The sequence below is a fragment of the Columba livia genome, chromosome 2, assembly GCF_036013475.1.
Source record: "Columba livia isolate bColLiv1 breed racing homer chromosome 2, bColLiv1.pat.W.v2, whole genome shotgun sequence".
NCBI classification, from domain to species: Eukaryota; Metazoa; Chordata; class Aves; order Columbiformes; family Columbidae; genus Columba; species Columba livia.
Genome location: NC_088603.1, coordinates 32,366,565 through 32,510,743, shown reverse-complemented (window position 1 = coordinate 32,510,743; position 144,179 = coordinate 32,366,565). Strand labels below are relative to the sequence as shown.

Genomic DNA, 144,179 nt, shown 5'->3' with positions numbered 1-144,179 from the left:
AGAAGTTACTGCTGGGAGCTTCTGTCAGTAAACGTGATGCAGGCAGCTTGGGCCTCATGATGATTCATTGACGATCAAGTGCAATAAACAGCTTCATGTGAGTATCTGAGCGAGTCATTTCCTGGGTGAGGGGGACAAAACAATTTGGTGACATTATTTTCATTCCTTCCTGTGATTTCTTCTTTTTCTGCAGTGTCAATATGCAGTAGGTTTTCTTGCCTGAGATCCTATACCTTGCTATGAGGGCAGTGTAAACCATGATGTCCACGGAACAAGCACTTATCCTGCACAGTTCTCAGCCATGAGGAGAGGTTATCGTTGCCTTGGCTTTGCCAGCTGGGGTAGATGAGCTGTGCTGTAGAGGTTTCTGTTGTCTTGGTTGACTTAAAGGTAGATTCAATTTTCATGGCCAGTCCAGTGTTAAACACATAATTACACAGACATAGGATAGTTTTGTAATAACATTTGATATTAACATGTATGTATTTCTCATTATTGATTTACTTCCATGACTATGGAAGGCTATTGGTGAAGTAAAAACTGATATACAATTCCTAAGCAGGTGGCAATGGAAGATAGTGACTTAGTCCCCCTTGTCTTTTATGAACTTTTGTAAATGCCATACGCATTCCCAGCTCACAAGTATTACTGTCAGGCTGCATAGCTCCTCTTTTGATTTAGAGTAATGCTGCAGACACCCTGATATTATCAGTCTCTTCTTGGCAGTAACCTTGTCGGCTCCCTTGTGGTGTTCATATATTATCAACCAAATAACACTAGTTTCTGAAAATGACCAGTTCCATTTACATTTCATAATCTGTTGAAAGGAAAACTGTTTGTGACTGAGTAAGACAAGGAAGGATCTGTCAACTCTGTTTTGTGATTACTGCCCACAAACGTTCTCACATTTTGCTTTTAAAAAAGTGTACTGACAAAAATATTAGCACTAATAGTACAGCACACATATGTTCTCAGAGTATAAATAGTGCAACTTCATCTCATGAGGTAGCTTGGGGCTCTATCCAATGACTTTAATGAGGTTTGAGGTTGCTCAGCACCCCGCAGCAGGCACTCAGCACGCAGGCGAAGGCAACACGCTAAACTTGTCCTCACATGAGGTACAACGCACCCACCATCAGTACTTGTCCAAGCCAATGGGAGTCACAGAGCCTCAGTGCTGCATCAAGCCTTTCCTTCTCCAACAAATGTCAAAGTGTTTCTTTCTCTGTCATACTGTATCGGCATCTTCCAACAGACGCATCCTACAAATGGCAATCTGTGTTGCATTCTGCTTTCACGCAAGAAATGAAATTCATTTGCCCCAGCTCAGGTGACTGCATTACTCTCAGCTCCCTGGTAAGGCACTGGAGAGAAATACCTTCAGAGAACAACTCTTCATTCTAACATCGGTGCTGAAAATTAGGTAGGATGGATCCCACCCAGGATCCTACCTAAGGTGTCCACTGTCTTTTATTCACTCTTTAGAAGGTGTCTTTTTATTGCATGAAATCTTACAGGGGAATTTTTGTCAGTCAAGTTGACAGAAAAAAGTGCACCTGAATTACACACCACCAAGGAGAGACAAGTCTACTCTTAGATAAATTCAGGATTTGTAAAGTTAATATCCAAATGCATATGCCACCAAGGCAATGTATTGTGTTTAAGACTATCAAGTGGATACCCTTTCTAAAATTGGACTGGTTTGCAATTTTAACATTACAGGATGAAGTGGACACTGGCAATGCTAATGCATTCAATTTCGAAACATTTATAGGCTCCTGACAAATCTGAGAATGGCCAAAATTATTTCAAGGGAAAGTCAGAAATGGAAATTAACAAGGGCTGTTTTTTACATACAAAAAGCACCATTAGTAATTAGCCTATTTAAAATATTCCGTTCTGGAGTGTTCTCTACTGTGTTTGATTCTTTTCTTTTTGGTTGTTTGCCACAATTATTTTTCTCTCAGCTACAGAAATTCAGAAAATGTTGCTGACAAGAGCCCCATGTTTCACTTTTATCAGCCTACTGTTTCTTTTGCACGTAACTGAATAATTTTGTAGAGGTCACACAGGCTCACCGTGCTGCATGAATGCCCCGTTTCTGAAAGATTTAATACAACGTATTGTACTCTGAAGAGAAAAATGTGCTTGTGTATTGAATACCGCCTATCCTCTAGGAATAAAATATTCTGGATTTTGGAGGCTTATGTATTTTTTGTGCTAATGACTATTAAAAAATGATGCAGTATGGCATAAAATCTTACATATACAAGATTTATAATATATATTCCATATATGCACACATATATATGATGTATCATATATATATATATATACAATCTGTATCAATTAGTGTATCACATATATGCATATATAGTATTTATACATAAGTACATCTAAATGTATTTATAATATTTAAGCATACACATTCAGATATATTCCAGGTTATAGAGCTGAGAGCTGGAAAGAAAGTCTCTCTCTCTCTCTCTCTTTCTCTCTCTCTCTCTCTCCACAAAGTGCGACATTTTATTGCAACTGCCTGTAGTCTTTTTCCTGGAAAAAAAAAGGAATTCAGGAGTGTGACAAAATTCACATGTATATAACCTTTGAAATTGCTCCTATTCCAGTGAGTCACAGCACTAGGATTATATAAGAAGAAAAATAGAAAAAGCCTATTCTTTATATATTTCTTTATGTAAGACAGAACTATGGTCTCTGCCCTATGTATTTTCTGCCTACACTATAGCTGCTGGGGAATATTCAGGTCCTTTATTAGTAAGACTAATAAAATAGCAGTAGCATTATTTGTTACATAATTCATTTAACACACACATTTATTGGTATAAGCCTTTTGAAATGAAACAAATGTTATGTATTTTTTTTTCTCAAGGAATACAACCGTGCAACTTAAGTAATCACTCTAACTAAAGCTCCAGAAAATCTTAAACTCACCTGTGAAGTTTCATAGTAAGCAAAGATTTTTTGATCACAAAGTCTCTGTTTATTTACTCGTATTTATAAAAAAACAATAATACATTTTTTCTGTGTGAATGTTAGGCCTATATATCACATGAACTGTTGACGTTATAGCTAAATATAACAATTATTATCTTACTTATTTGTCAGTGGCATATGTATAAGAGAAATTCAAAGTGTTCCAGTCCTCTATTTTACCTCCACACCTTCCCAAATAAGTCTGGATTTGTACAGTTTCTTGACTAGGATACAAGGAAGGACAATTGTCCATTCTTTAGCAAGCCACATTTTGGCCAATTGCCAAAGCCTTACAAAGGTATTTGCACATTTGTTTTATAGTTGTTTTGTTTTTATATTCTGATAGTATGAGTGCAGACAGATCTTGGCATAACAAAAGAATCTATAAAGAAACTACTTTGTGAAGATGACTCAAACCCATTTTGTCTTCAAGCGTGGTGTTGTGGATTGCTGTACTGGTCAGTGATGACCTAACATTTAGTAATCTTGAATTAAAAGGGTTTTTTTCAGTATCCTACAAAAATTGTCAAGCTCTTATTCTTCTGTGCCTGTACCTATTGCTGATATCTGGCAGGCTCTAGCACAAAGCCAAATATTGTCAGCATTGCTGAAACAGAATGATGAAGCATTGTTCCTTATAAGAATGGGAAATCCTTATTATAATTTCCTTTAGAACCCCATCAGAAACCCAATGCCAAGAAAATTGTCTGAATGAGGATTATTTTGGACCACGCACTGCAATTCTGAAAACAGAAAAGTACTTTTTTCTTAGCAGAAACTGAGGACTGGTATCAAGTTTAGCATCTCAGTGCTTCTTCATATAATTGACTGGTGGCTACCTCTGATTATTAATGAAAAAGTGATCAATAATATGCCCTGTAAAAATATCCAGAACATGTCAGGTCTGCCTGTGACTCCTTAGACAATGGCTGAACAGAACAGTTCAAACATGGTTATCTTTGGTAATCATTAAGTCCAATGAGTTTTCTTATTTCCTGTTGGTCTGTTGAAACCCAAACATCTCAAACATATTTTTTGCAGTGTTTACTCTACTGCTCTTCACCTTCTCACTGAGAACCCCAGGCATCATGTCAAATTTGTCAACTTGTCCCAATACACTACTCAGATAAGGAGTGGCTGTTTTATTTTCACCCAGATCCTGAAGAAAGCTAACAAGATTCGATTGCATACTGAGCATGAATATCTTACAACCATCCTGTGGATTTTTGGGCCAGTGCTTTGTCCAGTGCTGCGGAAGCAGATTAGCAGCAATTACAGGCAGGTTTTACCGGTAGGCTGAGAAGCAGAAATACAAAGCAACCTCCAAATCCCATCTGTGGGAAGCTGGAGGGTGAAGAGTTATGCAGTCATGTCTTCAACATGGTGTGCTAGCCTTGTGGTTTACACCAAATCCTTTCAGATACAGGTACACAGAATTAAGCATCCAAATCCACAGTTACATATGTTTCTGCCTGACTCCGCTGCAATACAGCAACTTTAGATCAGATCAGTTTTGCCCTGGTTTCATGATGCAATTCACGTAGAGCTTGCTGGAGAGCAGATGCAAGTGCTGGAGATGCAATTCCTCATGCTGTCTATTCTTCACCTTTCAGATATATAAGCCAGGGTCTCCCTGGGGCTGGGACTGCAGAGACTCCTGGGGGGGTGGCAGGGCAGGGCTGTGACAGGATGACATCCTAATGCCTCACTGGGCCAGGACTGGCAGCCCCAGAGGGGGATGAAAGGGGGTCCTGGGCAGGCTGGGGTGAGCCCTGGGCAGGGGCAGAGAGGGCCAGTACTGTCCCCAGGGCTTCCACATATCTATCTGTGTCTTCATCTACTTCGGCACTAACTTCAAGGAACTTGTACCCACAGAGTTTTAATTTCTACTTCTCATTGAAGAGTACAGTTTTGATCCAGCTGGCCTCAGTCATCACCCTGACACTAAGAGCAGAAATCGTGACAGAATGGCACAATAGCCTTTCCCCTCCCTAGCACCAAACGCAGTGCCCTTATCTAGGACATGTGGGTCTCTTTAATGTAATAATTTGGAGGTCAGGAGTTTGAATGGGTAAAGTTTAAAAATACCTATATCCTTGGGAGTAGAAAGATCTATTTGCCCTAAAAGAAAGACAGTTATTGAAAGGAGCCTTAAAGTGCTTCCATTTAAACACGGATATTTTGCTGTTGCATTTTAATTTTTCCCAAGTTCAGTCAATGGCTCCCTTACAACTATTAGCTGAGAATACATTGCTTATTCTTATGGGGGATATATTTCCTTTTTTCCTGTAATTAGAAATATGTGAATATTAATAGGAGAACAAGTCTGATAAAACCTCAAACAATTATAATCCTAAAGTTTTCTGACACTAAAAAGGGCTGAAATGGGTGGTGCTTCTAATTTTCTGATAGACTCCATCACAATCAGAATTATTGCCTAAAGCGGTAGTCCCATAACAAACCAATAACATGAGGATTACTTCTGAAGTAGCTAATTCTTTTTTTTTAAATAATTTTGAATGCATACAGGTAAACATGACATTTCTTTAAAGTTAAAAATACTCAAGAATACTTCTTAAATAGACAAACATTTTGTAATATTTTATTACCAACAAGTTTTCATTGGTTAAATGATGGAGAAGGAGAGACACTGTTAGGTAGAATTTATTCACACTTAGTAAATCAACCTCTGGAGTCAAGAAGAGACATAAAAACTCAGCTCAGTAAGTCATTCAACAAATTTTTAAAAATGTGGATATGTTACATTTTAGTAGCTTGTGAGCAAATTAATGATGTATACCTGAGACATCTTGTAATCTTCTACCCCGTAATATTTCATATAAGTGTGTAGAAGGGAGGATGTCTGGGAGTATAAAACCCTATTCATGAAGAGCTCTGAGATGCAAGATGCTGGTTGCTGTTCTCAAAACAGTATTTGAATAGGGTATAAATGAGCCAAGTCTGTTGTTTTCCAAATGAGGCAATAAATGCTGATGTCTTGGAGCATAGAAACAGTACATTTATTTTCACATTTGTGAAATAGCAAGCATTTATTTGGATGCATGTCATTAAGGCTAAGTGAATGGTCTGTAACCAGACAGAAACAAGAGAGCTACCCATTCAGAATTCAATGGCTTAAGCTGTATTGCTCAAGATAGAATTTCACAAATATTTCTGAATATGTTATGATCTTTAGGAATGAGCACAAGTTCATCTATCTGCTAGTTACATAACACTGTCACTCTTACAAAAATAGAATGTTCAAAAACTTCAGCTCTGCAAAAGGCATCGCTGCCCACAGGGTTCCTGTTTATGGGTTCAGTCCTCCAACGCAATGAGCGCTTTGGTCCCAGTCCAGCCAACTACTCCCAATATCTGCTTAACAGTATGCACGTGAATAACTCTGTTATGCTCAACTGCTACTATAGCTAAATCAAAGAGTCACAAGGTCCTGATGTCATAGATGACATCTCTTCTTCACTATCTTTCCGAAATGTTAGCATTACACTTACCTAATTCACTGGGCTTTTGTACACCACCATTCATAAAAGTTAGTCTATAGCCGGCCATATTCAAATGTGAGAGGACTACAAAATGAGTAAATAATCTTTTTTCCTCATACCAGTTTCTTCCAGGAGATGCTTCCAGTAGCTTTAAGGGATTATTAGAATTTGGAGCAAGAGCTGAAGGAGTTATAGCTCCCCTCTCTCCACCAGCTGTATATAATGTATGCTGCACATCACCTAAGTGGGAGATGCTGCTTTGCCCTTTCCCACCTCTTTATTGACATTTGCAGAAAGGGTGACTGCAAACCTCATCACTGCCTGTGCTGGTTAGCAGGTTGAGGCTGGGGCAGGCAAACAGGCTTAAGCTGCACTCGTAATATGTGAGACTGAGGCTGCTCCAGCATGCTCGCCTTTGGAGCTTCCAAATAAGTTATGTCTGATCCAGCCAGGACTCTCGTCCATGGTACTATGATTCTTCTTCTCTCTCTTCTCTCCATGCCATTTGATCTCTCAACATCAAAAACTATTTGAAATTCATGTCAGGTTTGGCCATTAATGACACTCAAGTAGTTTATCGTCACATAAATTGTCCTTTGTGACGCACGTTATTATTACTAATACTTCATCAACATTTTGCACGTCTCACATGATGAATGTGGGCTAGAGCTTTATCCCATTTTCTGTGTGCATTGTGAAGCTGCTCCCTTCAATCAGAGTTGTTGCAGCCTCTGTTATTTGCTTTCTTGCTATCTATCCATCCATGTATAATATGACACATTTCCTCCTCTTAACTTGGTATGAAAACACCAAAAACTTTAAAAGCTTCATACATCTCCAGAGCACCGTAGGTTACTTTTTACCTAAAACAAGTGTTCAGATGGCTGTCACAAAGAAAGTTAAAGTGAAATGTCAAAAGCTGTAAAGATGAAAAGCTGCACATGGTAGATAGAAGATTCAGCACACGGTAACTCCCTCTTAATAAACAAGCAAAGATCTATTGGAAAGAAAATTTCCCTGCATTTGAAATTTAACTGCCAACCATCCACATCCTACACATAACTGTCAGAAAGGATGTCTAAATCTGTCCTCGTTTACAACATGTGTTGTGACAAGATTTGACAGTCTCTGAAAGAGCTATAATTGCCACCTAAACATCCAGCATTTTGTCAACTGCGATCGTGTTTAGGGAAAGCATTTATTTCACTTTTAAAAAAACCTAGCATTTTTTCTCTCTTCTGAATGAGATGACAGATTTTTTTTTTCTTTTCTTTTCTCATTAGGGCTTGCAAGTCAGATTTAAGGATTTTTTTGCTGTTGTTCTGTTGTTCCTTTTTTCTTTTCAGTATTTTTCCAGTGACAGAAGTTGGAACTTTTCAGATTAAAAGGAGAATGATTAGCTTGAGGAAAGCGATAGCCATTTAACAGAAATAACGTAAGGATGTCTACCGAGATACTGACACCACTGAAAGCTTCTGAGCTGGCTTTGACAGGCACTCTGCTGAATATCACAACAGGAACTGAGGTGAAAAAGGGGGAAGAACATCCCAGTATTTGCCATTTTTCTGCTCTGAATAGATGTTAACGTAGTTTTAGTGCGTATTGTCGTCCTAATACAACCATAAACGTTGCTGCAGGATGGAGTTGAGAACTGTTGGCGCAAGAGCAGAAAAAACATTTTGGATGAGGGAAATGAGACCTGCGTATTGGGCACAGACAGTCTGTATTGTTGAGATGGCAACTAATGCATAACCAATTATTTCCCCTGATGGTTCAGAAGTACACAAGCTCTTACAAGGCCTAAGAGTTTATGTCTTAATTGCTTTCTTGAAATACTGAGCACTAAAAGTCATCACTCCCCAGCAGCACTGCTCCAATTCACTCTGGCAGCGTTAAGGGTTCTTCTGTGTTTATTTACCGAAAAACATCTAGCAATCAAATTTTATTCACAGGAATGTTCAAAAAATTAGACAACAATCTGTGCTTTGGAGAACGTTGGTACTAGACCTGGTACTTGTTCGTATGTGGTGGATGCAGCAGGGACATGGAAGCAGGACTACATGCAAAGAGCAGGTGTCCCCAGATCCTTCATCTGCTCATACTTGCCTGGCCTGGCCATGCCAGGTGCACACTTGGTGAGAAGTGTTTGCCACCTGGTGTGTCTGTACTGTGCTGCCATGGGGCTTTTGAGGAAGAATATGACAAACACTTTTTCTGTTGGCCAGAGTGGTCAGTAAATGTACTAAACATTTCCCTCTGACTGGAGTTTGAGTGGGAAGCCAAAAGAAAAAGATTTGCTGTACAAGTGAGAATACAAGTTTGCATTAAGTAACTTTGTCCTCCTGTTCAGTCCTAATTGTGAGACTCCTATGCACTATATTCTTTATTTAACTGCCAGTTAAGACTCTCTTACATTCAAATCACAACCATTATTGATTCCTTCTCACACAGACAATTGCCCATAGTGGGTGTCCATTGGCACCACACCTCAAAGCTGGATGTCAGATAGATGGCCACACTGTATGGTCAGTCCAAATCTCAGCTTCAGTTCAAAGAGTAAGTCATAAAATAATAATTTGGCACCCAACAAATAGCCAGTTTAGAAACAGGAAGAGTTTCCCAAACTAATAACTACTACTAGTCAAATACACTGTCTTAAATATAACTGAAAAGGACGGTCCAACATCCATGAATGTTGCCTGGCATTCAATAAGACATCGGAAGTTGCTTAAAGGAATAAAATCAATTCATATATCTGTTAGCTTTTACTTGTTTACATTGACATACTGGCAATGAGTACATTTTGTTAGGAGTATCCTTAAGCAAGGGAAAACTTATTTCAAGAACCAAGCAAATAAATGGATAATAGCTCTGAATTAGTTATTTGAGCATAAAAAGTTACTACTACTGGTCCATTTAGATTTGTCTAAAGTTAATATCTGTCCATAAGTCAGACTCAGTAGGAGCAACTAATAATGAGGGTGTTGGATGACCGGGGGTTTGCCTCTGTCTCAGGTTTTATATCCCTTATCTATAAAGAATGTTGCAACATTCTTGTGTTTTGGTGACGCTGCTTGCTTAGCAAAGCTGGTCACACACCTATATGCTTTTATTCCTCTGTTCTATATAATGCAATAGCACTTCTGAGTTCTACCCCTAAGTAGCTACTGGGGTCAACGAAAGCTGGAGAAGAGAATTTTAGAAATACAGGTCAAATTTAAATGCTGACATTGTGGTCAGATATCCAGCAGCTACCAGTGCCTTTGTAACTGGAGACAGATGGATGTCTCAGGTTTTGTCATTGAGTAACACTTCCAGAGAAACAATAGTTTAATCATCTTCCTATTGATCTCCAGAATGCAGTTCTTAAAAATAAGCATCCTGAGTGACCTAAAAAAATCATCATAGAGGGAAGCTGGAAAGAGAAACCCTAGGAGAAGAGGAGGGAATGGAAGTATGTTCTGGGGGAGTGAGGGTAAGAAAGAAGAATTTAGGACATATGCAGAAACCTTGGCAAGGGGAAAAAATACAAAACAACCCCCCCAAAAAACAGTCTGGGATTCCAGGAAAAAGAGCAGGGAGTTCTTGATATGGAAGTGGACAGAAAGAGGCAGGAGATTTCAAGAAATCTTTTAAATAGATGGGAATGGAAAATGGAACACTGGGACTGCAAGAAGTCTCTGATAAATGCAATGCTTGGCACCTTCAGCAACTGCAAAGTGAATGACTCAACCCCTTCGATGTCAGGTTTCAAACACTCAGAATTGACGTTCATAAGTCTTATCAATTAGTATCTATAAGGAGAACTGATAGAAAAAAAAAAAAAAGATATCTTGAAATTCTAAGTAGGTTGCCTTTCCTTTGAAGGAAAGTTCTGCTCTTCACTGGTAAACTATGAATGATTTACAAATTTGACTGAAGTTTACCTTTTTAATCAACTGGAACACCTGTGCAGTATAGCATTTAAACAAAGCATTTTTTTCCCTCTGTCTTTTCATTTTTATGATTCCTTGTATATGTATCACAGTATCACACAGTATCACAGTATGTTTGGGATTGGAAGGGACCTCAAAAGACCATCTAGTCCAATCCCTCTGCTGGAGCAGGAACGCCTAGGTGAGGTCGCACAGGAACATGTCCAGGCGGGTTTTGAATGTCTCCAGAGAAGGAGACTCCACAACCTCCCTGGGCAGCCTGTTCCAGGGCTCTGTCACCCTCACTGAGAAGAAGTTTTTTCTCAAATTTAAGTGGAACCTCTTGTGTTCCATCTTGATCCCATTACCCCTTGTCCTATCATTGTTTGCCACAGAGAAGAGCCTGGCTCCATCCTCATGGCACTCACCCTTTATATATTTATAAACATTAATGGGGTCCCCCCTTAGTCTCCTCTTCTCCAAGCTAAAGAGACGCAGCTCCCTCAGCCTTTCTTCATAAGGGAGGTACTCCACTCCCTTAATCATCTTTGTTGCCCTACGCTGGACCCTCTCCAGCAGTTCCCTGTCCTTCTTGAACTGAGGGGCCCAGAACTGGACACAATATTCTAGATGGGTCTCACCAGGGCAGAGTAGAGGGGAAGGAGAACCTCTCTTGATCTACTAACCACCCCCCTTGTAATACACCCCAGGATGCCATTGGCCTTCCTGGCCACAAGGGCACAGTGCTGGCTCATGGTCATCCTGTTGTCCACCAGGACCTCCAGGTCTCTTTCCCCTACACTGCTCTCTAATATGTAATTTCCCAACCTATACTGGAACCTGGGGTTGTTCCTGCCCAGATGCAGTACTCTACACTTTCCCTTGTTAAATTTCATTAGGTTATTCCCCGCCCAACTCTCCAGCCTGTCCAGGTCCCACTGGATGGCAGCACAGCCTTCTGGCATGTCAGCCACTCCTCCCAGCTTAGTGTCATCAGGAAACTTGCTGATAGTACACTCAATTCCCTCGTCTAAATCGTTAATGAATATATTGAATAATATTGGCCCCAGTACTGACCCCTGAGACACTCCACTAGATACTGGCCTCCAACTAGACTCCGCATCATTGACTACCGCTCTCTGGCTTCTCTCCTTAAGCCAGTTTGCAACCCACCTCACTACTCTATTGTCTAGACAACACCTCCTCAGCTTAGCTGTGAGGATGCTGTGGGAGACTGTGTCAAAGGCTTTACTGAAGTCAAGGTAGACCACATCCACCGCTCTGCCATCATCCATCCACCTTGTTACATTCTCATAAAAGGCTATGAGGTTGGTCAAGCATGACTTACCCTTGGTAAAGCCATGCTGACTGCCCCTAATAACCCTCTTATCCTTGATATGCCTTAAGATGGCACCAAGGATAAGCTGTTCCATTACTTTCCCAGGGACAGAGGTGTCTACTAATTCAGACAGAATCTCACCCTGCATTGGGAATAAATCCAGCAGACAATGGCAAGCAAAGGAGTTTTTGAGACATTCCTTCTGAGAGTATTCCTCCACATGACTCTGTTAAGGTACACAATTAGTATTAAACTGTAGCTCATACCCCTAAACCTTTCCAGGTGCTAACTTGGCATTCTCCCTGGGGTACCTGTGTCTGGTTAACTAAGTAGGGAGAAAGATGAACTCATTGGTGGGTGAAGCTATGCAGGCAGGTCGAGAAGCACAGTTAGAAGAGTTCCTGCCTATCCTAAAAATATCATCCTAACTAGAGCTAAATAAAAGGGGTTGAACTTGAGAGGGAGCTTCTATTAAAATTCTAACTATGTAGATAGGAAAAATTTAAAAGAAACCTTAAAAAAAATACAATGAAAATTCCATTCCCTACTCCAGAAGAGTTTTAATGGCTACAGCCATTAAAGACAGAACGTAGTTGTGCTAATGTTTATGTGCTTATTACTCCAATGTAAGAGACTTCAGTAACCAGCATTTAGTTTTTTGGGGATCAGAAACATATTATACCATTCCTTCTGTGTGCACCTTTTTCCTAATACTGAACAGCAAGCATTTGGTTGTAAAAATAAGACTAACATAGCTGTTTTGATGCTTAAATAGATGGAGTTGTGCAGCTCTGAATGCTAATCAGCTGCAGGTGAAGAATGTTTCCTCTTGTGGGAGTTTGCAAAATGTGCTAGCTCGAGCTAAAAATAACTAGCTGACCTGCCCTCATCACAGTAAGACTGTGGAACTTCTTTCTCCTTGCATGATTGAAAAGCAGGTGATATAGTCACACATTTTAAGGCAGAAAGAGGTCATTTTGCTCATCTAGAAAATGGCTTAATGCTAGAATACTGTTAGTTACGTATCTGATGCAGGAAACCTGCTTTGTGAATTTGCACATAAAGATCATTCAAACATAAGAGTCAATTTAGGAATTCTCCAATTGTTCTTTGTAACAAAACACCACTGTATCATCTGTGCTTGGCATGCTCTTGTGTTGTTATGGTACAAAGCTACTAACTTTAAGGGAAATGGTGCCAGCAGGATAATGGCCATTGGAGCAGCGCAGAGGGCCTGGCATTAGCTGCCTGTTGGGGAGTATATGGGAAAGCCCATTTGGTGGTTGTCAGAGGCTAAAAGTCCTTGCAAGAAGGTTTCTCCATGTCAGATAAAAAGCTGGTGTTGATGGAAAGGGAAAGACTTGCTCTCTCATCTTCACAACGAGCAAAAGAATTGGGAAATAAAAAGGACATCAATAAGATTTTCAGATTCAGAGTGGGCTGATAATGGATTAACAAGTAGGAAGTTGTATTTAAACTAGAACAAGTTTATCCAAAATGTCTGTTTCTCAACTATGTTTGCCCCACATTCATTCCCTTGTTACAGGAAGACTTAGCTGCTCTTTGAAAAAAAATTCACCTTCTGTTTACCCATTTGACTGCAAGGAATGCAGCTGTGGCTGTTTATTATTCTTAAATACAGAGATGAAGGTGACTATAAAAAGATGACTAGACAAATACACTGGCAACAAATTTGTTTTGAATTCTGTTCTGCAGTTGTACTTTCTAAGGTGAAACTATTTCATTGAAAAATAGTTTCATGGGTGGCAGAGTTCAGTTCATCCTGATCACAGGCTTAGGTTTTTATGTGAAACATGATGACCTGGAAGTGAGTATTTTGACACCGTGAGCGAACAATATGAAGTGGAATGCATTCTGTAAAATGCTGGATTTTAGAAAGTCAAATATGTATCACAGAAAAATATATCAGCTGTGCCTTGTCATCCTTGAGAGCAGTTTTGCCTTACTGTTGCTCTCAGAAACTTCTAAAGATGATGATTACACAACCTCCCATGATATCTATTCTAGTACTTAGCAATCCTTATCCCAAGAGTAGACTTGTCTAATTTAAACTTTCCTCTGCTGCTTTGCAGAAGGGCTGAGGCAGTTTGGTGACTCATTGTCACCTACAAGAGGGACACTTCTCTATGTCTAGCAAAAAAAGCTCAAAGCCTCCATGGTGAGCTTCTGGGAACTATCAGTGAATGCTGTGCAGACCTTCACCTTACAAAGCACAACCCCTACAGCTTAGTTGCTTCCAGATTGCCTACACCCCCTTTGTATACTAATTGTCTGTCTTTGACAAGAAGGAGCTCACTTAGTTTGCTGGTTGCAACTTAACCCATCCACCATGTTACATGAAAACAGGCAAAGTTGTTGGTAAAACAATGTAAAAAATCACATACTTTTTTTCCCTTCTTCTTTTTAAGAAATTGAGACACTCAGATTGTGGTTTGTAGGACTGGAAATTAAAAAAATTGCATGTAAAATAAACAGAATGTCACCTACAATCACTATAGACAGTTCCTTTGGAAAGCTGCGTATGGATATTTCATTGTGTTCCTCAAGTAACGTCATCCTTTCATCCTTCAGATTCTGTTTTTATTGCTCCATATATTGTCAAAGAGAATGGAGACTCCCAGTTCACACTTGCCTAATGTTTTATACTCACATCAATGCCTCAATACATTCTCTTTGAGGTATTTAATATTCCACATATTAAATGTAATAGAAAATATTAATTATAGATATTTCTAATGAAGCATATAATTTCCAGTGTACTCTTTGCTGGAGAACAAGTCTGTCTTGCTTGGATCCTCTGTGATGAAGGTTATGAGAAACAGATAGGCTTTGTCTTGTCCAGGGTTAATTTGAAGTTCCTCTTTCCCCTGTCCTCCAGGTATAAACACATTCATATGAACATGGTTGAAGCTCCAGACTTGTGCAATCACCAGTGCACATGAGGAATAATTCATTTCCTTCCTCTGCACAAAAGTATTCTACGTATTTATCAGTGTATGATCTTGTGGACCACAATGATTTCTGAACTTTTCCTACAACTACATGGGTTTTAATAACTATTAGACATTTTTACCCATAAGAGACTATAAGCCATTCAGTTTAATTAAGAATAATGTTCCCTAAAATAATTATCTTGTACAGAATAACTGTCAAGTCTTCAAATACAGATCCCATGTAAATATATATCTTCCTTCATTTTTTAGTATTTTACTTGCTTCATAGAAAACTAACTGCAACTTTTGGTTAAATATAACATACTTTCTTTGGGTTGAAATGTCTGTTTTTCCAAGAATGTTTCTACACTCTCTTTTGAACACTGTGATTAAATGAAGTCAGCAGCATTTTCATTTTTAAACTTAAAAAGGCAAATTATGATCCTGACCTCTCGGTGGTCATTGCCTATACACCTTGATCCATTCAGACTCAATAGCGATCGCCTGTTGCCAAAGTTATTTGAGATTTCTCAGAAGGAATTTAGTATATAGACTTGTTCAAGTGCATACTCTCTGAGGAAAGAAATAACATAACAGGGCCTTCCTGCAAATGTGGCAAATAAAGGAATTTAATGGAAGAAAATAAGAGGCTGGAGATTTTTCAGTTCAAAGGATAATTTATTGAAAGTGCAAGACTCCTCTTGGAAGTTCCACAGTCAGACATGATAGTGTTCCACATACAGGACAGAGCTCAACAAGCTTTGATTTATTTACATGAACAAACCCATTTTTTAAAATCTGTAAACAAGTGACCTGATGGAGTAATTAGTCATGCAGGACAGCATAGCTGTTCGATAGTTTATTTTCATCAGTCATATTAATCACTGCAGAGCAGATGTAGTAAGGGTGACCCAAGGTTAAAGCAAAAGATACAAAATAATGAACTGGAGCAGTAGCTGATAACCTGGAGAACTTGATTTATAATCTGAGAAAGTCTGTTATGAGTTTCAGCATCAACTTCATGCAAGTCTATTTCCCTTTTAATCAGTCAGTCTCTGATCATGATGATGTTTACTTTGCATTAATTTTATCTGCCTTTGGAGGTAATGTAACCGTGATAAGAGACAATTAGTTTTGCACCATCAAGAAGGACAATGAATTGTGACTTGGCAAAACAAAGAGAAAATTAACCATTTGCCTAAACGGTGCTGTTCATTGTTGTTTTCTCATAAGGCTTCTTCTGTAATGTTCAGCTCCATGAACAAAATAGCTCAGGATACGCAAGTTTACCTAAAGTAAAACATGTTCTGAAATGAACACTACACTAATGTAACAACACTGCCCAGTAATTCAATGCTCATTTTCCACAAGCCATTAGATCTGTCTAAAGATTGTATTTCACATGCATGAATAAGTGGTGCAGTGAGAAGTAAGCTAAGAGTTTAGTGCTTATGGCTAAGGCTTTTAAAATAAGACATAAAATTAGTTGGATGGGGGATGCTCTTTCCACACAGATATAACACCACTATCTTTTAAAAAATATTTTTGCAAGTCTTTTGCCCAGAAGTCGGTCAAATTGCACACTGAATTGAAACCCAGTTCACTGGACAGAAAAGTTTTCTAATGCATTTTTTAGGATAATAACACTTGTGAAGTAACCCAATATGCAAGTAACTTTACAGAAATATAACTATTGCTATGATACAGGTAAGCTGTTATTTGTATTTACTAAGGAAGAATGATGCATTTTAGAGGTTATTTTAGTGTAGCAAAGCAGATTTCCTAGTAAGTTTATGGAATGTGTGTCTATGTTTTTGGTTTGTTGTTTGTTTGTTTTTTTTTACAGAAAATGGAGAGAAGACAACTAAAAGGCTAATTCTTCCAAATTTAGTTAAGAGCAGCAAAGAGTAGCTAATAAGAATATTAAGTTTTCTGTCTGTGTCAAGTTGGGTGAAAATGGTGGAATTAGAGAGTTCACAATCCTTAGAAAGTCAAAGGTGGAAACTAACAACAACAAAAGAAGGACACTTCAGTAGACTCAAAGATTTGATTGATAAAATCACAGCAACCTAAGGAAACCTAAGGAAAAAAATCAATCTAAGGAAAAATAGACTAATCTAAAATAAAAACCAAAACACAAAACAAAAACACCACAACAGATGTTTTCTCAGATAAATATAAGAAAGGGATAAAATGAAAACCATGTCAACTTGTAATTATTGAAATAAAAAAACACAGATATGTCGTGCAAAAATTAGGAACACAAAACAGAAGCAAATGAAAAGCCAAAGGTAACAAATAATTTTACAAGCAATAATAGGGTGGTGACCAAGCATTGGTCTGCTACTGAACCAAGGTCAACTTGGTCTTTTTTTAATTAAATGTCTTTACTAAGAAGACCGACTGATAGCAAAGACCTAGAAAATTAATACTGATAACAGAGGAATAAGTTTTCTGCTTTGGAGTGTGGAAAGAACCAGTAAGAAAGTACTTAAGTAACTTAAAAATTTTCAGATTAGTTCAATCTGATGAACTTTATCACATACAATCAACACAATTGCAAACTGAATAAGTCTATTTAGAAACTCATGAAAGACAGAGTACTTTCTAGAGGACTGGAACAAAGATATGCATAATGCACATGTTAAAAAAAAAATGAAAGAAGGGCTGGTAAACTCTAGGAAAAACAAAACAAAACAAAACAGTTGCAGACAACTGACATTTTTACAAGCAAATTACATTTTTGGACCAACTAGTCTGTTTTCCTTTACAACAGGCCTTGTTTTTATAGGAAACTGGTTCCTAAATCTTGGTTCAATAAGGTAATCACACTGTCCAGTGTACTCTTATATGGAACCAGGGGGAAATGTGGTCCCCTGATGAAATCACCAAAAACTGATGCAAATTGTTTGGGTAAAACACCTAAAAATGTATTTTCACTGGCAAGATGAAGGGACAGATGTAAAGGTGGCCTGTCTCATGCTTCATGTCTCTCCCAGCTTGGACAGTGGAATAGAGAGTACAGTTATTATATACAAGGAAAAGGCAGACCTAGATGGAACCATAAGTATGCTGGAGGAGAAGAGCAGAGCTCCAAATTATGTTGAGAAATTAGCAGGGAAACCTGGAAAAAAACAGATGAAATACAATTACAAAAGTGAAAATACTATGCGTGGGCAGGAACAGTGCGAAAATATGTGATGTATAGGTAAAGTTGCTTTGAAACAAGAGTTAAGAGATATATTCTATTAGAAGGTGAGCATGAGTTAGCAATTTCATGCTGCTATGAAAAAGCCAAACATCACACGGGAATCAATTAACAGCAATAGGGACTGCAGGAGACCTGGCATAATATTCCTGCTCTGCTCAGATAGATTGATTAAATCACCTCCCAAGGTTGCCCATATTCCTCTTTATAACACTGCCAAGTGCACTGTTACAATATTTTATTTCTTTCAGCAAAATAACTTCTATTTAAATCTTTGAGGTGTTGGATTAGAGCTGAAATTTTCAGAAAGGCCTAAGTACCCAGCTACTACAGAATTCAAAAAGGTTTGGGTGCAAATGATTACTGAGTAGTTCTGGAGATACTTCAGAACCTAGTGGGTGCCTAATTCAAGGAAAAAAAAAAAGAGTAATTTTTCAAAGTAAGTGAAAAAGTTTTGATAACTAATACTTGAATTAGCTCAAGTAAGTTTTTCTTAATTGCTTTTATTTGTGATATTATATTCATGTAGCCCAACTCACAGCCCACTTTTCTCTTTTGGGAATCCACTTCCGCTTTTCTGTAAGAATAACAACTACATTTTGATCAAATTTTTATTTGCATGTGTTTCTCTGATAACTCCTACTGGTTCAGAGAGACATTTCCTTCTCTTTATCTTTTGTATCTGTAACAGGAGCTTGGAAATGCCGAAGGTCATCTTAATAAAAGAGCCGATGTCTCATTTTTAGACTAAGTCATGATTATTGTACAGTTGTATTTTGAAATTTAATTTATTTTAAAAATATATTTGTATTTTTATATATCAGAAACTTTTGTATCTTCAAAATGGAGAGGAGAGGAGAGAAGAGGAGAGGGAGAGGGAGAGGGAGAGGGAGAGGGAGAGGGAGAGGGAGAGGGAGAGGGAGAGGGAGAGGGAGAGGGAGAGGGAGAGGGAGAGGGAGAGGGAGAGGGAGAGGGAGAGGGAGAGGGAGAGGGAGAGGGAGAGGGAGAGGGAGAGGGAGAGGGAGCTGTCTCAGGTGATACACTTCAGTAGTTCTTTTAGAATACAGACTAATTTTTTTTTTTCTAAATTTCATCCAGAGCCATGGAAAATGAGTCTGCTTAAAGAACAGGGCTTCTTGTCAGCATATCTAGAAGTCCACTGGACAATTTGCACCTCTGGAGAAATTCTGCAGCATGAGAAAAGTTACAGTGGTAGCTATAGTAAATATGTTAAGCACAGGGGGAGAAAGAAGAAGACTCATTTTGTTGTTTTGAGCTGAGTTTACCTTTCTGACTATTTGTTTCTGGGTATCAGTGACAACTTCCTAACATGTGCCTATCTAGTAGTGTGAAGTCAGGTAGTTCCCATGTTAACAGAATATGAGATGTAGGAGAAAAGCAAGGCAGTTTAAAACATAGAAAAATATAAAAAGAGCTAACAAATTACTTTAAAAACAATTTGATTTTCCATGGAGATTTGTGTATTTCCTAGGTAGCCTCTTTTTTTTAAAAAAAAAAAAACTTCATTCTATTCATCACGTAGTAATGGAAATACTGCAATTTCAGCAGTTGAATCAGTAGAACTTCACTTTTTTTTGGATGAGTATTAGTAGTGATAAAACAATAAAATAATTGTAATTAATATTAATGCTTAGGGTAGTTGTGAACTGTAATTAAGTACTTAAAAATGAGACTGCATTAAACTAAACCAGCTCTGGGCCCTTTAACTTCTCTGTGAAGATAATTACAGGGAAATCCAGTCCATGGTAAATCGTGCTTTACCGTTATCCTTCCTGTTACAGGGATGAAGTTTCTTGCATGTTCCCATGTAGGCACACACTTGCCAAAACTGATGTACCCACTTCTTCTCAGTGAGGGTAACAGAGCACTGGAACAGGCTGCCCAGGGAGGTTGTGGAGTCTCCTTCTCTGGAGACATTCAAAACCCACCTGGACATGTTCCTGTGCGACCTCATCTAGGTGTTCCTGCTCCAGCAGGGGGATTGGACTAGATGGTCTTTTGAGGTCCCTTCCAATCCCAAACATACTGTGATGCTGTGATACTGTGATACCACCTAGAGCTTCCACTCAACAGCCTAAACCAGCCCATAGTCTCTTTCAGAACATGTCCTTTTGAGGAAAAAATTGACAGCATGTATACCCGTGTAAAAAGGCATTAATCTAAAGGAGTTAACTGAATTACTGGATCTGGAAGAAGATGGAACAAACCCTGGTAACAAAGTCCTTTTGAGCTGAAAGCCTGTGAGTTCAGAATTTTGGTTTTTTTTTCACAAAAATAAGAGAACAAAAGAGAAGCAGTCACTGAACCTCAGGAGAGGACTATACCATATGGAAAGCTTTTAAAAGCATTGTAATCAAGCCACCAACTTTTTTAATGACACTATTATGAGGGCCCATTGTGCTCCCAGTAGGCACAAGAGCAGACCTCCACGGACACAGAGTTCTCAGTGTCTGATATTTCAGCTTGTTGTAATGAAAGAGAATGGGGATTTTGAAAAGAGAGAAAAATTAATGATTGCACATAAGGAGCTAATGATAAAAGTAGATTGTATATCTTGCCTTGACTTAAATTGTCTTAAGTGAGGGGGGGAGAAAGATAGGAAAGCTTTGTTTTAGGCTTGTTAGAGCTTGTTTTAGGCAGAATTGGTGGAAGGCCCTCACCTCTTGGAAGATTTTTACTTCAAAGTCTTTTTACTTAACTGCCTTGTCTGAGACAAAGCACAGTTACCTGCACTCTTAAGAATGGATATGTGCTTAAAAGTAATAGGCAAAGACTTTTAAGCATTCACAGCTGTAATTTAAATGGTGGCACCTTTTTGCTTAGCAAATTGATGTGAAAACGGAGACATCGCTGCTCCTTCAAGTGTCTGTTAGAGCCTTGTGTCCTGCCACTCTACCTGGAAGCATCAGAGTGCAGCGTATGAGGGTGGGTCTCAGTTGTTTCTGTACAAAGCCCATGGATGAAGCCTAAAAGAACACAGGCAGCAGTCTCACGTGGGCAAGCCAAGCATCTTCCCATCTGCTGTGGGGGTGAGTACCTTCAGAGAAAAAAAAAAAGCTAATAATGGGAATATTCTGTAAACATCTGAACTGATTTCTTCTGCTGTGTTTGGAAGAATAAAGCATGTTTTACAGATCCAGCAGAATTTGGTTATCAAACCCCTGCTATCTGCACTTTGGTGACTGCTTGCATCTAACCAAGAGTTACAGAAACACTGGAAATTAAGTTAGATTTTATGTACTCAACACATTGGTGCCCAATGTCTCTCTAGTCCATCTAGATTGTGTACAGTCAAATATGCCTTTCTCAAATAGAGTAATACTTCAAATGAAAACATTTCTGTACAAACTTATTTAATAGAGAATTTCCTTACTTTATTTAAAGCACTGAGAGATTGTGCGACTGAGGTGCAAGGATTTCAGTGGTCACCCATAGACACTTTCTGACTCGTAAAATGAAAAGCATTTAAATTGGTGGGACTACTTCCCATATTCTCTTGCAGCAATCTATTATATTCCTCAGTCATTACACTCATCTCGATTAGACAAGGGCTTTAGGCTGGCTGTGAACACTCAACACTGCATTTTGAAATGGTAGATATAGCTTCCACAAAACTTAAATGATCTTCATAAACCTATTAAAGTTAAAAATTAGAAACTGTCAGTCATATCAGCAAAACCCACATTATGTAACAGGATTGGATGCAACTGTTTGCAGACAGGGATGATGTTCCTTAGACTCTCTGCTAACCCCTAGATGGTTAGTCATTTTTGAAAGCAATATTTAGCTTTTGAATATTTAGATAATTTTAGCAGTACTGAACACCATCCAAAGTATATTAGGTCTGAATTACTGTCCCACAAGAAGTTTATGACAAGCAAAAAAATAACATTTCAGTCTAAGCTGGGACTTTTCCCAATCAACTCTAAACCAAACAGTGAGCATATGGTACACCCTGCATACGGATTAGGTAGAATATGCACGCATTTGTTCCAACCTTAGTTAAAGGTGCTGGACTTAGTGAGACTAATCTGGTCACACCTGATGTCGCTAAATGTTTTGTCACTAGTATCAATTACAGCAGGATGGGTTTGTTTGCTATTGAATTCGTTAAAAACAACATTAAAAGAGTTTACACACTATTTCCTTCTTGACATTTTTAATTCCTTCTCCAGCTTCTACTTTCAAAGTATACCAAGTTAATACACTACTTTTTGCCTTACTATACATTCTTCTTTCTAAGCTCCTTACTGCGCACTTCTTATTTTTCCTCAGGTATCATCAATTTAGATTATTTCCTTTGGTGAACCATATCAAACCAAGATTTCAACTACTTATATAGTAATTTCTGTGAAAGTAGTGGTTAATCATCTGTAGCTTCACATACAAAATGAATTGACCATGCTGCTCTATATCTTTTCCAGTTACCAAAGTGCTAAGTGCTTGAGAATTTATCATCCTGTGTATTGACTTCCCTCCGACAATGAGCAGATGAAATCTGAAGCATTCACCAATATATTCTTTTTTCTACCCAGAAGGGGACACTAAATCATCTAGTCTGATCTTAGCTGTGTGTCACACACAAGACACACTTTCTGTGATCAGGTATTCTCTTGGCCTAATTTTTGTTTTAGTTCATGTATTAAATATCTAGCTTAGCAGATAGACCAGAGTTTGGCCCATCAGCAATAACTGCTGGAGTTCTGTTTATGACACATCATGCCCTTCCTCTGTACCTGCCTATCTTGATATTTTTAATCGATGTTTCCCAATGTAGATGGTTTTGCAAAAGAGTTCTCTAGTGATATTCCCAGCTTATTTGCTTTTAAATTTTAATTTTTGAATGGCAAATCACAATTCTTTTTCATTGCTGCATGGATATATGTACCTGAAGTATTTTGGTACATCATTTGAGACTGTTATTAAAATTCTTCATATAGTTCAAGTGGATGTAGGAGGAAAGGGAGAGTCTCTTAAGAGGGAAAGTTCTGCTTGTAAGTAACATCTAATAATATCCACTGACTCTCACAATTATGAGTTATACTGTCAGTCTCAGAAATCACTTCCAGTTAAAATGAAGGATATCCATTCCTCTCCCTTGGCTTTCTTCACATGTGTAACCAACATCAGAGCTATCAAAATGAACGTCTCAGCAGAAAGTGGAGTGACTTGGCCTGGGTCCTGGCTGACCCCACTTTGAGCAGGTGGGAGGACTGGAACCCTCCAGGGCTCTTCCCTGACAGTCTGAATTATGTTATGACCATATGATTTTCTTCTTCACATGAAAAAGTCATTTTTACAACCATCAATCCACTGGTGTTTATATTTGTTTTCATTTTATCAGACCGATCTGAAGCCACTTTGGTCGCAAACTTCTCTGAGAATGAGCTGAGCACAGGAACCTGTGTGAGGTGTTGTGGGTCTCAGTAGGGAACATACTTTGCTTAGGACAAGCCTTATTTCAATACTGTAGCCCAGAGGAATTGCCTCCCCAAATATATAACTGCACTTAGTGGCATCTGCAGTAAACCTGACCTCTAGAAGAAACTGGAGTACAGCTTTCACGTAATAGGTCAATGTAGTGGTATTGCTTATCTAATGTGATATCATCCTCAAGGTGGCTGCATATGAGCTGGGAGGACTCTGCCTGCTACATGACAAATATTCTCCACTGCCAAAGTGCAAAATTGAAAGAGCCAAAGTGATGCTGAAAGCTCACTATCTTTTGCAATTCTAGCAACAGAGAAATCTGTCTATAACTGATCTTATCAGAGCCCCTCCAGAACTGCACAGTCTAGATCCAGGAACAATGCAATGTTACTACACCATCACTTAAGTGATTCTTCATTCTCCCTAAATTAATTGTAAAACTGCTTTCTTTTTAAGGTACGGGAACTATAAACAAGTAGCACAGCAAGTGCAACCAGATAGTTCGCTGTGAACCCACAGTGTTGGTTCGAATGGCTTGCAGAAAGCCAGAACAAAAGGTCACATTGCAGCAGTAAACACCCCAGCAAGGGGCTGCAAACACAGGCACAGGCTGCTCAGGAGCAGCACCAAACATCAAGTACTCGAAGTAGCAACAGCAAGAATACAGACAATTTATTCAGTAGCTACTGACTGGTTAGACTCCAAATTTGGTAAAAGGAGATTTGGCAGTGGGTTTTGGGAGTCAGTATCAGGCCCTTCCCAGCCATCTCAGATTTCTAGAAAAGACTAATCTTCAGTAAAATTTGAATCACACCCTCTTAAACCCGTTTGCTTAGTAACCAGCTATAGGAAGACATATATTAAAAAATAGCAGAATAGCTGTTATCACATCTTGATTTGCTGTCTCTTCCAACATTCATAATGTTGCATTTACAAAAGCTTGCTGATCAATATGCTGGTGCTAAGCCTGCGTTTAAAACAAAAAATGATGGAATAAACTGCCACCTAGAGTTAAATCCTTGATGTTAATATCAGTTATTTTCAAGACAGACAGCTTTAGTAATATTCAGGACCCAAGTATCACTAGTGAGTATAGTCTTTCAACACGGTAAAGTAAGTACAGATTTGTCATAGATTACAAATTGAACCTGATGGGGTGCTTAATTTCTTGACAGATATCAATCTATTTGAAAATCACTAAGGAACTAGAGATCATTACTAGCACATGTTATTCTCACCCTATTAATGTTGATCAATAGATTGAGCAAGTATTATTGAAAACAGAGTGCCATATTTTTTTCTTGACAATCATTTTCAGTCCATTGGGACTGCATTCGTATTAGCAAGTCTCCACAAATTCATTAGCTGGTTCATTTCATCATAGGCAATTTTAAAGCCAATAAATATTGACTGTTCTCTATAGCTGCTCTAAGAATTCTGAATTTTATTTTCACTTTTTTTCATTTAAACCAAAATATTATTAATTATATTAAATAATTGTGGTGGCTGCCTGGTACCCACCAAGCTGCTCTCACTTCCCCTTCTCAACATGACAGGGGGAGAAAAAAAGATGAAAAATGTGTGGGTCAAGATAAAGGCACTTTAATGAAAGAAGCAAAGGCTGCATATGGAAGCAAAGCAAAGCAAAGATTTATTCTCTACTTCCCATCAGCAGGTGATGTCCGGTCACTGCCTGGGGAGCAGGGCCTCAGTATGCACAGCAGTTGCTTCAGAAGACAAATACCTTAGTAACAAGTGCCCCTTTTCCACCTCCCGCACCCTCATGCCCCTTAGCTTTTATTGCTGAGCATGATGTCACATAGTGTGTAATAACCCTTTGGCGAGCTTGGGACTCCCAACCCCTTGCCCACCCCAGCCTGCCGCCCTTTTGTCAGGGTGGGGTTGGAGAGGCAGCCTTGGTGCTGTGCAGGCACTGCTCAGCAATAGCCAAAACACTGCGGGGTTATCAGCACACTTCTAGACACAAACACAAAGCACAGTGCTATAGAGGCTGGTGTAGGGAAGTCAATTCCATCTCAGACAGAGCCAGTACAAGAAGTAACTTTAAAAATGCTGAGAAATCTTGTGTTCTGTAGGAAAGTGATCTCTGTGTTAGGCAGTTGTGATGCTGAGGACAGCAGTGAATCCTGCAGGTGGTCAGTGCCCTGACAGAGTCCTGTGAATACCCAGCTTCTCCAGACACTGATGGTTTCTGTAATCTGATTTTCTATAGCAGTTTACACAGATTTTTACATTTACAAAAAACCCAACAACTTTATCTCCCATTTGGAGATACAAGTGGTATATTGCAGATGCATGCAAGTCTATGGCAGGAAGGGTAATGGGCCACTTCAATATCTTCCCTTACACGAACATGTCCCTCATTTCACATGGGACAGGCTTATCACATACCCTTCTTAGGCTAGTTTTCTGATGCAATGAGGTTGACCAAACCATGCTGTATGTCCACAAATCTGGAAGGCTCTCTCAATAACATTTGAATGCATTGACCCCTACAAACCAAACTCAAAAGATTTCAATTCCTACAAGCTTTAAAGAAATCTGTGATTGAGCAGAGGGGATAAAACCAAATTAGTATCCACCTATAAAGGAAAGACCAACGAAATTCAGCCTTTTTACCTTCCCCTGTTTTTGCAGCCAACTGATTGCTTGTGCTCAACTCCACGTTAGAAAAACCACATACGAGCTTTTATCTAATTTGTCAAATGGAGGGGAAGGTTCAAAGGAATATCAGAGATAATTTCGGCTATTGCACTGGAGAGAGGCATTAGGAATAAAAGTCAAATCTATAGCAAAGTAGAGATTGCCACTTCTGCCCTCAACAAAAATTTGCTAATTATTTCCTAATCCTTTCCTTCTTTTCAGTTAGGAAAGTGTGACCACTCAAATGACTTATTAAAAGGAAATCCAATGAAAAAAATGCAGCTGTAAGTTATTAGAAAATATATGCACTTTGAAAAATCCCATGTGCACAGTATTTTTTCAAATGAGTAAACATTCAATAAAAAGAAAAAAAAAAAAGTTATCTGTAAGAAATGCACTCCAACAGAGAAGAATCCAGAAAGCTTGTACCAAAAGTGCTCTTGGCAGCAAGCATGTTATCAAAGGCTGAAAAGACAGGAGATGTGTTGACATCCTAGAGATCTCCTCAGAGACCTCATTACTCGCAAGTGGTTTGGCATGCATGTTGAATTGCAACAACTCAAGTATGAGCCAACAACTGGTTGTACAGGTGGTGTTGATGACACAGATCCAGCATTTATGATGGGAACCTCTTTGAGGATGGGTAAAAAGAGATTGGATTCACCTGAACAGGTGGGGCAAAAACATAACATCTTCGTTAACAGGCTGGCCAACCTGCTGATGGGAGATTTAAACCAGGGATATGACAAGTAACAGTCAAGTGAGGAAGTGGTGGACCATGTTTAGTAAGCAAAGGCTGCAGGAAGACATGGATGAGACAGACCTTCAAATCAACAAGACATGGCAGAAGGGGGAAATAAGGAATAAGCTTATAGGCCAGGATGGGAGGGCAGAGTGATATGGGCAATGTTGAGGTGGGTGTCTGCTTACAGGCAGGCTGATCAGGAAGCAGTAGATGAGGCCTCTTCAGAAGACTGAAACAGCTTCTCATTTATAGTCCCTAACGTTCATCAGGAACAACTTGAACCACCCATTGTCTGCTGAACAGACAACACGACAGGGCACAAGCAATCCAGAAGGTTTCCGGAGGGCATTGGTTGACACTTCTTGACACAGGCAACTGAGGACTGGACAAAGGCAAGTGCACTTCTGGACAAACAAGGAGGAAGTGGTTGAGCAGTTGAAGGTTATGAGTAGCTTTGGCAGCAGTGACCATGACACTGTGGAGTTCAGGATCCTTAGAGGAGGAAACAAGGCCGAGAAGCAGAATCAAAACCCTGCACTGAAGGAGAAAACACTTTGACCTGTTCATAGGGTTCCCTGGAAGAATTCCATGAGATAGTTCCCGGGAAAGAGGGGTCCAAAAGGCCTGGTTGATTTTCAAGGATCCATCCAGCTGAGAGGCAGGAGGTCAAACAAAGGCCTGCATGGATGAACAGGGAGCTCCTGACAAACATAAAAAGGAAGTAAAACAGGTGGAAGCAGAGACAGGAGACCCTGGAGGAATACAGAGACACTATCCAACCACGCACAGATGGGATTAAGAAAGCCAAAGCCCATCTGGAGTTGAATCTGGCGTGGCACATGAAGGGCAACCAGAAGAACTTCTACTAAGATAACAGCCACCAAAGGAAGATTTGAAAAAGTGTGGGCCTCTTGCTGAATAGAATGAGGACCTAGTATCGAAGGACATTGAAAAGGCGAAGGTACTAAATGCTTTCTTACTTAGTATGACTTGTTCACAAAAATCCCTGGCCACCTGAGGCCAATAGGTAAGTCCAAAGCAATGAAAATTGGCCATCCGTGGAGGTTAGGGAACATTTAAGCAAATTGGAGATACAGAAGCCCATGGAACCTGATGGGATGCACCCAGGAGTGGTGAGGTAGCTGGACAATGTTGAGGCAGGTGATCCTTACCCTCTGCTCTGCACTGGTGAGGCAGATGCGTCTGATGTCCAGTTCTGGTGATAAAGCTCCCCAATAAAAGAGAGACATGGGCCCTGGAGCAAGTCCAGTGAAAGGCCACAAAAATTAAGGTACTGGAGCATTTCTCACATGAGAGGGAGAGTTGTGACTGTTCAGCCTGGAGAAGAGAAAGCTCAGGGGTATCTTATCAACATGTACTCCCGTTTAATGGAATAATGGGAAAAATTACCATCCTAGTTAAATGCATTTGACTCTAATAAAGGTGGAAGTCTAAGGTGTTAATTGACATCTAAATGATTAGTGATGTACAGAGGCAGAGCTGTTGGAAAACACAGTAAAGAAATTTTAGCTTTGAGGACTTGGTCTGTCTTATTAGTAAAGACAAGATACTTTATTAATTTTAATAACAATGCCATTAATATACCTATCTAGTATACCTACCATAATCAGATACAGAGAATCCAAAATAATTATGTCATTTTATCTTAATTAGCAAGTTTCACTTTTTTAAATTTTCTCAATGTTTGTGTCTTAAAAGATCAAATTGGAGCAAGTCATGGTAAAACTGCATAGTAGCAGACTTGCACATCTGATTCAAACAGAAGAGGTCAAGGTTTTCTTAGTTTCAGTAGGAATACTTATGTTATTTTGGAACTGACCTCTCTGAAATGAATTTTCCATTCAAACTTACTGTTTTTGAAATTGGGCCTTCCAGTCCGCCAGCCAAAGTGAAATGCAAGAAACATTCATGTCAGTGAAAACACTTTTTCTTTGTATAAAAGTGTGTCAGTCTAATGTATCACTATAGAAGACATTTCTTTTTCCCTTAAAAAAAAATCAGTAACATATATTCATTTAGAATCTTTCACGTTTGTATTGTAGAAGCACCTAGCAGCCTCACTTTAAATTGCCACTAGGTACAGGATACACATAGAGGATAACGTGACACCTTTCTCAAACATGTCAACATTTATTTTTCCTCCAGCTTCTTCTGATGATTGCTAAATTCTGTTTGACTGTCTGTACTCCTCTGACCAAAAGTATATACTCCCCTCTCAACTGTGGGAATTAAGCCACAAGAAGTTTGTTTCTACAGCTGGATAGTAACCACTATCAACTACTTCAAAGTAGGTTCTTTGTGCATATTCACTGTATTGTCACTACATACTGGAAATACAAAGTCTCTCTCCTCTGTAACAGCTTACAGAAAGCCTCAACTGCTCCAGTAAATTCTTTTGCAGACAGTAGCTGACATATTATAACCATGTTACTTCCCATTACAGAGCTGTTGTGCAGCATTAAGTCTCTCACTAGCGCCTCACTAGTGCTTTAGAAGCATTTGTAGAAGCCATGGTTTATTGTTGCTATATCGCGATCATGGTTTGTGAAGACGTCACATCATAAATATTGAAGTAGTAAAAAAGTTTGCACAAAGCTCATTGCAAGCCATTAGATGTTCAAAAAGTTGTATCTGTTCTTGCAGTTGAAGTACTGAGTTGTGCCAGTACAGGGAAACTATGCAGTATAGCTTATGTCAAATAATCATTTATCAAGCTATATTATACAGTAATAAGTGATTGCTGCCCTACTTTGTAAGTCTGCTCTGATTTTAAGCTTTTTCCTGGCTCCCTCATGCACAGCAATTCCTTTCCATCCTTTTTATTTTGTATAAGTCCAGTGACTTTGAAAAGAAGATTTGGACACATGGCAGATTTCACACATTTGGAAATGTGTGTTTATTTTCCTTATCACTAGCATTCTTTAAATATAGAAGAGAGAGGCAATATTGTAAGGGATATTTCTTGTCTGCAGTAATTAAAGTATCCTGTTCTTCCTTCTCAGTATACCTGGAGTATTCAGATCATAGCATCATTAAGGACTATTTGAAAAGGATATGGTATGTGTTATTTTCAAAAATGTTACAAGTACATACTTTGTATTAAAAGTACATTTATCTCTGTTGATGATCCATGTCATAATGCTCAAGCCAATACCTTACTCAGTTACAAAACGAACATTTATCACAGCAGTTAAAGGCCTCAGATACCTGGAACGAGAAGTGTGAATACCTGGACTATCCATAATTACATTATGCTTTCCTAGAAGCAGGTCATTGTAAAGTTCTCAGCTGCAGAACTGCATCTATCTGCAGTATTCACAGACAAGTTTCTTCAGATACTTGTGTACTTGGGTACTTATGTTCAATGATGGGCAACTGTCAGAGTACTGAAAAGTATTATAGAAAAGTATACTTTTTTTTCTCTGGACAATTGAATTCCTTCAGAATCTAGGTTTCCAGCTGATCACTTTTTTTTTGTTGTTTGTTAAATCTATGCAGAGGCTGGGTTCTAACTCTAACAGTAGCCCAGGCAGCCCTTGTTCATTAGCAGCCTGAATACTTGCAAGATAAGAAATAGGAGGTATAAAAATACACTGTAATGACCCAATTCTAATGTTAACAAACACAAAGTATGACCTCCACAGTCTGGAATTTCGAACGTCAGTTGCAACTTGGAAGACAAGAGAAGGGGTGAAATATCCACGTCTCTACCTGCCAAACATGATCTGCTTTGCTGCAGTTGAGTCTATTCACAAGTCACATACTTTGCCAGCTTCATCTAGGACCACTGAAATCACACAAGTGACTTTGGAGACAATGCTGCACTGAAGAGTGATGCTGCTTCACTCTGAGTATGCCTCTGGCTGCAGAAACCCTCCATAATGCAATTCAGAAGTCAAACTGCAGAACTTAGCTAAAAGCATCAGTTAATAAGCTGTTCTTATTTCTGTTGTCACTGAATAAGCTAAGAGATAAAGATAAGTTTACAATGAAGAACACACGGTACCCAAACACATACCAGTTTTTCCTTACAGTCTGCCTTCAAAAATTCTAATACTTCAATGCATACACCAAATACTGACAGAGATGCAGGATTAGTTGGATAAAGTTCTTGCTTGAGGAAATAAGTGCTTCTATCTAAATTTCACAAGCTACGTCAAGCCCTGTTTCTCCAAGCATTGATCAGTGAAGCGTTACCAGTTAATAGCTGGTGGTTTTATACAGTAAAAAAATCATATCTTCTGACAGAAAGAAACCAAAACTAATAAATTATCTCAATAAAGTGTGCCTGACCTGGCAACAAATGAGGTTAAAAGAGGACTGGAAGGAGGAGGCCGAGTCGCAGCCCCATTTCCCGACCCACAGCTGCGAGCATCACCATGGGGTGCGACAAAGGCCACAGCTCTGGGGTGCATGGCAGGAGTGGAAATGGCTTTTGAAAGAGTGCTTAGCAATAATTTAAACTAGATGTCTTAGAAACAGAGCAACTCCGTTTCCCTGCCCTTGTCTGGCATTTCAGAAGTTCAGAGCTGCTGTCTAGAACTGCCACAAAGCAAGCAAAACCAAAACATTGATCTGGAGTTACACTTGTCAGTGGATAAGTGATGTGTAAAATACTTTACACTTCTAGGATACGCAGCTGCAGTTCTCAGCTGCTCCCCATGAGAGCATTCCTTCCACACTTGTCTCGTAACCTTTAGGTTTCACACTGAAGTGATCTCTCATTGACAGGAATTAGTTTTGCTAGCCCAAAATAGCATTGGCACCTACAAGGCACTTCTGCGGGAAGCAGAGCTCTACTCTCAGAACAGGTAATTAGGTTCCATGACTTGCCTTGCTCTATTGAAGTGGAAAATTCATCTTATGTCCTAGTACATTCTAAAACAAAACACTGTGCTACATTGTCCAACACTTCTTGCAGAATTACACATGGTAAACAGATCAGCATGACAATTCATAGCCCCACAATAAAACCAACATTATCTGTCAGATGAGTGAAAAATCACCCAAGACCTTCCAAAATACAAGGAAGAGCATGTTCTTGTTTATTTTACTCACATTGCTTTCCCCACCCCTCCTTCCCCCATTTTCTCACATGCTACTGTAGAAACTTAGATCACGCAATAAATTAGTTGCAGACTTCTAGACAGGGAACTTGTTTTATTAGCTCTGTTCTGAGGTATCAAGCAAGAGGGCTTCAGAAGAAACAGGTTGGTAGCACGCATGGAAAACTGATGGTTTTGGCATAGCTCTCCATCCGTCACAGTCAATGGCAAGGGACTTTAGTTTCATATGAGAAACTAGATGAGGTTACACAAAGTTTTTCTTCGCTATCATACTCTCAGTAAAGCCCAACAGGCCAAACTGAATGTTTGTTGCTTCTGGCGTACAGAAGTAGTAAATTATGCAAACTTGCACTACAAAACACTTTCCAGGTTGTTTAATATATGGTAACAGGCTTGAAAGACCAACATTCAGTATATTAACCTGACATGTAAATAAATAAACGATTAATAGTTACAGCCAGGAAATAAATTTGATTGGTGAGGTTTACTAAGCATTCTGTATCAGCAACTTTCCAGGTTAGCAGAGATCTTCCAATATTCTTCCAAAATTAGAAGGATGTCTGTCTTCCCATTTTCGCTTGGTACAATGAAATCTAAGATGAAAACCCACCATTTTCTCCTTTTATAGATAAACTTTGTATTTGAAGAAATGAAACAAAATCCAAGCCAGGAAGTCAAGGTAGCCAACAGACACAGCCAGAAGTTGTCAAAGAGTGGGACAAGCAGGGCTGCCTCCTGAGGGAAGGGGAGCCAAGAATGAGCACAGCACAGGCAGGACCTCACCAACAGGGCACAGTCCCACCACACCACAGAAGAGCAAGGACAGTAACAGCAATGGGTCCTATCACCAGGCAAAGGCAAGGTAACAAATCAGGTCCTAGTTTAACTCACAAAATCTAAACAAGTCTGAGCAAAACTCCCACAAACACGGCTAAAAAAAAAAGCAGAGCTCAGGCAGAGATTAATGGCCTGGGCCAGAACTTAAATGGAGGTCCTAGGCCAATGGTGGTGGCTGTGCAGGTGAAGGTCCCAGGTGAGGCCTCTTACAGCAGTTGCAGCCACTTGTGCACTCGTGGCTCTGACATGAACCTGCTGTCTTAATTCACCAGGAGACTTGCTCTGGTTACAGAATTACGGTTATCCTCCTGAAAAAAAAGTAGCTCAAAAATATTGCCTTGAATAGCCCAACTGATATAATTAAACAATGAGATAGCCTCTGGCATCACTTCAGAAAGATAATAATCCCAAAAAGATAATTGAACATAGGTATACATTTATAAATGTTAGCAAAACCAGCTGGGACAAAGACTGTGGAGAAAATAATCGCTTTTTTTCCCATTAGTTATGATCTGCATTGCAGCAGAGAATGTGATTTTTACTCTTCAAGAGGCTTTGTACCAAGCAATTCTGGTGATGAATAAAATACAGTAATACTTGAAAACATTTTTTCACAAATTTTATAGTAAGTGTGCTTTTTGGCATTGTTGTCTGGCAGATATATTGGATATACTTTCTGACTTTAAATAATTTTATGAATTTATACACCTATTAGTAGCTTCCTCTTTTGATGGTAGAGGTTTTTATTTTTAATTTTTAGTCAGTTATTCAGCTAAGCATAAAGGTAGAGGCGTCACTGTGGGAGACATCATGCACTAAATTAGGTCTCCTGGGGCTTATATGGGGAAGAGAAAGAAGATAATATGATTAAGAGGAAATTCAGATAGATTGTTTAAAAGTTGACAAAATAAAGAATCTTAAGGTATTCCTGCACTACTGTTAGAAGCTTAGGAGAGCATCAGAAGCTACTACAGATTTTCATGAATAAACATAATCATAATTGGATTGACTGAGACAATGCAGAATGAGCCTCACGACTGAAATATTCATCTGTGACACCCTGTACTCAAAATCTAGGGACTGTTTTCTTCAGAAAATAAGGGTTATGAAATGGTTGTGCTTCTGCAAGTTCCCCTTCTGGTAACTCTGAACCTATAGCATCAGCAACAACAAAAGCATTGAGGTTTCACAGTTGGCATAACATCCTCAAGTTCAGTGAAAAAAACCTGACACCTGGGAAAAGAAGAGAGCTGCTATTAATGTTCATTAAAGAGAGACATGAAGAATGTAGACATTTTACATACTGCTTAACAGAAACGCTTGGCTGATCTATATACACTGGCCCATAGGCCAGCACACACGTGACTGAGCTGGTCATACCATGTGCTTTGTCTTACACAGCCAACAGCTAAAAAGATAGATACAAGATGTGCTGGGGTATATTTGCAAATCATGGTGGACATTGGAGATATTGCTAGGGAGGAGGTCAGCAAAGGTCTTGGAGAAGATCGGAGTTCTGCAGTGAGTATGCTATATGGACCAGGGCAACATGGGATTATTGGGACAGTATACACAGGACTAGGTCATAAATCCACAGGAAATCAAACTTTTATATTAATTTTCAGATTTTAAGGCAGCTTCTATTGCTCCTTATCATTCATAACTGGTGTTTGAAAATATGTTCTTAGCTCGAAATTATGAAAAATTTTAAGTTTTGTAATCCTAGGTCTTGTGGAAAGACACTACAGGAGCCTCAACCATTTTATTTTGAAATCTCTTGGCTATAAATATGTTTTTATGATTGAACTATTGAATGCATTCACAGATACTTAAAGTTTTTTAATTAGACTGTTTTATTTATCATCAGTGTTCTTCCATATGAGCTTCTACAGTAAGATATTTTAGAAATGCCAATATTTCCAAAAAGCTCCATAAAAGATCTTAAACTCCATAAAAGCTTCTAAATTCTTACTATATCTGTACACCACTACATGAAGAAGCTACATAATTCACTTATTTTTGACTGCTGTTTGCCTTTAAAGCAATAGTTTCAAGCAGAGAGGGTGATTATTTTCCAAGATTTCCTCTGTAATTAATTTTAAATAGGTAAATTGTTGTCCTTATATTTTCTTAGCCTTTTAGAACCTGGAAAATCTATTGCCAAATCAAATGCCCATCAATTAAACTAAGAGTAACAATAAACCAGTCTCTTCTCCCAGTTTCTACACTAAATGCAGATAAGAAAACTTTAGTTCTTCATCAAACATTTTGAGTATATTTGCAGATAGAACAATTAGAAAAGACCAAATGACAACCTACGACACATTTTTATAGTAGAGTCATGCCTTATTCCAAATGGAGAGCGCCTTTTCTAGGCTACAGCAAACAAAAAAATCTAAAAGCAGTATGGAACTGTAGTACTGCTGTTGCTATGGGTGTTCTGCATGTCCCCTTTGACTTCTTTGTCCAGTTAAGATACACTGTTAATATACAAGGACAATAAAGGTCATGAGTCAAAATCATGAGACCAGTCTACAAACAATCTGAGATTATTTTTCTAGGTGCAGGGTTGCAGGATTTTTTTTATTTCTTTTGAAGTCACTACATCACTTAAAAGTTTTCTCTTCAACCACAAAATTAAGAAACTTATGTTTTGTGTGTGTGTTTTTTTAAAGAAATTCAAGACCACACAAGAATAAGTAAGTTTAAGAGCTTTGACAAAAGTACCCAAGACAAGTGAGACTCATGAGAAAGGGTAAACTTTTATACTGCTATATAGTATTTTGCTTAGAAGTATCAGACAAACAGAAAAGAAAAATAGTTGTAAAGTATCAAGTGGGACACATCCTGCAAAGTTGCAGGCAGTTACAGTTCCTTTAAGCTACATGATCTAGTGCATGGGCGAGCTTTGAAAGTGGCTGGCAGGTCTAAGTCTCTGCTGCTCCATGGAGATTGGCCTGTGACTTCACAGGTGAAAATGGGGTGAGAAGCTTTTGCAAACCTATCTTTAGACAATTCAGTTAGAAATCTGATTGCAGAGTATTTCCACAAACCGTTGGGAGACTCCAGAGGGTGGAAGACCGGGTAGCAGGGCTGGATGTATGTCCTTGTAGCAGGTTCTGCCTGCTTGGGTGGAGGCATCCTCTGTCCTTTAGAACTCTTCAAGTAGTTTCACAAAGCCTGGTATTCTGGGAACTTACGTTTGTAACATTGAAGGCTATACATAAGTGAGACTTAGAAATAATCCCAAGGTCGGTAAATAATGAAAACATAAAAACAGACAGCTATGCATGCTAAATGTCTAGAAAGTCCCTCTTCTCCATATGTGAGAGATTTATACAGGGTGTCCTCAGGGTAGATTCTCTAGTGTCTAATAACATACGCACTTACTTGACAACCTTTCCTTTAATCATTTTACTGGGCCATTTTCCAACCCTTGTAGGAATGTATTTATTTTTAGAACTCTGGTCCTACATTAATTTGGTTAGAATCAGCCAAAGGGCTCAAAGATATTAATGGAAAAGAGAAAGAGAGATAAACATGCATGTGGGCATGCATGCACACTCAGGCATATATTAATACGTATGTGCCCACATGCATAACTTTATCTTATAAAAATCAATACAATTTAAAATACAATTTAATTACAATTTAAAACAAACCCTTCAGCAGTAATCTGCATATTTTACAACTGCAGATACATAAAAAACAGCTGACTATTTATTTGGTTTGAAAAATTTCACAATCACTCATGAAAAACAAAATTGAAATACAGCATTAAGCTTATATAGAAAAAAAGATTATTTTTATAGTCCCAGCAAGATACTTTAAATAATTAATGCTAGTCCTGGCATTATGAAAGATTACCTGTTTGTCAAGTAGCAGCAGGGTGGTCTGTAATAAACAATAATATGATATAGCATGTCAGAGATCAGAGCCTCAGTCCTAAAACACAAAGAATAACTCATGGAATCATAATTACAGTTTTGATTTAATCCAGGCATTTTGTTTAAACCATTTCTTAAAGACATGCAAGCATTTCAAAGTAAACCATTTTCTGAAAGCAAAACAGGAAATAATCCAGTTCCCTGTCCTTCCTCTTTTCACTTTGTGGCAAATGTATTTTTGATATTATATAAAAAGCACATATCCAAGCTACTAATTCCCTCATCACAGTTTTCCTTCAGTATTACTCTCAGCTGTATCAGATTGAAATGGAAATAGATTTCTCTTCCATAGGTCTCCAGCTTTCTGCTTAGTATCACATGAGTTACAACATGATTAAAATGTGCAGTCTTCTGAGATGCAAAACTTGAACTTACAGTTTTGCAGAATCAGGTCGTGATTATACAGTCAGTCTAATGTGGTTAAATCCTGCTGGTTAAATGCTGCTGCCAAATGTGTGGCATGTGCTATTGGGCTTGCCTGACTGCACCCGCTTGGAAGCCTCGGCACTTGTACCCTCGTTTGGAAAATTATGGGAGCAAACAAGAGGGCGCACAGAAGACAGAGTCAATTCGTGTCAGGTTAACATGAACGTGTAGCAGTGGCCGCTGGCCTCTTACTTGCAAGTTTGCAGCAGAGATGTAGTTTGACTTATTCCTATGAAGCATTTCATACAGTTGGGGTACTTCCAAAAGTGCGTTTTCCTTGTAACAGTTGTCATTTTTAACTAAACAACTTAACAATATTTATTATGAAGAAAGTATATTTTATTAGTTGGACCACTGGATTTTAAGATTAAACCTGTCAAATCAGCAGCAAATTACTACATACCTCAAAACTGACCTTAGGACAATTTATGATCTGCATAACAAGCTGTGTTTTCCCCTGTTCTTGGAGAGAAAGACCTAATTCAAATACTTACGAAGTCAGTGAAAAGCTAAAACCTACATCTTCTGTAATAATCTAGAAATCAATAAAACCAGAACCATAAATAATTTTCAGTTTGTGTCTAAAATCCTGAAAATTAGTTGATAATCACAGCAGTAGACATATGCACCTGAAACAACAAAATGTTATCTTAAAACCAGCTCAATGCTTAAAATTAAATGTCATTCCTAATTGGAAAACAAATCACAAAGTGCCACTCGATTTCATTCTGTATGTTTAGAAAGATTTTTTTCCTCATCCCTTTTGCAATCTTTTAATCAGCAGCTGTGTACTTTACATACATTATGAGAATGTTAAATGCAAATTAAAAAAAAAAAAAGTTCTGTGGAAAGAAATGTAATTTTGCTTTCTGTAGCTCCAGTGTCGCAATCCAATTCATACCAGATTCATTCCAAGCCATCGTAATTCATTCCACAATTGAACTTTCTCTGGACATAATATAAAGATTTAAGAAGGAGTTTACAAAGCTATGACAGCTTCTGTGTGACTTGCTCAGTGCTAGCTGTGTGCATTCTGATTAATTAATGCAATTCTACTCACAGCTCTTAGCTAGGGTAAGAGAAGTATTTTTTCCTTATTATCCCAGAAATAAATGTCCTTGGGGAATAAAGCTCTGTCTCTTTATAGTTATTTTTGGGTACAGAATGCCAAAGTGATAAAGAGGTCTGCTGAGTTCTGGAAATATCCAGATTTCAGAGCAGAATACTGATGACTTGCCCTTTGAAATAATAACCTGCTTGTGGAGCACTGTTTGGAATAGAGATGCCCAATCTCAATCAGGCAGGTGTCAGATGTCTAAATTTGGTTTTGTCACAATCATACACACATTTAAACAAGTTCTGCACTTAGAATGACTAAAAAAGTAGTTCCAGCAGTGAAGTTAACAGATACAAAAGTTTTTGATGGCTTAAAGCTTCAAGAGCAGCAAAGACAGAGCGTTTTGAATCAAGGAGTGTTGTATCACAAAACAGAAATGCATCTTCTGTACTTGCTCGGTTTTCTAAGGCTTTAGGATTCACAAACATAAGCAGTTCCATGTCAAGACGAAGGAAGAAAACTTGCCTAGAGCAGAATCTTTCATCGTCACATGGCTCAGACACAGGACTCCACAGACAGTGGCAACAAAACCATCCACAGGACCTTCTATAATGATGAATTGCAATGTATATTTGATATGTCTATTTAAAGGTACTTCATATTTATTGAAATGCAGTTGAAAGTCACAGAGCAGAAATTTCCTTTCCCCATTAGTGAGTATGGCTGATATATTAGATCCAGAAATGCCTTTGGTAGCTACTACCATCAGCCTCATCCCAGAGCACCTTTCCCCTCAGAGACAGAAGCTCTTTGGCTTGAGAGAGAGGTAGAAGATGGATGAAGCCTGACAGTTTTCTGGTTCCGCTGGGACCATACCCTCCTCAGGTGCAAAATACAAGACATCAGCTCATATTCATGCTCAGCCATGAGTAAGAGAGGTATTTCTGTAAGGAATGTGGAGATGTTGCCACACCGGGGGGCTTGGAGCAGAAAAGAGGAGGAAAGTATATTCCCAAAATGAAAAAGAAGGAATAGAAGTAAAGAAGTATTAAGTACAGACACTGTAGGGTGAGGAACCACAACAACAAGAAAGGCACTGATTGAGGAGAGTGTACAGGTGGATGAAGGTGAATATTAGGAGACTTTGCAGGGCAGATGTTTATTTTTCACAGCTGCAGACAAGACTGTGATTTTTTTTCTTAATATTGTGCAATAAGTGTATTTTTGCTAACTTGGTTTTGTTTCTTTCTCCTGATATATTTTCTGTGTGTTTATTGGACTGCACCGGAAAGGTGCAATAAAAGAACTAATGCAGTTGATTTATGTTTTGTAACTAGCAAATCTCTGTTCCAGCTTTGCTCTTTGTCACTGTTGTCGGATATTTTGGAGCTTAAAGAAATAGCTGCTTTTTAGGTTTTAAGTCTAGAAATATGTGAAGATATTAAAAAAGTTTTTAATTGCATATTGTACTGAGGAAGAACTTGATGTAGCTAATGTTGTTCTTAACTGGCAAGTTTTTAATTGAATAGATGAATAAAAATTTGAAATAACAATGTTTAAAACAAGCATGTATCAAAGTTGGTTAGAACACATCTTTTCTTTTTTTCCTTTCCTTTTTTTCACCTCCAAATCACTGGTAAATTTGGGCTAAGTCAGGCTTTTTCTGACAGTTATTTCATATTCCAAAAGTGAACTGGTGATCCTTGTGGGAATCTAGCAAGAACAGGTTTATAAAAGGCTGTTAATCAATCTGCATAAATCCAAAATTTCTTATCAGTATGATGACTAAGCAGATCTGAATTTTGACTCAAAACTGCATTGCAGACTCCTGTGCATAGCTGTTTCAGAGAATTCAGCTTAGTCTGTAACTTTGCAATGTCAACTTTGACTGCAGAGTAGTCCAGGTTAAGTGATGTTTATAGGCAGTGTTTCCAAATAAAATACATGTGATTGTGTTGTTGGTTTAATGTGAGGATGTAATTTGACTGCAGCATTTGTTCTGCTTGTAATATGAGGCATAAATAATTCTGAAGTACTGTATGCTTGGCCTAGAGAAAAAGTGATACCCTTTGTTAAATCCCCTGACATCAAGGAAGAAGGGAAAGGCAAAACATGCATTTTAGGCTTACAAATCCTTTTTCAAGTTGGCATTTCAAGAGGAACTATTTCAAGAGAGAAAAGGAATTATCAGGAAATTATTGGATTTAATATGGAGAATTTCACTGTCCTACTTTATGATATGCCTTTGCTGTAAGGATTAGTACTCAGGTGTGTGAGTCACTCTGCAAAAGCCTATCTAAGATTACGCCATAACAGATCCTTCATGACCTTAGATGTGTTGTTGATCTCCTCATGTCAGCAGCAGTACCATATGCTGTTCCAATTCTTGCACAATAAAAAGAGGTACTTTTCTGTGGCAAGCAGCAGGATTTCACAGAAAATTGCAGCTCGTGACACTGGGCGCTGGGTCTTGTGCAAACATGACGAAGTTTTGTTAGCGTGAGAGCCAGCACCCGGTGGCATAGGATGAAAAGGGAGGGTCACATCGCACATGAAGCGGAACACTTGCTGGGCAACCAGCAGCATTTTGCAGAAAATTGCGGCTCATGCAGCCAGTTCTTGTGCTAACATGAAGAAGTCACCCCTAGACACCACTGGTGTCACCCAAGGTCACCCTGAGACCCTCCCGGTGTCACTTCAGGACCCTCCAGGGGGTCACCCTGAGGCCCTGCTGGGTTTCACCCTGGGGTCCCTCTGAGACCCCCCCCCAGTGGCACCCTGGGACCCCCCTTAGTGTCACCCTGGGGCACCCATGAGGTCACCCCAGGGTCACCCGAGACCCCACTCTGGTGTAGCCTAGGGCACCTGCAGGGTCACTGTGACACCCCCTGGGTGTCATCACCAGATCCGCTAGGTATCACTCCAGGGCACCTCCTGGGTCATCCTGAGACCCCCCCGGTGTTACCTCAAGGTCACCCAGAGACCCCCACTGGTGTCACCCCAGGGCAGCCCCAGCAGAATGAGTTGCAATGCTTCTGCTTGCCAAGCAGGATGGGTCACATTGCACACGAAGTGGAATGCTTGCTGGGCTTTCCAAATCTGGGGTAAGCAGCAGTATTTTGCAGAAAATCACAGCTCGTGTGGCCAGGCACCCACTCTTGCGCTAACAGTATGAATGCGTGTTTGCACAGGAGCCAGCGCCTGGCAGCACCCAGCGGCAGAGGCCAAGCAGGATGGGTCACATTGCATACGAAATGCAATGCTCACTAGGCTTTCCAAATTTGTGGCAACCAGCAGCATTTCGCAGCAAATTGAAGCTCATGCCGCCAGGCGCCAGCTCTTGTGCAAGGACAACTTTGTCGTGTTTGCGCAAGAGCTGTCGCCTGGCAGTGTCTGGTGGCAGACGCCGAGCAAGGTGGGTCACATCGCACATGCAGCAGAATGGTTCCTGCGCTTTCCAAATCTGCAGCAAGTAGCAGTATTTCAAAGAAAACTGCGGCTCATGCTTCTGTGCACTGGTTCTTGTGCAAGTGCTACTTTGTCATGTTTGCACAAGAGCTGGTGCCCTGTGGGATCCAGTGGTAGAGGCTGAGCAGGGTGGGTCACATCACACAGTTAGCAGAATTCTTGCTGGGCTTTCTAAATCTCTGGCAAGCAGCAGCATTTTGCAGAAAATTGCAGCTCGTGCCGCCAGCCCCGGCTCTTGCGCTAACACAACAAAGTTGTGCTTCCACAAGAGCGGGCACCCGGTGGCATCCAGAGGCAGATGCTGAGCAGGATGGGTCACATCGCACACAAAGCGGAATGCTTGCTGGGCTTTTTAAATCTCTGGCAAGCAGCATTTTGCAGAAAACTGCAGCTCCTGCTGCCTGGTGTCGGCTCTTGCGCAAGAGCCACTTGGTCGTGTTTACTCAAGAGCCGGCGCCTGGCGGCATCCGGCGGCAGAGGCCAAGCAGGTTGGGTCACATTGCATATGTAGTGGAATGCTTGCTGGGCTTTCCAAACCTGGGGCAAGCAGCAGCATTTTGCAGAAAATTGCAGCTTGTGCTGCTGGGCACTGACTCCTGTGTAAACACGACAATGTCATGTTTGCACAGGAGACAGCGTCTGTCTGCATCTGTCAGCGGTGGCCAAGCAGGGTTGGTCACATTGCAGACAAAGCAGAATGTTTGCTGGGCTTTCCAAATCTGTGGCAAGCTGCAGCATTTCACAGAAAATTGCAGCTCGTGCCGCCAGGCGCTGGCTCTTGCGCAAACATGACAAAGGCGCTAGACTTCAAGTATCTGCAGCAGGATTTCAAAACGTTGGTCTAGACCATCAGACAGGTACTTTTCAGACCTGTGAGCCCATCACTTAGGCTGATCTACCTGCCAGACACATTCAGGAGTTCAAATCTCAGAAGAGAAACCATCTGAACCCTTTTGCCACAGGTAGTTGCTGTCTTTAGAGCAGGCATGGGTAACAACCAATACTCTGAAGAGCAACATATCTTCAAACCACAGAGATACGTTCTCATAACTCCTGACCCACTTGGAAGGAGGGAATGGAATAACATACTATGCTGCAGATAAAGCATTCCATTTAACAGTTTTGTCTTCAAACTGGTGTATCATTCACATAAAGAATTGCATTGGTTGCTTCCAAATGAATTTTAAGAATTAAGGTGACTCTTCTAAAGAGTTTTATATCCTATCTTGCTCTCCTCTGTAGCAGTAGTGTGCAAATAGCATAGGAAGCCTTCTGTTTGTGTGCATTTTTTTCACAGAAAATCCATGGCCAGAAATGAAGCAGCTGATAACCAACATCTATGTTAGAATTCTGAGATTACTCTAGTCATGTTAATATAGACTTCTGAAAGAGACACCATTATCATTTTGAGACAGCTTCCTTTGTGTTAAGAAATATAGTGCATCTTTAACATGTGCTTAGTCAACTAGGATTAAGCTGCTAAGGCAAACAAGGTCAGTCCTAGCTAGAGACAGCTCTTTGGATAGCAGAAAGTTCACTACAGTGAAGAAATGTAAGCTGGCAAAAGCTTTAAAAGCAATTTCATCCTCCAATAAATAATTCTGAGAACATGAACAATGGGCAGATATTGCATCCTTATTGCAAAAGATGAAGCAGGAATTACACCTGATGCTTCTTCAGTAATTATTTATCTAATGCCCAACATTCACATCATATTTTCTTGAGCGGCCCTTTCACATATATTTGCATTTTCTGTCTGTGCTGCATCTCAGGTGAATGTTGAGAAACCAGAAAGTGAATGAGTTCTTTAACAGAAAATTATAGAGTCGTGATGCTGATCAAAAGCAAACTTCTGATCAGGCAGCTCAAACCAAGGAGCTTAGAATAGGCAACATCCTGAAACAACATCATATTCAAATTTCACACATAAAAGACGCTTTGAATTCCTCTTTCAGTCATGTTACCATGCAGCTTTTGGGGTCATCTGTTTTTACTTGAAATGCAATGGAATTCAACCTTGAAGACAGAGAATTGCTTTTCAACAGTGAGACTGAACTCTTGAAACATTTAATGACTAGACCTTCTTCAGACCTCCTCCACTCCACCTTCTGCCCTCACAAAAAAAAAAACTAATCCCAAACCAAACAACCCTAAGCAAACTCCAACCACACTGCCAGCCTGAGCCACGACAACTTAAACAACAGAGAACAGAAGCCAAACTTCGTTTTACATCCATTGTTTATGAACAATCAGAGATAATTTATAGTATACAGAGAGAATTTTGTAAAAGATCTTTTCTAGACTGTTGAGAAGGGTACAGAAGTCCAGGCTTGTCAATTAAGTTAGAAACAATCTCTTAGCCATCCTAATGAAACTGCTTAATAAAGCAAAATTGGACTGTTGTTCATTGAGTCCGTCCCTCCCCCAGCCATGCTTGTTGTTTCCCCTTTCTTTAGTCTTCACTTGTCTTCTTGTATATGCCATAAGAACATATTCTTTTGCCCTCCAAATGCAGGTTACTGCTGCTTCAGAGGTTACCTTGGTGGCAATTAGGTCACTGATTTAATTTTTCATAAGCTGGTGTGCTAACGGTTATTTAGGTTGTGGAGCTGCCCTGCTTTCAGTGCTGGAAAATAATGGGTGCTCTTTTATGCTTCGCTGTAAGTTGGCACAGTTGCTCTTTTACTGCTAAATCTTGCCTGTGCCCCTTCTGTGTGCGCCATGTCCACCCCCTCACAACTATATTTTTGTCTCTGAGCCTGCTTCTCAACTTAGTGTGCTCACTATGCCTCGTTTCACAAAAATCTTTATAAACTTCTGGATGGGGAGCCTGCTGGTTCTGTCCCTCTCTCCTCCTGCTCTGTTTCACATTTTAATGCTGCATTCACCCATAATTTTGGTAGACACCTCCCGCAGCTTCCAGTATCTGCAGTGGGATTTCAAAATGTGAATCTAGACCATCAGACAACTTTCCTTCCTTATAGTCAGTGAAAACTGTAATAAATGCAAAGAACTCGAAGACATTTGGCAACAGGTAGGAGTCGTCTTATAAGTATGAAGGCAGTTGAAGCCATCAGCATTAAGGTACTCATTCTAGTTGAATTAAGCATTCTTTTAGGCCCATAAGAAAGAAAATTCTCCGCGTATTTTAAAGACTGGGAGCAAAAACTTTCTGCCAGGTTGGCATTTGACTGCAGATATATATACTTGCCCTAACACAGTTCTTTGCAGAGTGTTTGAGGGTTTGCGGAGGTGACAAGAAAAATGTTGAGTGTGCTGCTCTGCCTGGATGAGCACCGTGCTAATGTAGCTGTGCCGCTTCTGTAAGTACGCTAGCTCGTTGCACCACCAGCCCCAACGTGTAACCAAGGTACAAGGACAAAATGTAGGGAATATGAGTCTCCTATGGATGACTGAGCAAGGTTAATGGCGTTATTGGCACTTGAAGATGGGCGCAGAGTAACATGTAAGTGTTTAAGTGCTTCTGGCCTGCCATTGAGGATCCTTTCAATCACAGTCGAAGCCTTGTTTCCAGGCCGGCTCGTACTAATTTAGAAATGCTCTCCTCCCCAGAAACAAACAAAACAAAACAAAACAAATCCCCAAAAACAGACAAAAAAACCCAAACCCAACACAAAAAATTGTACCTACATTTTTTCAGTTTATTCCAAGAACGGGAAGGGGCAACATAATTGTTTAATTCCTCAGTAATGGGCAGCTTTCTTTTCTCTTCCTCCTCTGTGCTACTCCTAGCAGACTAGTTTTTCAAGAAGTCCCTCATATCATCCTTTTTCTAAGCTGCTGCCTCTTCTCACCCCTCCTTTACAATGCTGCTTTCTCTTCTGCCTTGAGTCTACCTTGGTGTGGTTGGTTCTGTCCTTCTCACAGCCTCACTGCTGCTGTTGCAATTACACCAACTTTCCCTTTAGAAGCTGAGAGTGTATTAACCAAAAATAGAACAATGCATTATAACATTAATAACTATTTTGCAACAACATTAAGGCTCTGCTGACAGGTGTAAAACCATGGAACAGTTTTCAGTAGAAGTATTGGTAGGTTTATTCCAGCAGTACAAGAACAGAAGGTGCTTCCCAGACTAGTATGGCGTTGGGCTGCCAAATCTCAAGCAGAAGTAGGGGCAAATTCAAGTAGGAAGTATTAAATGTGACCTCATCTTGCTGTGAGATTTGCATAAGATTTGCTTTTCTTTCACATCCAGCACATATAAGATATATTTAGTTTTGCAGTAAGTTTTCAAAAGTGATTACTTGTTTTGAAAACCTTACCTTATGTGTCTAAACATACAAGGTAAAGAAATATGGTGCCAAGAGACAGTTTCTTCTGCTAGACGAATATCTTGGTTTAATTATCTTTTATACATGTTCATAAATACCATGAGACTTTTACCTCCTGTTTACCCCTTAGATTTTATAAGCTAGGTAGTTTGTCTTATCAGTACATGATACTGTGCCTTGCCCAGAGAATGTATGTATGACTAAGTGACGTGGCAAACAGTAGCTTTTCCAATTATTTTAATTCTATTTCCTACCCAGCTAAGCATGTGTTGATGTTTCTGCATAATTATACGACTGATGATTTGCTGATCATTCTGCTATATTACGGGCCCCTTCAGGGTTTCCTCTACCACGGACCTGAGCACATGGCATTGTTTGACTGAAGTGTGATGAAAGGCACAGAGAACCACATGCCTTGCAAATGAGCAGCTACAGAATGCTGTAAATAAATGTTAGGGGACCAAAGCAATACAATGGATTTGGTATTTCACAACTCCCGTTGCTCAATGTTTTAAACCAATTTTTAATTTATCGAGATGGTGAAATACCATGTGCAAGGCCACTGCGTGATTCTGTTATTGTTAAACCTATTGTTTAAAATAAAGTTGCATGTGCTGTGAGATTTGGATTTTCTCTGAGGGATCAGCTTGGAGGAAAGAGTAATGCTAACATGAAACGTTCAAAAATAGAGACTCAGAAATACAAATACTTTAAAACTTAATACTTTTGATTATCTAGAAAAGGCAATTAATCATGAATATCAAGAGTCTGCTTTTTTTGATTCACATGACTAACAGCTGGGTCTCCAACAGGGGAAAAACAGTCGTATGAGTAAAACTGAAACTCAGTAATACTCACAAGTAAAATTAAGAAGTGGGCAACCTCAAAGTGCTAAGTACTTAACAATCCCTGGGAAAATTAGAGAGCTTCTACAAAACCCACCAGCCCTAAGAGCTGCCTATTGCCCTTTGCGCCTCTGCAAGAAAAGGGGCTTTGCGTTTACTCTTGGAGGAAAAAACACTGTAATTGAAGCAGGCTACTATTTTCTTCACGATAATAGTAGCGTTGCTTTTCCTCCATCTTCACTACAAACCATTACTACTTTCGTGTGTAATTTCAATTATTGGCAAAGTAGAAAAAAACCCCAGCTTGTTTCTACTCTCCCAACAGACCCTAGGTTAACTTTGTAACTTTAAAGTCCAGTTAACAAGCGTGCTTCTTGGTCAGAAATTCAAAAAAGCATTTCAATTAAGCTGCCTGGCACCGCAGAGCTCAGAGAGAAGACACACCGGCGTCCCAAGGGAGACAAGGCAAAAAAACCTCAAACCCACAGGAGAAGGGCTTTGACAACAACGTTTCAAGTCCCGCAGCCCTCAACTTCTCCCTCGGGACTGCACAGTGTTCCAGGGCCGCAGCACGGGCTGGGGCTGCAGCACTGAACCCCGAGCCATACCCGGGCCCCGGATTTATCAGACCACGGGGCCTCGGCGCCGCCCCGGCCGCCACCCCGCAGTCCTGGGGCCGAACCCGGGCAGCGAGCCGTCTGGGTTGGTTATGGCCCCCCTGACTCAGGTAGACAGCGGGAGATCGACGGGCCGTGCTCAGGCGGGGCGGGCAGGGCAGTGAGCCGGCCCCGGCAGGGGCGGCCCCGCGTCCCGCAGCCCCAATGGGCGGGCGCGCCGGGCCGGGAGCGGCGGCGGCGCACGTAGCTTCCCAAGATGGCGGCCTCACTGGACCGAGCTGCGAGGGCGGCTGCGGGGCTGGGGGCGGCGGGCGGCTGCTGAGGGAGGCGACAGGGGCTGGCGGCGCTTGCCTCGCCTCGCCTCCCCGCTGGGTGAGGGGGAGCTTTCGGCGCGGCCGCCAGGCTTCACCATGCTGCGGGGCTAGAGCCGCCGAGGCGCCGCAGCGCAGCGGGGTAATAATGTTAGCAGAGGTAAGAGCCCTGCCCGGCCCGCGGGGTGCGGGAGGGGAGGGGGCGCCTCTCTGCCCGCCCGAGCTGCGCGCCGCGGCGGAGAGGAGGCTCTGCCCTCAGCCGGGGCCTCCAACCTGCCTAGATAGCAGGCAGGCAGCCGCCACCTTGGCAGAGCAGAGGCGCCAGCCGGCCCGCTCAGGGCAGCGCCGGGCGCCTTTTATCACCCCTCCGCCCTCCCCGGCCGGGTGCTGTTTGTTCCCCCTTCAGGGCGGGATGGGAGGCAGACGCTTCAGCGCCGCGGTGGAGCCCGCCCGGCCGTGGCTGCTCCGTGCGGCGGCCGGTCGGGGCGGGCCCGCCCTCCCCCGCGATCCGCCGGCAGCGGGGCTCTGCCGCCGATGAGGGGCCGCTCCTGCGCGGCGGCCCCGCTGCTGGAGGAGCGCACCTGGTGAGGAGGGGCCTGCTCGGCCCTAGGCCGCGCCAGAGACGTGTCCCCGCCCGGGCCCCGAAGGCCGGCTCTGACTTAGCTCGTCTGGCCTCCTTCTCTGCGGTAGACTCATAAAGGCTTCGTGTTTGCATTTTTAAATTTTCTTCCCTAAAACGGCTATAACCGAATAACCGAATAGTTTTGTTGTTGTGGGAGTTTGTAGGTAATATTGGTGGAAGTTAGGTGCCTCAGTTTGCCTCTCCCCATTGCGGGGGTTTCTGTCCCAAAGCGGCTGGACAGCCAAGCTGTGAGGCAGGCAGGTATTTTGGGATCAGTGTGGGTTAGAAATGGCCACTGTGTCCAGAGCTGCTCTCAAGGGGGGAATCTCACTGTGTTTTCTAGTTCTGGAAATGACACTTTCCCCCATACTCAATTTCCTCTAGAAAGACTGATCGATTTTCTATTTTTAATATGTCAGCAAGGTGTCTGGCATGCTGATAGTTCTCCAACATGATGATTGCGTTACCCATGATAAGTATTTTATAATTTGTTATTTCATTCTGTGGTGAAGGTTATTTGTTCAAAACTGAGTTGTCTTGTAGTTTAAGCATCTTGATGGGTGAAGGCTTGCTTTCTGATACCTGGAAAATTTAGTTTTGCTTTCCTGAATAATAGCTAAAAAAGTACCCTAAAGCTTTCAGTGTGCATCAATTTGAAGTTTTGTGGCATTAGGAAACTGGTTCTGTAGAGCCATGAGCTCTCAGATCTCCCTGGGAAGGTAAAATTTGCCGAGTGACTTAAACCTGTAGAAATACATGACCTATTTTTGCGCGAACAGTATTTGGTGGGTGGTCAGGGTTAATAATCTGCCTTAAATAGTATTGCTGAGTGTGATGCATAAGCATTAAGCATTGTAATTTAGATTATTTTAGGGGTGGCTTAGAACGTTCTGGGCCGGTGCCCCATACTGGTCTCTTCTGTTTGATTTTGGCTGCGTGTGCCTATCCAAGACACTTTGTTGTCATGGGATTTAGTGGATTTTTTTGTTTGTCTGTTTTCCCCAAATAGCACTGGTCTAGCAGGGTGGATGGCACTTGCTTCACTGGCCTTTTGAAGTAAAACCTAGCAGTTACGTGTGTGATGACCAGTGATGATACTTTGCCTGGGTGACTGGAGGACTGGGTTCTGATGTCCTTTACTTCTAGTTCCTTTATGTAAAATATTTGTAGGCAAGATGCTTCAGGGTGAAGTATTCCAGGCTTGGTCTCTGCCAAGGAGATGACTTTAAATTTGGGGGCATCTAGCAAATTTTCAGGCTTTGCTTGCCTGCCTGAACAGCAGTTATGGGGAGTTCTTCAAACAACCAGACAGCTCTTGACTGTCAAAGGATCCATCTGACATGTGAAGTGGAGGGAGGACTTTCCAGTCTGCTTTTTGGGGTGCTCCAATGGTGGCTTGGTGGCTAAAACACTTCATGAAAACTGCATGCAGTCACACCCACGAACCCTTTCCAGACTTTGCAGGAAAATGCAGATTGCTTCAAGCCTACAGATAAATGTATTCCATAAACATCTAAATCTCTCTCTTTTTTTTTTTTTTAATTTAAAGGTGCAAATTGAGGTAGAATGTGGAGAGCACTGACATTAGAGTAGGGCAATGGTGAAAACTAACATGTCTATAGGCTGCCTGAATTTATCTTAATAAATTTGAGGAGTGGGGAACACTAGACAATCAGAAAGTCTGGGGTTTTTTGTGTTTTGTTTTTTTTTTTCTCTCTGAAACTAACTATTTTATTTAAGAACTTAAATTAAATTTTAAAAATTGCTTAATACTTGTGGACTTGCGTAGTTTGCTACTATCTAGAATGGCCAAGATCACTGTAATTTTTTCTTTTAGTGATTAAAAATTTAGAAACATTCTCCTACTGTAATTGTTAGTTTTATAATTTAATGATATAGACAATGTTATTCTTTAATATATTTCAGCATGAAGGAAAGAAAGAATCTGGTTCCACATTTCTTGTTATCTTGCAGTTAAAACATAACCTACAGTTTTTTGAGACCAGTTTCTTACTTTCTTCCTTTGACTGTATCCGTATATGCAGACTGCAGCAGATTTGGTCCAGGCTTGTGTGGACGCAGTTAGGATTAGGACCTTGTAATCAGTAATTTCAGGGGAAGATTGCACTTCCCGTCAGGAAAAAATATCACGTGTGTTTTTTTTTTTTAATTTTGGTTGCATCAGAAATCATGTTGTTGGATGCCAAGCACATATACTTATTTACCTACTTAGCAAACACTGTTCCCCAGTGTTTAATCATCTTGGTGATTGGACCGTGCTTCTGCAGTCACATTCTGTCTGCATGCGTTCAGAGTCCTGCTGCAACGATCATTTCCCAAGCCTGTTGGATTGGCCATTCTGTGCCTTTTCACTTGCTCCCCTTTTCTTGTTTATCAGATGTCTCCTTTGCTTTTCAAGACCCAGTGTGGCCTGTTTCCAAGTGGCTGACAGTTTCAGCACTTTCTCATCTGAGAGGCCATGGCAGACATGCGTTGCGATGGCTCCTCTCTTGTGTTTTCAGACAACTGTCCTCACTGTTCTCAACTCTTAGATGGTAGCAACTGTTGTGCCCTGACCACAGCAAGGCAGCTGGTGTTCTGCAGCTCTGGCTCTTCCTGGTCAACAGTGTCTTAAATTCTGATGGGGACATTAAATAGGATCTCAATGGCACTTAGTTTACAAGAAGTTTTAGAATGTCTTTCAAATCGATACCTTTTGCTGTTTGCATTTGCAGCCTGTGTTGCCTCTAAAGAAGGCACTTTAAAGAAAAGTAAGGAGTAGACTTCTTTTTCCATTTTTTTCCTCCGGTTGCTCATTAAACTGCTTTGAGATGCTTAGTGAGCCCTTCCTTCTGAATTTGTCAGCAGCTAATTTTTCGACAACTTAATCTCAGATTAGCAAGAGTACTTAGTTGCAGGACTAGTGACTGTTGAGAAGATTTTTGAAATTTGTCAAAGTAGGAAAACTTCTTTTTTCCTCTTGTCCACAGCTGAAAATGAGCCATACAAAATGAGCTCTGACATGCTGGTGTTTCTTGTTATTGCAACTGCTCAAGCTAATTCATTAACTACATGTAGTGTTTCCTTTCCTTTAAACAGTTTACTTTTTATTTATAAGAGGTATTTAAGAAACTTTTCTGTTAAGCTTTGATAGCTGCTAACCACTGAGTACTGTTTTTGAGCAAAACCAAGCAAATTAGCCTGATTTTTAAGAATAAAAGTTGACTCAGCAGCTTGGTTTGAGTTACTTTAGAATAACAATGAATTAGCCTTACTGAAACAGTAGCACATTGTAATGTATATGTTAGACCAGCTTTGAAAGGTGCAGTTCACAGCTAATTGATACACAATGGCATTGTTAATCTTTTCTGTTCCTTGGTACCTGGCTGTGGAAGATTGCTCTGATGCTTCATGTGACTGAAATACGTTTTGCTGGTAGAGACAACTTCGAGAGTGTAGGCGATTAGCCAGGGTGTGGAAAGAAATTAGTTTTCTGTCCTTTTGTGGAACTCGTATGCTGAGGCTTTGCCTTGGTGTCAGTGTTTTGCCAGATGAGATCTAGCTAGAGGATCAGTTGCAAGCCCTTGGGAGATAAAAAGCCTCTCTCTGTGTATGATTTCTACACTATAGCTGGTCTGCTTTGTGTCCCTAATTTTTGCTATGACAGCTCTTTTAATAACTCTGTATTCTGTGGAGTGTCAGTTAAAATTATATGAGGAATGGAAAAATTAGGAAAATGAGCCTTTTACAAAGAATGGGTGTCATTTTTTTTTTTTTTTTTTTAAAGCTAGTGTCTAAATGCTCGGGTCTATTAGAGCATGCAGTTGTGCCTAAACTGCTCAGGCTGAATGGAGAGTTCTGCATCAACTCTAAAATGTCAGTCTGGACTATTCCCCAAAACAGTGTGAAAGAGGAAAACTGTGAAGTTCCTTAGTTCAAAAAAATAGTAGTAGGTCGTCTGGTTAGACAGCTGAAGGCGCTCCAAATGTTGATTTCCTCTGTCTGGTTGCACTCTAGGGAATTATCTCTGTTTTAAATATGTTTGTCCCTTTCTCCCCACCCTTGTGAAGATGACAAAGCATTTGAACTAGCATTAGGAGAGTTGCTATTATTAGAAAACAGGAACTGTTCGTGTTGAATGTAAGTTATTGGCAATACTTAAAAAAATAATATTTTGAAGACTCATTAGCACTTTTTGCCATTGCTTGGCTGAGAATACCAAGGCATGAAAAATAGAAAAATCAATTGCAATTGGCACATTCATTTACATGAGAGAAACCTCAAGAAGTAGAAGGCATTGTGATCTTGGACTTAGTTGCTTGTTCTCCTCTTTCCCTCCCCCAATAAGTAACATCAGATTTCTGAATTGAAAAAACGAGTCATCATTTAATGATGTAAACATATTGAAATGTTTTAACAAGAGCACTCTAACCTTGTTTACAGAATTTCTATAGTATTACACCTTAAAATGATGACTGTGTAATTTTTATAATGGGTATGAGGTGAAAGGGGCATTTCTTTTTAATGTGAGTAAACATCAGCTAGGGGACTCCTTTTATAATTGCCATTTATTTTGGAAAAGAGGTCAGTTCCTATCCTGTCAAAGTCTGGGAATATCTGTCAAAGATTTTGTTCTTGCTCTGAAGCAGAAGAACCTGTAACATCCTTGAAGGGGGGGGGTGGGTTTCTGAAGTTTCTGTGTTGATTTGCTTTCTGTTTTCTATATGGAAGGGCTGTGACCTCAGTGTTGCAGTTGAAACAGTGTGAGTCAAATTCATTCTTGTATTCTAACATGGGCATTTTACAAACATTTTAAAAGCCCCGCTATTTTTAAACTAGTTTTGAGCAAGTGGGATTCTCTGAAAATCCAGGGATTTCCCAGAACAGACTATAGAGTTTGACCGTAGTGGTTAGTTCAGTAGTTTATTTTGAAGCCATTTCACCAGTGGCCCTTAAACTTCTTGAGTCCTGCTGCTCTGCATATTTTATTGGACAGTAACTGCAAGATTAGTTAAGACCAATTCGATTTGAACTTCGCCAGTTGCCAGCAGGAGAAGGAGATAAACCCATCTCTGCTTGCTTACTTTCCGTTAAGGCTCTTCCTGCATCAAATGGCCTGTATGATGTCCTTTCTGTGCTTTGACTTGGTTAGAAGAATTTTTTCATAATCAAAAGTATTAAATATCAAGAACTGCTTTTTATTTAGCAGGTGGAAAAAGCACTGTGTTTATTCAAGTGAGATGTAACATGGCCTAATTAAAAGTTCACAGGTATCTGTTGGTATATAATGTTAATGTTGAAAATGGTTAGTTCAGTATCCCATTGCAGTTGGAGTTTTGGGTCGGAAGCTGAGCTTTACAAGTTTTCTTTCCAAGAATATTCATGAATTTGGGGGCTTACTTTGAAGAGTACTAACTGCTATAATGCAGCTGTGCTTTTGTTACAGTGTGATTTTTATTTTTATTAGTGTCTGTTCCTCTGCCTTTCTTCCCTTAGTCCCATGCTTTAGGGAGGAATGGGGTGATCCCAGTTCTATTTTCATCAAATCTGTTTTTGTCAGAATGATGTTATTTCACAAATATCACTATTTTAAGATCATGTATTCTCGTTCTTCAGTATATTTTTGCAGTTCCAAGAAATAGCTGTGCTCAACACTTCTGGTGCCTTGGAGACAGTGGGGTTAGGCTTATCTTGTGATGTAAGGGAATGAACTTGAGCAGGAAATTTAAATTGCTACATATCCTGTAGGATGCTCTGCATTTCCAGTCTTCCTGTCGGTGCTGTCAGACAAGGCCAAGTAGAAAATACTTGGAAAGTTCATGCTGAAGTTTTTGCCACAGTGAACTAACTGATCATGAAACTGTGCCTCAGACTTGAGGTTATTTCTCTCATAGCTCTTAATGGGTTCTGAAAGCAATGGGAAATAATATACATGATGTTCCCAGTCATCCCCTATTCAGCATTTGGCATTCCACACTGCACAGATGGGTTAAAAAACTGGTGGTGTACATGCTTGAGGAAATAGCCAAGCAGTGTAACTGTAGAAAGAATGATTGCTTTAAAATTTTGCTCATTGTCAAAATGATCTTGGAACTGTTTGGCGTAGAGACATGAGGAAGCTTTGCTGGTTGCTAGGCTGCTGTTCTAGCAGTGGCTGCTGCAGGTGAGGTGAGATGTCTCTGAGTCTCAGGTCCTTTCTTCTGTGTGAGGCCTGGAGCCTCTACATCTCAGCCTTTGCATTCTGTGTCCTTTTTAGTAACTCAAAACTTTGTTTATTTTTGGTTTTCCCAAATGTTGTAGTATTTTGTAACATTGTATTGTGTTACTTTTCTGAAGTATGTGTAATGATATTTTTGACATCCACTGAAGGAACTATTTATGCTTGAAATTACATGTCTTTTGGTGTGCAAATTTTTTTTGGTCTTCTTAAGTGCTATGCCAAGTGTTTTTTGTGTGTGTGTATGTATCTTGGCGTTTTTATTGCTGATACCTTAATTTTTAAGGAAATTTATGTTTGCTTGGGGTAGCTAACCACTTTTAACATACTTGGAAGAAAACTACTTTTTATGGTTTATATAATCAAATTAGTATTTCTGATCACAGTGCTAACAACTTGAAATTTCTTTAACTTTGTAAAATAAAATAATGTATTATGGAAATACTGAATCTTGTGATTTAATGTCTCAATTACAGATTTAATCTGATGGTACATACAGTGAAATGTGAATTAGTTATGACAATTAATTTATTGCTTACATATAACTTTGAAATTCTCATGGAAAACGTTGTTTTGTGTGAATATAACTTTCGTTGGTTTGATAAGACGGTATTTCTTTATAATGCTAGGCTAAGAGAATAAGGCTTTATTTTAAATGTTCATCCTTTCCACAGTTTTCCTTTGCACAGTCAACTTTTTTTTCTAAATTGAGTGCACTACAGTAGTTGTGTTAATTTGCCCTCACTGTGCATGTACAAGCATGTAGTTCTAGCACCTTGCCTTATGGTCTTACAACTGCATGTACTGAATTCTCTTGTGCTTCATGCTTGCATTAATTTGACTTGCATGTGTGACTAAAACTTTTAATTAAGTCTTATTCATTTCCTTATGTTGATTTTAAGGTCTGGACTTTAAATAGTATTGGTCTTGTGTCCTTCAGTTGGCAGTTTCCCTACTACAGCTTCTTAAAGACTTCTTGAAAAGATCACAAGTTAGCAATAGTGAGACCAAACCTGAACTTCCTGTTTCTGTGAATATTTCTGAACTCTTCCATTGCTTAACTAGGTATTTTCCTTTATTTAATTCTCTGATTAATGATGGTCTGGTCTTGCCCATTACTGTTTCTTTTAATTGTGCTTTATTTTACCAATATCCTCTTTTGTTTTCTATTGAAATTGTTTTTCTATTTTAATAATTTCAATATAACGTCATGCTTGCACTCTTCTTAGTTTTTATTTCTGGATTTCTAGACGTTTGCCTATAACTTTTTTTTTTTGATGCATTATGCAAATAACTTTTTTGTTTTCCACTGATCAAAGTAACTTCATTGCTGCTGTGTGGAATAGTATACCTTGGTTAATCTATGGATGCTTCTACCTTGCTGTCTGTGTGGTGGTTCTGTTGCTTATTCCTTGTTGCTCTTTTGTGTTTTCCTTCCTCTTTATTTTTCTTCCTTATCTATTTGTTTTCCTGCTGCTGAGTTGGCCATCTATTTTTCGTTACATATCATACATGCATAAAGCAATTTAAAACACTGAAAGTGCCATTTCACGTTCAACTTAGCTGGATCTAGTTTCAGCTGCTGCCAAAGAGGTTTCCTCCCTCCCACCAGACACAAGCTGGTGTGATGCTGGTTCTTGTATCAGGTCTAGCAGCTAAACAGCAACTGCATGAGGAATTGGTTCCTCTTGTTGAATCACCCTTCTGGAGAGGTACGAGTGAGGGTGGGAACGCAGGAGAAGTTGCCGAATCAACAGCTGCATGGTCCGGTGTGAGGAAGTGCATAGTGCTTTCCTGCATTTCCTCCTGTTTAGGTCTAAAGTTAATATCCAAAATAATTCCTGTCCTTCTGAAAACAGGGAGTGTCATCATTCCTTCTGTGACTTCTGATTGTGTCTGTGCCTCCAGGAAAAGTTGTAAGGTTAGCTAGCTCCACTTTTGCTAGGTTTCTTTTTTCTTCTTGAGCGACTGGCAGTGACTGATGTTTTTAGATGTCTTCTGTAAACTTGCCCTGAGAGCTGGATACTGAAATGACTTAATTAGTTTCATCTGTAGATAGTTTCAGTTGATAATCTTTAAATACTAGTGGCAGGAGTTGCTGCACTGTTTCTGTGGTTTCTTTCCTCCATACACCTCCAAGTTCATTGAAATTTGCTGGAAATATTCCATGCCCTGATGTTTGAGAATGAGCTGTTCTACTGAGTTCATAGAACTGTCTGTCAGTGTAAACTTCATTTGCAGATGTTCATGCTTGCTTTCCCTCTTCAGTGAGCAGGAGGTAGTGTATACACCTGGAAGATAGCCAGGAAGTAGTTGGCACAGTAACTCTGCACTGAGATTTTTTGAGAGGAAGACTATGTGAGGGTAGAAGATTCATCTAGGATACTTAACATGCCCTTGGCTTCCATAGACAGGCCAGATGGGCAGACATGATGGAGCAGAGGCTTGGAAGCAATTGTAGGAGGCTCCATTCTACTTAAACATATCTGCCCCTATCAGCAGTGTTTAACTTGTGAAGTTTCTGAGGGGTTGCAGAGGCAGCAAGCAGAGTTGTTATCTCAGTAACATTATTCAGAAAAGACAAGGGGGAGAGGACCATGGAAGATGCTTAGAGTGATCATGCTTTCCCAAAAGAGATGGTCAACCAAAGATATCTTGAAAGCGAAGTGGGTGAAGCAGGCAAGCAAATAAGGACTGGAGGAGGGATTGGGAAGGGGGATATGAAGCACATGAGGGGGAAAGGTTTGGAATGTTTTTATAAATATTCCTATGGCATTTATCCCAGTGGAAAAAGACCATAATGTTTAAACACTTTCCCCCCTCCCTCTAAGTAGAGGCATTTTTAGGCATATCTTTGAAGCACTGTGTGTGGTGTTGTGTGGGTGGTTTTTGTTTTTGTTTTTTTTTGGCACCGTCCATTCTGCCAAGAGTTAGGCATCAATGGCTCATTAAAGAGGTTGCAGTCGTCTTTTGATATTGTAGACCACTGAATAGTTTGGAGACACTGAACTAATCTCTTTTTCTTGCTTTATTTTATGCAACTGGATGGTATTCTGTCCAGAAAAACAGTTGCAAGGAACTGGAAGTTTTGAGGCTTACTGTAGCTTTGTAAACGTTTTCATCATTTTGTGTAACATCTGTTTTCATGGTTATTTTGTCTTCATTCGTTAAGCATGCTTCATAGGAAATTTGGCCTTGTAGGAATTCAGATGTACTCTCAGAGACTACTGGGAATTTGCAGTGAAATAGTGGTTGTATCACAGTTTCTGTATTTTGTAACTGGAGAAGAGTTATGGCATTTAAGGAACTTCAGCAAGTTTAAACTTAAGAAGGAAACAGTGGGGTAACATCACAGTCTTCAGAGGAAGATGCTAGTATTCTGTTGGTGGATTTATGTTTCTTCTTGAAAATGTGCTGTGTTTGCAACTTGGGATCTATTTGTTATTTGACTACTGAAAAACGCTTCTTTATGGTGCATACTCTGATCTTTGAACTTCCTGTATTTACGTTCATTTCACTTTGTAGTTTGTTAATTATGATGCTGGTAGTAAAGCACTACATACTTTAAAAAATGTTGGGGAACTATCAGTAAATTTTTGAGAAATTAGATATAGTGAAAGAGTCATTGCAAGCAGCAGTCCAAACTGAAACTAGATTCACAATAGTGTCACTGATTGAGGTCTTGGAATTGTAAGAACAAAACCCCCAAAATATTAAAATCAATGAATATAATGTTGGTAGCTGCTTCTTCAGATTCCAGTGTTTAGGGAGTAGATGCCATTAATTATGTTGGTGGTAGGTGTATAGGAGACAACTGCTCTTGCTTATTTTTGAATATAAAGGTGAGCGCCGGGGCGTGGAGCAGAGAAGTAATACTTTTAAAAGTTGTGTTACTTCCCACTCACATAAAGGAGGAGTCAGAATATTAATTTGGAGCACCAATACACCTTTTAAATCTACCGTTCCCTTGGTGGCCAGGGTAGCCAGCCAGTATGTAGCTTCAGTATATGGATATATTTTGTTTTGGCACAAAATCCCTTGTGGTGGAACTGAATATTGTACATTGGTTTCCAGATGGATTTGTGTTGTAATGGGGAGAGCAAGACTGAACAGAGGATTCCAGGGGTAGTCATATATGTCCAAGTAGAGAAGAAGGATCACTTCACTAGACTTCTTGGTGACACTTTTGCTGATAGAGGGTAGGATGCGATTGGCTGCCTTTGCCACAAGGACACACTGCCAACTTGTGTTTATCTTACTGACCACCCTGGCTCTCTTTCTGTAGAGCTGCTTCCCAGGGAGTTCTCCCAGAGTGTACTGTGGCCCAGGGTTATTCTACCTCAGATGCAAACCCGTACTTCTTTTTGTTAAACTTCATGAGGTTCCTGTCACCCTGTTTCTCTGCCCCATCAACATCCCCCTGCACAGTACCCCCCAGTTTGGTATTCTGTGCAAACTTGCTGAGAATGCACTCTGTCCCATCACCTAGGTTGTTAATGAAGACATTAAACATCATCGGTCCCTGTGTTAATCCTTGAAGGTTCCCGCAAAGTTGCTGAACTTTGTGCCACTGATCATGTCTTGGCATCCAGCAATCCAGTCTGTTTTCACTTACTTTATCATTTACTTATCCAGCCCATACTTCACCAGTTTTGTGATAAGTAGTCTGTGTCAAAGGCCTTGCTAAAGACAAGGTACACAACATCTAAGCCCTTCTCCTTGTCCTCAACATAAGTCACCTCATCATAAAAAGCTTTTGGGTTGATCAGGCATGATTTGCCCTTGATAGATCCATTTTGATAGATCATGACCTTCTTGGGGACTGAGATGAGGCTGACTGGCCTGTATTTTCCTTCCTTTCTGGGCTGGACTTTCCTTCTTGCAGATCCTCATCTGCTGCCAGTATAATTTGAGAAAACATTTATGTTGGCTTTCTGTTGAGTTTTGGCTTTCTGGATTCCATAATATCGGTTGCAATACTGCCTTATAGTCAAGGTGCCATTTGACATCACAGCTGAGAAACTCAATGTCATTTTCCTTTCTGAGACCTACAGTATTGTTCCTAGCTTTTCTCCTCCTTTTTAATAAAGAAAAAAAAAAAATTTTCAGGGGTAGAGAGGGATGGGGATCTTTTAACCAGATTATTTCGTTTACAAAAGTAACTCCAGAAAGATATATGACATGACTGACAGTAGTTACAGACAACAGCCTTGATCACCAGGGACAATGTGGAAATTAATGTTTAGTCTTGTTGAGCATGTCTGTTACCGGAGGACTCTTTTTGGCAATTATACGTAATGTGAATTAGCTTCTTTCACTTGAATTCCATCACATTTGTAACCTGACCTAATAAGGCAATTAGAGTCTCTCTTCATATTTAGAACGGTCTCAGATAAAAATATTCTAAAGTTGTGTTGCTAACTTAATATTTTTAAAGTAACATTTTCATCTAGATGAGGAGTGTTGCTTATTTGAGAGCGTGTAGATTTCGTATGTGCTTTTAAAATAATAAAATACTACAATAAAATACTGTACTGCATCCAAAGCAGTTTAACCTTAAAGTTTGTGGGATAATGTTGTGGTTCAGAGGACTCTGAAAATTTTGCTGCAAGGGGCAAATAGCAGATATAATAATATTACCAGTGGATTAAAGACATAAACAGAACTCCAAGGTCACTAATTTTATAGCCTGAGGAAACCAGGGTGGTAAAAGATTATTCAGAAGTTAATGACTAAATCTTTTTACAGTAAACTTCAGTACTGGATTTTGTGTATGTGTATGTATATACATAATATTTATGTATAGATGAAATATACATAACCACATATAATAAGTTTAATTCTCAGTAAAAAAAAATCACACACATCATAGATTCATAGAATAGTTTGGGTTGGAAGGGACCTTTAAAGGTCATTTAGTCCAATCCCCTGCGCTGAGCAGGGACATCAACTAGATCAGGTTGCTCAGAGCCCCATCCAGCCTGGCCTTGAATGTCTCCAGGGATGGGGCATCTACCACCTCTCTGGGCAACCTGGGCCAGTGTTTCACCACCCTCATTGTAAAAAATATTCAGCCTGCTACCTAGCCTGAATCTACCTTCTTGTAGTTTAAAACTATTACCTCTCGTCCCATGTCAACAGGCCCTTCTAAAAAGTCTGTTCCAATCTTTCTCATAGACTCCTTTTAAGTACGGAAAGGCTGCAAGAAGTTCTCCCTGGAGCCTTCTCCAGGCTAACAACCCCAACTCTCTCAGCCTGTCCTCACAGGAGAGGTATTACATCCCTCTGATCATTTTTGTGGCCCTTCTCTGGACCCTCTCCAACAGGTCCATGTCTTTCCTGTGCTGAGGTCGCCAGAGCTGCACATCCTGCAGATTTGTCTTTAAAATGGATGGTTTATCAGTCCTTTTAGAAGAAAGTATTGGCTTTAAGGAGTTTGTTTGAGAATAGTTATTTGCTTATAGCTGCTTCTAGGCAAGTAAACAAGTGGTAGAAACAAAAACTTTATTCTTTTTCAATGAAAATTTTGAAGGTATTGTCTCTTGTTTGACATGTGATGAGTTGTTAAGGAAAAGGCAAAACAAAAACAAAAGCACAATAACTGCTGCTGCAGTATGCAGTTCTAAAATGTTCATGATTTTATCTTATTTTATACCTTCATGTCCCTGACAGATCTTTATTTGCAAAATGCAAGAACTTTCGCTTGGCTTGACTTTCTGGTTTTCTGAGGCTGTTGCTTTTTGAAGTTTCTGAGGTTTCCTAAAGTAGATACTGTATCATTGTCTGTCTTTTTTTTTTTACTCTCTTTTTTAGCTAATTCTGTCGATTTAAGATGGCACAAGCTATTTCACACACAGCAACAACTTTGAAATTGTGTGGTATCTCTGTAGAAGAAATAATAGGTTTATTTAAAGAAAAATAATCATTTTTCGTCAGACGTGTTATAACCCATCTTTTTCTACTTTCTCTTCCCTCTAAAGATTGTGAACAAGAATGGATTGCCTTTGAACAGAAAGCTGGGTCCCACACCATTTAAATATATAATATTTATATTTATTTTCTTAGCAAGTAGGAGCTGATACAGGTAGTAGCATGATTTGAGCAGTAGAGTGGAGATTTGAGTTAAAGGAATAAGCAACTGCTTATTGCTTGGCAGAAAGGATGCTCAGTTGAAGTTACCACTAGCATGGAACGTGAGCTTAAAGCTGAAGAGATTTCTTTTCTACCTTCAAAAGCATAGCTCTTAAAGTATGAAGAAACCTTTTTAAAAAATGTATCTCGTGCAACTGTTTCTGCAGTAGCTCTGAGCTCTGCCTCCAAGTTTTTAATTAGATGGAACATGAAGAGACAGCCTACTGCATCAGACTCCCGTGGAGAGAGACTGATTTAATATATTTCTGTCAGGATAAATACTGGGAATCTTAAGTGGTAGAAATTGTTCTTTAAGCAAACTTGATGATTCTTCAAATTTATTTGGTGGGATCATGTTTATTTAGCAGTTAAAGAAAGAAAATATTGCTGAAAGGAACTTCTCAATAACTGCTTTCTGCAGTTTTAGGCAAGAAAGTAAGAAGTTTAAAATGCTGCTTGAGTGATAATCACAAATGAAATATGCTATAACAGTTTCTTGACTAAAGAACATGTGACATCATTATTTTTAGCTATTGTTTTGTTTTGTTTTGTTTTGTTTTTTACTTTACAAAGGTTCTGGGGGCTTCCCCCTCTCTCCTCTTTGCCTCTGTTTTGTACTAGTGAAACCTGAAATAGGTGTAATCTGTTTATCCGGAGACTGAACATAGAACAGTCTAGATTATCTCACTGGCTTGAATTCAAGCTAGAGTTAGAGGGATTACTTTATTTTCTCCTTTTGGATCGCCTTAGGTGATCCTGTCAAGCAATAAGCCTGGCCTCGTTTGGATCACCTAAGGCGATCCAAAATGCTTAGATACAAATAAATATGGATTGTTACAAAGGAGAAGGATCGCTCTCTTTGAAATTATACTAAAATGAGTTTGAGTATTTCATTTCTATATTTAAGAAAGTACCTGAAAATGGGCTTGCATCTTCTATTTCCCATTGTTATCCAGGATGCTCAAGTGCTTCTTTTAATCTTGACCACAACTTCGTATCCTTTTAAACTAGATACTTTAACAGTTCTTAAAAGCTGTCAGAAAGAGTTATCTGTCTGTGAAGGTGGTCTCATGTTTTTTGCAGTAAGATAAATACTTACTTCACTTTCAGAATAAGGTTACATGAAATGAGGCTTTTTGTCCCTTGCTGATAGTTCTGCTATGTAATAAAATAGCTGTTAGTGCTCAAAATAAATGTTAGTAAAATGAAGGTCAGTTTAAAATTTAAAAAATCCGTTTCCTAATTTCATGTTCTGATCAGCAATGCTGGCAGAGCAGGTGTTGTGAGAGAGGGAAAAAAAAATCTTGACTCTTGAATCCAGGCTGAATTTTACTCTGTTTTTTTCCCTTGAAAAGGAAGTTCAGTGTTGAAATTATTTACCATTTCTGGTACAACAATTATGAGTGTTAATCAGAAGAACGTTATTTTTCTTCATCAGCCTTATTGCACAAACCAATCATGTCAAAATATGTTCCATATTTTTTCTGCTTTTATTTTAATAGTGACATTCTGACTATAGGAAACAGGCAGGGTTTTGTTGTTTTGGTTTTTTTTTAGTAATGGAATTTGTTGCTCTTTGGAGAATACTAGCATGTTTTTTCATGTAAAGGTTTGCACTTTTAAAACTTAACTTAACGAATCATCAAAACAGTGCAGTAATTGTGATTTTAAAATAGAGATGAAAAGTTATTACTTGTCCATGAGAGCTTTGTTAGACCACCTTGTATAACTGTGGAGGAGGGTAGGAGAAAATAGTCCCGAAGGCTTTTGTCTCGTGCAGTATGAGAAGCAGCAGGAAAATCCAAACTAAATAGAGTTAGACATGATTGCACTTGAATTAATCCAACTGTTAATCAATTAAGCCATTTGACATACGAAGTGTGCACTGAGCAGAAGAGGAGGAGATGAATTGGGGAGGGGACAGATGGCCTCTAGCTTAGCAGGGAAGAGGGTTTGCAGCCTCTGTAACCAGGAGGCATCAGCAGGAATACTGCACTTAGCCAGAAAAAATTAATTGGTCTGGCTTCTTAAAACTTAACATGAATTTTGTAGGGTTTATTTTTTATTTAAAAGGTGATTAGTTTATATTTATATACTTTAATGTTTTAGGCTTGCTTTGGAAAAAAATGAATCTAAACTTAAACCAATAAAACCAAAATAGACTACATAAAATTCCTTTGAAAACAAAATTTGCCAGGAGTTTTCTTGCGAATACGGTAGTAATTTGTTGTATAGATTCACTACTATTGTTTTTACTTAGTCTGAAGTAGAAATGTAGCTTAGGGTTTTGTCTTGCCTTGCCTTTTTGGTCTAAGGAAGGAAAAGGGCAAGAAGAAGGAGGAGGTTAAAAAGAGACCTTCAGTGATGTTAGAAAACAAGGATATGCAGAACTCTTTTTTCAAAACCCCCCTTGACATGTCTCTTACTTCATTGCTCTAACTTTGGAAGATAGGAGAAGGTGTTAATGGTTTATTTGACAATTGTTAAATATTTCTCATAGTAGCATAATGTAACAATTTTGCCACAGATGAAATTGGCTCTCCACTTGATACAGCTTTCCAATTTTACTTGTCATGCTAGTGAAGAGACAGTAATTTGAATCCTAAAATAATGTTTTTAATCACTTGACAAAAATGACACCCACCTTAATTATAGAAAGATTTCCACGTGAACATGTTCCATTTACACTCAAAATGAAAGTCAAATTAAAAGGCAGATGTGTAGAATTAACAAAATTAAACTTGACATCTACTGTATATGCAATCCTTGACTTTTTTTTTTTTTAATGTGAGCCCTGAGATGGCATTAAATACATTTGGCAAAACATCATAATAAAAAAAAATAGTTTGAACTGCCCAAATGGCAAATAATAGGTTGCTTATCACTGTCTAGTTAGGGACAGGTCAGCTACTGTCATTTTTGTAATATTAATGAACAAATGTAACTGGATGCACTAAAAGAATTGTGGGCAAAGAAGCATATTTTTGTTTATAAATGACGCTGCTCTTTCAATGTTCAGATTATTCTTTAGTAACAAATTTGAAAACAATCACAATGGCAACTATCGGAAGTGGTACTGGCCTTTTGAATGCTACAGCTGTAAGATTTCAGGAGCATGCTGCTGAAGCTTTAAAATTGACAAGTGGATCCTTGCAGAGCCCAGCCTTCCTTTAGGAATGTTCCTTGTTTCCCCTCCTGCCCTCTGTCCAAACTTGGAACCACAATTACTCTGAGCACGTGGGGGAATTGTGGTGACAGCCGGGTGTCTGGAGCAGGAGTTCCTACCTGCAGCAGGAGGACCGTGGCATCCAGAGCCTCTAGAGATGGAATGTGTGTGTTGGCTGCTGGATGGCAAAGGGGAGCATAGGAAGAAAAGGACTACCTGTGGGCTGGACTTCTGGGGTAGCAGTGCTTTTGTAGTAAACGGGAAACACGTATCTTCCTGCCATTTGTAATCTAAAATTGATAGCACCAGTTTAAATCAAACAAGACACGTATATTTACCTTGGTTAATCATTTTAGTGAAAGCTGTATCAAGGCTGAGGGGTTTGTTTAAAGATGGGATAGAGGCAAAACTCTGAAAGCTTGTCAGCTGGATTAAGCAAAAAAGAAACCTATTGAAGCTGCTTTAAAGTATAGTAGGGCATAGTTGTGTTTGTTACTGGAGTAAATCATAGCTGTTGTGGTTGGTACATTAAATCCTTGCCACACTGCCATTGATTTGTCTGCAAAATACTTCAGCTAATTCATAACTAGTAAATTATATCATGCATAACTGCATGCATACTAAATTACAGTGGGATTTTTCTTCCCTTAAACTTTTGAGTTAAGACTGTCTGTGTGGCCTTAGTACACAGTTTCTAGGCAGTGAATTGTGTGGGTTTATATAAGCTGCCATGTGGCCACGTTAAGTCCTGTAGTCAGTCTTACCTCAGCACTATTAGCCGCGACAGCATCCAACAGGGATCATCAAAATGCTTCATTAATTAGAAAGCTGAAGCCAAAAAAAGGGAAAGCAAATGTATATAAGAAAGCAAGTTCTTGATGTACTTCTAGTAGTTGGCTGTATACTGCCAACATTCAATGGGAAAAATGGACAAAGCCTTGTCAAAAAAAAAAAAAAAAAAAGCAGGTGTCATTAAGAGGTGATAGTCTTATTATCTGTAACAACTGAATCAAGCTCATGTGAATATTCACATTGGTGTGTCTCTTCCACCTGATGCAGCTCTTCAGTGCACTGTTTGGGCTTACTGGCAGCCCTTTGCTGCAGTTGCAATTTATTTCGCTTGAGCAGTTCCACACCAGAGGCAGAAAATTCCTGTGAGTGAATATGATGCTACATTAGGCCTTTGTGTATATGACCTTATTAAAGTACTGCAGAACTCTTATTTGTAAGACTTTAGACATGAAAGAGAAGCAGTGGCAGTGGTGGGTCTAACACACGGCATCTGTAGTGATGGTAAGCAAAAGTGGCTAAAACTGATGAGGTGGAATGGTGGTTGATCTGGAATAAAGATCTTCCACATGTGTGTGCATTTATGTATGTATACAGTATGTACCCATACATACCTACCACAGGATTGAGGCCTATATTATTTTCTAGCATTGAGATAACTCTCCTAGATACTTGAAATCTGATCAATAGTACCACGACAGTTCAGTTTGGAAGTTTGCGTCCCACCCTAGGGTGTGTCAGCTTCTTTCAAAGGGTCTCGATAGCTGCTACTTACATGCCAGCATTACACCATCTCTTCAGAAGGCTGGTTTGTTCTTTCTGTCAGGAGTGAGCAGTGTTCACCCTGCAGTTAGCTTTAGCAAGGCTAGGCAGAGCTTCGGTAAATCTGACTCTATTAAAAGGTGATATTATAAATAAAACTTACTGGTAAGTTTTAAGTAGTGAGGTTTGAATTTAAATACCTGAGCTAGTTTCACAGTACTGACCAGCTGCCTAGTAATATATTTTTGTGAAGTTTGGACTTTGTTTTTTGCCTTTAATAGTTGATTTTTGACATGGTAAAGGAACTTCAAAGTTTTCAGTTTTGTCTGGAAGTCATACTGCTTAAGTCCCTTCAACAAATGTGAAGTTACAGGAAGTTTTATTTACAGTCAGCTTAAATGGAACCATGCTGATGTTTAGATCCCTTTTAATGTCTCAGAATCCATGACTATAAACCACTTATCTAAAGTATACAAGAATTGGGCTAGTATCTGTTGTACTTACTACAGTGTACCAAGTTATGTGAGTTTTAAGAAATCCTATTAAAATACCAAATGAGATTTGAATCTCTGTAGCCATACGCTAAATTGCAAAACTAGAGCATAGGACAAAAGGTCACTGTTTTATCTGTTAGAATTATAGTGCTTTCATTGTTAATTATGCATTCATGCAACTCTGAATATGCATTCTGCCATCTAGTTTAATTAAGTTTTGTCAAGTCACTGAGAGTCCTTATCCCATATTTAGAACTTCAACTTTTTTTGAACAATGCCATTAAGCATTCTGATTTTTTTGACAAAAAAGACCATCATTAAATGTGATCTTTTATGTGCATATCTTCTGCTTGCTTGTATTGCTCTGCAGAAGTGTTAAAATGCATTTCTGAGGGCATGAATACGAAGAATCTTCTTTGTGTATTGAAATGTAGATGTATAATGAGAGCTCATGTCTTTCTTAGTTAATTGTTGTATTTGACAGTTTTCTTTAGATTGGTGTCCTGCTCTCTCTCTCCTCCCCATCCCCCAAGCAGTTTGTCTATGCATGTACTTATTATGAGTCAACGAAATCTACTATTCAACTGGGGCCAAGTTTGTTTTTTCTTTATTGTAGCACCATTTTTTGGCATTTTAGCTGTGTGGATTGTATGGTTAATATCATCTAATAAAGCACTTTTTCAGCTTGAAGAGAACTGAATCACTTGCAATCCAGTTTTTGACTTGCAGCACTTTTTAATTGAAGTGTGTAGACAATTGTATTTTTTTCCAGCCTCAAACACTAAGAGAAAAGCCACTATAGCTTCTCTATCTCTCTCTAAGAAGCTTTAATGAGGAAGCAAATAGAATTTAATCTCAATGTTTCATTAAACTTACATTAAAATAGGAATAATTAAATTCTGATTATTACAGTTTACATCTATGAAACAGTCTCTCTTTAGAGCTATGATTTTGCTTTTGGGCGGTCTGATGTCTTGCTCTCTGTAAAGAACCAAAGCTGCTTCATGTAGGAGCCTCATTTATATTATTTTTCATTGTTTATAGAATTTTTAAAACTTTTTTTGTCAGGAAGTTGATTTTTCTGAATCCCTTGCCTAAGATGGAAAGATGAAGTCTAAATAGTCCCTTTAGAGAAATAAGAGCTGTAGTCCAGCTTCCCCTGTACTCCATATTAAAAGCTAAAACAGGGCTTTCTGCCGAGATCAAACACCATCTTTGTTTTCTACATGTCAGACTGCAAGACGAGTTTATTTAAATACTTTCTTAGTGTTACTTGTTGACATCACAGTTGTCTGAGTTCCCATCAGGGTGTCATTGGATCACGGCTAGGAAAGGCGTAAATTAGACAACAAAAAAAGAAAAGTTGAGAACCTTGGAGCTGGAGACAGTTTTGGTGGCCTATAAATACTTGTCATCATCGCTTTCACACTCCTGGGACTTGGCTGAAACATGCTTTCCATATTGAACTCGAGACTAGATTGAATTTGATTTATATAATCTTTGTTGACTGCATTGCAGTATTGTGAAGGTCCAAAACTATTGTAGCTCAGTTCAGTCACGTTTTCACTACCCCACTCTTTAGATTACCCTGCGTGTATGTGGATATACATGCATACACGTATCTATCTAGATAGATCAAGTGTGTGTGTATGTATTCATGTATATGAATGCACTTACGCTGTAATCTATATTGGCACGATAACCTGAACTTTGCTGCATTTTTCATAGTCCTGGTGAATCTGCTGGCACAGGTAAGGTTTTGTCTGCTGTGTTACGTAGCCAACAGCCCCCAAATGCCACCAGCCCCACAGATGTGCCTGTGGCTGCCTTCAGCTGCACCACGGGCTTCCCAAACAACTCTCATCTCCCCCCATGGCCAAAGTGTCAGTCCTGCCTGCTAAGACTGACCTTTTTCCAGGAACATGGTAATACCTGCATGGAGAAGATGCTCAGCTGTGATCCCTCTTTTTTATGTATTGAATTTGCTGATTTAAAAATAGAATTGTATTTAGGTATGTCAAAGAACTGTTGGTTCTTGATTTCTGTGGTAAAAATTGTTAGATACAGTAGCCAGTTTCTTAAGTTTCCATCTCTTTTGTGTTAAGGAAAGAGTAAAAGTAAATTTGCACCAAATATCTGGTGTGCCTGCTGACCTGTGTGTGACTTGACTGGAGAAGGAGACACTTTTTTTGGTCTTGCAACTGATTTGATCTATGGAAGAAATAGCCTTGCTTGGCTGTGGAAAATTACATGTTTAATTGTGTGAAATTACATTGTATTAATCTCTCCCTATTCTGTTACAAAGCCTGGCAGTAGTGGAGAATTTCACAGGGGTAAAAAAAGATGGATCTCAAGAAATAAAAGTACATTAAATGAGAGAAGAGAAAGAAATAATGCTTTAAAGGGCGATAGTTGCATCTGAAGCAAGAGATGGGTAACAATATTTGAAAGAAAAATGTTCTAATGTTGGCTAAACTGGACTACTAGCCCACAATATAACTTGATAGCAATATGCTTTTAAAAAATTAAGATCACTTTTACTGCATCAAGCAAAACTTATTTCATATGTATCTGATATGTATAAAGCTTTGTAGAAACTACAAATACTGCTTTGGAGACTTGAAGTTGTACGAATATCATATTAATTATTCCTTTTCCATGTGTTCTTGTTTACAGGCCAGTCTTTCCATATGGGGATGGGGAAGTCTTGGTGTTGTGCTTTTTCTAGTAACTTTTGGACCCTTCGCTATATTTTACTTAGCATTTTATATCCTCTGCTTTGTGGGTGGGTAAGTATACTACTTCATGTTTTGTGTAATTCACTATGAAAGTAAAATTTTTATGTGTATGTTAGAAAGTAGTTTGCTCTGAAAGTCTGAAGTGACTTCTGTGTGATTAATACTTCCACATTTGAGCAGCTCTTAATGAGCCAAGTTTTTTTCTTGAGATCTTGATTTTATCAAAAGGTTCTTTTTTTTTTGCTATTGAATAGTGCTTGTGCTACATTTGCCCAGGCAAAAATAAGATTTTTGATTAAAAAAAACCAAAACAACAACAACACGCCAAACTATTTATAACACGTGTTGGAGGACAAATACATAAAACCAATGTTTAACTTCATACTTTCTGTTACAGTGTCAGTTCTTTTCCCAAGTACTTTAAGTAATTATGTCCTCTTATCGCAGTCTCATTTTCCTACCTAAGATACTTCATTTATGAGGAAAGTGAGTGGGTGTTTTCCTGGGTGTGTGGAAATGATGCTGCATCTTGAACAACTAGATGAGTTCAGCAGCTGCAGACTTCTTGTATTTTATCTATAGACAGCAAGGGAGCAAGCAGGTGACATTTTTATAGTCTTTAGCCATCATTATTGCATTGTATTTTATAATGTCTGTCTTGTAACCATTACAACTTTTATTTTTAATGCCAAGTCTAAATGTATTAGTGGGACATTTCTCTTTACTCTTGCTCATAAGGCTAATTTGCAGGATGGTAACACTTGTAGGTTCTCAAAGACCTACTTGACTTCTAACAGGGTGTTTGGGCTATCTTTAGTTGTTTTTTTCTTCCTTTGAAACATCCTTTTAACCTTCATATTGGATACAGTACAGAATATATGTGTGTTCCTGTATGTCTCATAAAAAATGTAAGAGTTTAATAGCTAGAATTAGAGCTGCTACACTTGGGTTTCAGCTCTGTGAAACTTGGAATTCCATCTCTGAGAAATCAGAGTAGTCAGTCTACCAGAGAGAGGATTTAATTGAAATAAAACTAACTTCAGAGTCAATGCTTTTGTCCTGTTAAGTCTTGATACGTGCATGATTGGCATATTTTGCTGGCTCTTTGTCCAGGGCAGAAGGCAAAGAGTTCATCCAAAGGGCAAGAGTTTACTCCATTTACTCTTTTGTATTACTACTTCCTTAGCGTTTGGAGAATGAAAAATAATGTGGGATATTATAATTTATTAGAAGCTTGTCCTTCCTTGCTCAGTTTCATTTGCTTGGTTTTCCAAAGCCCACGGTCCCAGCAGCTCTCATGGAGTGTGTCTGAAGTCGACCACACCTTCCTGCTGTGACAGCCTCTGGTGCCTGAGCTGGCTCCTTCCCAGCTCACCTCTGATAGCTCTTTGCTGTCATTCTTTTGCTGCTTTGGTTCATTTTTGTAGCTAGTCACTTAACATTGATCTTCTTAGGGATAAATTAGTCTTGTGGTACTATGTTTGTTCAAGCAGAATTTGTATCCATCTTCCTATTATGTCATTACTTGGGTAGATACAAAGTCACAGCCCTTCCAGTAGAATGCAGTTACTCTGCAGCTTTAACATACTCATCTTCTTGGCCAAGACTGTGGTCTGGCCCTTTTTTTACACTATTAATCTTTTTCAAAGTGACACACCTACTTTAACTTTTAACATTCAGCATACAGATCTGTGAGTGCTAACTAGGTCAAATAGATTTTTGTCTAAATTATTCTTGCCAGCCTTTTATTTTTGAATTAATTCCTTTAAAGTTATGCAAAATACTGGGTACTATTTCTCTTGGAAACCAGCAGAAATTAATGTTATGAAATAAGTTTTTACTTACGATTAGCAATTATATATCATAACATCATTTATATAAATTAAGAAAATCTGATTCTGGTTTAATATTATAATACTTTCCTTAATGCTTTACCCTTATCTGGAGCAAAATAACAATTTTGGACATGGAGTTTTATGTTAGAATTTTATGTTTAAAGTTGGAGTCCTTATGCAATTTGGCATGCAGTTTTCTAGCTTTTTATTACTTGCTCAAAACCAGTGGCATATATCAGCAGTTTCTGACTGCCACTAGCTGGGAGTTCACTTCTGTCACATTTTGCAGTTCTAACAAAAGAAAATGTTGAATTGTGGCTGGTTGCACCCTTAATATTGACCTGACCATTTAAAGTATATGGCAGTGAGTTGCAGTGGGAAACAATGTTGATGCCATAGCTTTGTCAACACGATCAATCCGTTCATATGGTTTCCCTTCTGTTATATGCTAATTATTTCTTTTTTATTTACTCTTAGCTGTGTGTTTCCTCTTACATACGTATCTTCTAGTAAGTGTGCTGTTATGTGGATGGAAGGATACTGAAATAATTTATGTGTACAAATGAAGGCTTTAGATCAAAAGCTGCCTTTGTTTTGTTTCAAGACTGATTTATAGAATATTTTTTTTGGTTTGTAGTATGTCCCTCTACATTTTGGAATCTATTAACTCATTGCTTAGGAAGCTGAGCTCTTTCCACCAAAAGCAGGAGGCAAAAGATATTGCTTCTTTAACCTGTGTAGTCAATGTCATTGTGAAGTGTTCATATTCATGAAATTTTTTTGTCTTCAAGTATTGGTGCGAACCTCTTAACCTGAGTGCTGGGCCGGTCTTACCATCTGCCTTTTCTTTGTACCTTGTATGTTTCTTACCTTACTCTCTCTCCTTCTCTCTTTCCATCCTAAAGGAGTAAAATAAAAATAATCTGAATCGTGGCTCTGGCAACAGGCTTAGCCTTCCAGTGTTGTGAGAATTGAAATTTCTTGGACCATCCACTGCTTTGCTGTTTAAAAGAATTTGCTCTGTCGTCTAAAAACATAATTATTGATACTTAATCATACCCACATATATGTGACTGGCTGCCTGCACTGATGATTTTAACTGCTGACCAAATCGGGAGTGGTTCTGAAGCTGCTTTTTGACTTTCACAAACCATTCAGCTGAGTCTGTTACTTTTTAGACTTGATGGGAAAATGTAGACTTCATTTTTCTATCTGTCACCTTTGTTCTGTTGTTAATCTGCCTCTATGTAGATCTGGTCTTCCAATAATCTTTAAAAAAACTTAACAAAAATTCAAGTAAAATACAATATTTTTCTTTTTTCTGCTTTGTTCATTTAGAAGAAAGACTAAAATGATTTCTCATTTAGTGTGTTGAATATCCTCTTGATGAATTCATCTACCAATTTGTACTGAATGGTCAGTAGAGAATAAAATGTATTAATTTCTGCTACAGAGGCAAATGCTTTTAGCATTCCTTGCTTAAGAATGAAAATACATAGAGGCATCTAAGAAACTGAGCATATACTTAAATTATTTTGGTAGCATATTAGTATTTTTAATTAAGTTATTAACTTTAGAAATGTCATAATATTTGAGAGAAAACATATATATAGCCAGCTATTTCCAAGATTCACTCTTTTTAAAAAGAAGAAGAGAAAGACCTCTTCCCCAGGCTGCTGATACATGCTTGAAGTTAAAACTTATTTTTAGCCAAAAAAAAAAAAGGTGTATACTATTTTCTTTGAAAGAAGACTGATGTTTCTAATAGAAAAGTGATAGATAATGAAAACTCTAACATTTTAATAATTAAAAATAAACCAACAAAACACCTGTCTCTCCAAGCCAAAACATTAGTTAACTTCTAAGCATAGTGAAAATAATATTGAGAGTTTTTGTCCTTGATCTGAGTTATGATGCTACTAGCACCATTGGTGTTACAATCATAAAGCTGTCTGGAAGTATCTGGAGCAGAAGAGTAATTAGACCTTTATTTTTTGTCCTCATACGTAGGAAGTACATGTGCTTGGCAGGTCAGGATGACTGTGAGAGAATCAGAGTATCAAGTTAAATTTTCTTATGCATTTTCACATTACCAGTAATAATTTTATGTAGTGTGTTTTTTTTTTTTTTTTTCCTCCTGGCATTGTTCCAGTATAAATGACCACCTCCCTGCTTCTTAATTACTGAGCCTCTGGGGTACTTATAAAGAATGTTTGCCAATATGGGAATTAAAACCTTCAAACAGTGTATTTTACCTCAGTGAGGAATTTTATTCTAATCATCTAAGAGTATTGTATATCAGCAGTGATTGATATTAATAGAAGATACTGTTCCGTCATGTTTCAAGCTTGAAATAACTTTGTGAGTTCCTGTGGTCACGAATGTTGGTCAGCTGGCCTTCAAATTGACTGCTTGAAATTTGTGCAAAAAGCCGTGTGTATTTTGCCATCCCAAGGCTAGTCTGAGCAGCAGTAACATTGTATTATCCTTTTTTTTTTAATGCTTGACTTTGTTCAAAGACTACATACTTTGGTTTTGCTATAATTGGCACAGCCTTTAGGTTTTCATCTATTTCTCAGTAAAACCAGCTTTCTGTTTATGTGTTTTTGTATCCTAGTGTTGTAAATTGTAAATTAATTAATGCTGTTGTAGCAAAGTTGAATTTTTGTAATGGTTGCTTTTTCCTTATGCCTTCATTATATCATAAAGAAAACAATAATAAAATTAACTGCTGTCCTGCCTAACAATAAGTCATAATTTAAATATCATTGTAGAATTGTGAGGAAAGAAGACAATGAATTTCTGATCTAACATTCTAAATGATCCAGGAGTGCATTTATTTAGATTTTGCGTGCTGAATTGATTAAAAACAACAAGAACAAAAACCCCAACATCCCAAAAAACTCACAAACCCTCAAAAAAACTTTGGTTTTGATGTTTCCCTTGATTCTGTTCTCATGCAGCCTGACAGGACTACTGTTTGCTTTCGTTTTGTTTTGTTTTGTTATTTTTTTCTTTGCAGCTTAAAAGGGGTTCCCAGTTTAAAATTTTCTTCTTGTTTAAACATATGCAGTCAGTAGTTAGTTACTGTACTTACTGTATCAGTTTCTTCCTGTTCTGTGTTTCTGTGGCTTGTTTGTGCTACAGTGCAGTGGCCTAAATGTATCTGTAAAGAGTTTATTTCTTCATAGTGTTGAAGTAAAAGAAACCAGAGCAGCTTATGTGTGTACTGCCCCTCTTTCTGTGTACTAATATTTGTGAGCCCAGGTAGCATACCATCACCTGCTTCTCATGCAGCAGGCTCCCTAGTATAGACTGTGCTATATAGTTCTGCTGTGTGATAAGAATATATTGAGACTGATAATAAAAAATCTGGGAAACTTCGTCCTTAGCTTTGTGTCAGTTATTTTGAGCAGCATGCTGCACTGTGGAAGACCACTGTACTAGGAGAGTAAACAGTGAGAATTGGCATATATTGCCATTCTGTAACTTGCAATGAAATACTGGGAGAGGGGGTGTGGGGGAAGATAACTGTTATTCTAGCTGACCCTTCTTTTTCCATTTTAGGGGTTTTGTGGTTACTCTTTTATTTGGAAAAAGCAACTCAGAAAAATACCTTGAGCAGTGTGAACATTCATTTCTTCCTTGTACATCAGTTGGGATCCCTAAGGTAAGGAGAGTTTACTGGTCTAACCACCTAGATCACATTTTATGACTTTGAAAATTAGAATAACACTAATAATCAGTTTTAATCTGGGAATTGTACCTGTTTCCCATGGTAAAGAATCCTGGGTTTATGTTTTGAGTCCTCTGCAATGTGCAAGTGAAATGAAAGAATTTTTCTTTTTGAAATAAAAGCTTTTTAAGCATTTATGGAAAGGTTGTTTCAAGTATTGTTTCTGGCTTCATTTTGAGAAATGAGTAAGGTGTAACCACCTAATATTATCTGTGAGGCAATTACTAAACTATTCCTTCCTAGAGTACTCACATGTTTTTTTTTGGAGAGGAGAGTGGTAGCTCCTTCTTGATTTTTCTTGTGCAATTGTTGTGACTATTTAAGATTCTTCCATCGATGGATCTGTAGTCTCACCAGTTCTGATTCTTTTGGTTGTGGTCAGAAAGTTTCTTGCCTGGATAAGAAGACTGATCTGTTAAGTCTAGATTTACAGTACTCCAAGCATGTAGAAGTTGTCATCTTTGACTGTCTTTAAGACCAAGTAAAAATCCTGGAAATGTATACAAAGTAGTGGAGCAGGAGTGGGATCCCCTTCTCAGCTCCTTTTTTTCTGAGTTGTTAACAGACACATAATTGCGGTTGATGGACCTAAATTCAGGGTTCCTAATTGGATAAATCTGCATCTGTTTACTACAGAATAAATTATTAATAGCCAAGAGGTAGAATTTATTGGAATTTCTTGTTTATGAACCGATACATCTTGGTACCTCAGAAGATTATAAATGTCTTGGCCCAATCCATTTGCACTCATCATAACAAAGAAAACACTTTAACCCAGAGATTCCTCGTTAATGTTATTTTTAATCTTGTAACTGTTTTGACTGAAATATCCTGCCCTTTCTTATCTGTCACACTTCATGTGGTCTGTGAAGGCGGGGGAATGTTCAACTTTATTATCTGTAGCACATTGAAAGTAATTTATTTTGTGATTAACCAGTATGTTTTCTAATAGCTTTTTGTTGTTGTTGTTTTTGGTGACTTTTCACTTAAGTGAAACGATTCACTTCGGAAAGTGAACAGAATCACTTTGAATCTGTTAAGACAAATCTGGAACTAAAGTATACTTTAAACCATAAAGTAACGTCACTGGTCCAAATGAAAAACACAAAGTTGAAGGCTGAAAAAGGGCAAGTCAGCAATCAACTAATGGTTCTGTTCCATTAATGAAACCTCATTTTAGGGGCCTATATTCTTAGTGCTGGATAGACTTTAGGTCTTACATAATATAGCTTGTGGAGTGTTGCTTATGTCTCATGTTTTGAGAGCAGATTTGTAAGAAGTTTTACTGTCTTTTTCATTTTCTCTACATTGTTGAAACTTTTTTTACATTCATATTACTTCCTTGAGCTCAGTAAATATGTTCGTTCTGGTTGCTTTATAAAACAATAACATATTTGGGGTTTTTTTTGTGTGTGTAATCCTCACAAATTCAGTAATTTGTCTTCTGATTTGAGTGTGGATTATTGACACATCACTTTTATCAACTGGCCTGTCTCGACTAGTCTCTGGATTTAAGTTTTTTAGTACAAAGGTATTTATTTTTAGCTGGCTTACCAAATACTGTTTGAAGTTGTTCCAGCTAAAATGTGTTTGTCTTCTACGATAGCATTTTGTATTTCATTTTTGCCACTGTATTAAAATAGCATTGGATAGTTTAGCTGAGCTTTTCAGTAGCAGTGCAAGAAGAGTCCTAATCAAAATCAAATGTGTGGTTCACTTGGGATTTGTATTTGCTGTTTCTGTATTAAATTTCTGCTGACTTACCTTTATTGCAAAGTAATATTTTTAACTTGAAATTGTTTTTATGTTTAAAACCATTGTGGTCCTAAGTGGTCTTGAATAATGAATATTCTTTCAAGTGGCTAATGTATAGGATATGCTTCTTTCATGAACCAAGTACAAACCAAACTCACCTCAAGATTAAGTTATTTTGCGATAGTATATTTTCAGAAGTAACCTGATGATGTTGGTTCTTTATAAGAAGCTCTTTTCCCCAAAGGCAGTCAGAGTTGTGTTGATTATAATTCAGAGCACCAAAACTGTGGGTGAAAATAATGTGTAGAATGTAGCAGACTCTTAAGTTACAATACAGGATTTGGTGCACATAGGTTTCCTTGTTGCCTTTTACTGTACTTGTTAGTGAATATATAATGAATGCCTTATGTTAAGGAGAAATAGTTATGTAAGTTTGATGTAAGATTATTTACCTTTCTGCTGGTTTTTGTTTGTTTGCATACATGTAGGGACGTTAAAAATTAGGATTAAACCTGCTTTTCCTTTTGCAAGTTTGCTTTATATAAGTGTTGTGTCAGGAATGTATTTGATGATGCTGTAATGTACTGGCTCTGTTAAATACACGGTTGGCTGCAGGTTTATATTAAAATAATGTTGAATGAAAAGCAAGTTTAGAGCCTTCTGAACTGTTAACAGGAATGCCATTTTCAATAAAAAAATATAGATTCGGTCCATCTTAACCAGAAGTGTGCAGTTATCATAATGATGTCTCTTACGCTTCATCTGAAAGACAAGAAGTTTCTTTAGGCTGGGTACAATATTGCCAAATTACTATGGGATAAGTTATCACTGCTGTCAGTGCTAGTTCCATATTTGATCCCTGACCAGTCTGTGAATCTATTTATTTTGCGTCATTTGGTCATATGCTCTATTATCAATTTGATGCAGATGTGTAAATCCCCTGTGTCTTGCCCACTCATGAAAGCCCATGACCTGTGACTGCAAGTATGTGATTTGGGAAATAGTGGCACAGTCCAAACGGGGCATTTTTCATATTTAACAGTTACCTAGTGTAGTTTCAAAAAAGGACTTTAAAACTATCTATTATGCAGCGAAGGAAAAGTCTGAAGTCTCCTCTGTCACTGCACTTATGTACTTGGTTTTCTTGTACTCCGTTGCATCGCACTTTGCAGAGTGTACATCCCACGTTCTTCGTAAGTGCTTCCTGCCTGCTCAACATGAAGTGAGTAGGTGTCAAATTTAATAATAATGAATAATATTATTTTTTTCCTAACTAGTGATTTAATACTGGTAGAGTATGGCAGACTACTGTTTTGTATGAAGTGACAGTCAAATCGGAAAGTTTTCATCATGCGAGTTGGGTGCTTCCTTTTAAATTCGTCTTCTAAGTTGGTGTCTGGAAGGTCGGACTTAAAGCTGGCAGTGCTTTCCAAGTGAGAGCTGTGGTCAGCTGTGGTAGCTGCAATGAAATAAAAGCAGTTATTCTAAATTTTAGGTGTCTTTAGACATATCAAAAGGAAATGAACTTGTACTGCATGTACACTGGAGATGAAAGAATGTGAAAGACAGATCTAGCCTTGTAGTTGGCTCTGCTTTGAGCAGGAGGTTGGACAACATGAATTCCTGAAGTCCAGACCCAAACTCGAAATCCATGAGCGTATGAACATTCAAATTTTTACCAAGTTTTTACAAAGTAACTTTGTGTATTCTCTATGTCATTGTCTTTTTTTTTGTTTTTTTTTTTTCTTTTTCTTGGCTGCTGCTTTTTTTTGCTGCTGCTTTTTCTTCTGTGTTTTCCAAATGTGGTTTAATGCATGCAGTCTTCAGACTCTTTTAACTATTTTTGGGAAATTTGAACTATGTTGAGCTTAGTAAAATACTTAATAATTCCATTCTGTGTTTTTTTGTATTTTTGACACTGTCAAGACAAGGTACTTTGCAAATTCACTAAAGCTGGAGTGTTGTTTGAGTATGAGTGAACTTAATTCATATCAAAGTAGCATTGAACCATTGTCTTGTCTTGAAAGTAAAAAATATACAGGATTTTGCAAGAAAATACTTTTGTGTTGTGATATGCACTTGGTGTAAGTAGTAGGAGGAATGTTTTCTGGCCTCAGGTGTTTCACTGCCATTCACTGTTAACTGGGTTGAATGAGAGATACTTAGGGGAAGTCACGTAGAATAGAAACACTGAACATGTGGTTTAAAATGTTTTCATTTATAGTTTTTGTCAGTTCTTCTGTTTCCGACAGAGGCATAACTTTCTCTCTAGATCAATAAATAAAATAACTTGATTTTTTGAACAATACTGTAGGTTGTTGCATTGTTATTTCTGTGAAAATAAAGGGTTTATTGCAGATTTCGTCTTAAGTTTGTAGAAAGACACTATATTAGTCTACTCAGAGAAGCACTGCTAAAAAGTTTACTTCTTCAGTATGTCACTTGTCAAAAGTCAGCTCTGATGAAGTAATTCTAACTGCTTTGAGTTGCAAGTCCTTCAGTAAAATTATTTTTTTGCCCCGTCATTGATTACTTTTTAAAGACTCATCTGTGAAGTAGTGGTGGTATAAAAGAGTAATTTCTCTTCTGACATACAGCATAAACTGCAATGGGTAAAAAGCCTGAGAGAAAAACAAAAACCCCCACAAAACCAAAACAAGAAAAATATAAAACAAACAAACAAACAACCCCAAACAACAACAAAAAACCCTAAACCTACTGAACAATTATCTGTGTGAAGTTGCACAGGAGTTGATAATCAAGTATGGAACTGGGGTTTTAAATACAAACTCTCTTGTGCTGCTATTATGTCCATCCCCTGCCTCCTTTTATAACTATTTGAGTTTTATTTCTTTCTGATCTAGTATTTTAGCAAACTTGCCCTTTTATGGTAAGCAAGAAGTAGGTTTTCAGGTTAGTTCCTCATCATTATTTACTAAATAGTGAAAACTAAAGATATTATTGTTGTCCAGAGAGGTGGCAGATACCCCATCCCTGGAAGGATTTGAGGTTGAGTTGGATGGGGCTCTGAGCAATCTGACCTAGTTGAAGATGCCCATTGCAGGGGAGGTTGGACTAGATGACCTTTAATGGTCCCAACCCATCATATGATTATATCTTATCTACTCTATAAATTATAATAATGGGGAGAATGTTCTATAAAGTTGTTACTGGATTACCAAATAGCTTTTTTTCTGCAACTGAAGCACTGAGTTGCACAAATCATCACCTTTTTATATGCAGGTGTGTTTCATATAAACAGCAGGGCTATTCCCAAGGTAAGTCAACTTGGAAGCCTTTATTTCAAGTGTCTGTATTAACTCAGATAACTTTTGAAAGTGGTATTGCTCTTCACTATGTAACAGCAATGAGTACTTTTAAAGGAATGGTAATCTGGGGAACATATATCAGAAACAGTCGAGTTGGTTTTTAATTTTAGCTAAAACCTTCAAAGTTACATTTCCTCATCTCTTTCAAGTGCATAGAAGAAATGAAACGTGAAGCCAGACCTATTAAGATTGACAGAAGACTGACAGGGGCAAATATAATCGATGAGCCTTTGCAACAGGTAAGCTCTAACCAGGACTCTTCAACTTATTTTTATTTTTGCAAGTATTGACTACATAATATCTAAGTAGTTGAGATACAAATAGAAGTTGAAAAATATTATTACGTTTGAGAGTGGTAAGTGAAAAAACATGGAGGGTGAGCCAGGATATTGGGCAACATTTGAGTCTGTTTTCTGTATATTATAGTTTCTCAGCATAGTGGTAATGCATGCATGTAAACCAATATGAAAAAGGGGTTTCTGTATGTGAGTTTTATTGTTTCACTCACAATTTCATATAATGGTAGGGGAGTATAGTTCACTATGCTAACATTTTAAGAAAAGTGATGTTGCATTATCAGGCACAAAAAGCTATTTTATGTTTTGTTGTCTTTTGTTCATTAGTTTGTCTTTATTTTTTCCTTTTCAATTTCAGGTAATCCAGTTTTCCCTGAGAGACTATGTGCAGTATTGGTATTACACACTAAGTGATGATGAATCGTTTCTTCTGGAAATCAGGCAGGCTCTTCAGTATGCACTTGTTCAGTTTTCTGCCAGGTAAGATTATGTGTATTTACATCAATATGCTGTCTAAGCAAGTGAGCAAATACCTCTGTGGATTGTGTGGTAGCAGATAAATGATTAAATTTATCTATTGGCATAGTTCAGTGCATTTTACAGAAAGAACATGTAAAATTTTAAGATCATAATCTAAGAAGTACAATCTGTTGCTGATCCCTCAAGGAATGAATGGAGAATGATGTTTTTAGTCATGGTCTTTTGCAAAATGGCCTTTTCAGAATTTAGATTAATGTCTAAAATTACCAAATAGCTTTTTTTCTGCAACTGAAGCATTGAGTTGCACAAATCATCACCTTTTTATATGCAGGTGTGTTTCATATAAACAGCAAGGCTATTCCCAAGGTGAGTCAACTTGGAAGCCTTTAATTCAAGTGTCTGTATCAACTCAGATAACTTTTGAAAGTGGTATTGCTCTTCACTATGTAACAGCAATGAGTACTTTTAAAGGAATGGTAATCTGGGGAACAAAATAATATGTCACAAAGTGTAAATCTTTTCTAAAAATATGGTTGATTCACAATAAATGGATAGTTTGTTAATTGTCTCATGTTTTCTTCTGTTGTTGCTTAATTGTGTAGCAGGAAGTCAGGGAACTTGCCTGGGAAATTATTTATCTTCTTTAGTATGGCTGATTTCTCAGCCCAGGTACCTCATGCTTTTATATTCCTCTTTTCTTTCTTAAGTAATGATTTCAGGTATTTGTCCCACTGTGCTGATTGTTATCTGTTGTCTCTTCAGAAGAGTTCGTGGGTCATCCAAATATAGTAAACTTCTTAGCAATTTTGAGGTTTTGTTATCCCTTCCGTCTGACTGGAAAATGTAGGTCAGTGTGCTTTTCTGTCAAGAAAGGTCAAGATTGAGAGCAAGGTTTAATGCTAGGAAAAATTCATTATCATAATATCTCATTAATTGTGAAATAATGGAAACCCTAGGAAACAGTATTGGAAATAGTGAAAGCAAGGCTAAATAAACAGTACCTTACAGCAAACAATCCCGTGCTTACATGAAATGGACCTGGCTACTCAATTTCAGTGTTCTTGTGTATTTGACAAAGTTACTTCATGAAGAGTATCGACCACTGGGTTTGTGTCAAAGCAGGTCAAATGGGTGTGTGGGTTTTATTTTGTTTCGTGGGGTGTTGTTTTGTTGTTTGTTTGGTTTGGTTTTTTTCCTTGTAATATAGCTCTTCAGAAGTAGCCACCACTCCCCTGCAGCTGTGTTGTTCTGCACAAATCAAATCTGTTTCATAGGGCTGCAACAGTTCATTGTTATTATTAAGATAAAATGATATTGTGTATTTGTAATGACTGTAGTTGGATATAACGGTAGCAGTCTTAGATTAGTGTTAGCATGTCTAACTTCATGTGTCCTGCGAGCTTCTGGAGAGAATGAGTACAGGGAGATATACATCTATATACATATATAGATATAGATATATAGATATATTTTTTTTTATTTTTTTTTTTCTTTGATTGGCACATTTGGAAGAATGATGTAAGGCTGCCACCTAGTGCTTGTGTGTGATTTGTTGATTGAACAGATGATTGGTCTGGATTATTGGTGGTTTTGGTTGGTGGCCTTTTGAGACAGCTGAGAAGAATTTTCAGAGGACAGTTATTTTGTTTAGGTGCCTCCCAAAATGATAGAAAGGATGACTGAGGAGTATTTTAGTTTTAGGTTGTAGATGTTAGTAGGCTGTGTATATCAGGGTTTTTCACAGATATTTGACAATATAGTGAATCTGAACACTATTTCCAGATATGAATGTTTACCTTAAAGTAAATCAAGCATAAATATTAATGTGGTGCAAGAGTGGTGTTTTACAATATTTTGTTTGTATTCAGTGAATAGGCGATTAGGAGACTGATTTATTTATTTGTTTTTCCATGTTTGGTATCAGTATGGCTCTTGGCAGGGCTGAAGGAGAAGTAGAAATTTATTATCGTTCTTTGTATTCGGGATAAAATAATTCATTCTCATGGATTCCCTTTTCTGATAGGTCAAAGGAAATAGACTGGCAGCCTTATTTCACTACACGACTTGTTGATGACTTTGGCACTCATCTTCGAGTTTTCAGAAAAGCTCAGCAAAGAATAGCAGAGAAAGGTGATCAGATGAAAGGTAATGTAATGAGTTAAATACTTTTTGCTTTGGATCCGAGTAGCCAGGTATCTTACTTGTATGGAATATAGTTAGCTTTGTTTTATAATTCGAGCTCACTCTCAAGTTTCTGATCTTTACAGAAAAGTATGTTTCTTTTTATTTTCTTTTGTATAGACCAAGCTGAGGAACTTGTAGATACATTCTTTGAGGTTGAAGTTGAAATGGAAAAAGAAGTCTGTCGTGACCTAGTCTGCACTTCTCCCAAAGATGAAGAAGGTCTCTCAATATTATCCTCTGAAGTTATTTTAGTATAGCAGACTAAACTAAAATACTAACAGTCCTGTTAACAGTATGAAATATACTGAAATTGTAGCATATGACTTTCAAAGCAATACTATCTTTATATGTATATGTAGCTATTTCTCTTTTCATTGGAACAATTTTAAGGTAGAAATATATTTTCTGGGAGGCAGGGGGTGGTTTCACAGATTCTTATTACTTTTTGTTAGATCTGCCTTTGTTATCACTGCTCCATAGCCTTAATTGAAAAAATCAGTTTACCTTTTTGGGCAAAGTGTCAAGGAGGGGGAAAAAAAAAACCTTTATGTGTTGGAGTTAATTTTTTGATTCTTGGAATTTGGCTTTCTTTTGTCTTGGTTGTGAAACTCTAGATCTGTGTCACTTTGGTTTATATCCGTGCTGCTTATATTTGGTCTGAATGGTGTTATTGGGATGCTTGGACTGTAAGGATGTATATGAGTGCATATTTGAATTTCATTTTATGGATTTATCTCTTGGTTTTTATGATATAAGATGTCTAATAAGACAATATATATTTGTGCTGAGTATTTTTTTGTTGTTTGTTTTGTTCTCCCTCTGTAGGATTCCTAAGGGATCTGTGTGAGGTTTTACTGTATATATTGCTACCTCCTGGAGACTTCCAGAACAAGATCATGCGATACTTTGTCAGGGTAAGTACAGACTCTAAAAACCATCCCAATTCTTTGGTTTAATGCCATCAGAAATTTTATATCTGAGCTGTTCTTATTTTGTTTTGTAAAATGGACCAAGTTAAATATTAGATGATTTTAAATACAGTTCAGTCTTGAAAAGTTTTTAATAGCAAAGAACAGTTCGTGTGCAATGTTTTTGAAGTTTCTTTTAACTCTAGCAACATTAGAAAAGCATGACAAAATGGTTGTTGTTTTTCTTGATATTAACATCTTCTGGTGTTAATTGGAAGGGAATGCAGTAGTGCCTACTGAATGTTTTCTGTAATTACACATTTTTTTCTTTAGGCTTTACACAATTATTTTTAAATTGTTGCAGTTACATTAGCTTTATGAATGCATGTATTAAAGTGGTTTATTCTATTTTGTTTTTCAGGAAATCCTCTCCCGAGGAATTCTTCTTCCATTAATAAACCAGCTCAGTGATCCTGATTATATTAATCAGTATGTCATATGGATGGTAAGATCTATAACGTTTAAAATTTAAAACAAGCTTTACTTGTGTTTCCTGTAATCATGGCAGACAGGTGTCTGGTAGAAAAGTTATACCAGTGGGTATATTGGCTGAGATGGTGAACCTACAGGTGTTGTACTGAATTTTTTTCTATATATGTATTTACACACACAGGTACATACACACACACTGTCTGTATTATCTGTACTCGCTGTGCTTTTTGGCAAAACTTGACTGACTGAGGAAGATGTATGGCGAAGTGTAACATCTAGTCCTCTGGCTTCTACTTAGCTGTGTGGAAAGTATGGCAGTAACCTTCAAAGCTATTGGTTTTTTTCCTTGACTCCTTTTTTTAAGTGTGTCCTTTAAAGCTTAAGAGACCTCCAGGATGACAAGTAATAAGGTTTTTTTTAATCTTCTTTTTGCCTCTGGAAAGGTGTGTTTTCTTTAGGGATATTTGTAGTAACCTGTAATAATTTAGCTGAGTGGGAAGAAAAAAAGTCTTCAATATCTTTCTAATGCATCTTAAAAAACAAAACAAAACAGACATTTTTTTAAAGAAATATATGTAGTAAAATCAACAGAAATAGAACATTCACACTTCAATCTTATTGATTTTTTTGCAAAGCCACTTGAAACTTACTCTTACAGTTGATTATCTGTTGTAGGTCATGAGTCAAGGTTTGAGTTTTTGTTGTTTGTTTGCTTGCTTTTTCATTTCTCCCCATTCTCTCTATGTTTTCGTCTTGAAAGGTGCATTCAAGTACTACACTGAATGCACCCTGAAGAGTTCACAGTAAAAATTCTGATCTGGGGAATGAATTCAGGTTTATGCGTACAATGTTTTGTGCACTCCAGCCACCTCTACTTTGTGTAAAAGTTTCCATGCAGCTTTTCTTACAGGCATCTAGCTTTAAAATGAAAAAGTACTGCTGCTTGTATGGACCAAGCTTTTCAATTTTTGTTTCCCCTTTCCTCCCACACGTGTTCTTTATTTGTAACTTGGCCTCGTTCTTTATTTACTGAGCACTGCCCCCGGCTGCATCCAAAGATAGAGTTCTGTGGTTTTTATAAAGCTTTCTGTTATAATGGTGGTGTCCCAAATATTAATATTCATATTAATATTCTCACTTTCTGAGATGAGGAAGTAAATGTGCTGCGATAAAAATAAGGAAGAGTAAATGCTTTCAAAAACTTAATACAAGACTTATGAAATGAAGATTGTTGCATGAATTAAAGTAATAAGTAGAGATGACTCAAATTCTGGTTCCTTTTAGAATCTTTGACATAAAATCAGATTTGAATGAAAAAAATGGATTTCTGAATATGAGAAGTTTAATTCCATGTTTCTAGGAACGCCTTAGTTTAATACTAACTTTCTTGCAATAAATTAGGAAGCTTCAATATAAAATCAGAAGTTAATCCAAACTTGTCTTTTTGCTGTGAAATTCACATATTCACAAAATGTCTGACGTTCAAGTGTTGCTTGTACTGTTACTTTCTTTAAAGCACGTTTCTAGGTAGATCTTCCATTAAAGAATATGCACTCTTTGCTCCCTGCTCGCACAGCTTATGTGAGTGCACTTCTGCGGTGCAGACTGAGTATTACATTTCCACATCACAGTGAGCATTTATGAAGGATGTGGGTGGAGTGACTGTTGTCAGTTTTGGATCACAAGGGCAGCGTTAGAACTGAACCCTCTGCCCCTGGGTGCCCATGCTGTGAAGCCGCCAGCCTTCCCCTGAGCTTCGTGCTGTGTTCACAGCACAGCGTCCAGGATCTCAGCAGCACAGCAGGCTTCCTTCACTTGTATAAAGTCCTTTGGGTCTCCAGAGCAGGTTTACCCTATGCCAATAGTAGGAAAATAGGATGTATTGAAATAGCTTAATAGTAGTTACAGGGGTATCTGAATTAGTGTTTCAGACATTATATTAATTCAGCCGTTTCCTATTTTGTTTTCCCCCCAAGTAGGTTAAGGTTACATTGTAAAATAGTTTAATTCTTTTTGTAATCCTGTATCTTAAGAAGCCATTACACTGGGAGCATGTACTCGTGCAGGGAACTTCTTCAGTGATTTCACCAGTTTCTGCCTACTTAGCTAAGGAGCTGGTTAATAGCAGAGGAAGGTCAGTTGGGTTTTGGACAAGGTCTTTTCTAAGGATGTTAATGCACTTTCCATGTGTCTTTGTACTTAATCAAAACAGAAAATGATGGTGTGAAATAGGTTTTGACTGTATGCGTGCATCACCTTTCTCAGTCCATGTAAAATTTTAGCATCAAAAAGAATGTTTAGAAGCATCAGAGTGTTTTCAAAATGCCACTTTGCAGTGCTGTATCAAAATAATTAATTTAATGAAGAGTCATGTCATGTGCTTTTACCTGTTTTCTGTTTTTCACACTGTAAAACTTTGTTTCAGATTCGTGATTCCAACTGTAACTATGAGGCCTTTATGAATATTATTAAATTAAGTGATAATATAGGAGAATTGGAAGCAGTGAAAGATAAAGCAAGTGAAGAACTGCAATATCTTCGATCTCTAGATACAGCAGGAGATGGTTAGTGCTGTATTGTTGTGCAAAATATGAAATGCATTTATCAGTATGATCTCTGAAGAATATTAAAACAATTTAGGAAATAAAAACTGATGCAGCATAGTATAAAATAGTGTTAAAACTTGAATCTTCATATGTTGGTTTTGTTGATGTGTGGGTTTTTTTTTTTTAATTGTAGACAAAATGGTTAGGTATGTATACTTCTACTGAATTGAAACGTTGCCTGACTGGCAGTTCTGAATTTCAGTAATACTTTACATATTAACGGATAGTCAGTTAACAGTTATTTTGAAAAACAAAAAAGAAAAATCTTTTTTCTTGTTCACTTTTATCAGTAAGGTATTTAAACTGAAAAAAACCCTTATTTTCAAAGCTGATACGTTTTATATGTGGTATGTCACTTTTTGTGTTACATTTTAGAACATTTTGAAACAAGAATGTATTTACTTATCTGCATTGCTAATCCTCTTTGGTTTTGCTTTCAGATATCAACACTATAAAAAATCAAATAAACAGTTTATTATATGTTATTAAAGTATGTGATTCAAGAATTCAGAGGTTGCAGTCAGGAAAAGTAAGTGATTTATATTTTTTTTAATTCTGAAAGAGTGAAGTTGCAGATGACTTAATAGTTTGGTCTCGCTTTTTAATTCTTGCGTTATGAAACACTACTGGAAGTATGCAGTTATAGGAATGCATTATACAGGTGAAGTTAGTCTTGAATTTGCAGTTTAAGTATAGAAATGATTTCTAAAGGTTCATGTTTTGAGGTTTTTTTGATGCTGGCTTTAGGAGTTTAGATATGTCAGCATATCTTAAAACTACTGTTATCTTCTTAATACAGGAGTTAAACCAAAATGTTACATTGTTGCAAAGCATCTTTGGGTTTATATACCTAGATCCATTTCTGTTTTGCTGCTCCAGTGTATACCTTATGTGCTTCAAGCTTAGTCTTTGGCAAGATCTCTTGTAGATAAGGGCACCACTTGCTGATTATTTTGCAATGCCTTGTTGTCAAGGGTTTGGATTGTGGGGTGACAATAAAACCCTGGCAGATGTATTGTTAACCTCCTCTCCTCCCCCGCTTCCCCCTTCTGCTCCCCCCTCTCTCCCTTTCCCACTAAGAACAGGCAACCAGGAGGGAAAGAAGGACAGAGAGAAGAGAGTTGGAAAAATTAAAAATGTTTTACTAATGCTACTAATAAGAATAGAGAAAATAATACAAAATATACAAAACCAATCTTGAAAGTCCCAGCAACTGCAGAGCTGGCACCCAGAGTCCTGGATTAGACTCTGCAGCCAACCAAGCTGGATTCAGTCTCTCACTAGGCCTTAGTTCGCAGGGACGACTAGCAAGATCCTCTCCTAATGTCAGCCATAAGCAAAAGGGATGAGATCCTCGTGATCTCCCACTTTTATATGAAGTATTCACATGAATGGAATATTATAGACAGTTGGTCAGTTTCTTGGTCACCTGTTTCTCGTTGCCTCTCTTGTGAGATGTCCATCCGTGCTTATTAATAACTTCGCATTCCATTGCTATGTTTACCAAAACATGTATCTGGTTCTCAAGGAAAATGCAGCTAATATGAAGGCTTTAGCTGACAGGCAAATTCACTAAAAGAGAAACTTGTTTTTTAACAAAACCAGGACACTTGTGCACCTAATGTGTTGCCTTTTGTCAGACATGTTTGCCTCTTTAGTTCAATGAAAAGCCTGAGGCAAACTGGATGTTAAATTTAAGAACCTCATGTTATTACTTTTTCTTTTTTTTATATTTTGTTGTACATATTTTGAGGCTGACAGAATCAGTATGTTTGACTTTGCTTAGTTTCTTGACTCTCTTAATTGGACCAAGATGTGTCTCCAAGATTATGTAATCTTGTGCCTACTTTTAAAATTTCAAGTATTCTACAGCTGGACCTGGTAGCAATACTGTAAGACCGAGATATGTCATATTAGCAGAAGAAAGTTGGGCAGAGATGAATTTAAGCTGTGGTGACCTACATCCCATCAAATTCTGAAATTAGTTCATCTTGTGAATTCATTTTCATGCCACTGCTGCTGTTGGTGAGGGTTTTGGTGTTAATTTGACCTGTATAGTGTTACATGAATGTCAGTGTTAAAAGCCAGCTTCCCATGTAGCAGAGATCATCTGTGTTGAAGGCAAGTAGTTATGAGACCATGAGCTTATGATGTAGATCTTCACACTGTGAAAATAACTAATCACTGAGAGGCTGCTTTATTATCTGTAATGTAATTTATTTTCTGTTACATCTGCTTTCTGGTAAGCAGGAGTTTTAAAAGCTAATAAAAAACTATAAGGCCTATGAACTTGCTGAACTGTGTCTTACAGGAAATAGATACTGTGAAACTGGCAGCAAACTTTGGAAAACTTTGCACAGTCCCTCTGGACCATATTCTGGTAGACAATGTTGCACTACAGTTTTTTATGGGTGAGTGTTAATTTATCTGATTTTTTTTATTTGTAAAGAATATGCTGACTCACAGGGCTGTGCAGTTGAAATTGCTAAATATAGGTGTCTGCTGAGAACTAAATGTGTATAAGCCCCTTGCCAGAGGGAACCAAAACCTTTTTGGCAAATCAGTCTGTAATTAACTCAGTACTCAGTACTTCCAAAAGCTTGTCTCAAGCTTGTTTTAATACTGATCTTTTTGTAAGACTGTTTTTGCAATGATTCTTGGTCTGTCACTTAACAAGTTAGTTCTGTTTAGAACAGAATCATTGCAAGAATTGCTTAGAGGTTTATAACTGGAATTAAACTGAAACTTATTGCAATTGTTAGTCTTTTGCTGGTATCACTGAAGCTAATGGAACTAATGACTATAGACGTTAGGCTGAAGTTTAGAGGATTACAAGGCTACTGAAGACTTTCTGTTTAATACAGCAGTAATTTATGTACTATTTTAGGTTTATTATATAATTAAAAAATTGATAGGTGGATTAAAGTTGTGTAATTAATTTTTAATACTTTCTAATGCTTAACTCTCTTCTGTAAATTAGTTGGGCTGCTGATGGCCATTATTAAGAATGTAGATTTGTTTTGGTGGTGTCATAGTCCTGTTGATGCAGTAAGATGCACATGATTTTTTAGAATTCCAGTTTGAAGTTCCTCTCGTATCATGCTGTACAAGCCAGTTACATCAACACAAGTAAAGGTGGATTCACTTTTTACATGTGCATTTTAGGACTCAGTCCTTAGTTCCTGGACTTTGCTCCCAATTTTGTTTACTGATTATTGCCAATATGTGTATAGCGCTTTTTATTTTTCAATTATAGATGATAAGTATTCCAGATGTATAACCGGATCCTGGAGTTACTATATGATTAACATCACAGCGAGTTCTTATTCTAAGATGCACAACAATAACTATGGTTGTTTGGTGGCTGTTTTCTGTAGATTACATGCAGCAGACTGGTGGCCAAGCACATCTGTTTTTCTGGATGACAGTGGAAGGATACAGAGTGACGGCACAGCAACAGCTGGAGGTGCTTCAAAGCCGACAGAAAGATGGAAAACATCAGACTAATCAAACCAAGGGGCTATTGAGAGCAGCTGCATTTGGAGTTTATGAGCAATATTTATCAGAAAAGGTAGGAATAACTTATTTCTGCGTTGTTTGGAATTTATTTGGAATTTATTCTTTGTACAGATGCTTCTTTATTAGTTATGGCTATAATAATATGAAATGGATATGGTGTAGCACAAGTTGTTTACAAGTTGACATTAAAGCTGTTACTTGTGTATCTTCTCTCTCCTCATGTCAAGCACTAACAAAATGTCTCCCTCTTCTCCTCTCCATTTAAAAAGGCTCTGGTACTGACTTTCCTGTGAAATGTGTTCTGTAGAAGCTGACTTTCTAGAATGGAGAAAAGCTAGAGCAAATATGAAGACAGAATAAGAAATTCTCTCTTTTTGTATGCTGTCCTTTCCCCTTTCACTTCTTCTTACCCTGTCCTCTGCCAGCATCCCTACATGTGTCTCCCTAGCCCCAAAAAGAAATGTTTGCAGAAAGATGCAGCCCATCCTGTGGTCCATCCACTCAAGCAGTGTGGGAAGAGAGCTTTCCAGTGAAGACTGAGGCAAAGAAGTCGTTGAGTACCTCAGCCTTCTCCTTGGCCGTTGTTTCCAGTTTGCCAGTCTTGTTCTTTGGGGGGTACACTTTCTTTGACCTTCCTTTACTGTCTGACTTAACTGTAGAAGCTCTTCTTGTTATTCTTTGGATCCCTCGCTGAGTTCAGCTCCAGGTGTACCTTGGCCTTCCTGACCCCACCTCTACACAACTGGCCAGTGTCCCTGTACTCTTCCCAGGATACCTGTCCCTGCTGCCACTGCCTTTTGCATTCCCTTTTTGCTCTTTAGTTTGACCAGCAGGTCTCAACTCAGCCATGCTGGCCTCTTGCCCTGCTTACCTGATTTCTTACACCTGGGGGTCAAGAGCTCTTGTGCTCAATGGAAAGAATCCTTGAAGATCTGCCAGCTCTGTTCTGCTCCCTTGTCCCTGAGGGCAGTTTCCCAGGGCGTTCTATTGACTAACTCCATGAAGAGCTGGAACTTGGCTTTCCTGAAATTCAGCATTCTGATTGTACTCTTTGCCTGACACGTATCCCTAAGGACTGCAAACTCCACCAGTGCATGATCACTGCGGCCCAGGCTGCCACCAGTCTTGATGTCACTGATTAGCTGACTGGTGTTGGTGACCAACAGGCCCAGTACCGCATTCCCTCTGGTAGGTCTGTCTGTTAACTGGCTCAGGAAGTTATCTTCAGTGTATTCCAGGAGTCTCCTGGATTGCCTACAGGACACTGCTCTTTCTGTGTAGTTCCTTCAGTTTGTTTTTCCACCTCAGTAGTCTAGCGACATGGTGATTTTTAGATTGTGCAGAGCTTGCTCTGATGGGTTTTTGAGTTGACTGAATGCTCACCAGGTTGAAGTCAGAAGCCACCTAACACCAGAGCTGTTCCAAAGCCAAGAAATACAGCCTCTAAGCTGTGCTTAGTAAAGCAAGTGATGTGGGATCTGGTTTGGTGCTGGATCCCCATCTCTGTTACTGAAAGTGGGGAAAATGTGTGAACTTGGGCCCATCTAAAAGAATGGTTGAAATATGTCATACCAAGGGATGACTAGGAATCTGATGGCTGATGTAGTTAGGATGCTGGTAGCTGTGATAAGGTCTGCATACAGCTACTGGTAATCTCTCTAGAAGTTGGCAGAATTGAAGAACTGTTACCCTTTCCTCAGATGCTTCAGAACTTCATCCATTGACTTTCTCACCAACTCATTCTTCATTTCTGAATCTCGATCTTTCTCCTCGTAAATAAATCAAATCTGTTTTTAAGTCTGAGTAAAACTTGGTTAGATATTGCTTCAGTATAATGTGCATAAATTGTTTTTGAGGTGATTCTTAGTGTTTACTCCTGAAACTTCTCAGTTTTACTACAAACTCTGAACTTCATTTTGTGGGGAGGAGGTGATCTGATTATCCTCTTGTGTGCTCTAGATGATTCTAGAGATACTCATCAAGAAGAAATTTAGTTTATTTAGGTAATTGCAGAATTGTATTGGATTTTATTTGTGAAAATAGAAGCTTTCTTATTTTTATGCTGCAAAAGTTGATTTAGATCTTTATCACAGGCATCTCCGAGAGTTAATATTGATGACAACTTAGTAGCAAAACTGGCAGAAACACTGAACCATGAGGATCCAACACCTGAAATCTTTGATGACATTCAGAGAAAGGTATACTGTATTCATCTTGTATTTCATAAGAACTGTTAATGCTATAGAGTATTAAACGTCACTACAGTTATTGGAAAAGGAGGAACTCATATATCTGAACCCTAAAACCTGTTTTACCATTTTCCAACTGCTTAGCTATAGGCAGAAAGAGTAGGTGTCCTGTTTGAAATTAATTATGAAGCACAATTTTGAATTTATGGGATCATTATTTTTGTTTATGGACCAGTTTGTGAAAATGTGCCTATGTAGAATAACTAAGTGATACAATTTTGGTCCAATTTTAGCTCTCTTCTTTAAAGGTGGATGTAACCATGTTACCGTGTTAAATTCTGTAGGTCTTTCCAGAAGTTATTTTGACTGTTCTGTTTCTTCAAGCCTGCACAGTGTGGCACTCAGAAGCAGAAAGTACTGAAGATAAACCAGACTTTTTACTAACTGCATACATAGACTTTATTACACAAGTCCAATATATATATATATATATATTAAAAAAAAGTGAATTATTAGTATTCTGGTGGTAAATTATATACCCAGTCTGAGAGGTTTTTATTTTAGGTCATAAACTTAATGTTCTCTTTCATGCTAAAAATTAGTATGAATTAATTCGCACTACAGATAGATGCGTGTATGTATATATACTGTCACTGTATAGGCTATATAGGTAACTTTTTGAGATGGTGTGATTGAATCTTTGTGAGTTAGGGTTATACTGTGTTGGCTGAACTGGAAATTTTCAGGAAAGTAGTACGTGGTATCTTTTCGCCCTTCCTTTCTTTTCACCTCTCCCCCTAAGTGTTTGCAGGTCCACGTTTATAGTTTTTCAACAAGGAAGGAGAGATAGAGAACGTGTTGTGAAATGTGTAAAGACCATATATGTTTATAGTGCAATTGGAAGGGTTAAGAGGAGAGGAAGGAAATACTTACAGCTAACACGCTGCTTCTTTTCCCATGTGTGCGTGTCTCACTAGTTAGAGAAGTATTTTTATACTTCTGGCACAATTAGTCCTCATAACTTTTCCATTAAGAGTAAGCATAAGTTGAAATTTCACAGACTCACATTTCCTTTAAAACCCAGAAACACATAATAGGATGCACAGATAGGTGTTGGTCAAGCATAATTTATGAAAGCTTGTCTGATTTATTAAAAAATGTAATAATTATTGCTAAGGTTGGCATTTTTATTTCAATAAGGTGTATGAATTGATGCTGCGAGATGAAAGATTCTACCCTTCGTTCAAACAGAATGTGTTGTATGTACGTATGTTAGCAGAGCTGGATATGCTGAAGGATCCCAGTTTCAGAGGATCGGATGATGGTGAAGGAGGTGAGCTGCATACCTCTAAGGTGGAGTTCCTGGACCCATTATTTTTTTCTGCTTTAAAATAAAAATAAGAGAATTATCCACACTGTTTTTGAGAAATAAAAAAGTTCCTGTAATATCTCTGATGTTTAAATTAACGTTTTTCTCTTTGTGCTTTTTTGTAAATTGTTTAGGGAGTCAAATAGTTTTTTATGTAGTAACTTTATTCATCTCATGTAAATTTTTTCTCATGTCTTGGTAACAAGTGTTTTGCTAAAATAAGGAGGTGACTGTTTCATTCTCATTTTTTTGAGGTTCTTCAACATGCTGGGTTGTTTTAATACATAACTATATTCTTCACCTGGAAATAGAAATTCAGAGTATGTAGGAGATGTGGCTTTTTAAGGCAATTAAAATCATTCTTCTTGTTAACTGAAGTACAAATCTAATGGAAATTGTTTAACTATTCAACTGACTCCTTAATGAAGCAATTTCCTGAAGCTTAAAAAGGAATGTTCTCTGGAGTGTTATTTCATGTCTGTAGTTGTATAAACTTACATACATTTTTCTTTACGTGTCCTCATTGGGAACTTGAAGTGCTTATGTGTTGGGTGTAACATTTTGCCCAATGCCAGAGTCTCTGTTATTTTCCGTGATAGTTAGTATTTGCATTTGTATTTCTTGTGTGGCACCTACGTTGGAAAATATTTCTAACCTGTTTTTTCCTTTCCTCTTCCTCACGGTTTCCAGAATCTTTTAATGGTTCTCCAACTGGCAGCATAAATCTGGTAAGTGCTTGGATTTTTTTATTTTTTTTAATTATTATTACTTTTTCTACTCAACACTGGGCAAAGCATGATAAAATAGTTGAAATTATGTAACATAGAGATTTTATTTCAGTACAGTTTAATTTCTGAAAAAGTTCTGGAATCAAATTGAAGCACACGTAAGACATCCATTAATCTGTAAGTTAAAACTCCCTTTTGACTTTCCCCCGTGTTAAATGAAATTTTTCATTGTTTTTCAGAGAAACAGTAATAATCTACAGTTAATTTATGCAAAGCATACTTTTTGTTATCCCTGATTGGTTTTATAAATACACATAATTTGGAGTTATTATAATACTACATCCACTATTTTTGTAAAGAGTGAAGAAGAATGCAGCAGAAATGTGTAATAAAACTGTGTTTATGCAAAAAAACTTTTTGCTTTCTGTAGTCCATATTGTTCAGGGTTTTCAGTGCTTTTACAGGTGTTTGAATACTGGTAGATGAGTTTTTCCTGGCTGAAATCCATGTCAAGTGTAAATTTCTGTACACATAGTTGAGGTCCCTTGTGTTAGTCAGTTGCATGAAATAAAATAGACCTTGGAGAGGCTACTTCAAAGGTCAGGGAAATTCTGTACTTGTAGCTAATAACTGTGCATTAAATAACATTGGGTTGTGGTGTGATATTTTTGCTTATTAATTAACTTCTGTTCCAGTTAATACAGCTAAAGTCAAAGATATTTGATCATATTAAATACCAACTGTCTGGGTTTTATCTGTTCAAGTTTTAACCATTTCATTTATTGTTATTAATTGTGGCTGCATAATGCCTTGCCACAGCAGTTGAGTATTTCCGCAAGTTTCTATTATAAAATACATTGCCTGCAGTTTATACTTTCACTGTAAGAATGTGTTTTAAGATTATTTGGAAGAGAGACTCAAAACTATTTTGAGGAAGAGTTACTTTACAGATATATCTTAATTTCTGCCTTTTAATTTGATACGTTGATCTACTATATTAAACCAGTAGGGTGTATTTTGGGGGTAGAAAACCCACTATAGAATATTTATAGACTCTTGCAGATTTCATCTAAATGGATCTGTAATGTGAGCTATACACATTGCTTTTGCATTGAGTAAATAGGAGTTACACAGGTGTTACATATCCAAGACCTTGAATGGCAGCAGAAATGATGGGGTTGAAGTTCTGACAGCCGTTAGTATGTCAGCTTGAACCCCGTTCAGTTACCAAAAAGAAAACTGAACTGTCAGAGTGGAATTAGAGGCAGGAAAACAAGAAATAATGATGCCTTTTAGAAAATATAACAGCTTAATGTCAGTATTTCATAACAAACAAAATATTAGAGCAATTGACCTGTCTTCTTTAATAATATCCCTTCCACTTTACTGATAATCATATCCTAGAGCTCTCAGAATATCAAGCACCTTATCCAAGCTTCCACAAATTCCTGCTGTTGATCAGTGTCAGGTGATATTCTGCTCTTAAATTTAGGCACTGCAGTATAGAGAACACTGCACAGGGTTATTGCTGTCCATGGGTGAGTTACTTAGGAATGGACTAGGTCAGAGAATGTCAAGCCCTGTATCCAACAGTGACCAAAAGCAAATGTCTAATAAAGATGATAGGAACAGTCAACTGATGGCAATACTCTACCAGAGTAGTCTTCAGCATCCAGTAACTTATTGATTTGAGAATCGTTGAGGAAAAGGTGATGTTTGCTCACAAAATATTTTTGTGTGATTTCATTAGTTCTACCATGGAACAGAAATAAGCTTTTAGCACTATAGCATGTGGTGGCAGAACAGATTCCCTGAACAGACTTCTCTTTCTTCTGCCTTTTTTTAAACTGGGACTTTGTGCTGTAAGTCTACAAACTGTCTCATAAGGTATTTAGGAGACACCTTGCTGCAATACATGTTAAAGCATAGTTAGTGTGTACAGACCTTTTTAACAATGCCATTTAGTCAGTATCTAGACTTTATAACAGAAAGGTTGTTCCCCTCACCTTCCATGGTGGATATTTAGGCAGAGACTGATTGAGGTGGTTGAGGCAGAGAAGAGTTGTTCCCTCTAGAGAGCTTGAGAAGGAAGGAGTGGAATATTATGTTGGGGCATCGTGGAAATGAGAAAGATTCAGGTGAAGAAGAGGCAAGAGCAGAGTCTTAAATAATTTATGTTTTCAAGTACAACCTATGTTTTATCACATAAGACTGATTTAAGTTCAAGGAAACTGAACAGTTTGGAAACTTGATTGATGTGTATAGAATGTCTTGAGTTGGAAGGGACCCACAAGGATCGTCAAGTCCAGCTCCTGTACCTGCATATGACAACCCAATGTTCATACCATGTGTCTGAGGGCATTGTCCAGTCTCTTTTTGAACACTGTCAGGCTTGGGGCCATGACTCCTCCCTGGGGAGCCTGTTCCAGTGCTTCACCGAGAGGGTGGTGGAGAACCTTTTCCTAATGTCCAACCTAAGCCTCCCCAGGCACATTTTCTTGCCATTCCCTCAGGTTCTGTCATTGATCACCAGAGAGAAGAGATCAGCGCCTGCCCTTCCTCCTCCCCTTGTGAGGAAGCTGTAGGCATGATGAGGTCTCCCATATTGAGATTTTAGTTTGACACAGGTGGACTAACCTGCTAGCCAGTAGGTCTCATTCTAGGTAACTTTTTGTAGCAATTTGCTATTAAACTGGCTTGGTTAAATTATAAAATATGGCTCATAGCTGCATTTTCATTCTGAATTTGTATCTGAAGAATTTTAGAATTTTGGAGTAAAATGTATAAAGAAGCTGGGATCCTAATGCCTATGAATTCTGCTTCAGTAGCTCCAAGTTTTTCGTTCAAAAATCTTGTAGGGATTTGTTAAATCTTAGTAGTCAAATGTATTAATTTTAAATAATAGCAATGCTGCTATAAAAGACCTGTTAGGCCTCTTTTGATGTCAATAATCACTGAATAGGGAGACAGGATTTTAGCCAGCTGGTGATGTACCTGTTCATTTTTTATGAGGGAAAACATTTCTGAGAAAAGAGTTTGCTGCTTTAGCATACAGCAGAGAAATTATTCAACTTGTGCTGCACTGTAACTTTTGTGTAGTGCTTTAAGTCAGTTGAAAGAAAACAGAATTGTATACAAAAGATTTAGTATACAACACCTGTATCTCCACAGTGTGTGTGGGGTTTTTGTTGTCTTTTTTTATGCTCAGTAGGAAACTATTTGTATTTCTATTGGAACTGAGAAATCAAACAAAAGTGTCAAATACGTTAGAGTGACCACAGAACTATGTGAAACTGGTAGGGGAAGTGAGGGACCATACACTCTGTAAAAGGCTTTAGTAACCAGGTAATAGTGACACTTGTTTGCAATGTTATAGTGCATTAAGCTGTTCTATTAGTGTAGTGAATGGAAAGTTTGAAAACAAAATAGATAAATCAAAAAGCATCTCAAAAATGAGATATATCTGCAATCTTATTCTCTCTTGCTCATTTCTTCCTTCTCCCCTCTCTCCCCAACCCTGCAGTCCTTAGATGACCTTTCAAATGTCCCTTCTGATGAGACAGTTCAGCTCCATGCATACATCTCAGATACTGGTAAGTGAATCTGTTACGATGGCTGCTTACTTGTTTTTCTCCATTTGTTTTCAGTTTTTTGATATTTACAGGCCCTTGAAATCCTAATGCTTTCACTTTTTTTTTAACCTCATAAAACATTTAAATTCATATTTCCCATGAAGTCCTTGTAATGGAAATCCTTACAGAATTGGTGCTGTAGGTCGTAAACTGTATATCTGTACTTAAAATGTGATTTAATTTTTGTTGTTTATGGTATTATTATTTCATATCTCTGGAGAATCATTCATTAAACTTAATTTTGAGTAGCATTTATTTTAACAGTTATTTAAAGAACAAATTCAAAAAGCCATCTGTTTTTTTTTTTCTAGTCACACAATTCTAACTCTTGACTGTTATTTCTCTTACTAGAATATTTTCACCTATTTCTTTGTGCTTCCTTATTGACTTAGGTTCATTTAAGGTAGTGGCCTCAGTCTTTACAGTGGTGGCATTTTTGGTTGTCTTTTGAAAAAAATTGCCTAGTAATAAATGAAAAAAAAATACTATGTGAGAATAAATAACAAAAACTTCTCAGTTATTATTTATAATATTCTAGTTAGACGAGATTGCACTGGATGATCAAATTGTGAATGAATCTTCAGATACTTATTTGGGGTAGATTTTACTATGCAATAGGGTTTTAAATCTATGTATTTGTATAGCAGACACAGGAGCTGTGAGCAAGAATTCAGTTGCTTGATATTTTAATTAAATTCTGTTCCTCTGAACCAATGTGAGTGAAAGTCTCATGTAGTCAGTCCTTAGAGAAGGGGGAAAATAATTTAAAAGCTAAGAATCACAATTTAGCTTCTTAATTAAAATGGCATTTGATACTTTTTTCCTGAATAAAACTCGGAAGCATCATTGTTTTGATCTAAGAAAAAAGGTAAAATGAGAACCACACAAATTATGTTCAATTCATAATCTTGATGGCAGTGTGCATTGATAACTATGAGCTGGGCTCTGTGAGTCCTTAATACTCCAGTTGAACCCTGGTTATGTACCCTGGATATGTACCAGATCATGCTGTAATACAAGGTTAAACTGTCAATCTTAGTGCTCTTCACCTTGTGTTTGAACAAGTAATATGAGTCCCTGCTCTCTGGATGCTACAGGCAGTAGATGCATCTTGCATCTGTCCACAGGTTCCTTTCCTCTGCTGATGGTTACCCTTTACTGTGCTTGAGGGGTATAAACAAGGTCTGCTCCATCATCTCTGAGGATTCACCTTGTCTCATGTTTCAAAACAAACACTGTTTAAACGGCTGTAACATAAGCGATGGCAGGGACAACTTCTTTCTTTTCCTGCCACTCCTGCCCTGAAGTGGTTGGTTCTCCTAAAGGTGCAGCTGAGCAGCGCCCCTGAGATGTGGTCTGGTGGCTGCACAGCAAGGTGGTCAATGGGAGTTCCGAGAACTGGGCTTGCTCCCTGTCTTTGGGACTCGGCTTTGCCAGCTCCATTCTTTGGGCAGTCTTTTAGCAACATCCTGGCTGCCTGATTTTTCTCTTGGGCTTCAGCACTTAACATTCTTCTTATAGAGGACAGGTGGCAAAGAAGTTCTGTGCCCACTGTGCACCTTGCTAGGGAATAATTCTTACGTTGTCAGTAGCTCCCCCCTGTTCTAGAGGCTCCGCTCCCTGGCTGCTCAGACTTTGGCGTTATACTTGAGAGAAATCAAAGCTGGAAGCACAACAGAGGTTGTAGCTGATGATTTGTCAGTAAAAATATATTTTATGGAGCATGGGTGCATTGAAAATTTCACAGAACTTGATTAAAAATCAGTTTAATCTAGCCACTGGAAAATTGCTGCTACCGGGTATTGGCTCAATATGTTGAGATACACTCTTTAAATTGGTAACATGTTGTGCAGTGTAAACAATATTGGTTCTGGGTTATTCTGTAGATGAAATGAAAGTTTTTGAAACAAACTCTATACTGGGAGAATTCCGTGGTGGACAAATGTCCAGGAGAAATTAAATATTCAGTGGAGAACAAAAAGATGTTTACTTCTGTTTAAGATGGATGTCTTCTTTCCATAAAATGTGTGTGTGCACATACAAAGTACATTATATAAATGTAATGCACATGCAGAATGCATATGTGTGTATATATAGTTATATATAAATAGTGTGGGGGGTGTTTTTTATCTTACAGTTAATAACAAACAGCTCGTGTTGATAACAAAACCAAATGCTTACAGCCTGCTCGCACTGTCTTGTATTTACAGATTTTTTTGATGGAACAATTTTTTCAATATTATTAGTGCACTATTCAACATTATTACTGACTGTAATTTCTTCTGATTTTACAGCTTTCACCTCTATCTTGAGTTTTTTGGGTTAAAATTATTTTTTAAAAGCTCTATTCACTCTTCTTATAAGTTGAAATCTTTTGCTATGCTTTGTGTTTTGCATGTCAGTGGAACTTGTCCAACTTTAAGGCTGCTTAATCTCTCTATTTAAGTTGATGTAATAAGTTTCTGAAGGTTATCACTTACGCAGGGTTTTGGATAAAGGGATGGCTTATTTTTCTGCTTGCATGTCCATTTTTGTCTCTCAAGTCTGTCATTCCAGACATTTCTTCACTTCACGTTTGTGTCCTTCCGTCTTCCTTTTTTCTGTTTGTTCCTTTTTTGTTTTTGTTTTTAAACTACTAGTCTATGCTGACTATGACCCATATGCTGTGGCAGGAGTGTGTAATGACCATGGCAAGACATACGCGCTGTACGCTATCACAGTCCATCGGCGAAATCCAAACGGCGAAGAGACGTGGAAGACATATCGACGCTACAGTGATTTCCATGACTTTCACATGAGGATCACTGAGCAGGTAATTAATCTCAGAAATCTTTCACGGTTTCTTTGGAAGGTGCTTTTTCTGTGTGGTGGTATGGCATTGAGTATTGGCTTTCTCAAAGTGCCTTAAGATGTGGAGTTACAGCACTACGCTGTTTTCCATTGAAGTGTACTTTTTGTACTGTTTGTATCATACATTATTTGTACTGAGCAGTTAACAGGTGCTTGTGTATATAGTTCAGTACCTCATGGCTATATATAGTTGCTCTAACAAATAGAAATGGAACTTAGAAAGCTTTTCCCCCAACCCCATTTGCTTAATTTTACTTTAAAATGTTTGTATGGAAGTGCTACTGGTCTCAAGCAGTGGTGTGTTTTATTTGTTATATTTGTCACAGAGATTAAGAAATAAAAACTGAGCTTGGAAAATAAGTATTTAGGTTTTAAGTGAAACGTTAAGGAGTGCTGGGGTCTCAAAAAGGACAGCTGTTGGCAGTTCAGTGTGTGGCTATACAGTCTGCCTTTTATTGCTGTACTTGTATTTTCAGACTCTTAAGCCTCCTAAGATGAAAGAAGAATAAACAGAGACTTGTAATTCAGCAGCTGGTACAACGTAGAACCTGCTGACATGAAAAAGTGTTGAAAATGCAGTACTTTTAAAAGAGGAAGGTGAAATGCTTTTAAACCAAGCTTTTGGAGAAGTCAGATTTGACTGCATGTAACCTTTGAACTAGTCAGAAGTGTATCCCTTGGATTGTTATTAATAGAGAGGCACAGAGAACAAATTCTGTGCAGGTAGGTTAGCACAGTCATAACAGTAGTAAAATCGAAGGAGGATTTATTAAAACTAGGCAAAGATTGTGTTGAATATTTGTATTAATTATAAGCAGAGCCTGACTTTTCTTTTAATTTCTGATTATCTTAGTGTGCTGTCGGTAAATTTGAAATAGGACTTTTTGCATTGGTTTTCTTTTTTTTTTTTTTTTTTTTTTTTAATCATTTCACTGTTTTGAAGAATTTGTGACCTGAAACAGGTACGGCTTCGTGGATCTTATAGTGGAGTTAATGTTCTGCTGGTATGGGGCAGTCATTTAAAACTGACCTGCCAGTAAATGACTAGAAAAAAGTGGCAGAAGCAAAAATTTTCAAAGTTTAAAGCTCAGAAATTTCTTGTTATTGTAATATGATGACTCTGGATTTACAGAAAATAGAAATGTTATTCTAGAACACTAAGATTGCAAAAGGTGAAGAGATTCCCGTGATTTACTGTAGCATTTCAGAAACTCCCAACAACTTTGTTTTGTTTCAACAAGAAAATGGGCATCTCTGCTGGGTTTAGGGGCACAGGAATGTCACCGATACACTGAACACCCTTCTGGTGTGCTTGTCTGAGACATTTTTGTTGACATGCTGAGGGTGAAGGTTAGAATCTTTTATGTAAAATTAATAGGAAGGGCAGAGATTGTTTGTGTTTTTTTCAGATGAAATAGATACTTGATTCAAAATGGAATTGAAGTTAGTTGTCTATAGTATCTGTATGAGCTTTTTTCCTTCAAGTACTGAATAGATTCATACCAGTTTCTTTAGTCAGTAATGTAAGAAATATAATTTGAAGTAGATACTATATTTAAAATAGAGGCTGTGACCTTTTTGTAAGGGAATGGGATTCGTGAATTTGGAAGTAGTTATTCTTTGGTGTTTCTACAGGCCATAGATGTCATATGAGCTTTGTGACTTTCCCAAGTTCAATGATGTCTTTGCAAAAAGGCACTTTGCAGGGACTGAATGGAATCAATCTCTCACTAAATCTGTAGTTTTGTGGTCTTTGCTAGAGAAAAAAAGGACACAACCTTTTTCCAGGTTGTTTCATAGATCCTAGATACTATACTTCTCTCTCTTTATCACCTTAACAGTATTATTTATTATTTACAGGAAGTCTGGATTCTGTATGTGGATAATCCTGATTCTTTGAGTTTTATTCTTGTCACTTCTTAATTTTTTGCGCATTGTAGCAAAAATTTTCAACCTTCTTAAGTGTTAGGGCCTCTTTTTTCCCTCCTACTTCCGTGGAACACCCTTTCTTTCTGTAAAACTGGGACAGCAAAAGACATGTCAGCCAGTGCCAATCACTGTCATTACCTGGAGAAGAGGCACAGGTGATGGCCTGTCAAGCATGGTGTGATAACCTATGTGTAAACTGGGAGCTGCTGTCCGCTATAGAGATAAAAGATTAATCATTACCTTAGTAGGTTTGATCAGGAGAGGAAAGGGAAGATGTTTTAGAAAGATTTGCAAGTTCTCTTGATGTAGTCTCATAATCTTTCTAACTTCTGCTCAAATAGTAATGATAAATATTGAGTTTTTGCACACTACACTAATCTGTATTTCGAAAGTGAGTATCGTGTGTGTGTTCAGGAATTAAATTTTACCTTTGGCAGTTGCCTGAGAATTTTCGTGCATTTGTTCTTGATGATCTATCTTTTATTTTCATTTCTCCAAGGAATCTGAGTTCTGGGCTTGAGGGAGAAAGTATTTTTCAGGTGTTACATGGTAGATAAGAATAGGTGAATATAATGACCCCTGTCATTTCTGAGATTATGTTGTGATTTGAAACTCTTAAAAGAACAAAAAATCTTCTCCTTTTTTTCTAGTTTGAAAACCTTGCAAATATACTGAAACTTCCTGGCAAAAAGACATTTAACAATATGGACAGAGAATTTTTGGAAAAGAGGAAGAAAGATTTAAATGCATATTTGCAGGTAAGCCATTATGTTTTTGTGGTTGTGTTCTTGGTTGTAATTCTTTTTACTGAGGCAGATAAAAAGCAGTTGTGCTGTAGGTGGTACACAATCCTAAATATTATACTGTAAGAACTTCATGTTATCTTATAAGTTTGCCTTTTTTTGCTGCTTTGGTTTATTCTCAATGAGTTCTGTCCCAACTCTGAGCTGGTGATGTTCCAGTTGTGTTGGTTTGGAGCTCTATGCCATTAACTCATTCTTACATTACACTTGTGTTTGTGGTTATTTTCCCTTGTGCCGTTGCATAAGGATGGACGTGGCACCCATTCTGGCCGTGCAGCAAACCACACAGCTTCTCCCTTCAGATATGGCCTGTATCAGCCCAACTAAATGAAGCTGTCTTTTTCATAGCAATTTTCTGCTCATTTAACACTAAAGTCTGTCAACCAACACAATGTGCATGTTAACAATAAACAGTGAAAATGAATAAGAAATTGTGAAATCTGATTGTGCTGTTTGGAATTCTAATAAATTTTTTCTTTGTGTGCCCTATTTTTAATAGCAACATTTTTTTCAGTCATTTTCATATTTTAATTTGTGTGGCATATGCGCCCCAATCGTAATAGAAATATTTTTTCAGTCACAGCTATTTTTTTCTTGGAGTGTTAGAAGCAGTTTGAGTGGTGAGAAGGGTGTGTATTTTTCTGTGAGGTGCTATAATTAACATACTAGTCAATTATGGGAATTATCAAGAAGCACCTTCTTTTCATCTTGAGAATAGTGTAATGTTATAAAATTCAGAGAATAAATGGAAAAATACATTGCAAGATGTAGTGTCTTTGATTATGCATGCTAAACTTTTAGTAGGCTGACTGCTATGGCCTTTTTTGTTATTTATTAAAAAGTGGCTTTTAAAAATGATTTTCCTCAGCTCTTGTTAAATCCTGAAATGATGAAAGCTTCTCCAGCTTTAGCCCATTACGTGTATGACTTCCTGGAGAATAAAGCCTACAGCAAAGGGAAGGGGGATTTTGCACGGAAGGTAAGAATGTTTTGCACTGTCAAGGAAACTTAAGAACATTCATTAGTGCAATGATTGCATTAAACAGAGATGTTAAACTGATATTAAACAGCTATATGACACTTTGAAAACAACTTGTGAGTGACTTGCTTTAATACTTTGTGAGTGACAAAGTATCTGAGGACATATGGAACCAAAAATCTACTGGTTTTATACCAGGTAAACTTACTCATATGACACAGAAATAGAATTTTGAAATCAGACAGTGTATTGCACCAAGACTACTTTAAAATATGTTCATTGCAAATTACTTTCTGTCGGACACCCGTGATTTTTTTTCTGTAGTCTCATTCCCTCTAGTTTCTTTTTTCAGTTCTTTTCTCTGTATTTGCTGCTGTTACCATGCTCTCCACTCTTCAGCCGAAAAGATGAAATGCATTTCCCTTCAAAAGCAGCTGTGATGTATTTAGCTGTTTTAACTAACAGCAGAGCCATTGGTCAAATATGGAGCCCTGAGCTGTGTACCCTTTTTGTTAAGCCGCCAGAACTCTCTTCAGACAAGTGATTCTTTGTTTAGTTGACCAGTTTGTGTGGGCATCTGCTTGCAAAAATAGCTATTTCTAAACTTCTAGTGATTTTGATATAAAAAGCATCTGCAACTGTATTGTCACTTCAAGTTGTTGATCTACCTGTATACCTTAAATATTTAATAATGAAACAGTTAAATATCAAGGTTTATGTAATGACTAAGATTTCTAGCTTATGTTCTTCATAAACTTAACTTTTAAAGGTCATCACACTAGTATTTTTGACTCTGTTTGGACTGAATTTAGAGTACATACTGCAAGAAAAATTGTAACAGTTTCTATGGAACTACTTTATATTTTTTTAATTATACTTGCCATGATATTAAAACATACTACTGCAGTGGTACTTAAGAGGCATGTTTCGAAGATGAAGAGTTGAAAGCAGATGTGAAGCATCTGGAAGCAGGAAGCTTAGAAGGGAGACATGGTATTGAATGGAGAAGAGAAGGAAAAGGAATTCAAGCTAAGAAAAACTGAGGTGTGGGAAATGGAAATGATTTAGGAAAAAGATCTCTTGAAAGTTGAAGATAGCTACAGTAGGGCTGTAGGGAGCAAGAAATATAAATCGAAGTGAAGCTAAAACTTTATTCTGCATTTTGTAATGAAGTTAAGCAATTTGAGTTGTTCTTTATGTTATTGTTCTCTGGAACAGTATGATACTTCTCATAGTGTATTAATGTACTAGTGTCCTCAAATTATACAATTCTGGTTAAACATCTTCCTCTTCAGATGGACACATTTGTAAACCCACTGCGTAACTCTATGAGAAATGTATCAAATGCAGTCAAGTCTCTCCCTGACAGCCTGGCAGAGGGAATGACTAAAATGTCAGACAACATGGGTAAAATGTCAGAGAGATTGGGACAAGACATAAAGCAATCATTTTTCAAGGTAAGAATATATTTGGTAGTTAAAACATAGTAGGAAATTAATAGGAGGTTAGCTATCAACTCGCTTAAACTTATGTTGTATACTATAATGAAGAGTCAAGTAATTAGACAGGAGAGCAATCTGGTTTATGCTTACACCCTTTTTTAAAAAAGATTCAGCTGTCGTTATATTATGAACATGAAGTTTTTTTGCTATTAAGTAACACATTTTAAGATGACATCTGCAGACTGTTACAGTGGTCCTTCCCTTAATTCAGTGCAGCCACTGAGAAGAATATGAGAGTCACTGATTTTCTTTTTAACCAACCGTTCTCACAAAGTTAGTTTGCTGCATCTACTGCTTTCACTATAAAAAGAAAAAAATATATATTTTGAAATTTAGAATAAAGAGTTATCTTCTTTTCTGCTTATTCTTTGCTGAATTTTTAATTAATTTTTCTTCTGTCTTTCCTGTCATCTTTCCTCATATCTTACATTCGTAAAACATAATACCTTAGAGGTGGGGAGTGGTTGCATGGCAGGCTATCTAGAAGTCCTGTGAAAGTAGTAATCTTCCTAATATGTCCGTCTTAACTTCATTTCCCTTACCCTCCACTTTCTGTGTGTAGCTGTAAGGTCTGTGGTCGGGGATTGTTCTATTTGGTGTGACCACAACACTCACATTTGGCAGATGTAGGACAGCAACTGAGATGAGTTAACCCTTAGACCATGAAATGGAATAATAAACCTGTGGGGTGGGGGAGGGCTTTTTCCTTTTGTTTTTGTTGTTGTTTGGGTTTTTTTATTACTTGTGAGATAAAATGACTGGCTCTAGACTTTCTCATTCCTCGTAATTTCCCTGGTGTGACTAACAATATATTATATCTGCAGTTATATTCACTGGGAAGTCCGTGACTGGGCAGTGCTTAAGATCAAGAAGAAATACCAAAAGAAATATCAGTCCCATATGAATTTCTCGGGTGTTTTTCAGTTGAAACATTAGGCACTTGAGAAAGTATATGTGGATTGTCTTAAAGGTGTTAGTAACTTTGATAGCTATAGGATAATACGTACAGGCTTGGTTTGCTGCAAGATGAAAGGACTGCTGTATACTCATCTGTGGTAGTATGTAGACTTTTGATCATATGTTTGGTTTCCGTTTTCCTAACCAAATTTATTAGGAAAAACAATGTTTTTATTGGCATTCTAAAGTATATTTTCGTTCATAAACATTACCTTTTATTCATTGTAGGTGCCTCCTTTGATCCAGAAAACTTACTCAGATCCTGAACATTGCCGTGTTGCAGCACCAATTGATGATAATGTGAGTCGGACAAATTCAAAGTTGGCTCCTCTAAAACCAAATTGATGTGTTACTTATTTTATGTTAAACTACATATTTATTTTTTTTCTGCTATTATACCAGGCAATTACAAGTTTTTTAGCTTTTTAAGAAGAAACTTAGATGCTTCCTTCTAAAATTCACATTTTATTAGTACTAAAATGGTTTGCACAACAGTGGAATAACTTAGAGTGTCCATGCTACTGCTTCTGTGTTTTCTGGGTGGGGATTTCTTTGGTTTCGTTTTTTTCCTCCTTCCTCCTATTTTTGTCTGTTAAAAGAATGTGCAATGCCAGACTGTTAGCATCATTTCAGTTGGCATTTTGTGGATTCTGATTTCTGATATGACATTTTAGGGGGCATTTGTTTAATGGATCAGAAGTAGTATTTGCTATGTTTTTATGGAAAAAAACCTTCCAAATGTTTTCCTAAATAATAAGCTTCTAGTATGTGGATACCTAAAATATATAAAATAGTAGTATTAGAAACTTGAAAGTGAATATTAAGCTCTTGCTGTTTTCATAAGCTGTGGTATTTTGCTGTTGTTTTGATTGAAATATTGATCATATATGTGAAAACAATTGGGGAAAAAAACTTTTAAGTGGGACAGAAAGGCCATGAGATTACCAGTGATTATGTGCAATTTGTTATGGTCATAAATCTGCACCTGTTCTGCCCTTCACATTTTGGGTTTTTTGGTCACATCAAAGCATTCCAGTTTGTCTTTCTGTGTATAACTGCTATGATGATGTGATGACTTGATAGATGTAGTTTTGCTCAAATAACACAGCCTTTAGTTCTTCTGGAGTCTTTTTCACCATTATTTTTCACTGTATCAGACTGTATTCGTAAGTTTGTAATTACAAATGTGTATCTTTGATAGTCCTAAGGCTTCTGTTTTTCACAGGCAAAACAAAACAATGTCATTGAAGTATATGAGCGCCTTCTCTGCAAATATTTTCATTGATCTTCTGTAAAATGAATAGAAACTACAATTTTTGAAAGCTTCTAAGTTAACACAGCAGCTTTCTGAAAGGTGGATTTCAAATGTTTTAAAACCTTTCAACTCTCAAGCTGCTCTTTTAAGGCACGTTCAGAACTTAGTCATTAAATCAGTCAAAAAATAGGTCAGTCTGAGTAGAATTTTACATTTCCTGTTTCTTAAATGTGGAGAAGCACTGTAAAAGTGAGACATGGATCTGTAAAATCTGCAGTTGAATTATGAATCCACTGTCTGTGTTCCATTTATAGATGTAGTTGTGCAATCCACAGAGCTATGAGATCTTGCTACTTCTTCCAGTGTAGGATTAACAATATAGTGCAAACTACTGCTCTTCCAGGTAGAGCTGTATCAGGTTTAAAATGCAAAACAAAATTCTGAATGTTATGCTTGGAATTTAAAAATCCTAATTAAAACAAGCAAAAAGCCAAAGAGCATTCACTCTTTAAATACATTTTGCTGAGGATATAGTAAAATCTTAATTTTAGCTTGGTATTCTGTAAGGTTTTTAGTAGTAAACACAAAGTTTAAATAATTAATCAGTCAAAATGTCAAATTAATATGCTGTATATGAGATAAATATTTGTGGTGTCTTGTGGAATATGACTTTAACTCCAAATGCTATCTTTTATGCAATAGCATAACAATATGTAGGCTTCTGTTTTGGTATATAAGCAGTTCGTGAGAAACTACAGTTGATTCACAGAATCACAGAATCGACTGGGTTGGAAAAGACCTCAGAGATCATCGAGTCCAACCCTTGGTCCAACTCTAGTCCATTTACTAGATCATGGCACTAAGTGCCATGTCCAATCTCAGTTTAAAAACCTCCAGGGACGGCGAGTCCACCACCTCCCTGGGCAGGCCATTCCAATGCCTGACCACTCTCTCTGTAAAGAATTTCTTTCTAATATCCAGCCTAAATTTCCCCTGGCAGAGTTTAAGCCCATGCCCCCTTGTCCTATTGCTAACTGCCTGGGAGAAGAGACCAATCCCCACCTGGCCATAACTTCCTTTCAGGTAGTTATAGAGAGTGATGAGGTCACCTCTAAGCCTCCTCTTCTCCAGACTAAACAATCCCAGCTCCCTCAGCCTCTCCCCATAGGTCTTATGTTCAAGTCCCTTCACCAGTCGTGTTGCTCTTCTCTGGACCCGCTCCAGCACTTCAATGTCTTTCCTGAACTGAGGGGCCCAGAACTGAACACAATACTCCAGGTGTGGCCTCACCAATGCAGAGTACAGGGGAAGGATCGCTTCCCTTGTCCTGCTGACCACGCTATTTTTGATACAGGACGGGATACCATTGGCCTTCTTGGCCACCTGGGCACATTGATGGCTCATGTTCTGTAAGAGAAACATGAATAACAACTAAGATGAAAATCTAATAATCTCATACGACAGAATTTAGTAAATTCTTGCTCATATTTTAATATTTGAAAAAATGTTGTCAGTTACTACAAGTGTACGCCATCCAAAGTTAGTGAATCCTCTGGTTTAGGATTTCCACAAAAGTTGGGTTTTGTAAGCCAGCATATATAATAACATCTTCTATTAAGTAGTAAAATGATGATGCTTTTCTTAATCTATAAGCATAAAAGCACTTAATAGCCATGCTGGTTGGTACAATATTTAAATAAAGGGCAGTTCATTGCAGCAAAAGGTCATTGTTCTTAGCAGGTTCTGAATTTGGCGTGGTGCATCCATAAGAAAAAGATGCCAAACAGAAGCTCTTTCCAGAGATTTAATATTAGGCATTGGAAAGCACAGCTACCAAAGGAAGAGGTCAGGGATAAGCTCTCTTTAGGACCTATTACTTGTATTAATATTAATTTTGTTCAGCTTTGAAATAACTGTTTCTTTTTGTCTTACTTTAAATCTTCAGTATTTTTGAGCCTAGTTTATCTTTTTATTTTTAATCTTTATTTGCTATCAGTGATGTTACAGAAGATTTAGTGAAGATTTCATATTCCAGTAAAATACAGAACAAAGTATTTCTGACATTGTTGTCCTTATACTGAAGCATTTGGCCTGTGAAGTAGCAGCTAAAACTGTAGCTTTCTTAAATAAAAATTTACTGATTATATTTTTTATTCACTTGATCAGGTGGATGACAATATTCCACTGAGAGTAATGCTCCTCCTTATGGACGAAGTCTTTGATTTAAAGGAAAGAAATCAGTGGTTAAGAAGAAATATAAAAAATCTGCTTCAGCAACTTATTAGAGCAACATATGGTGACACAATTAATAGGTAATGCTTTTCTTAGAGCGATTGTGTGAGACTGTGTAGAATGTGTGTATAAATCCCTTTTGGTATTACTGAATTATTGTGGTGTAGATCTGCATGCACTCCCCTTTGAAGAGGGTCAATAAACCAAGCACAAATGTGGTGTAAAATGGAGATAAACACAGAACATTCCTTAAAGACAAATTCCAGTAACTTTTATGCTAGAGAGCTTCCGAAAGAGCTTTCACATTATCAACAAGAGTTCACGTTTCTGTGAATGTAACTTAATACTGATGGTGTCTGTGCTTTTTGCTCTGTGTTTTACAGTATGCTTTTTGGTTTTAATTATATTTATTGCTTTCTGCACTCTTTCTATTTACACCTCTTTGATGCCACAAATAATATGCTGACACTATCAAATTATTTGAACTGTTCGGAGCTGCTGTGTTAAGATTTTGCTGTCATACTTGAAAAGAAGAGAAAGGACTGGGGGTCTGTTCTGCCACCCATCTTCTCTGTAATTCACATATGCCCTTTTTCATGCAAATGCAAAGCAAATTACTAGTGCTAAATAAGCAGTGTTTCTTGCCTACAGCTTAGAAATCTACTGTTTCCAGGCTTTCCCTTCTAATAATTTGTTTCTGAAAAGTAAATAAAAATGTAGAACAAAAAAAATTCTTGAAACAGGATTAGCACTAAATTGTCACTTTGGATTAGTGCCATGAATCAAAAACTTAATTTCTGGCAGGCGACAAGTAATTTCCTATTACTTCTGAAGAACATTCCTCATTGTATCATTACTTTTTACCCTTCACAAGTAAATTTTTGATGTTTTCATCATCGCTGTTAAACGTATAGACAGTTCTTGTGGTACCAGTAGTGATGTAGCCATGTAATAACAGCAGCTTCCAAAAACGTGCTGCCCTTTTGAACAACTCTGAATCCTTTTTGCTGTTTTCAGACTGTGGTATAACTAGCCAAGTTTGTGCACAGGCTGGTGTTCTCTTTCTGCAGAGATGTGTGCAGAACTGTTCTGCATTTGGAGCTATTCAGATGCTCACAGCTTCCTCTGGTTCAGCAGTCAGACCATCAGTCATTCCTAGCACGTTCTTGGGGTTTAAAGGCATTCTGCAGCAAAATTGTGTTTTTCTGTTTCTTAGAAAACTAAATTCAAGTCATGTTTATGGAAATAACTGGGATTATGGCGATACACAGATGTGTATATTGTTTCTGTAAACATGCTATATTTGGCTATTGAGTTGTGTGTATGTTGATGAATGAAGGTCAAAGTTTATGACCAGTCTGTATCTCCTGTTAAAGATTATGAAGTGCATACATAAGTATGGTAATTTGAGATTTTAAGTAGGTTCTTTGCTTATAGAAGCAGAACTTGAAGAGTGCTCCATGAAGAGGAGTGCTCTACGAGCAGAACATTTCTCTGAATTGAGTTGCAACGTCAGTTTTCCAGACTGCTTAGTCATATAGTACATCTACTTAAAAAGTAGAAACAAAAAAAAAGCTATAATCACTTTAGCTTTAAGAGTGATCAGTGAGCTTAGACTTTTATCTTGACAATCAGTGTTTGCCTTATGATTGTGAAGTTTTGTATAACCTACTTATGGAGTTGGAGAAAGGTGAACTTATTTTGCCCTGGAGTTCTCTTTAAAATGCCATACTTACTTGTGCTCTGTTTTAAAAATTAAATGAGAGACTTGTTGCTTTGATTTTAGAAAAATAGTTGATCATGTTGATTGGATGACATCTCCTGAGCAAGTAGCAGATGCGGTGAAACGCTTCAGGTATGTCTTTTATCATAGATGATAAACATGAAGTACTTGCCAATCCATGTCTAATATCCGTGGATCCTTCCTATTCCTTTTATCTGAGGAAATTATTATTACAGAATTCTAGTTGGAGCATACACTGCTTTTTATGTGTGTAAAGTCAGAGAGAACAATGTCACATGAAGAATATTTTTGAGTTTTCTCCTCTTCCTTAGAAAGTTCTTTGCTAACCAGTCTAAAAGAGCTAGAGTATGGGTATACTTATGAATTTTGTCGTATTACTGGATGAAGTGTCTTGTTTACCTTGCTGAAGGCATGTGCCTGCCTTCTCTTGAAAGATAAACAGTTATTATGGAAAAAAAACCCACGGCTCTAAGCTAATGTTTTGCATGTGGGCAGATACAATAGAACTGAAGTCTGAGTTTGAATGTATCAAATGCTCTGTCATTCTGTTTCCTAAAAGCCACTCCTGCCCTTGCCTTTTTTTTTTTTTTTTGATGGGGTAAAAGAGATAAATAAAGTAGCCTATTAGCCAAAGGGTCATGCTTCAAAGATATTCTGTTATTCTTTAATAAAACCAAGAAAGAATGTACGCTTCTTACTCAGAAACAGAACGTCATTCACTGAGGCTAAATACCTTTTCAGACAAAGGCATGTCTTACGCCATGGGTTTTATACTACACTGGAACTACTTCATCTCAGCTTTAGCTTGTTGATAAGTTAACTGCTGTCAGAGATCTAAAGAAACATTTAATAGACTTGAGCCTGGAGTCTCTCAGTGGCAATAGAGGCTGATTGGTAAAGGCAAATATTAGATACATTTTATGTAACGACCATGTGGTGTTTGAATGTTTTTGGTGTGTAATATTTTCTTAAATTTTTCTTAAAATTTTCTTTCATGTGATCCCTGTACCAAAAAAGTATATGGTAACTATTAATAGGTTGAGTGTATTGTACTTCTTGCTTTTGATTTCTTTTTAATCTTTTCTGTTTTCTAATGTTTGAAGTGTGTGTTAGGTTGTGTGTAAATTACTTTCTTGCATTTTATGAATTAGCTTTGAGGGGTTAAAAAGAGCCTTTCACTTGATAAAATTTTAATGTATTTTGACAGATTTGCTTTTGTTACAGAGATGCTTTTTGGCCCAACGGCATTTTAGCAGAAACTGTTCCACGAAGGGACAAAGCTATTAGAATGAGAACAAGAGTGGCAGGAAAGACCAAATTACTGGAGGTAATGCCAGGTAAGTGATTCGGGGGTTGAAGCCTAATAATTGTTACCATACGTTGTTACTGGAATTAATGTCAGTATTCTTGTTGATTGCTGAAAAGAAATCTTGAGATACAAATTGTATTTAAATAAAAAGGTTTTTAATTATTAAAGCACTCAACATTTTCTCAGGTACTGTGACTTTGCAACTGTAATTCTCTTAGAACCACCCTGGTATCTAGTTTCACTAGAGGACTGAAGTTTTTTGCAGCATGGTTTCATGTAAAATAACATGGTTGCACATATATAGTGTAAAAGTGAAGTAATTTTCAGAAATCCTTTCTGCTGTAAGAGAACTTTTAGCTTAGTCATGTTTTGTATAACAGAGGCACTGTTACTTCAAATTCCAAGCTGCATAATTTGAAAGACTTAATATTCAGTTTATGTTCGTTAACATAGAAGCAGAATTTAGCTTAAGCTTCTGTGTAACTTTCATTTTTGTAGATGAACTGAAGCACATCATAGGTGCTGAGACAACACGGAAAGGCATTCTTCGGGTCTTCGAAATGTTCCAGCACACTCAACTCAATAAGAGAATGGTGTACGTGTTTCTGGAGAGATTCCTAGAAACCTTATTTCCACAAAATAAGTTCCATGAGCTCTTCAACAAACTGCATTCACGGTCAAAGCAGATGCAGAGGTATAAGCAGAGACTACATTGTACTCAAGCGCCTTCCTTGCAGAAAAGGTGACACTTCAAACCTATTAAGCTGGTGTATGTTTGTCCAGGACTAATTACTTGGGCAGATTCTCTGGGGCTTCAAACTCACATGCTGTTATTTCTGCACCAGTCTTCTAGTGTCACATATTAGATTATTAATGCATCTGTAAGACCTGTGGATCTTCTCATCTTCACTTGTAATTCAACCACTACCAGAAGGGTTTGTGTGTCTTAAATGATTTGGTGCGTCTTCATGCAACTTTGAGAAGAATACTGGCCCAATGTACAAGAATGCTGATTCCTTCCGTTCCTGAGTCGATGTTTTGCCAGCAATGAAAAGTGCCAGACTGTTCAAGTAAAGCACAACTGCGGTGATACAATGGAAGAAAAGGATGTTTTGGCACTGGGAGATAGTGCAATGTGTGAGAATCAGGTGGAACTGGTTCTGTGTTACGACTGTTGAGGCTCTGTAGGGCTCTTTTAACATTCCTGTAAAGGCTGAGCTGACAGGAAAAGCAGCCTCTAGAGTAGCAGGTTCATAGGAGAGGGGAATAATAGTTACAGCCCCATAAAAAAGTACATTTAGTAAAGAAAAGTTGAGGTAATGTGGCTTTTATGCCACATTTACTTCACCTTTCATGTTTTGAAAAATAGACTAACATTAGATCTAATGGGAGTTTCAATAAAGGCAGATGTGCAGTAGAAATAAACCCTTTATTCTGATTATTTTGTAGCTTTAAGAGGCATATTCTGCTCTTATGGCACCTGGCATACATTTTGCATGTAACCTCAGTGGAGAAGGGGTGTGATATTTATGTTTACTTGGCGTATTTGACCATATGTCAAGTTGATTGTTGAAGGAAGGGGGTACATGTTTCAGAGAGGATAGACATTGTATTAGAAGATGAGGAAATTGCACTAAGACACAGTTTACATGCAACTCCCCACTAAAATTTGAAACTTTTTCTGGGTGTAGAAGACTATGTCCTACTTAATTGAAAGATTCCTTCCTTCTTAGTGTGTAAGCCTCATATGGAAAAATATTAGAATTAGTTGGTTCCTCACAGGTAAAAGATTTCATCAGTCATATGCAAACACTTGGAAATTCCTGAACGCATCTCATTGTATATATGAAAATAAAAAGGAGATAAAACGACAATATTTTTTTATATAATTTTTTTATTTTTTGCATAGTGTAAAATTTTAATAGAAGTTTGACATCAAGGCCCCACATCCATCTGGTTAGTTTCATTGAAGAATTTCTGTCCAATTAAAAATAAAGTAACAACTGAGTCATCCTTTTTGGCCACAGCATATCTCAGTTTGTGTTTTCCTTTTCCTAGTTCCCTACTGTTTGAGCACCGCTGTCTGGGTGAATAGAAAGTTAATCCTATAGAGTCCGTTTTTTTCTGAATGCTAGACACAGGGTAAGATACAGCTATTGATCAAGGACCCTTACAGTAATCTGTGTCTAAATGGGAACAAATGATCCTTTAATGTGAGGGAGGAACATAGACCTTTTATGAAAGCGTTCTAAGAGAAGATAGAAGGCTCTCGAAGGACCTAGTTAAATTGACTGAAGCCTCTATATAGATCATTTTTTCTCATGGACTCTATTAATGCAATGTAGCCTTTTATTATACTACTTATGATGATCATATTGTACTGTTAACATTCTCATACAGTATGCATGGGCTCAAGTGCACTTGTTTGGTTTTTTTTTCTCTATATTGCAGAAATAAATACTGTAATTGAAATCCTTTTCTTTCATAATCCCTAGGAAGACAAGTTGGTAAATATGTAAGAACCCTTCGCCCTTCCTCTCTGCAGATTCTGTAGAAGTGTGATGATGAAATGCTGTTGAATTTAACAAAATTCTTGAGTTCTGTGTGAAGTAAACAACATAGCCAGCTCCTCTTGTTTACATGCGTGTATCTTCCTCCGATGTCAGGGTGCTCCAGCGTACCTGACATCTGACTAATGAAAGATCGTTCAGCACTTGTTCATGGCGATATAGTAAATATATCATAGATCCTTACCCAATCTAATTTATGTCTTTTAAATCACTGAATTTGTTATGCAGTATGAAAGTGGAAGTTCAAATACTGTTTTGTCACATCTGTGGAACCTTTTATTTATCTGTAGGTACCATGAAAAATTTCAAGGGAATAGTGATCATGTGCAGATTTGGGAATTTTTTTTTTAATTATCTGGTACATTTATTTACAAAAATAAAATAATATCTCTAGGAATGTGAACTGAACATAATATGCCATCTTTATTAGTCGTTTTACTTAATGAATTTATTACATATATATACCTATACACACATTTATATACATGTGTGTGCATATGTATATATGTATTGAAGTTTTGCCTTCTGTATTTAATTACAGAATGTGGCTTCATAATTCAGTGGTGCCTGTTGGCTGGCAAGAATCATCAGAAATGAATACTTTGTGTTAAAAAGAGTTTGTATGTATCTTTATTTAAATGGTTTTCCTGTTGACGATTTAAAATACCTGCCCAGTCAACCCATGCAGCCTATTATTGTAGAAATTCTCCACAACTGAATGTTAATCTACAGCACTTAAGTGTCTGGGTGTATCTTCTGGCCTTTGGGTGCTGTGACTGGCCACTGAAAATTGCGCCATTGTCAACAAATGCACTTGTTTTAGCCTTAATTATTTTTAAGAGAAAACGAGCAATTGAATTTTTCATTTGGTTCATCCTCAAGCTTGTGCTGCTGGTGTTTGCTAGACCTAAAGAGTAACTTTTAAGTGCTACCAGAATGTGTACCAAAATAAAAACACGTGGATTCCACAATCTAAATTTTAATTTTGTGCAATATTTTCATTTAATGCATGTGTATTTGAATAACTGAAAATAAATGAATTTTTAATGTTTCGAAGTCTAGGTTAAAAACGTCTTCTCAGCTGAACAATTTTGCATTCTGTTGTGTTAGTTTTTTTAAGGACTTGTTTTAAAAGTCTTATTTGTTACTCCTTTGTTAATTCCCTTGTTCTCAATGTTCCTTGCTCATCTGAGCAAAGCTCATGCATTTCAAGGGAAAAATGTGAAGAGCACATCTCATGAATTTAGCTGTTATAAATTACTTGTGCATATCATTGTACAGTAAGTGTCAGCTGTGTGCCTAATTGTTCTCTTGATGCTTTTACCCTCCCTTCCCCCACCTCTCGTTTCTGTAACAAAAGAATGAACATGAAACAGGCTGCCATGGTCACTTCTACTGAATGGCAGAGGACTCTGAATTTATTTTTTTTGGAGTTTGCATTTATGTTCTGTCCAATAGACAGCTAAAAAGTTACACTAATAAAGTATTAACAGGTTTATTATGAGTCTCTGTTTACTTTTAAAATAACTTTTCTCACTAGCAGGTACCAGTGTTCCTCAAGTCTGGAAAAATGGCTAAAGTATTGCTGTTAAGTGCTGCTTAAATAAAACAATCATTCCTTGATTTTTTTTTTTTTCTTAAAACAGTTTATAAACAGGTTTTGCTTTTAACAAATTAATACCTACAATCATTTTCAAGCCGTATTTGCAGGTAGTCCTGTATTTTAAAAGGACATGTGCAAAAATAGTGGAGTTGCATGGGATAGGAGGTTTTTTTACTCTTTGGCTTTTTCCCCCTGGGTTTGTTTTTGCAGCAGCTGGATCTACCATGGGAGCACAATTGTTACCCTTGATGTATTTATTCCAGCTGTTTCACATTCATCAAAAAGATGTCCTGAGCTGCAGAGTTGTTATAATAGTTCTTTGACCCTAGCATAAAGTGTTTACTATTTTCAATAACTTACATGGTTTTGCTAGAGGATATAGACACATCTCATCCACTAGCTGATTGCAAGTTCTTATTTGTTGAAGCTGTTATCCTAGAATCACTTCAAGGAAAGAAATTAACTCCATTATCAACTTCCCTTAGAAGACTTAAAAATATCTGCTGTTTGCTAAGTGAGGGTAACATGTGTCTGGTGCTTATTTAACTCTCCAGTCCTATCATGTTGTCTGTTTTTACTGGTTTTGATGTCTAGTGAATGTGTGAGGACTGATAAAGTTTTTGTAAAGTTTGGTAATTAGCATCACTGCATCCATTTATTTGACTACAAATTTCATTGTTTACCTCTTGGAAGAAAAGTAATTGTGTAATGAAAACAATGAGTTCACTTCTGTTAATTACATAGAAAGAAATTAAGCTTTCTTTTTCATGAAACACGTGAAACATCTGTGTCACTGCAGTTCCCACCACCCACGCATGAAAATGTCAACTATCTCAAATAACTGTTTCCCATGCATGCTGTGTCTCTTTGAATTACTATGGTATGTTGGGGTTGAAATTATCTGCATGGGTCAGTTAAATTATTTGATACCTGGTTCAGAAAGGGCTAACTGGAATTTTCCTCTGACGTTAAAATTTGAAGAGGACATAAGTTAATTCTGAGATTGGGTTTAAGTAGAAAACTAGATTATATTGAGTTTGTTTGCAATCAAGAGCTACTTAGTGGGAGTAAAAAATGTAGCTTTCAGAAATGTTTTAAATGCAAGTCCAGAGAAGTCTTTTGAGTCTTTGTGTTCGTAATTTTCTCATCTTGAGCTCTAAAAACATGTTAATCTGAATTAAGTAGAGATACCAATTTATTGTTACCAATTTACTGGTGTTCTAGGTAAGAGATTCTGATAAAACTATGAGAATTGGAAACTCTTCTTCATTTAGAATATGTGGAAGATGACTGTACGAGTTACCTCATGATTCCATGCACAGAATAGCCAGAATTCAAAATAAACTTTTATTCTTTTTGTTCTTTGTCTTAAAATAGCCAGCTAATACTCAGGTGGGTACAAAACTTTCTTTACATAAGTCATCTCACATTGAACATTTACAGGATTCTTATTTTTCAGTTTGAAGGTGAAGCTAGAATTTGGTTATCAATGACAACATCTTCCTTTTTGATTTGAAGGACATAATAGAAAACTTTCCTTTATAGTCTTATGTAAAAATTGGTTTCACATTTTACCTGCTCAGTGTTCTATTCTCTATGTTGATTTAAATCACTAGCTTGCCAGTAATCCGTAACTTCATTTTTGCAAACAAACAAGGCCTGCTTCTACCTAATAGTTAAAACACAGGTGTTTTGGGGAGACAAGGATGGAAACTTCATTCGGTATTCTTCTATCTTGGGTCATCTTATCTGTGCAAAGTGAAACTGGAATGTCATGCAATTTGGAATTGACCTTTTTTTCTGACTTGGTGCAGTGCAAAGTAAAGGAAACTTGGGCCCAAGGTTCTCCTGCATATCACATATATAAAAGGAAAACAAGGATATTTTTCATATATGAAGGTTGTAAGTGATGCTGAGGCTTCCAGTTAACAGTTGTGCTAAATGTCTTTGGATGTGCTGTAGCAAAACTCTAATAACGTGGATGCAGCCTCCAAGAGTGTGGGTTTATCAACAGGTTTTCTTTAGAACTGAGACATGGGCTCTCACCAGTGGAAGAACTTGAAGTACCTGAGTGATTCCACATCTAAACATTTGTGCTATTTCATTTGCTACAGAATCTTTATTTTTTCAATAGTATTGATACTACCAAGAATATGGTCTCCAGAGAGTGTGTCGTCTTGAGTCATAAGATGTATGGTAAAGTCCAGCAGACAACTGTGTCGGTGGACTCTTTTGGCTTGAACAGTATTGGGATCAGGAGTAAAATTCATGGATGATGCTAAAGAGGTTATCAAGTAGTAGTTGTTCCAAATAAAGCAGTAGTTTTTTGAAGTAATACTGCATAAACTGGGTTATCTAAGCAGTCATTGGATTTCTTAAGTTCAATTTTTGGTACCTCATATGGCAAGATTTTAATTGTGGCAAAGGCTGTACCGTGGTTCAAAAGCTAGAATTGATCTCATAGGAGGTTGTCACAACAGATCCTTTATAATTGAGTTTATTGTAATCAAGGGAAGAATTTAAAAGAATCAATATGGGCAGTTTAGCAAAGTGAGGTCTCATGTGACTAGTTTCATTCTTTGTCTTACTGGGATTTATATAATCTGAAGTCTCTGAGTTGGACTCTCATCTGTTCATTCTCTGTAGTATATTGAATTGAGAATACTGGATAATGAGGGATGTTGAAATACCAATAGAGCCTGTGTGTATCGTAGGGGCTTTACTGCAGTCTGAAAATGAGAGGGAGGAGGGATTGCTTTGCTTTATTTTTTACCTACTCTAATTTCTAAAAAGTGGGATTGATCTTGGACAGTTTTCAAGAAACTGACATCAACATCAGTTGTACTACATGCACATTCATTTGACTTAAGGAGCAGTGTCATTTCTTGACAACACTAGGGGGACAAATTTCTAATTCCCTGGAATCTCTGTGGAGAAAAGACAGAACAGAAACATGGCTGAATTCAGCTGGCTAAGTCACATCAGCATTAGTTTTAGTTTTTAAACCAGAGCTCAATTATTACTCCTGCAGTGATCTGTGTGAGGGGAGAGCTCTTGCAAACTTGTGTAACATCAGGTGAAACGCTATCAGTCAACACAGGTTTTTTTCTCTTACCACACACCTTGCTCTGCCCAGGCTTTCTCTGTCCATTCTGGTGGTGTTTTCTGTGCCAAGGGATAAGACAATAGGTACACAATCACTGTAAATGGCACAAGAAAATGTGAGCAGGTTATAATCCTATATACAAAATAATCTACTAACTCACAGTTAAGAAAACTAGTTGGCTGATTTGTACATAAATAACTTGACAGTCACAGCTTCAGCTGTCTATTGAAAAGAAATCTTTAACTTGGTTTTCATTGTGAAATTGTGCACCATTGTGGCCACCTTAACAGGTTTTTTTAGTATTGTGGACTGGAATTAGTAAGAATCCATGAGAAGCTACATTTTAATTTTAAAAATTATTTTAACTGAAAAATACTGTACTGATGGTTTATGCCAAGTCAAGTGATAGTTTACTGAACTGAGATGTACTCTCATAATGGGTCCTTTAACCAGTTTCTTCAGAAAACAAACACTAAAATTTGAACCTAGTAACAGCATGTGATGTACAATATTCTCACTGTTCCCATTACCTTAGGGAATTGAATAAACTGAAAATAAAGCACTGCAGAAGAAAAATTGAGATGGGTCAGAAATATCCCTTAACTTCAGAATTATTTTGGAAGCTTAAAAATTTAAAAACAAACAAACACCACACAACTTCATGCAGTTCCTCAGTTTAGGATCCATTTTTAGAAACACATTTTCAATCGAACTTATTATTCAAAGACAACTGTTAACATATTCACTTCTGGAATAACTTATGGAAAGAAAGAGGAGCCGTATCATTTAACATAAAGAATGTGCTACTCTACAGGGCTTTTCCCAAATTAAAACAGCAAAGCGTGGTAGCAGCACTCATATTCTTGCAACAAGAACAAACTACTAATAGTGACGATGAGCTCTATAATAGAATGAGGTTATAAGGACGGAAAAATCCTGAGCTAACGGGTTTCAGCAGTAGTCAGTGCTGGTAGCTTAGATTAACTTCTGCAGAGCAAATTAGCAGCCTATTTAATCATATGCACCACCTCATACAAACACTGCAATTTTTGGAAATTGTCAGAGCTGACAGAACACAAGAAACATTTGCTCAGGGAGAACAGGGCTGGGCAATTTGCTTCTTTCTTGACCTGGAACGCTGAGATCCTCTACAAAGGGAAGCTCTGGAGATAACACTGGCTTCTGTGTCTTGCAACCAACACCAAAACAAACAAACACCTACCTCCCTTCCCACCCCAACACTTTAAGCTTTCCCATTGCTTATGCTGAATACACTGTAAGCAATTGAACCTTGCAGGTTTGGAATGGCATTTTCTTTATCGGTCTATTAATTTTTTTTGTGCATCTCTAATATTGTGTGCATGTGTGGTTCTGACACAAACATTTCACATTAAGCATTTCACATCAGAGAAACACTATTTCATGAGAAATACTTATTTCCTTTCTTATAAACTATTTGTAGGTTTTACCACAGGCTGAGAGAATTACTCTTCACATAAACTGCATAGTCTTTGTAAACTGTGTTTGTTGACCATGTAAAAAATTAGTTCAGTCTGTGTTGGCCAGTCAGCTTATCTAGAAAATATTTGTCTTTTTGTTAGAAGTTGAAATGGATTAATAAGCACCACTAGAAATTGCCAGAGATAATGTACAGTTTTTCACTGATTTTTTTTTTTTTTTCCAATCTGTGAATTCCAGGTTCCTTTTTTCAAGGAAAAATAAAACAAGGATTTCTGAAATATACACCCATTGCCACCTTTTGTAACATTAGGGGTTTTATACTTCACACAACAATTTTGTATATTTCTATAATGTGTTTAATAAGTACAAACAGATCGTTAGAAACTTTATAATTTTGCAATTGAATATGAGGAAGCAAAGCATGATGCTGTTGATTTTTCATTTAAAAATGACCATGTTAATGTTTGTTTCAAAGACTTTTTTTTGATTGATTTCTAGATTTTTTTTCTTTTTAGTCTTATCATAGTACTTTGATATTTGCTACTAGCCCTTACATCAGAAGAGGCTTTAAAAAAATGGCTATACATTTGCATGTCTTTTTCAGTGGTATTGAGTGTTTTCTGATACTTGAAATGTTTTCTGTGAAGTTGCTCTTGAATTATAGACACTAAAAGCACCTTTATGGTGAGTGGTGCCATAGATCCGCGTATTGCAAGAGCACTGGACGAGCTTAAAGGTTGTATCTGTAGAGAAGATGTGGGCAAAGAATTGTGTTTTGTGGTAATTACAGATGTTCAGAGCATGGAGATACTAAATTGTTAAAGAACACTTTTTCAGTGTAAATGCAGGAAGGGACACAGAGTGAAATCTTGGCTAACAGAAGCCGATAACAAAACAGTAATACAAGTTTTGTGTTCATGAGTTTCTGTCCTTGAGCCCAATTTGGCCGTGTACATTTTTGCCTTCTACATTATGGCAATTCCTTAGGTTAATTGAGAAAGAAATCTCTCTTAGGACTTTTATTTCTGGGCATGTCTCTAATGGGCCTGGAATAATTTCACTTAAATGAATCTTCTCTTTATTACAAACAATTCCACATGTAAGATAAATTCCATTACTTAATACTGATACCCTGCTGCATCTTTTAGGTAACTTCAATTCACAAGAGCTAACAAGAAAATCTTGCAAGAGTAACTACCTGAGATTTCCAACATTTGCTTAGTATAACATGTCAAGTTAAAAAAAATAAAAGCGCTTCTATTGATTTTTCTTAAAAAATGTGTTTTAAGCAAACCAGACATTTCTAGTCTTGTTTGTTCTTACTGAGAGCAGTTAGGATGATATGGGATAGAGGAGCTGAAACTCCAAATGTCTCCTTGAATTGTAGAGGTTTAAAAGAATCTGGCAGTGGAGTTCTTGGATCTGTACCCCTTCTATCCATCCTTCCCGCTCCCTGCAGGGTGTTTTGGTTCTGGTTTATGGCTTCAAAACTCAAGGAGCCCGTCTCTTGGCTTGGTTTGCTGCTGACATTTCACAATAGTTGGTCGTATGAGATGAAAACAAATGCTTTAGAAATATTTATGAATTTTGATCCAAAACTTCTTGACAGCAAGTTCCAGACTTCTGTTCTCATTTAATCTAACCCTGAACCACATTCCCTGTCTACATTCCTCTCTCTTTACAAAGCGTTTTTTATGTGCTGTGGTTTTTATCAGTGTGTGATGGACCAAAAGTGCCTAAGATCTGCTTGGCATAAAGAAAGTGATTGTATATGTCAGTATGAGCAGTGCCTGCGGTAATGGAGCTGCGATGGGGGAAAACTGACACACAGCAGGTGTGCGAGGAATAAGCAAAAACATTTTATTATGATAATGATCATGAAACTGAAGGCCAGAGAATGCAAACTATTTCTAAGGCCCCTGACGTTTTCATCAAGTGGTCTCACGGTACACGCTTGCCATCATCTGTTCAGCTGTGGAGAGTTTTGAGAAAAAAAAAATGTTAATTCAACGCTGCTATTTTTAACAGAGCCCAAACATTTCATGTTATCACATGAAGTCAGTGAGATAAAAATAAGCGGAAGGTGTAGTTTGAAGAATTTTTTGCTGAAGCACTTGGGCTCTGTGCATCGTAGCGTGTTTGTGGGTGGCGCGTGTTTTGCGGTTAGACTGGGGAGTGGGAGTGAGTGTGGTACTGACCCCACAGGACCGGCTGAATGTTTGCTGGAGCCAGGTGTCATCAGGTTGGTTGTATCCTTGCATTGCTGGTGGTAAGCTCCACCAAAATTATTTTTTCTGCTAATTCTGGTGGGTTTGGGAAAAAGAGAAACGTCTGCCCTGTGGCCACTTAACAGACCTGCAGATTCTTTTGTTTCAAAGACGACTTTTCTGCATGCAGTGTATGAGGAGGTTGTCCTGGATTTAGCAGTTAGACCTGGCACATCTTCTACTTAATGTTACCCTACCAGAGGGCTTTGTGTCAGGGAGCTCTTTGGCATCTGAATTTGGCTCAAGAGAAATGAGCAGTTTGATTGCAGGTTGATTTGCCAAAAATCTGCAGTAGCTTTCCTGCTAGGAGAGAAGCTCAGAGTAGGACCCACTTGTGCAGAGGCTGTGCTGAGCAGAAGTCTTGAGAAAGCTCAGGTGATCCCTCCAGCTGAGGAGCAGCCAGGCTCAGTGCTGAGCCTGCAGGAGCCTCCATGCTTGGGCAGGAGGAGCTGCCTGGGCAGTGAAAGGGGCGTTTTGTGGTGTGACCAGCTAGAGCTCCAGTGAAGGAATGATGCTCAGGTGTAGTTGTATTGGGGTGATTTCTTGCACCATCCCGGCTAAACCCTCTCTTTCAAGCACGCCAAATGGAGCTGATCCAGAAATCACAGCCCTGCTTGCAGAGGTGGGGGAACAGTGCCAGTCTCTGCAGGGAGTCACCAGGCCTGTTGTTCTTCACTTCAGTCCTTCCCAGGAACTTCAGGACAGTGCCCATGAGTTTCAGCTTATTCTCCAAGTAGCAGCTATTAAGACAGCCTTGAGTGATGCAGATAACTAAAGCCATTAATTTGCCAGTGTGATGCTACTTTAAAGCCTCGTGTTTAGTGCTACTTATTAGAATAATAATAACAAAAAAAATGCAATTTCAGTCACCCAACATATACATATATTTTTGCCTCAGGGTATCAGTCTGGCCAACCCAGCTCCACAGCAGTTGGACACTTTTACCCTCTTGAAAAAAAACTTGTAGCTACAGGTGTTTTTCTTTTTCCATAGTGGGGTTCTGGAAGGTCACAGAAGCATGAAATCTATCCTAATTCAGCTTAGCTACTAATCACATAGAGAGAAAGGAAAGTGTGACTGAGTATTGAGTAAATGTCAGTTGGCACCTGTTTTCACAATCTCAATTTGTTTTTCTTCTCACAGTATATTACACCTCTTAATTTAATTTGTGACTGGTCTTTTCTCCCCCCAGCTGTCTGGGGCCGCAGTGCACAGGTTCCAGCTGGTGTTACTGGGGGCTGAGCTCAGCCCAAGGACGGAGCTGAGCAAATTACCCAAGTCCCACTTGCCGCCCCGGGTCTCAACGCTCTCTGCTTCCTTATCTCACTTACAGGCCGGTAATTTGATTCCCTGGACCTGAAATGGAGTATGCATATTTCAAATACCTTTAAAAAGTCTTTCCCATCCTAACTATGTTGTTTTGGGATTAAAATGGACTTTAGGTAACAGAGTGGCCCATTCAGCAGCTTTGCAATAATTACTGTGCTAATGTTGATTTAAGTTTGCCTTTTTGAACAGAAAAATTCCTAATGGTATTTGCAGAAGGGTTGGCTGCACGGCGGTTGTGAGGGTATCACGTGTAAGGGCTGCATTCTCCTTCCCTCCTATGTGCAAGTACACAAAAAGCAGCAGGGCTGGAGAAATCCAACATCCCACGCCCATGCCCCTGAAAAGTTTAAGGCAGTCCCAAAGTGACGTTCAGAGAAGTAGCAAATTTAATTTCTTGGACGTCAGGCTATGATGGCTTAATTCTTCCTCTCAAGAACAGCTATCTTAAAAAATAAGAGGCATGGCTGTCTGACAAATTTAATAGACAGACTAAAAGATAAGGAATTTGCAAGACACAGAAACCAGTGTTATCTCCAGAGCTTCCCTTTGTAGAGGATCTCAGCGTTCCAGGTCAAGAAAGAAGCAAATTGCCCAGCCCTGTTCTCCCTGAGCAAATGTTTCTCGTGTTCTGTCAGCTCTGACAATTTCCAAAAATTGCAGTGTTTGTATGAGGTGGTGCATATTATTAAATAGGCTGCTAATTTGCTCTGCAGAAGTTAATCCAAGTTACCGGCACTGACTACCGCTGAAACCCGTTAGCTCAGGATTTTTCCGTCCTTATAACCTCATTCTATTATAGAGCTCATCATCACTATTAGTAGTTTGTTCTTGTTGCAAGAATATGAGTGCTGTTACCACATTTTGCTGTTTTAATTTGGGTAAAGCCCTGTAGAGGAGCACATTCTTTATGTTAAATGATACGGCTCCTTTTTCTTTCCATAAGTTATTCCAGAAGTGAATATGTTAACAGTTGTCTTTGAATAATAAGCTAGATTGAAAATGTATTTCTGAAAATGGATCCTAGACTGAGGAACTGCATTAAGTTGTTTGTTTGATTGATTGTTTTGTTGTTAGTGGGGGGGTTGGGGAAGGTTGTGGCTTCATGGGAAAAATTTGAAAAACACTTAATTTAGAAGCAATGTTGGTTGGCACAATCTGTGGCTGCAGACGATGTTGGCAGAGCTGTCATCGGACACACGATCTTGTAGGTGGAAAAGGCAAGGACCTGGGTGGAAGCTGTGGCTGAGCTGTCAGCCCTGCCAGCTCACAGGGACTGTGCTTAAGAAGGTCTAGAAACTCTTCTTATTTTCCACAACCCCAAAACAATTACCTTGTTTTATTAAGGGTGTCTCCATAACCTGCTTAGTTTCAGCAGGTTGTTCTTTGTTGTCCTTTTCTGTGTTTCTTGCCTGCATCTGTCTGTAAAAGCTCCTGGTGGGAAAGAGAACAAACATCTATTAAAATGTTACTTTCGTTCTACCAGTATTTCATGGATGGAGGACAGATATTTGAGAAGAGGCAATCTTTCAGTCTTCAGGTTTTGATTTTTAGTAAGTCTCTGCTTGCATATGTTGACTAAAGAGGAATTTTTAGGAAAGTCACTTCTGTCACAGCCGGCTACTGCTGGAAGCTTGAAACTTAACAAGTGTCAAGGCTATCATCATACAGGTTATTGTAGCTTGCTTTTTCCCCTGGCCTTGGCAAGTGCAATCCTACCTCTCCAGAGTGCTCTCACAAAGACCATATTTTAAACTTAGGCTATTATAATTTTCTCCTTTTCTTCTGTAACTGTTTTCAGAGTACCTGGTCTTTTTAGTCCCCCAGAACCTGTAGAAGCAGTAATTGAGACAGGAAAAATTAAGCCGCAGAGATCCCACAACAAAGTCTGAAAAGTCCTCTTTGCCAGTGTTTGGCATATGTTATTTAAAAAGCCTCCACATACTCATTTTGATTTGCAGTAGACTATTTTTTTTTTCCTCCCCAAGAACCTGTCCCAGCTGAACTGTTTTATTCTCCTCTTACACCTACTTTCTGTGTACAGCAAGTGTTTCTTCAAGCAAATGTGGAGCAAAGAGCCTGGTCCCCAGGTGGGGCCTGGCGGCTGCTGGTGCCACTGAAGACCTGGACCTGCTCGTGGCAGCGCCTTCCTAATCACCCCACTGTGATGTGTGACATCCACCTACTGTGTGATAAGGGTTCGTTTTGCTGACATTCATCTTCCATGTAGTGCCTGATATCTAACGATACTATGTCAGTGAAATTGGAGGCTTCCCTGTGCATTTTGAATTTCTATATATTCTCCTTCCTCTCTTCTAGCCTTGCAGGTTTGCAACAATAGAACTATTAAGCTGACATTTTCTTGTTGTTTATGTGCCTGTATTTACTTACATTCCATGCTGATTGCCACTATTTCAAATAAAAAATGTGGCAATGGTATGGCCCTATTTTGACAGATTTCCAGCTAAAATCAGAAAGCGAAAGGTTTGTATAAAATGTTGGAAGAGATTTCTGACTTGCTGGCAGTCTTCCCTCTTTGTGTTTATTTCAACCCTTACTTTGAACCATACCCCTTTAAAAGTTATCACTGGCCTGATATTACAAACAGTTTTACTTGTGTGTATATTGCTGATCAAAGAAATGACTGCTAAAATTCCATCACGTGTGAGTTAGTCTGTGGAGGCTGCTGAATTTCTCTTCCATTCTCTCTGATGAAGGATGCTGCTGCTAAAGATTGTCACACTGAAACAGAGAAAATAAAAATGAAGCTTGGAAAGGAAGTTAACACTGGGGAAATATATTTGCCTAATTAGCATTGTTGAGAGTGGGCTGAACCAAACTTCTTAAGACCATCCTGTCTCCTGATTAACTTTTATTTTTCTAAGCGCAGAGAAATTCTACAACTGAAGTCCAAAGATTAGGGCGCTTGGCTCAGAAGTAGCATCATTTAAAAATAAGCTTTCTCCCTTTCCTGCAGTAAAAGAGAAGTTGCTATCCCAAGTATTTCAGCCCCAGCACATCTTGAAAAGTCATGAGGAGTAACGTCCAAACAAAGTCTGTAAGGAGCAGTGGTTCATCCTTTTCCTGTGAGGTGTGGGGAGGAAGAGAAATTTGGTGGAACGCTCCTCTAAAGAGGAGCCAAATGTTCAGTCAAGAGAGGCAAGAAGGTTTCCCAGTTGAAAGTGAAGCAAGATTTTGTACAGAATTTATTTTATCTGCTCTGGATAATTTAGTTCCGGGAGGTCTCTACTGCACAGATACTGCAGTGTCTGTATGATTTTGCCTGTCTGAGATGAACAGCTCCTGCCCTGTGCTCCTTAAATTGCTCATACACAGCTCCACTGCCCACCCCAGCATGGTGGGGAAGGATGCAGTAGGCCTTTTACCATGTGGTAAAAGAGCCACAAAGCTGGTGAAGGGTCTAGAGAACAAGTCCTCTGATGAGCAGCTGAGGAAACTGTGGCTGTTTAGCCTGGAGAAAATGAGGCTGAGGGGAAACCTTATCGCTCTCTCAGCTACCTGAAAGGAGGTTGTAGCATGGAGGGTGTTGGTCTTTTCTCCCAAGCAACAAGTGATAGGACAAGAGGAAATGTCCTCAAGTGGCACCAGGAGAGGTTTAGATTGGATGTTAGGAAGACATTCTTCACAGGAAGGGTTGTCAGACGTCGGAACAGGCTGCCCGGGGAAGCGGTGGAGTCACCATCCCTGGAGCTGTTTAAAAGACGTGTACATGTGGTGCTTAGGGACATGGCTTAGTGGTGGAGTTGGCAGTATTAAGTTTATGGTTGGACTTGATTTTTAAGGGTCTTTTCCAACCTAAATGATTCTATGATTCTCTGAATGTTATCTGAAGCCTCTGCTGCTGAAGGAGATGGCCTGGGCAGTCCCTGGTTGTTCTTGCCATGCTATCTGCCCTAAGGACAATATAGAGGACCCCAGGAATGTTATTCCACTGTCTCAGCCATCTATGCCCACTTGGATATTTGTGCACAGCTGAGAGTGAAAACTGGTGTTTAAGGTCTTTTGGTTGCTGTACCTGACATGTGCTGTTTGTTCAAGCTGTCTTTGTTAAATGCATCCCCCTGCCTCTTACTGTTCAAGTTTTTTAACAATGCGTTTTTAAATTAGACATGCTTCGCTATCAAATCTACTTGTTAAAGGAAGCTTTGCTGCCTCTGTTTCTTTTATGGCTGACTACCTTAAATACACCTGCAGATTTCCTTGAAAGAATGTCTTTTTCAGAGCAATCGTGACTTTGCTTTTGGCTGCTGGTTCCTGCAATGGTATCGTGGCATATAAATATGGTAGGAAATATGTGACTGTAGTTGATGCCTGTTGTTGTACTCACCCTTGTTGCTGGTGAACCCTCAGAGGAATGAAATGTTCAGATAAGCATGTTTCTCCCAGTGTTGGCTGCTAAATCAGAGAGTTCAAGTAACTGATAATATTTGGGTGCCTTAAGACAGAAACCTGCTCTATCCTTGTTCAGCTAAAAGTGCTATTAATAACTAAGTGCACTTATTAATAAAATTAATATTTTATGTAAAGAACCTCTTAAATAAGTAATACTTATGCTAACGGATATCTAGTATTTACTGAAAAATGTCTGAGGCTTTCCAGGTGCAAATTACCTAATCTAAAATCACTGAAATATAATATAACGATACTACTTATAATGTTTGAAATGTGCAGATTTTATAGATGAAATACCTGATTTTGCAAAGTTTTGCTTGGCTGCCTAACTTGGTGTATTCAGTCTCTGTCACAAAATTGCTTTTCCCCTTGTGCCTCTCCACACTCCAGAGATAAGGCAACTGAAGAAGAAAGCAATGGTTACACAAAATTTTGCAAGAAATGTACACTGTCATGATGCTTTTATTCTTACTTCTTGCTGTTTTTCGTAGGGCTCTGCTGGGGTTGCGTGTGTTAGCAGCCATGCCCCAGCCCGTGCAGTGCCTGCTGTGGCACGGCAGGTCTCCGTCTCACACGTGTGCCCCGTTACCAGGGTGAGATAGAGCTGCTGGGGGTGCCCCAGCTTTGGGGCATCTCTTGGATCCCCCACACGTGGGCCGATGGGCAGCACAGCTTGGCTCAGGGAGTCCTTTGAAGCAGGAGTGAGGCAGTGGATTGCTAAGCAAAAGTAAGGAAGGGAGAAACCACTCTCAGGCCTATAAATGTTTTATTTCTAGGCCCTAATTTCAGTTGTGTTATGTTCACTTTTGGGGACGCACAGAAAACTGGCGTCAATTTTTCTCCATCCCTTCCCTGTAGACTGTGATGCTCTTCTCACAGCAAGGAGAGAGAGACAGCTTCTGTCGTGCATCAACATGTTGCAATGCTAGAGACATTCTTCTTTTGATAGCTCATCAGTACCTTGCCAGCTGAATGCTTTTAAAAAGTGTTATTTTATTTATTTTGTCTATGAGGTGCAATTAAATTCAAGGGGAGAATTTTGATTGTCTTTTTTGGAAATCTTAGCATGATGGTGGTACCCCCAGCATTTCCCCTTGCAGAGACATGGCTGCAGGCCTTTCTGGCTATGCAGAAAGTGTGCTCGTTTTCTTTCTTTTATTTACCAAGAGGGAGGGGATGTTAGCAGAAACCGTAACAAACTTCAGCAGAGGGCACTTCCCAATGAGCTGATGACTGACTGGTTTTACTGACCCTCAGCTTTTCTCTAGGTCATTAACTTTCCTAGGTAGTTATTAATCCCCAGGAAATGTCACAGGTCTCAACGTTCAGTGCTTAAAGACAAGACTGTCTTCTTGCAGATATTTTTCCTACAAAGCGTCCAAAGCATACATTCAACTGTTTTTTTTCCTTTTCCTTTTTTTTCCTTCTGTCCAGATGTTCTGGTGTTTTGTGTTTGGGTTGTTTTTTTTCAGTCTCCCGGAGAAATCTTCTCTTATCTTGGTGATTTATTTTGGTCTTATGTTGAGTTGGGTGGTTGCTGCTATTACGTGTCTGCAGGAGACCGAAGGTTTCTACACCCTTTGGTCTTGGGGCCTTCACTCTCACTTCATTAAGCTAACTGCAAATGTCTGTGCACAACATAATGATTGTTGTGCTCTGGAACATTAAATTTATTGGCCTAACTCTTACCTTCTGTCCTTTACAGTTACTGTGCCATACTGATGTCCAGAGCAACAGCCACTCCCAGGGGATAGAGAAGTTGATCCCTTTTCAGCTGCTGCCTTTGTAGGTACAGAACTATTAATACATTAATGCACCCAAAGCCTGACTTGGCACGTCTCCGAGGTACAGTGACGGGAAATCTTGATACCAGGCACGTTGTGGGATGCTCACAAGAAACCTCAACTTCTGGTGCTGTTTGTGGATGAAATCTTCCTTTAACATTGCATGTTTTGAGATCTTTAACATCAGAAATGTTTTATTACTACCTGATCAGATCTCTGTAGAGACCAAGCTCTGGGTCTTACATAGAGGTTGTAAGGAGGAGTTATTTTTCAAGAGGTCCTCAGCCTGGGGTACAAAATACCAAATTCTGTGCAGTATTACATGTGTTACACTAATCCCCCAGAGAGCATGTGCACTGGCAAAAGTCATAACCAGGCCCGTGACTGTGATGCCTGTGAAAGTTCCCAGTAAAACTGTTCTCTGTGACACACTTTCGTGTCTTAGTGTGTCTCTGTCTGCACCCAAGGACCTTAGAGGGGCAGAATGGCCAAAACTGTCACAAAATACACAGAAAAGCTGTGCAAGAAGAGTAGACCTGGGAGTGAAAAATCATCCTGGCCTCGTGTTTGCTCCAGATCACAGAATTTTCTGTGGTGAGTTTCCCATTTCCTTCTCTGAGTAAGGTGTTGCAGGTGTGATTAGGCCCTGTGCCAGAAATAACTCCTTCCCCTTTATTCCTGGGAAATTATTAATTTTCTCTGCAAACCAGGGCTGAATTGGTTTGTGGTGTGTTTATTTTTTTTTTTTATCATATAACCGTTCAAATAATTATTTTGTGTGTTCAGACACCTATTACTTTTCTATTACTCCAGGTTCTTCAAGGAAGCAAAATTCACAGTGTCTTTTCTGTACAGAGCACCGTTGTTCTCATTTTGTGAGGAACAAAGGGGCCTATGACCAGATTCTCAGTCCTAAAAAGTAATTATAAATAAAAGGACAGTTGGAAAATAAATCTACCTACCAAGAACAACTTTTAAAAATTACATTGCTTTCAGTCAAAATGCTCAACTTTATAACATCTTTATCTAAGATAAGCTTTTTTTTCCCCCTTTCCTTTGATTTTGTGCCTATAACAAGCCTGTGGCTGCCAGTTTAAAATCGAGTGGTGGGGCGGTGGTTTTGGTTTGTTTGTTTCCATTTATTCTGCAGGGGCACAGGTCACAGTTCTTGCTGCAGGAGTCTGGTTGGAAACGGCATGAACACGAAACAAGATTGCCACCTTCTGGAAAGGCCTTGGAAACTGAGTGGAAAGGGATGCTTTGCAATTCCGGGTTTTTTAAAAATGTTGTTTATTTATTTATTTTAACAAATCTTAATCTCCTCATTTAAGGGAGGTCCTTACTAGCATTTCGCAGCTGTCTCAGTTACTTCACCGAAAGGAAGAATTTAGACTTCTAACCATGAAGAGCTTGTAAAGTAATGCATTAACTCCTGTTAAACTCGGTACTTGTTCTTCCTTTTGCAGGATTTGCTTGGTGAAACAGCAAAATGAAAGTGTATGCCTGGAGACAGACCTGTAGCACTAAGCATTACTGCTGAAAATTTGAGGAGAGCTGCCAACTAATTAACACATCCAAGCAGCTCAACTTTCCTGCTGAGTTACAGCTGCAGAGGGACTATTCAGGGAGCTGGTTGTGAGCACAGTGGTGCTCTGTGCCTTTTTCTAAACTTCTGATATCTGAGCAAGTGACAAATTGCAAGAAGAAAAACATTGAAATAAATACTTTTAAAGGACCTCAGGAATTACTTAAAAGTGCCCATTCTTGTGAATTTCGATATATGATTTAAAATAAATGCTCCACATGGAAGCACTGGAAAAAGATTTAAGATGGAAGGGATGATTTAGTATGGGTTTTCACCTCTAATAGTTATTATTCTGACACTTTCTAAGAATCAGATTTATCCCACCTCCTATTTCACCACTTGAGATCCAGATTTTCAGAAAAAACTGCTAAGTGCTTTTGAAAACAGAATTCTAAAGACCTACAGGTCATTTGGAAAGCTGATGCATGATTTGGTCTCTGAACAAGGCTGTAGTTTGTCCTCTGTGAAGTCTGGGACACATGTCCGAATGGACCTTTATTTTCTGTGATGCACCAGTTAGACACGTATCATGGCTTTCAGCAGCACTTGCAAGAGCTGGCGTAGCTCCTCCCTGGTTACTGGGAACCTGTCAGACCTGCCCTGCCAGTCCGGTCCTTCCTCTTCGGGTCTCCCATACAGCAGTCTCCGGCATTGGCCTTGTTTTGTGGCTAGACCACAGACCACTTCTTAAAAGCTGTTTCCTGTACACACAGATTCTTTCTGCTATGGAAGTGGACAGGAGCTTCATAGCAGAGCCTGTCTGGGACTTTGACATCAAGGAGAAGACTCTCATGGGGAACAGGCGTTGGCCTTTCACAGGCAAACATTGAGTCTTCACTTGGGCTGAGCAGTGCCACAGCCATTTCTTATTTTGGCTTTCCTCTGTCTTTTCCTGCTCTGTGGGCTGATGCTTACCACATCCATGGCCCATGGCCAAGCTGCAGGGTTCTCCAGGAAAAGCAGTCTATCAAGCATGCTGGAGAAACAGCAGAGGTATACAGCAGGGGCTGCTGTTTTCCTCTGCCAAAACCAGCTTTTTTCTTTCCCTCTTCCTCTTTCTAATCAGCCTTTCAAATTGTTGACCTAATCACCAAACCAACATTAGAGCTCCAGCTGGGTTTCAGAGTGTCTTACTGCTTGCTTTAGTAAGAAATCCTTGGGCTAGCACATCTGCCCTCCCTGTTAGTGTATGGTCCTTGCTGGAAAGCTCTCCGTGTTGTGTCCTGAGTTATTAGCTCTTAAGATTAAGAAAAGACAGGCTCCAGTTCCCCTCATTTTCACAATTTTTTCTCAATAAAGATCAGCTAACCTCTACCATGTGGGTGATTGCTTTAACTTTTAGTAATCAATAGCCAAATGCCTACAAACAGAATTGCTATAATGTATTATTATTACAGCTCAGGCTCCACAACTGAACATTTAGAAATGGAAAAAGTTTTCTGCTGCCTCAGAATTTTTTTTCTTCCTTCAATATTTTCTTCACAGAAAACTTGTGCAAAACACAAACGCTTTAAGCGAAGCTTCAGACGCACTTCAGTTGCTCCTTCCCCCTCCATGCTGGGTCTTTTGTTTTATGTGGTTATATCACCATTCAGAGCATTGTAAAGACAGTGAGATAGAGGTAGAGAGAGATATATGATGCATTTTGTGGCTTTGCTTTCTACAGTCTTTTTGGAAATTTGCTCTCCTGCTTAAGATGACAACACATCAAGTTAAAATTCACAAGAGCTCTTTAAAAAGACTTAAAAGCATAACGCTGCTTTTCAGACAGACGTCTGCAATAACTGTAGGGAAAAAATAAATTCATTACCGTAAGAGTGACGGACTAATAGTGCCACCTAGTGAATAAAGAGGAATTAACAAACGTCTACAACCCTCTACCAAATGAGTTTACAACTTCTACAACTATATCATAACGTGTAAAAGAGTAGCTTTAATAAGTAAATACATTTTGTTTGAATTTCAAGTCTGAAATGTTTGGACTTTAAATATCACACTGTACTTATGCTACTGTGAAAAGGCTTGTCTGTTTGGCAAAGTATTGCCACAAAGTGATATACGTCACATCACGGGCTGTTTTTTTTCAGATATGTAATTTCTCATGAAGCCAGTGTGAGTTATTTTTCATGGCCTCTTTGAAAAGTTTTCCATTCTGTGTCTGTGTAAACTTGTTTTATGCTCAAGCACGCACACAAGGGTAGCATGTGCATTTAATGCTGTTCCTGAGTGACATTTTCACTGGCAGGGTTTAAGGATATGACAACAGGAAATCAAGTGCAGCTGGACTGCTTTTTCTTTATTTTTTTTTTTTAAAAAAAAGGAACTTTGAAATCTCAGGCTTTGATTCAAAATATTAATCCATATGTTGTATCTGTCATCTCCAAGGTGATCTTGGGGTCCGCTTTTTGTTCCTCTAGGGACTGTTTTAACATGGTGGAACTCTGAGTGATTTCAGGCAGTCTTGACTACTAACAACATGCTCAGCTGGTAGGGTAAATAGAACCCGACTTTCTCTATCATAGCCCAATAGTATAAGTTTGCACAGAGGTTTGCACTGCAAAGCATTAGTCTTACACATCTGCAGAAGATATAGACAGGATACTCAGTGTTTTGCCTTTCTTCTACATCACAGCTTGGGTGAATGCAAACAAATTGTTGAATGTATTTGCTGTAAAATATGCACACATGAAAGGGAAGTAACATAGAAAGAAAAGCAAGGAAAAAAATTGCTTCTCTGTATTTGTCAGAAGTGTTTCTTATAACTATATATATATATATATTTTCCTCTTTAAGCCATCTGAAGCACATGTTTGAGGTCAAAATAGTTACTGGAAACAAGAACACTTACCACCAATAACCTTCCTTGTAACTGCTTGCTTCCTTCTTTGATGTATTTGTCTTTTCAAGGAGAGAGATTCTTAAAGAAAAAAATTTACTTGTAGTTTTACTCCATTTTTTTGAATTATTTAGGAAAACATGTCTTTATTCCATTTTTGCCTTTTTTTTTCTTTTGGTTTTGATAGTAATTGCTGTCACTCTCCTTCCTATACCATTGTTCATATACTAGGAGCTCCCTGCGTGTAGTTGAATGCAAATAAAATCTCCCTTGTGGCCTGGTACATGCTGACTGGACCCTGTTCCAGGATGGCTCTGATTTAGTCATATACATATATAGATATATATATGGTTGGGTTTTGTTGTTGTTGTTGTTGTTTTCCACCCCCCCGTGCTTCCCTGCTCTGAATGGATCCTTTTAGCTGGTTTTACCATCATGCGAAGGTCTGTGATTGCTCTGCCTGGCAGGTCTTTCTTGGCCAGAGATAATGGAGCAGACTCTGTCCCAAGTGCCTCAAAAAGCCCTTCCAGGCTGGATGAATTCCTTCTTGAATGGAGCCACGGCAAATTGTTCTAGAAAGGAAATGCAATAAGGGAAACGTCATCCGGAGTGCTGAGATGTGAGTCTTCAGGAAAACTAACCAACAACGGACATACAGTCTGTTGCTCACTTCCAAAGTTAAAAACTTGCACAATTAAGAGAAAAATGCTTTGGTGACTAATGGGGCCCTTTGAGTAACATCCTTTCCCAGCCCAGGAGAGCGGCCATTTCAGCTTCATCATAAAACCGCCTCTGGACTGTATTCTAGTCCTGATAACTAACCTGTTCAAAGTAGGAACAAATTCTAAAGCCTTCTGAAGAGTTTCTGATCTTTTATCTTTATTCATACCGGGTTATGTGGGAAAGAGCATGCACACTCCTGGCATACTAAGAATAGGGAGAGAGAACTTGTGTCAGTGCAGCAATAAGCATGCTGATGGGTGCATTTTTCCAAGGGACCATCCTGTTTAATGCACTAAATCATACTCCTACTAGCTTAAATTTCATATATATAATTTTAAAATCGGCAATTTAGAGTTCAGGTGGCTTGTTGTCACCTTAATAATACTTCCTTGTGAATAATGTGCATTTATTTTGATAGCAGGATATTTCGTGGCACAATCATGTAACCTGGGCTACTCTGACCTATTAATGTATTTTTTGGTTTGCTTCTCATATAACCTTTTCCTTTCAATGTATGTGTGTCTATGGTGTAATGGGAAGACAGTGCTTTAGAAAGTCTTATGATTTATTCAGAGTTCAGAGTATTTTTTTTCAACAGTTATTTACTAAACTATCAGATTCCTGTCCCCAGAAAATGGTGGAAAAAAGCAAAGTAGAAACTGGTGAGCATCCCAGGCTGGGTAAGGTTTTGACACTCACTGTTTACAGACACAGCACAGGTCAGGCAGCTCCAAGGTGATGGAGACAGATACCTTTCAAAATTGCTCTTTCTGAGAGCCTGCACAGCCCTTGCTGTGGTATCTCACAAGTCAGACACTCAGAAAAACTGTGTTTATTTGGCTGCATAGTCAGATAAAAGACATCTACTTGCCCATTGGTGAGTCAAACCAATGACTTTTCAGATGTCATTGAGCTAATTACAGTTTCCTGGGACTGAGGTGGCAATATTTTGTGTCACATCTCTGTCCTAAATCTCCCTCCTGTGCTCTGTTCTTGTCTGTTATACATTCCCAACCTACCAGCAGCTGAGAAAAATAGTGTTTGAGACACTTCCCACCATGGCAGATATGAGCTCTTATCCAGAGGGGTTACTCTTTTTTCTTCCCCTGCTTGGTGGTCTGGGATCATCCTGAGGGAGGAGCTTCTCAGTACTTCCTGCAAGTTGGCTTTTTAACGCTGGCTCTACAAAAAAACCCACTTCCACCAAAATTAAATAAATAAATAAATCTGACTGTTAATATGTTCAAAATGCTCTATTGTGTTTTGCTGGTTTTGGTGCTATCGGTATCTTCAGAGGCACTTTTGCTTTCTGTGCACTCTGTCTTTCAATTTTTGTTTGATTAGCTGTGGGCAGACTGACTTTTTGGAAGGCAGAGCAAAAAGACTCCCAAGGCCACTTGATCGTTATCCTTTCCAGCTAGGATAGGTGTCTTTGGTCTTAAACAGCTGCAGTCAGATGGCAACTCGTGACTGAAGTAATTCTTTGCTATGAAAACTATACTGAGGATCATGTATTCTCATCGCTGATTTCAGGCTGCTGTAGGCAGCTTGCTTGAGTACCGTTCAGAGGGTCAAAATCAGAATCTTGTTTTCAAAAGCAGTGTGGATACAGATATCAACTATGCACAGCCACAAATAATCATTTATGCTGATGAGACTGCAAGGAAAATTCACCTTACTTCATTAATGTTGACATGTATGCTAGCTACAGCTGAGATGTCTTTGTGCCCTTTTTCTATATGCAGTACGTGTTTCTTTTCTGAGTGAACAGGGTTATATTTTTGTAGTATTGCATTTCCATATTTGCTCTGCCTAAGATGGTGTGAATAGTTGAAGCATTTATAGTTTAGGCTGACTTTCCTGGCCTGCTTTGATCAAGCAGTACTTATGTTTTAGCATCCAGTAAGTGCTTTCATACCTGGGATTCATAATAATTCTCAGTGACTTTTGTGGAGAGATTCTCGAGAGATATTCCCACTGTACCAGGATTTGCGGAAAGACGCCAAGGGCATTTGCCATTAGCTGCCTGGCTGATGCCATGTCCGTGCTGATGCCACGTCTGTGCTGACGTCATGTCCTTGTTGATGCCATATCTGTGCATGCCTACACCAGCTGATGGCTGAATGATAACTCATTTTCCACTGCTAGATGGCATTGTGTCTTAAGGAAGGAAATGTTGTATGACTGTTCAGTTTTAACAGCACATCTTTTCATTACGTCCTAGCAGCTGTTTTGTGTGTGTGTGTTTTTGTTTTGTTTTTTTTAGTTGGAACTTGAATTTTTGGTATTCTGATTCAAAATACTATTCATGTAAAGGAGATGTGTTATTACTATGCTTCACAATGTGGGGAAAACCCTATCTCAGAGGATTTATTTATAATCACTGCTTTCTAAAGGTAACCTGCAGCCCTAGATTTGAAGCTGGGCTGGCTAATGAGGTGCTAACGGGTAGAGTTGTACTTATGACAAGTTTTCATTCTGTTACAGAACGACTCAAAAAAGAAAAAAAGCTTGTTAGAAAAGTTTACAGGGTGGAAAAGATGGCTTGGGTAGTAGAACAGGTACCTTCAAAGTGAAATCACTCATTCACACATCTAGTAAACTCTTGCAGGCTAATATAAAAATATACCTAGTTCCAGTCTAACCTTGCTTCATTGGGGGTGGGAATGGGGAGAGAAAGAAAAAGTTACACAAGGAGCAAAGAAGAAAATTTATGCCTTCAACTGACAGAGGCTTGGCACAGTAGGCTCACTTCAAAGTGTACTAACACTCTCCAGAGATCAGTAAACATGATTAATATATAGTCTGTGGGATATTTTTTTAATGTGTGTGTGAAGTTACATAGACTTCTAAAAACAAAAACAACTTTCATATTTAATGTCTAATGCATTCCATCTGATGGAGCGTGTATCAATATGTTCCTATTAGGGGCCAGATTAGGGACATATCGCACATGCTGGGTAGTAACTTTGTCTGCAAATAGTCCAATAGTGCTGTTCTATTGAGGAAATCATCAGCATATGAGTTTAAATCTCCAGTATCAGTATGTTTAGAAAAGTAGTGACATGCTGCTCTTGGTTTTCTCTTCTGTGCCATACCTATTGGCCTCCTTCAGCAGGCAGCCTGGGGAACCTCAAAGCTCTGATACTAATTTTTATTCTGTGGTGGATCTGCTGTGTCAGACTACGTGGTCTGTGCTACTCATGCCAGGGCGGCTTTACTGGAAATTCTTTCCCAGAAGTCACTCTTCCTTTGTGCATCTTAATTTAGCTTAATGGATGATACATCTCATCAACGGATGCTACGAGCACAGAGCAGTGTGCTGATAGGTCTTGTGTCTCATTTGGTAACCATGCTCTGATTCAAGTGTCCTGAGCCATCTGTTCATGTGCCTTTGCTTTCTTTAAATGTTGAAATACTGGGGTTTGTGCATTGGTATTTACATTTTATTTATATTGTAGACCTTGAAGAGCCTTGTTTGGGTATTTGTAGGGCAGTTAAAACTCCAGTCCTTGTCCCAGCTAGGAAACAGTATAGTCTGTGCTGTTCTGTTATTACTGGTCTTTCAGCTGGTATGGAAACTTGTTGTTTGCAAATGGCCTTGATGTTTGCCTTTTCAAACAGGGGGGAGGGCAATATGTTTCGTGTAGTTTCTTCCTTCTAGCATTTCTCCCTGAAATTATTCCTATCAAAGCGATATGCTATTAAAGGTTCCCTGTTCCTCCTCTTCTGCAGCTGTTGAACAGTTGGCAGCCAGCTGTAGCTTAAAAGGAGAATTTTGAGTGCGTTTGGGATTTTCTGCTGGCATCGCTGCCAGCTCTGGCTGTAGTCCCACTTGGGTTTGCTGGACTTTGTGCAGCACGTGTGCGCTCCCTCTGCTGTAATTGCTGTGAGCCTGGAGAACACAGCCTTCTCCTACTGTTGTGCAAACTACCTTGGCCTGTGTCAGCTGTCCTTTCATCCACAGGCATTTCCTGGCATGGTCTGTGAGTGAATGCAGTGAAGGGCACCTAATTGTCTTCATTTAACTTACTGCTCCTTCAGAAAGAGCTGATATCAAATGTATGACATAAACTAGTGAAAACCAAACAGTGAAATATTGGGGATTTCAACCTGAGGTCCACAAAATGCTCATATGCAATGTGAGAAGAATGACTTGGTTGTGTAGTATGGGTTCTCCCATTCATCTCAAAAGGAAAGGTAAATTTTCATTCTTCCTGATGGGAGTGTGGTGCAACTAGTGCCTACATCAGCTATAAAGACAGGATTATCTCCATTGTGGGACCAGTATTTAAAATAAAGCATTTTGAGGCGTAAACCTACTGCCATAGCTGCGGGTGCCCAAGAGAAGCAGAGCAGGTGGTTTTTATAAGGGCTTTATTCTTCTCCTCACCTGTACACCACTTTCTTGGGCCTTTTGGTCAGGGTGGAAAGACTGAGGTGTAGCAGTATCCCTTTATGGTCACATTGTACCACTGCAGAAGAGGAGACAGCACTTTCTGGACTTCAGAGGCCAGCTTACTAATAGAAATAGACCATGGCCATCTCGGAGGTTGGAGCACTCCCATTCTGGCTTTTTTACCAATACTGCCAAGGGAAGGCATCTAGGGCTGAGTTTCTGGAGGCAGACCCCTCATTGCACTAAAGAGCAGGCTTGCTGTAGAGCATGGCTTTCTTGCAAGATGGAGAGAAATGGCTTGGGATGTTTCCAGTGCTGTGGAGTTACCAGTATTTGTGAGGATTTAACTGATGTTAGTGAGGTATTATGTTGGGATTTTTATTTCTGATCCATGGCATGAAGTTAGAATTACAAAAGCACTAAGCACTTGCAAGGATTTGGGTTTGCTACAGTCAGTTTCATTTTGAGTCAATTGTCGAAACTTGTAACTATGTTTTTAAAATGTATTTTTACTGTCCTGTAATTTGGCCATGGATCAGAATAATAAACCCTTGTTATACAATATGCTTGGCAGCATGTTTGCATTGGAAACCTGTTTAAGATCCATTCAACATGTTGAAATCTTAGGAAAGTTGGGTGCTTTACTCCATAACAACAGACAATTAACTCAGAAATTTATATACGTAAATTTTTCAATCCAGTTGCCTTGCTTGGGATTGCACAAGCAGCAGAATGTATCAGGCTTTGGCTCAATATACTGTGTGACCGACACGCAGAAGATGAATATACAGGGTTTCTACTGGGGATGCTGAGGTCTGGGGTGGAAATATTAATCCTTTCTAAAGGCTTTCATATTTCATCAAAACCAAAGTGATTAGGTGTACCGTATTTATGTGATAAATAGCGTCTTGTTTGATGAAATTCTTCTCCTGAGGATGAAATTAAAAGCCTCAGGGCCTTGTTAGATAGAGAAAGGGCAGGCAGGTCCTCCATGACCATCGGGAATCTTATAGATTGAAATTCATTCCCATTTACCATCAGCTATACTAACCTTGAATTGAAATGCCTTCAACTGTCCCAGGTTGGAAAGAGTTAATTAAATATTAAGATGTTTTTATTAAGGGTTTCCCACCTCTTGATTTCACAGTACTCTATCAAAGAGAATTACCACAATGAACTAAATACTTTGGAAGATATTTCTCCCTTGGGAAAGAGACATTTACAGAAAATCTGGAAGTAAAAATGTCAAATGTTACTCATCCTCTCTGTGGCTTTTTTTCCCTCTTTGAAGTATGTTTGCTTCCACTTGGTAGCTGAGGGTGTCACTGCTAGTTATTTGATACATGGAACTGGGGCACATAAAAGGATGACTAAACCCATTTACTGGAATTTTACAGTTTTCACCAAGGCCACAGTTTCCATTTCAAGCTTTATAGTAAAAGCAAAGATCAACTGGCAAACTTCTGTTATTGTTGTAGTAAACTAATATGGATTACTATTGCAGTAAAATAGTCCTTTTTGAAGATTGCTTCTTGAACTGAAAAGAAACTTGCATGTCAATATTTTATGAGGGACAGTTTATCATAATTATATATACAATAAAGAAGGCTCCCTGTCCTTTGCTGAGCAATACCAGCCGGGATACTGTATCCTTTTGCAAATATTCACACACTTTCTCTTTGTGTCTCAGTTTTCCTCTCTTTCTCTCTAATTTTGTGGTCTCAAGACCAGTGGCTTACATCTAGGCTGAAATAAACTTATCGTTGTAGCCATGTGACTCCCACAGTTATCAATGAAAAATACCTGTGTCCTTTGTATCTTGAAATATTATAGTCACCGTCTTAAGCTGTTCTTTGCAAGAGATTTTTCTTCTTTCAGTTCCTCTAATGCTTCTATTGCAGTGGTGT

The 144,179-nt window shown here is 38.3% G+C and overlaps 1 protein-coding gene across 8 annotated transcripts; it reads left to right on the top strand.

The window, feature by feature from the left end:
* Positions 1-34,068: 34,068 nt before the first annotated feature.
* On the top strand, positions 34,069-118,267 carry SNX13 (sorting nexin 13). 8 transcript variants are annotated; one of them, XM_065051238.1, is made up of 26 exons: positions 34,069-34,217; positions 69,520-69,632; positions 74,984-75,086; positions 80,386-80,475; positions 80,891-81,012; positions 83,036-83,157; positions 83,314-83,415; positions 84,022-84,110; positions 84,526-84,609; positions 87,022-87,160; positions 87,643-87,731; positions 89,514-89,613; positions 90,580-90,773; positions 92,815-92,919; positions 94,111-94,243; positions 94,970-95,007; positions 98,531-98,600; positions 101,279-101,451; positions 104,069-104,176; positions 105,090-105,200; positions 106,496-106,657; positions 107,888-107,959; positions 111,081-111,226; positions 112,933-113,001; positions 114,115-114,227; positions 114,698-118,267. In XM_065051238.1, the coding sequence occupies exons 1-26, from the start codon at positions 34,149-34,151 to the stop codon at positions 114,943-114,945; spliced, it is 2,964 nt and encodes a 987-aa protein (XP_064907310.1). In that variant the 5' UTR covers positions 34,069-34,148; the 3' UTR covers positions 114,946-118,267. The 8 variants fall into 8 exon arrangements, 7 of the variants coding, with proteins under 7 accessions (XP_064907310.1, XP_021154716.1, XP_064907311.1 ...); XM_021299041.2 differs by lacking the exon at positions 34,069-34,217 and adding an exon at positions 47,413-47,461; XR_010470062.1 differs by lacking the exon at positions 34,069-34,217 and adding an exon at positions 47,481-47,822 and having other exon boundaries at positions 114,098-114,227; positions 114,698-114,937.
* Positions 118,268-144,179: the final 25,912 nt, after the last annotated feature.

Bases quoted from the DNA above. Each gene is read 5' to 3' on its own strand.
- SNX13 (XM_065051233.1), top strand. From the start codon at position 47,556: ATGGGCGGGCGCGCCGGGCCGGGAGCGGCGGCGGCGCACGTAGCTTCC. The intron at 83,416-84,021 runs GTCTCTCAATAT...CTCCCTCTGTAG, and splicing joins TTCTCCCAAAGATGAAGAAG to GATTCCTAAGGGATCTGTGT. The intron at 111,227-112,932 runs GTAATGCTTTTC...CTTTGATTTTAG, and splicing joins TATGGTGACACAATTAATAG to AAAAATAGTTGATCATGTTG.